Source organism: Chlorocebus sabaeus, chromosome 11 (genome assembly GCF_047675955.1).
Source record: "Chlorocebus sabaeus isolate Y175 chromosome 11, mChlSab1.0.hap1, whole genome shotgun sequence".
Lineage (NCBI taxonomy): Eukaryota > Metazoa > Chordata > Mammalia > Primates > Cercopithecidae > Chlorocebus > Chlorocebus sabaeus.
The window spans coordinates 62331186-62475364 of record NC_132914.1 but is presented as its reverse complement, the minus strand read 5'-3'; the positions used below and the strand labels follow the sequence as shown (position 1 = coordinate 62475364).

Genomic DNA, 144179 nt, shown 5'->3' with positions numbered 1-144179 from the left:
TTGATATTCATTATCCTCTTTCATCCCCTATGATTCCTTTCTCTCCCTCTGACTCCACCCCTCCACCCAGTCCCAGTTCCATGTCAAATCTGAAGAATCTTAAAGGGAACTATCACAGTCACCAAGGACTTATCATCATCACCAAGATTGATCCCATATGGTGTCTACAAAGAGGAAGGGTGAGGCTACAGTTCTTGTGTCCTTAACTAGGATGATGTCGGAGCATGACTCCTTTGACTACTCATTCCTTGTCCCTGGGATGAGTTTGGCTGACTAGTACCAAGAATTTCTACTCCCCTGGCTTCGGTTAAGCTTCTAGCCATGTTTTTTTCCATTTCTTCAGCTGCATTTCAATAGCAGTGGGATTCAGAGATTTGAAAGGCTTAAAAATGTATTTTATTTGATCCCATGCCTACAAAATTCATGCTTATATTTACCTTTGAGTTCTTGCCTAGTCTTACTAACTTAATTGTTCCTTTTGTGTCTATAAACTACATTTGGTTATGTTTTTGTTTGTTTGTCTGTTTGTTTGTTTTTTATTTTCTCTTTCTTCTAGTTTGTTTAGTTTCTACAATGGAAGAAACCCCATCTCAGGTGCTAATTACAGTTCCAGAACTAATCTGTCATTTGTTTCCAAGATGTTTGAAGAGGTGTCTCACTCCATTCTTATCCTTCAAGCTGGCCTCTCAGAATGTCAGTGGGGATTTCCAGAAGCTTCATCTATTAGCCATGCATTTATCTGGAATCTGAGTATTTGCTTCTAAAGTGATGTGCTGCCAGAGAGGTAAGAGAGACACAAAAGGATAATCACAGGAAACGCCGGATTAGGATGGCTCCGGCCACCCCCTCCAACGCTACCCATATGGCATTGGTTCCTGAAGTATCCTGTCCTCAGCTACAACATGACAACTATTAGCAGAGTTTTGAGTGTGTTCCTTTTAAAGAAAGAAGTGCTTTACTGTTTGGTTTCTTCCCAGGATCTTCATTGTTTGGCCGACTGTGTTTAGAGAAGCCAGGAAAGCCCAGCTGCAAGAAGGAAGATTTGTCTGGCTCTCCTAATTGCTTGTCCAGTTACCGGAGCATTACAGCTCATGCCAATGGCCACACTATTGAAGAGCCAGCCAGAAATGGACATGAAAGGAGAAAGGACACATAAAAGCAATTCTGCTCTAGTAAACTGTTTCATGGCATTCAAGGAGGGGAAAGGCAAACAACTCAAAATACAACCTTAAAATGTGCTCAGCAAGAAACAAACTGCACACTGGGGGCCTCCAGAACTTTGTTTGGATGCAAAGTTCAGTTATACGCTCAACTAATGAGTTACTAGAGCCCAGGCTGAGTTGGAAGAGAATAAACACTCTTGCCCTATTGAGTTCAGCTCTGAAAAATATTTATCATCTATCCGATGGATTTGCCACATGATGAGAAAGACTTACTTTAATTTCATGAATTCTTTTCCTTTTTCTATCCACACATAAAAAATATGTAATTGTGGTGATGGGAAAATATCTGCAACAATTTTAACATATGTGAGATCGCCCAAGAGGTGTATCATATTTAGATGGTTTCAGAATTTCATTAATCCACCTTCTAGGAATGTGATATTTTACAGAATGTACTTTTGTACAGTACAAAGACAGGCAGCTAACTCTTTACAGAAGCTTAAAAGCCATCTCTCTTTTTCCAACATGCTCCTCACATTTCTTTAGTTGTTAAAACACAGAAAAGTAACTTATCAGATGCTCAGCTCCTGGTTTCTTATCCAGGTCCCCTTCAGAAAGCAAGTGACTCTCCTTGAATACATTTATAAGAGATGGGATTCAGGGCCAGAGATCAAATTAATTGACTGGGCAAGAATGACACCTGTTCAGTTTCTCCCTGATAGATTTGCTATAAAAACTTCAATTTCAAAGATATAAAATATATATCACTGAATTGAAATATCTGTGCAGGGTATATCAGACAAATTCCTGCGATGAATTTCCAGGATGACCATGTACAACAGCCCCCTTTAACTAAATATTAAATAAAAATGCCATTCCTCTAGGCAAAAACATCTGTGACCCATGAGCTCCTGTGCTTCCAAGCTAAGTGCTGTGGTGAGCTCCCCGTGTCTTACTGAATCAGGGCACAATCCCAAAGGAGTATCTTCCTACTCCAATCTGACTGATTGAGGCTCTGCCAACAGAACAAGCATAGATCTGAATGTAAATGAGAAATGTTTCACCATAACTCCGGACTAAGTGCAATCATCGTTAGGAATTTAAAACAGCAAAAGAGAGTATAGCTCATCACTGTGTCACTAGGTAGAACCATATTCAAGTAATCCCTCAAAATCTTTTATTTAAAAAAAAATCAGTAATTATTAAGTGCCTCTAATGCCAGCAAAAAGAAGTATTGCACACATCTTGGCTAAAGGAGCTAAAACTTTGATGGAAAAATGAGCTATATAAAAGTTTCACACTGTTACATCCTCCTGCTCTACTTTCATGAATGTTCTTCCTGTAGTCCTGCTGATCCCCGACTCACTCCACTCCAGAGGTGCCGGACTCCCTGCTGTGTGCCTGTCACACCCCACCTTAGCTATTGCTGTTCACTCTGTCCAGAATGCTCTTTCCCCAGATGTCCAGCTGGCCACCTCCTACAGATCTTTCCTGGAGCTCACCTTCGGAATGAGGCCCACCCTGACTACTCTGTTTGAAATGGCAACTATCCCCTAGCCCCACCATCTCCTTCGCACTTACCCTGCCCTTCTTTCTCTTTTTTGGTAACATTTATGATCTAACACACTAAGTAATTTACTTCTTCACTACGGGTATTGGATCTTTGATTTTCCCCCCACTAGGATGTAAACTTCACAAAGGCAGGAACCTTTGTTTTGATCACTGATCTATCCCTAGTACCTGGTAGGGTCTCCATAAATGTTTGTTGAATGCATAATCAAATGCCCCAAGGAAGCAGAAGGCCACATCGAAGACAATCATGGAAGAGCGAAGAATATCTCTTAGAAGCTCTCATCCATAAGAGGTAGGCGCCTCTTTCCTGCAGAGGAAAGAAAGTGAGCAAAGCAAAGAGGTCAGGCTGAAGGGCCCTGTTCTCCCTCAGGGCTGAAACTCCCTAAGAGAAGAGGACCAGGGACTGTAGAAACCTCAGGAAGTTCTAGCAGGGAAATCCCAGCACAATCCTGAGGGTACAGCACAAGCAAAGAACCCTCCCTACCCACATGCTTCTCAGGCTTCCTCATGCCCAAAGAAGGAGAAAGAGAAGGGGTGAGAAATACTAAATGCAAGTACCCAAAAAGAGATTGAGGTAGACCAAAAGTAGCTATTTTAAAGAATAAAAGAATTAAATTAGTTTTATTGATTGATAATTTTAAGGGTTTTTCTTACCATCAGCAGGAATGAGACCTATCATAAGAAATAAAGGAAACTTAATTTTTAGCACATCTGAGTAGTAAGGTGTGAACTCTCCTCCTCTGCTGCATCTGGTTATGTCTGTCTCTACAGCTAGGCTTTGAACCACATTAAGAAAGGCCCCCTGTGCTAGGAGTTCATAGCTGTACACAGTGCCTGCAATGTGGTGGGTGATAAATATCACTGGTTGATGGGATAGGTGGTTGACTTAATAAATGAATCAATAAATTCATTCCATATGGGCTCTGGAGTCAAACTGCCTGAAGTCAAAGCTTTGCTCTGCCAGAAACAGTATGCATAGTGGAATCATCAAGACCGTGTCTTCATCCTCTTGTGGCTGGGTCATTTATTGAGATACTAATTTCTATTTTATTGTCATCATATTTTTCTCTAGCCCACTCTAAACTACCCATCTTCAAGGGACTGTGAAAATGTAATGGTGAGAATATTAGTAGCAATGACAGGCTACTGGGGGTACGTTTTCCATTTTCTGAACACCACACAAGTTTCTTGTACAACCCTGGAGAAGGGGCCCACCTGTCTAAGCATACATTTCCTTCTGACCGAACATATTTAGAGGAGGGGGATGTATTGTTTCTAAAACTCAATTTGATATAAATAAAGCCATGCCCTTGTTGCTTGCCCATTATAAAGAAGAATTTACATCATGCATTATTATTTAACAAAATTACAATTCCAGAAGCACAGTGACCCCACAGTTCCTCCAAGGACCTTCTTGATGAACAATTCCAAATGTCTGTTGGAAGTTGAGTAAAGGGAACACTGGATTTCATTTAACCTCCTTCTGAGCCAGCACAACATACTTCTGGAAGAAGTCTGAGAAGAGCTCATCTATCCAGAGTATTAGGAGTGCCCCTCCAGACACCCAGGGTCAGTGTTGATGGGTCTGATGCCTACGGGATGGGCTTCTAGGGTTAACTGTCCTGTTGGCAAGTTGAGTGCTTCCCAAATAGGTCTGTCCCCAAAGAGCAATGTTGGCAGCTTCTTTCACATGTATTTGTTTTTCAAACTTAAGCTTGAATTTTATAATCATGTCCCCACATATCTAAGTTTTAGGAGTTCAACTGAAAATTGTGCTAAACTTTTTGAAAAGTCATTCTCTGCATAGAAGTGGATTTTCCCTTCTTCCCAGGGCTCAAATGGGCATGAAAAATTATTTTAATTATGTAAGTGCTTTCCACTTGGCCTAAGACCAAACCTGGAAAATAAGGTTCCTTTCCCTTCAATTAATAATTGCTACAGTCTGATTCATCTTTTAAATTACTTTCTTTTTTAAAAAATTCCCCCTTGCCAGTCCTTTTTCCTTTACATTTTCCTATGTGTGTGTTTGCACATGAAATGCCAACAAAGATGAGAACAACCCCTTCACTTTGTGAGTGCAGTGGAAGTAACATAATAACTTTTCTTTTGAGTTTTTTTCCTTTCATTCTCTCTTTCCTTCGTTATCTTTCATGCATAAAGCCCTCACATGTAATTAACAGAATACTTGTGTTTCAGAATATTGAACATAGCTGTACCTCATAGGAGCAGATGAAACAGGGCATTTGGGATTGGCTATCACATCTCCTAACTATATCCATTTGCTTCCTTTCATATGCATGTGAACTTTTGTTCTGAAACTTGTCTTGGAACAGGAGTTTGGGATGAGGTAATCAGAAGTCTGCCCAAATAATTACAGCCCCCAAAAGAAGTGGATGATGGAACGGGTGATTTATTGTCTCCTTCCCACCCAGCCTCATGTAGCCCTGTGGTTAGAGAGCGAAGAGGACCAGAAAGTGATGGGGCAGTTCAAGAAGAACCTCGCGTGGCTGTAAATAATCTGAGTCGTTTGGGGTCCCCAGTGGTAGGCGGCAGAACTTGGGACTACTTGGGGACCAAACGGATGGGAAGCATGGAGCATTTTGAGTCAGCCTGTTGGCAAGACTATTGATGAGAGGGCATAATGCTTCTCCAAATGATTTTTCTGAGCAGAAGAGAAGCATCCCTTTGAAAATTCCACAAAGTAACTGTAGGGAGATGAAAGTGGGACCTATTGAGCCAGAAGTCGTTTGTATTTACATGTAATACATGTGCATGCATATATAATAAATAAGCAGCACTTTATCCAGTGAACTTTCTCATTATCCAGAAATAATGAGAATCTATTTTGATGACAGAGAAAAAAAAATTCCATTTAAAGAAAAGGAATAAAATCAGAAAGGTTTTCCCAACATACAGCAAATCCAGAACAAGATACTGAATCCACGTCAGATCTCCTATCACTCTGTTTCTCAATTGATTCCACACTTTCTCTTTTGTTGGGAAGATTTTTCTCCTGAATGGTCTTCCTCATTAAAGCCTTCAAAAGTGCATTTCTGGGGATACTATAGAAAAAGAAATAAATAAACCTGAAGAGGTACATCCAAGGACATTTATTGTAGCCTTATTTAAAGCAACCGAAAACTAGTAAATCTGAGTCTTCATGGATAGGGGCATAATTTAATACATTGGAGTATACAATTAGACCTATAGTAATTAATCTGGGGGAAGTATCCATGATATATTTTATAATTATATATGGAAGCTGTAGAGCAATGTACGTAGTTTTAGTAAAACATAAAACAATAACACAAAGTTCTGCTTACAGCTCCACCTATTCGTATGAGCATAGAGAAAAGCATAAAATGAATACACATCAAGCTGTCCTCATCATCTCCAGTGGAGAGGCATGAAGAAGGTGGACATTTGTAATTTATTCTTTGTATGTGTTTACATTGTTTTATGGTTACAATAGGCACACATTATTTTGGCAATTTTTTAAAGTTTTTTTTTAAGTGCACACACTTTATTAAAAATGGGGCCATGATGTTAACTCCTCCAAAGTTTAATTGCCAACATGAGGCATCCTAAAAATTCACGTCTCTTTAGAATGTTAACTGTAACTCACACGGCAAATGCATTCCAATGCTAACTGCCTCGGATGAGAACTTAACACGATGAAAGCTTCTCTGTTAAATTTTCTTTTGAAAAGTTGGCATCACCAATGAAAGAGTTTCAAATACAGCGGCAGGAACATAACTAATCAGAGGCTTACTCTGTCTGTGCATTTGCTTCCTGGGTGTTTGGAATTAAGTGTTCCAAGTGGGAACTGGATTTTGTTTTTGTTTCTTTTAATAACAACTTTTATAGGGAACAAGTAAGGGTAGGCCTAGGGCAAGCTGATATTTTAAGAGAAAGGGGAAAAAACCCAGCCATTCAATGTCAAAACTATGAATCAAATAACAATGACCGGCAGTCACATTTTGGCAAGAATTTCTTGAGCATTCCCAGTATGTCAGATACTGTGTTTGATATTGAGAATACAGAGGGGTAGAGACACAGCCTATGCCCTCAAGGAACTCACAACTGAGTGCAAGAGATGGACAGGATCTTTATTTGTCCTTGGTCAGCTACCTTTCTCATTCTCATTAGCAAACATTTCAAATCTTTACCAGCCCAACTTCCTCTAGTTCTTTTTATCCGACTCACATCTTCCCACCTCTTAGCAGATAAGCTTACTTAATGCTTAACCAAAAAAGAGAGTGATCAGGGTGAGTTTCCTCAACATCTCACCCCACAATCTACAAGCATCTTCATCCACTCATCCTTACTTCTTTTCATCCAGCCTCAGAGGTGAAGTCTCTCACCTCTTGTTAAAAGCCAGCCTGCCTCTGGGTCTTGCTCCTTCAGTGATCTCCCATCCTCTCTCCCATAGATTCAGTGGGTCGTTCTCTATTAGCTCCATCTTTTCAGCCTGTAAATAGGTGCAACTTTCTTCCATCCAAAAATTATCATCTTTAAGACTTACATTTTCTTCCAATTTCTGCCTTATTTCTTTTCTTCTCTTTATATTAGCTAGTATAGGCAAGGTTATGTCACAGTAACACATAACCACCAAAATTCAGTGATCTAACATTAAAAAGCTAGCTTCTTCCTAACGGTGCACAGGATTCTCTTACACATCCATTGTAGTACCATCACTCGGGACACAGGCTGATGGAGACTCTGCCACCTGGAACATCAACAGTCACATGGCAGGAGATTAGAGAATTATGCACCAGCTCTCAAATGCTTCAGTTATATTCATATTTCTGAAGTCACATGGCCCCAATTTAGAGAAGAGAAATCCAAGTTTTAAAGAAGTCAAGTAACTTGCTGAAGATTACATGTCCATTATGGGATGGAACCATTTCTCAAATCAGATGGCTTGATTTCAAATCCAATATACTTTCTGCAATACTACAGTGGAAAAAATTTTAATTATGTAACTGTCTTAGATCAGTTTTAATTTTTTTAAATTGACTTAGCAGTTTTGCTTTAACCTGAGTGAACCAGATATGAATATAAGGTGCTTACTGCAGCAGTAAATGAAAATGTTCTTTTCTATTACAGCTCCATACATGTGCTACAATCTCAACCTAAAAGAGATCATATCTAATGAGGATGGAGTTGCTCCAATTTTAAAGCCTACATTTGATCCAGCCCAACTATGACTATACCTTAGCAGTGCTAAGGATAACAAAGGTGATAGTGGGAGTCTATTTAATAAAATGTTCTGCTCTATGAAAATTTAGAGAAAGAAGAAAAGGAAGAAAGCAATGAAGAGGGGAGGGAGGATGGAGAAGAAGGCAGGCAGGAAGTCGGGAAGAGAAGATTTTATATCATTTATTGCATCTAAGAGGGTAAAATTTCATCACTTATAAACAACCAACACTAAATCCCACAAACTTGAATTAAGAGATTCATTAGTATGCACAGTTAACCTATACTATCTTTAAAGGGCTGTAGATTAGAATAGAATTAACAAAGATAAGCCTAAGTGTTCAAAAATAAGTTGAGAAAGAAATATGTAGGATCTGGCAACATAGAAGTTGGTGATGATCTTGATGAGAGCAGTTTTGGCAGATGGTGAGAATGGAAGCTGGAAAGATGCAAGCTGAAAGAAGAATGGCAATGAGGAACAGTATGTGCCTACAAGTACGACATTTCAAGCGAGTGGTATTTTCAAGATCAAGGAGGATCGTTTAACAATGTTGAAGCTTTGTGTTGGTAAGACCTTTTGTTTCTTTTTTGTTATTTATGTGTATGGGTTTGAGGGATTTTGTGCTTTGTTTTGTTTAGGGTGCCCTAAAGTCACCATTTGGTCTAATAGTGATGAAAAGTTATCTTCAAATTTGTCCCTTGAACAACTGAGCCTTTTATATAATCTGTGTCCTATTTCTCTGTCCTGGAAAATATCACCTACTAATCTAATATCATAGAGATTTGTTTTTGAGCTCAAACATGGTAGCTAATATAGAATTTATATAGAAACTCTTCTCTGATTCTACAAAACCACAAACAAAGTCACTTTATCTGAGGGCCTCAGTTTTCTTACTTGGATGAGGCCATTAATATTGGTTCTTCCAGGTTTATCTTATGTTAAATTTATTGGGTTAAAAGTTTCTGATTGCTTTGATGTCACTGAGACCAGATTCTGTTGGTGAGTTGTACCAACATCCATTCAGCTGTTGTTGTTGTTTTTTTTTGTTTGTTTGTTTTGTTTTTCCATGAAAGTTACCAAGGAAACCAAATACCTGGGAGTTTGCTTCTCTTCACTGCATCGCCTTTTTATTTTGCCTAATCTAGACTTCTTTTTTCTAACCTAGGCTAGCAAGAACTCAGTTTATGGGAAATGAGATACTTGTGACAGGAACCTGATAAGAAGAGAAGTCCACAATATGTTCTTTCTGGAGGAATATAAAAGTCAATAAATATCAAACCAGCAATGATGACAGTAGCAAGCTGGATGTCACAGAGTTTTTTTAATCCGAGTAATACAGATTTCTCTGAATTCTCACTCAGCTCAGGGCTTTTAATCTATAGAACACAGAGGAATGTCCCCAAACAATTCAAGGTGTTATACAATGATAATTTGCTTAATCTTGTTGGGAAATAAAGGTAAATTACAACTGCCAATTTCCTATTATGGATATGATGGGAACCCATTACCAGATAGATTGAGACAAGGAAGATTGAATTTAAGAAAAATTCACAAACAATTATTCCCAGATGCTGGCATTACAAACTGAGACAATCTTTCTGGTTGGCAATATATATCAAAAGGCTTTACAATGTTCATATATATTTAATCTAGTAATTCTACTCTGGAATTTTGTCCCAAAGAAATAACCATGGCATGGACCAAAATTTAGTTTCAAGGATGTTCACGGAAAGAAATGTTGATAATTGAAAAGATCAGAAATAGTTTTAATATTAAGTCATAAAAATGTGAATTAAATAGATTTTGATGTTATAGAATGCTATTTTTAGCCTCTTGACTTTTTTCCATGATCTCATCTCTTTGTCTTTTTATTCTACTTTTTGGGAAGGTTTTCTCATCTCTACCTTTCAATTCCTCTGTTACATTTTTTTATTTCTAGGTGAGATGTTTTATTTCCAAAAGCTTGTTCTTGTTCTCTGATTATTCCTTTATAAACAGCATTCTTGTCTTGTTTCAAAGATACAGTATTTTATCTATCTCTTAAATGTTAACTTGGGTGTTTTTTAAGTTTTCTTTTGCTCACTTCATTATCTCTATTTTGTCTTTGTTCTGTTTTTCTGTTTGTTTTGGTTTCTGAATCTTATACTAAGGACTTTCCTCACATAACTGATAATCCTTGACTAAAAGTTCTTGTTTAAATATGTTTAAATACTGATTAGAAGCCCTCTGGGTGTGGGGATGGAGGTTGCCAATTGGTACATTTTATTGAAGGGTCATTGGGTGGCACCTGGTCATATGTGTAAATTCATTTCCTTGGACAGGTCAGATTTCCCTCCAATATCCTGGTTAGAGGTTTAATCCTGGCTGCTATTATCCTGGGAGCAAAGGTGGGGACTCAGAATTGTGCTGTTAAGCTTGGTGACTTTTTATTGTTCCTGATTTTAATATGATTCCACACCACCCCTTACCCCTAGTGTACCTGAACCCAAAGGTCTCTCCAGAAAGTAAACTTCCCATCTTATGCCAGGTGGGAAAGAAACAGTTGTTTGTATGCATGGACTGGCAAGATGATCTAGTATTCTAAACTCTTGTTAAAGCCTGAGCCATGTATCTCTAACTCCAGTGAAACTTGGTAGCTCTGATTCTACAGGGGAATTTGGCAGAAATAATTTAGCTGACTTTCACTGGCTTCCCCACTATGGGCTCAGTCTTCGGCGTTTTCTAGTTTTCTAAGTAAATTGTTGTACCTTCGAAAATTCGTGTCTCACACAACAATCATTTCTGATTACTCAGGATTCTGCAGTTCAACTGCATGGTTCTTCTGCTTTTAGCTGGGCTCCTTTAGGCACCTGCAGTCAGGTACGAGCCTGGAAGGCAGTTGTGCCCATCTTGGCAGAGTTCACCCACATTCTTGCAGTTTTGACTGTGACAGTTGGGTTGATTCATTGCTGGCTATATGTTCTCCCATCCTTCATCATATTAGCCCAGGATTATTCATGGCAGAGGCCAGGCTCCCTAGATTCAAAGCAGAAATAAACAAGCCTTTTGAGGTCTAGGCTGGATCTGGTAATATTTACTTCTGTCCATTTCTATTGGTCAAAGCAAATGACAAGAACAGTCCACATTCAAAGAATGAGGAAATACACTCTACTTAATGGAAGGATCTGCAAAGTCACATTACAATTGGCATAGATGAAGGGAAGTGAGAACTATGGTTATTGTTGCAATCTATCACAATTACTTCTGATTGGTCAATTTTTCAGTGCCCAAGATGCTGAATTCTCTCGCCAGTGGTTGTTTATGCCTTCATTTTTATTGTTGTGGGTTATGCTTTTATATATCTTTATTCATTCATCTGCTATACAACAAATGTTTATGGACCTACTAGCATGTCAGGCCCTGTGCTAGGTGCTGAGGATGCAGAGAATGCAGACATGAATAAAATTGTCAAAATCCCTGCCGTCATGGAATTTATATTCTAGTGGAAGGAGAAAATAAAGGAAATACATAAGCACATTTTATGGAGAAATCAGAGTAGGAGTATAAGCAGTGTGCATTCATAAATGGATCATAATTGTCATGCTGCAACATTCAGGGAGTAAGCAGAAGTAAATATACATGTTCAGTCCACAACGTTTAACTTGCAGTTGTCCCAGTGAAATATCATACTCCAATTAAAAATTATGCCATGGAAGGATATTTGACTTCCAGTCAAGATATACTAGAAATCTATACTTTAAGGCACCTTCCTTTACTCTCATCACAAAGCAATGATTGATGAAATATAAAAAGAGAAAATAGAGAAGGCCTATCCAAATTCAAATAGAATATAAACATATAAACATTTTTGTGAGCCATAGACAAAACAGAAATACAAACCAAAAAGTTGGATGAAGCTGTCGATACAATGGGACCTGAGATCAGTTTACTGCTCAAACCTAGGGACTGGAGCAAGATTTTCTGCCAAAGAAAAGAAGACTAAAAATGTTTCCATTAACCACTTTCTGTTTCTGTTCCTTACTTATAGCCACTTACCAATGGCAGTGAAAGAATGAAGATGCAGTCCCAAACCCAGGACCAACTTCCCTACTTCCTTGGTGATAGGATTTACTCTCTCTTTAGTATCACCACAGGGCTGGAGCCAAAGCCCTCAACATAAGACCTGGCTCTATATTAGCAATCACATCTGTATTAAGCAACCACAAAATGACTACTGAGGGTAGGGTGTGCCCAGAAAGAAAGCAAGACCAAGGAATAAAAAGAAAGAGGAAAACAACAATGCAAAATGAACTTACATGCCAAAATTCCAAAACACATGAGGAAAACTCATAACCAGTTAAAACCAGAAGCAGGAGATAAAATCCATCCAGGCAAAATAAAAATGGAACTATACAAAAACAGCTTTAATATAAGTATATTTGTGGTCCTCAAGGAGAGAGTGGAATTCATAATAGCTATAAAAAAATAAGGAATTTGAACCAAAATTAGCCAGAAATGGAATCAGAACAGATGAATAAGAGAAAGAACAATTAGAAATAAAAGGATGTGCAGCACTTGCAGGGAATTAAAGAAAGAAAGCAAGAAAAAGAATTCTAGAATCAGCATATCAGTCAAACAATTGATATTTATTGAGCATGCCGGACACTACTCTAGTCACTTGGAAACATCAATGAACAAAACAGGAGGTCAAAATCCCTGCTCAGTATAAACTAGAGTTTACACTCTCTCAGGGAGAGAAAGACAAAGGGCATATCAAGATCCCTTCTAGGAAATAGATGACACATTTAACAGGCATGAATGCACATAATTCGATGACTGTTCGATGTAGTAAAGCATGCCCATGCTAGCAACCAGAGGAAGTCATCACCACATAGGCTCAAATGAGCAAACCACAGCATGGCAGAGAGATGAGAAAGTTCCCACAAACTTAGGAAAAGACTGATTTTTGAAGCCCTGGTAATAAGTAGCCACCAGAACCCATTTTAAGACTGTTCAAATGATCAACAAAAACTTACTTCAGCGAATGTGCTTTTTGCAAGCCAACTACTTTCAGGCCCTCATTTTGAAAGTCAGGCAAACAAGGACAGACACACTCCAATAAATATGCCTCTGAGTCAACCCATCAACAACAGCCTTGCCTACTAACAATGTTTCTACAGATGATGTCAACCATTTGAGCCTCTGAAAATCTGCCAATCTTGAGATCCTTACCTCAAGTTGAGCCCTATGTAAGATCAGGAGTTTTCTCTGCTTGGTGACACTGTGCTGAGCAGTCTAGTCTCCTTCAACAGATCAATTTAGGGAAATACATCAAACTCTCTTTCTTCCTCACATGCAATATTTTGACAGTGTCACCTATAGTTGAACTCAACTAGAAGCCAGAGAGCAAGGGAGATTTGTTGATATACACCACAGATGCCAGCTTCCCAGGGCACAGGGCAGAGTGGATAGGGGTGAAGAGTGAATCTAAAGAAGTGAAAGAAATTTTGAGCACAACAATAAACATAATAAGTAAATGATATATAAGTTAGAAGGTAACAGAAGAGAGAAAGTGGGATTGTCAGTACTGGGGAAGGAAATGGGGGGAGATTGAAGTTGTTGGGTTTTTTTGTCTTTTGTTTTTTTGAGATGGAGTCTTTCTCTGTCACCAGGCCAGCATGCAGTGGCGCAATCTCTGCTCACTGCGACCTCCGCCTCCCAGGTTCAAGAGATTCTCCTGCCTCAGCCTCCTGAGTAGCTGGGATTTCAGGTGAGCCACCATGCCCAGCTAATTTTTGTGTTTTTAGTAGAGACAGGATTTCACCATGTTGGCCAGGCTGGTCTCTATCTCTTGACCTCATGATCCGCCCACCTCGGCCTCCCAAAATGCTGGGATTACATGCGTGAGTCACCATGCCAGGCCCGAGACTGAAGTTTTAAATGGGGTTTTCATGATAGGTTTTATTAAGCAAGTCACATTTGAGCAAAGACTTCAAAGAAGAGAGTGACTTGTATATTTGGGGAAATATACAAGTCCATTGTATATTTGGGGGAACAGCAGTTCAGGCAGCAGAAACAGCCTAGGTAAAAGCCCTAAGGCAAGAGTGTGCCTGCCTGGCATGCCCATCAAATAGCATGGCTGGAGCCACATGAAAGAGAGGAAGAGGAGAGAAAATGAGATGAGAGGTGAAACCGGGGGCCAAATCAAGTAGCCTTTGTAATGAAAGGATCTGGGCCTTGCATTCGTTTTCTAAGGGTGCTGTAACAAAGTATCACAGACTGGATGGCTTAAACCACAGAAAGTTATATTCTCACAGTCCTGGAGACTAGCAATCCAAGATCAAGGTGTTAGTAGACTTGGTTTCTACCGAGGCCTCTCTCCTTGACTTGCAGATGTCTGCCTTCTCGCTGTGTGTTCACATGATCATTGCTAGGTCCATATATTATCTGCATCCTAATCTCCTCTTCTTATAAGAACACCAGTTACATTAGATTACCGTCCACCCATCTGGACTCATTTCATCTTAATTACCTCTTTAAAATACAGACAGATTCTGAAGTGCTGGGGGTCAGGACTTCAACATATGAATGTGAGGTGAGAGGGCATAATTCAGCCCATATCAGGCTTTTACTTTGAATATGAGGAGCCACTGGATACTTTTGAACAGAGAAGTGCAGACTTTGACTTATGTTTTAAATGATCACTCTGTCTGCTATGTGGAGCTTAGACTGAAGTGGGATGAGGATGAGAGCGAAAGCAGGGAAAATTGTTAGGAGGATGTTTCAATAACCCAGGTAGAAAGTGATGGTGACTAGGTCCAGAATGGGAGCACTAGAGGTGATAGTAAGAGTCAAATTCAGGATATATTTAGAAAGTAAGGTCGGTGGGATTTCCTGAGAGTTAGGATGTGGGATATGAGAGGATGAATGGCATCAAGGATAATGCCAAAGATTTTACCCTGAGCAACTGGAAGAATGGATCCACTAAATGGACTTTGGGAAGGCTATAGGAGGAAAAGCTTTGTGGTTAAGACATAAGAGTTAATTTGAGGCTTATCAATTTTGAGGTGCCTACTAGACATTCAAGAGGATATGCCAATAAGCTGCTGGATATGGGTGTGGAGTTCAGGAAGGAGATCTGGGCTGGAGATATAAATATGAGAATCATCAGAACATAAGAGGCATTTAAAGCCATCGGATTAGATGAGATCAGTGAAAGAGTGGCTGTAGAAGGGAGAAGAAACAAAGGTTTGAGTTCTGGATCACTCCAATTTTTGAGGTTACAAGAAAAGGAGGAATCTGTAAAGTACACTGAAATGAAGCAACCAGTGAAGAACAAAGAAAATGGAGAGAATGCTGGGTGCTCAAAACCAAGTGAAGAAAGTTTGTCAAGAAAAAGGAGCAACCAACTGTGTCAAATACTGCCAAAAGTCCACGTTCAGGTCATTGTTACCTAGGTAAGACCATTTGATATTGCCCCACAGCTCCTAAATACTCTATTTATTCCCTTATTTCTCTCTGTGTTTCAATCTGAGTCATTTATATTGACCTAATTCACTAATTCTTTCCTCAGCTGTTTCAAGTTTATGGATGAGCTCATCAAAAAACTTCACTTCTCTTGCTGTTTTTCATTTCTTTTCATGTATTTCCACTGATTTTTTTTTTATTGTTTCTATCTCCATGCTGAATTTAGCCATCTTTTCATGCATATTGTCCACCTTTTAAAAATCTCTGTCTAATAGTTCCAACATTTGTGTCATATCTGAGCCTGGTGCTGTTGATTACTTTGTTTCTCTTAACAGTGTTGGGTTTTTTTTTTTTTTTTTTTTTTTTTCTCTTTGTTTGCCTTGTAATTTTTTGCTGAAAGCTAGACATCTTATATAGGATAGTAGAGACAAAGGCTACCAGTCTACTAGCCCCTACTGTTTTTGTGACTTCTTTTCCTTCTGCAGGTTTTATGCCTGTGTAGGGGCATGCATTTTCTTCTGCAAGAGAGGGCTAAATCACTGGGCGTGGTGGCTCACACCTGTAATCCCAGCACTTTGGGAGCCCAAGGCGGGAGGATCATGAGGTCAGGAGATTGAGACCATCCTGGTTAACATGGTGAAACCCCGTCTCTACTGAAAATACAAAAAATTAGCCAGGCGTGGTGGTGGGCGCCTGTAGTCCCAGCTACTCAGGAGGATGAGGCAGGAGAAAGGCGTGAACCCGGGGGGCAGAGCTTGCAGTGAGCCAAGATTGTGCCACTGCACTCCAGCCTGGGTGACAGAGCGAGACTCCGTTTCAGAAAAAAAAAAAAAGAGAGAGGGCTAAATCAATCCTGTCGGGATTTGAGCTGAGTTTGTGACTTGTTGCTACAGTTACCCTCAGTGTGGCACGAGCTTTAAATTTCTCTAGTATTCTCTGGTGTTTAGGGTGGCTGCTGGTTTGCTGAATGTTTTCTGAATGTCTGTTTCACACTCAGCTTTAGGTCTTCCCTTTTCACTGCATCTCAGTGCTGTTATTGGTTAATTGGTATTTGTTAGCCTGGTTTGACGGGTGGGAGTGGAATTGGAAAGGAGGGACTCTCAGTTGTTCTGCTTAATTCTTAGTCTTATGTAGGCACTATATTCCTGGATTTCTGGTACATAATCCTACCCAACTCTCAGATTACATTTTGCGCCTCCCCCAGAAGGAGAGGTTTTTTGCAGTCCCTTTTTCACAGTTGCAATGGGTTTCTCCAGTGCCCTAAAAGCAATAGTGTACTGACTTACCTTACTTAAGAACTTACTCCACATGAGAGACAGAGGGAAAAGGATTTGTGCCTTTTCTACAGTGGCAGCTGTTCCTCTTCCCCAGATCTGTACTGTGAGGAAGCGTTTCTCAGAACTCTCATCCTGCCTCCAATCTTTTTGTGAACACTTGATGGGGTCTGTGGAGAAGAGTCTAAGTGGCTATGAATTTCCATTGTGTCTGTGGCCCCCTGGCATTCTATACACTCTAGCTAGCCCATATTCAGCCTTTAGTTCAAAATTTTAGCCAACTTCTACTTATCAATAGGATCTGCCCCTGTAGCCAGTGCCTGAGACTCATTTCTCCTTGGAGGCACTGGGTGTTTGTTCAGATTTAAGGTGAGTTGATTGTCTGTGACCTCTGTCCTCTGACAGGTTCAAGAGAAGTTACAAATTTTAAGTTGGCATTTTTTGTTGTTGTTAGAGTGAGAATGATTCTCTTTCCAGCTTCCTACTCCCTAAGCAGAATCCAGAAATCCTGTTTTATTACTCTTTAATGTGTGACTTCAGGAAAATCATTTGTTCTTTTTGGCTCTCAGTTATGAGAACAGAATGCTAGAATATCTCTAATGACCCTTCCAGTGCACATGTTCCGTGGCTTCAATAAGCAAAACAGCTTCTAGAGAAGCTGCATTTTTTATCCTTACCTCATTGCTCCCTATCACAGCTGCATCAGTTAACTGTATAGAAAGCAATATGATATAAGAGAATTTGAACTCAAATTCTATGTAATAATTTCTATCAGCAGTAGATTTAGAATCATAATATGTTCTGACTTCCTAGATCATCCTCTAGTCATTAGCTCCAAGAGAGCAAACCAGTTTTAATTCAATGAATAGTTCATGGATTCTGGAACTCATTTTCCTCTTAATTTGTCACCCTTAACATTTTTTCATGCTGAACTTTGAGGCCCCTTTAACACATTCTTGTATGACTCTCTCATGTTCCCTTCCTCCCATGATCTCTGGAGAGCTTGAAAAAGCCTAGAAGTTCCTGCCAGGAAGTGTTTGTGTCTCCTTGGTTCTATTGCTCAAATTGTGGAGTGCTTTAATCTTGAGGTAGCTAGTGGGAAGGCATGAAGGATAAACCTCTCATGTGCCAAATCCACCAACTCACAGTCTCTCTGAGCCCATCATCACAAGGGGAAGTCTAAAAGGTGATCTTTCCCTCCGTGAATAGTTCAACTTGAACAAAAAGTTTTTGTCCACAAACCAGTCCAGCCAGAAAACAGCTTCATCCACTTCCCAAACTGTTGACTCTTACGTGGCAGTATACATATGGCATTGATGAATCCTTGGCCTGGCATTTCCTCCACATCTCATACAATTGATTACTGGATTTTACAGGCCAGAGTTGGCTACTACATAGAAGCAGCATCCTAGGCTCTGGAGAGCTTTGCCTCATGCCTGTTCAACTTCTCTGTGACTATTTATTTTTATGTCTCACTGAAGCCCCTTCTCTTCTGTAATTGATGACTTTTCAGGCTTAATGTTTAGCCAAAGGAATTAACAGATAACCCAAAGCAATTATTTCACTGCTGTGGACTCAAAACTCTGCCATTTCACTGGAGAATACAGAATTTTATGGGCTCTCTTTTCTACATTTCATTCCAACAGAGTGTGAAATCCATTCGTTGTTAGGTGGCAGGAAGCTGAACTGGGCTCAGAGATTTGGACAGAGCGACTGCTTGTTGGCAGAGCTTCACTACCTGGAGAGTGAGGGAGCTACACGCTTTCCCTTTAAAGGGGCCTTAGTGAAGAGAAGTTTTATAAAATGCTTTGACACTCAATTTGTTTGGCTTTTCTCTCAATCAGTCCATTATGTGCTGAAACAATATTTCCTTTCTTTTGATTTACGTAACTTGTTTGAGATTTGTAAATTTTCTGGGCCAAAATTTTGTGACCTATTTAAGCTTTTTGTTTTTTTTTCTATGCTATCTCCACCCCTCAATTTCACTCCTCATCCTCAAATTTAGATCTGGCAAGGTAAAGATGATGGCTCCTGAGTGGCAGGACATCCTCTAACATTCACAGGAAACACTTGAAAATGAAAGGAGATAGAAGAATCATTGAAAGATCAATATGCTTCGTTTCAACTTAGAATGGGGTTAGTAAATGTTTGCTCTGTCTAATCTAAAGTGGGGACTCTGGAATGCACCCTTTTTCATAAGACCTTGCAACATGTGTTCATAATACAGCCAGAGAGAACAGGAGGAAGGGGATCAGATCACACGCCTTTCCCAGTGGAAGTACAGGAAATGGGCTACACCACTGGGACACTCAATTCTGAAATGTGCAGAGTAGATCCCTAGGATGAGACTGGGAAGATAAAGAGGAGAAAAGATGAGAGGGAGGAGCAAAAGAAGAAAAAAAGGAAGAAAGCACTTTTAGTGCTTACCATGGTCAGACAATGTAATGCATTGTCATTCATCGTCATGAGAGTTCGGTCTGGGCTTGAAAGTGAGGCTTCCTGAATCAAACCTTGACTCTGCTCTCACCTGCTGTGATAACTTGAGCAAGTTACTTCGCCTCTTTGTGCCTCAGTTTCCTCACCTTGAAGGGTTGATGTGAGGTTTAAATGAGAGAAGACTGGGAAAGAGCACAGAGGAACCAACTGGTAGAGCAACAATCAATATATGCTGGCTATAACTACTGATAACCACCTTTAAAGAAATAATTCACCAGGAATCAAGGAGAGAGGTTTTCCTATATAGGACATTGGCTGCTCATTCATTCTTATTCAATAAATATTTGTTGGAAACTTTCTATAAGATTGGTCCTTGTCTAACTTCTAGAGATATAGCAGTGAACAAAACAACAAAGTCCCTGTTGATAAGAAGACTTCTTTCTAACACTCTGTAAGGCTGGCTACTCAGAAGAGAAATGCTCACGTATTCCTTTGAAATAAAATAGGTTTCTGTGAAAGAGAAGGAGACTGCAGATCTACATTTCAGAGTCAACGTAAGATTGAAGTATCTAGCCATTTATTTACTGAACACAAACTCTAAACATGAAGGGTACAGCAACAAACAAGAGAGACATGGAATCTTCAAGGAATTTGCTAACAAAATACTATATACTAAAGGTAATTTAAAAAACAGTACCATAAAAATGATTTATACAGATCTATACCGTCCAATACAATAGTGACTAGCCATGTCTGGCTATTTAAATTTAAATGAAGTAAAATTTATATTTATTTCCTGTGTTGCACTGGCCACTTTTTAAGTGTTTAATAGTTTTCTATTGGACAATGCTGGCAAAAGCTTAATACATTAAGGTACGATATATTTCACGTGGGATAATATTTAATACTTCTATAACACTCACCGATTTCCAGATAGTTTTCTAAATGCTCTGTGTCTATTAACGCCTCTAAACTTCACAGCATTCTTCTGAGGCAGGCACATTATTCCAATTCTGCAGAAGAGAAAGCTAAGGCACAGAGTGGTTAAATAACTTGACCAAGGACACACAGCTAATAGATTACTTCTTCAATTATAGCTTTCTGTTATAACTCCTGGTCTACAAAGAGCCTTGGCTCTACTGCAATATCTGAAAGGTCACCTTCTCAGTGGTGGTTCCCTAACAAGACTGTCCACTGGCTTCTGTCCTGTGCTCTCCCTAGTATGGCCCTCATATTAGTCTTTTGAGACCTGGTTCTTCTACTTTCCAACAGCTAGTGCTCAACACCCCTGTAAATTTTGATTTTATTTATTTATTTATTTATTTATTTATTTATTTATTTATGTTAACAAGAATTGGTTTCTGTTACTTATGACCAAAAAATCTTGGCTAATAAACCCTCATCAATTCAAAACTTGTCTAGGTCTCTTCATAGCTTACAGGAGTCCCAAATCTACACTTTGAATTTAAGGTTTCCCATAATAAGCTACAATCCAATTTCCCATCCTTTTCTCCCAAATACTCCCCTACACAAACCCAAGCCATTCCTTCCAAGAACCTTAAGAGTCTGGCCCTCTCACCTATCCAGTTTACCTAGTGCCTGGTAACATACTTTATGCTTTCCACATATACTTTTCATGTTTTCTCAGATTTTTCCAAACTTGTCAATTCTTTTACCTCAGCTCAGATTTCAAGACCACAGGAAAAGCTTTCCAATCACAATCTGCATCTACCAATCTCTCTGTTCTCCAAATTCCTGTAGCCACATGATAGGGGTATGATTCATTTGGCTCCTAATCATATTTCTTCTTGCAACATTCCTGTTGAGCTTTAAAACCTACTGAAGCCTGCTATCCCCAGAGTATCTGGTTTAATTTATTTGGACAGTGGCCTAGACATCAGAATTTTCTAAAGCTCCCCATGTGATTCTAATAGGCAACCAAGGTTGAGAACCAACAGTATAAACTGAAAACTCACTGAAGGCAGGGACTAGTTGTTATTTGTCTTTGAGAGCTGAAGAGGAAAGTATTCCAGTCAAATAAAATAAGATAGCCCACGCCTTTAATCCCAGCACTTTGGGAGGCTGAGGAGGGCAGATCACCTGAGGTCAGGAGTTCAAGACCAGCCTGGCCAACATAGTGAAACCCTATCTCTACTAAAAATACAAAAATTAGCCAGGTGTGGTGGCACATGCCTATAATCCCACCTACTCAGAGGCTGAGGCAGGAGAATTGCTCGAACCCAGGAGGTGGAGGTTGCAGTGAGCCGAGATTGTGCCACTGCACTCCAGCCTAGGTGACAGAGCGAGACTCTGTCTCAGAAAAAAAAAAAAAAATGTGCAAAGACCCTAGGGTCAGATGGGGTGTGGAGAGTTCCAAGAATTGAAAGATCACCAACAAAGCTGGAGCTCAGAAGCTGATGGAGAGATTTGAGATGAAACTAGAATTAGGAACATGAAACATTTTTAGAACTACACTGCAGCTCGAGACTCTTCCTATCCAATCTTCCTTCCTTCCCTTTCTCCCTCACAGGGGTCCGACCGGCATCTCTGAGTAAAGTCTTTCCTCATCTCCTTCAGCTCCCTCTCCTCCCTCCCCACCAAATTCCTTGCATATCTAATCCTGCCTTGGCATATGCTTCTCGCAAGAAGACATAATCAGGTTGGCATTTTGGAAAGATCACTCTGCATGGTGCATGAAAATGAATTGGAGGAGTGTTGGAGTAAATTTGGGAAGATTTAATAGAAGGTAATACCAATAAACCAGGCAAGAGTTAGTGGTGACTTGTATTGGGGTGTGTCAGCCCAGGCTCACATTACGCACAAAAGATACTGGATTTAATGAGGGATTTCAAGTTTCAGATCCCATTTGCCTCTTGCCTGAGATAGTGCTCCTCACATCCTACCAGAGTGTCTCAAGATCTAAAAGAAGCAGAAAGTGTATCTGGAAGTTTTCCATACCTGCAGCTAAACGAAGTTAGGGAAAGTAGGCATTGACACCATTGAATTTGGGATGGTTTCCTATAGCTAGTTTTTTTTTTTTAATCAACTTTTATTTTCAGTTCCAGGGTACATGGGCAGGATGTGCAGGTTTGTTACATAGGTAAATGTATGCCACAGCAGTTCACTGCACAGGTCACCCCGAGCCACAGAAAAAACCCCTCAGACACCGAGTCAAACAAGGAAGGGCTTTATTCAGCTGGGAGCATCGGTGGACTCACATCTCAAAAACCGAGCTCCCCGAGTGAGCAATTCCTGTCCCTTTTAAGGGCTTACAACTCTAAGGGGGTCTGCGTGAGAGGGTCGTGATCGATTGTGCAAGCAGAGAGTACGTGACTGGGGGCTGCATGCACCGGTAATCAGAAAGGAACAGAAGAGGACAGGGATTTTCATGATGCTTTTCCATACAATGTCTGGAATCTATAGATAACACAAGCAGTTAGGTCAGGGGCTGATTTTTGACTACCAAGCCCAGAGCACAGTGCTGGGCTATCTGCCTGTGGATTCCATTTCTGCCTCTTAGTTTTTACTTCTTCTTTCTTCGGAGGCAGAAATTGGGCATAAGACAATATGAGGGGTGATCTCCTCCCTTACCATCACCCAGGTATTAAGCCCAGTATGTATTAGCATTCTTCCCGATGCTTTCCCTCCCCACACACTCCTCCCCTGGCAGGCCCCAGTATGTGTTGTTTCCCCCCATGTGTCCACGTGTTCTCATTGTTCTTATAAGTGACAACACACAGTATTTGGTTTCCTGTTCCTTTGTGAGTTTGCTGAGGATAATGGCTTCCAGCTCCATCCACGTTCCTGTAAACGGCATGGTCTCATTCCTTTTTTGCCTGCATAGTATTCCATGGTGTACATGTACCCCATTTTCTTTATCCAGTCTATCATTGATGGGCATTTGGGTTGACTCCATGTCTTTGCTATTGTGAATAGTGCCGCAATGAACATATGTGCACATGTATCTCTATAATAGAATGATTTATGTTCCTTCGGGCATATGCCCAGTAATGGGATTGCCTAAACCAGTTTTAAAACCATCTGCAATTCAGATCATCTTCAAGGTTTCAGCAGCGTGAGGTTTTTCAGTGACAGAAATTATAGCATTGTAGTTGGACCACTGTAATCATAGAAGCGTCAGCATTTCTACTGCTAACAAGAGCTATAAAACTTACAGCATGCTGCAATGTGGCATGCAAAGTTAGCCACAAAGTGTACAAATTTCCTAAAAAGACTCAATCACTCCATTCTTTAAAAAAAAAAAGCAAAAATGGAAATGTAAGTAAAATTTTGTTAAGAATTCATTTAATTTAAAAAGGGTAACCTCTATTACACAATCAGACTTGGTGAATGCAAACCTTCACATGAAGAAGCAAGGATTTTCTCTAGGTATTCCATCAGAGAGCCACTTTGTACATTTGTTGGACTTCTAGAAAACCCAATTGCTTCTCAATTCAGCATTTCCCCTTGAGAGCATTAAAAAGAGTATTTTTATAGGCCCTTATTTTCTTTACTGGGGGGAAAATATCATCAGTATCCCTGATTCTTAAAGATAATAGAGGTACTGAATTTAGTTTCCAAAAAAAAAGAAAATGCGAAATGAGGGCAAAAATCCTGACACCCAGTGTTCCATACTAATGCTATTGAGTTATTTCTTACTCCCATCAGAGAGTGGACTTTAGAATGAAAACTGAGCCTGCTGTTTTATTTTTCATTTACATTCATGTGGAGGCAGCATCTTAACTGGTGCTGCTATAGTTGAATGAGAAGCAAATACATATCAAAGCTCACTTTCCCCGTGGGTAGAAAGCTATTTGACTAACAAATTTCAGCGGTACCTTGGTGACACAGAAAGAAAAAACCCTCCAAGGAGTCTGGAGGAATTTGAGAGGTGGGGGGGTCAGTCTTCCACCTGCAGGTAGAATGAGTGTTTGCCATTTGCTCAAATTCCTTGAGGCCACCCACTGGCATGAAGGATGGTGAGCAAAGCCTGGGGAATGAAGACTATCTTTAAAAGGTGCTTCCTGGGAGATTTAAAGGACAAAAAGAAAACAATGTGTTGGTTTGTATGTCAGCTAGCAAGGCTTTTGATCATTCAGATGGGACAGTTCTGCCTGGAAGGGATCAATGATTTTTGTTCCAAAGACTAACACCAACAGATACAAATCAAAGGAGGTATTATTTCAATAAAGGAAATTGCAGAAAGGATGCCTTGGCTTAATTAAAATATAACCTTTTGTTTTAAGGACTTTTCTTTCCCTTGCAAAAGGGAATGCACTCTCTGAAGAAGCATATGCCAGCACTGGTGAGACACAGTACTTCAACAAGTAAGGATCTGTCTATATTCGGGGCACGTCTTGGGGAAGCCTTGAAGGGAATCGTGCCTGGAGTCCCATCTGACTTAACTCATCATCACAGTCCTTCATCACAACATAATGAGTGTTATTACTTCCTCATGTGGCCTGTGGGCTTTGTTAATTAAAGAATGGAAAGGTAAGTAGTTCCAACCTTTTGCTTTTAATTAATCAGAAGATGTGTTTTCCATCTTCGTGTTGCTGGGCAGCAAGTAAAGTATTTAGTCTGCCTTCCAATACCCAGAAGAGTTCCGTCAAAAAACTCAGCTGCTGTTTTGAGACTGCGTAGACTACACAGCAGATGACTGGCTTTTTCTTTTCTCTCTGAAGTTTAAATTATTTGTATTGGCCAGTCTGCTGCCTACAAGATAATAGTATTTAGACAAAAAGAAAGTATTTTCCCATATCATCTCATCAGTACAAATAAAGCCTTCTCAAACAAAAGGTTTATATCTTAGAGTTTCTTGGGCATTTACCATAGTGCTAGGTAATCAGGAGACACTCAGCATAAGGAAAGAAGTGGAACTTACATTTATTGAGTGCCTGCTATGCCAAAACTGGTGCTCTTTTTGTTATATTGTCTTGCCTTTCTGCTCATTTGACTTATTAAAACTTCTATCATTAGGGTCATTCCTCCACATTAAAACACTTTCTGCATTTTAAGTAGAAACATATATCTGGAGGGAAAACACGTTAATCCATGAACAAGCATCATACCTTAGTTAAGGCAGTACCTCAGGGAGTGAGCAGGGCTCTAGTATATTTCCTTTTGGAAGGAAGTTAGAAAAAGCCCTAGACTAGGGTAGCAAATCGGTTTTCTCTAGTATGCCAGCCCTATACAATTAGTGTTGCTGCTCCCTGGGGCTCTGCTTTGAGAATCAGGCAGGAGGCAGAGTCTTAGCTCTGCAGGAAAGAGAATTTCAATTGCCTAATGATGTCAGACCTGCTGCATGCTTCAGTTGTTAAAAGGAAAACTTCAGACAAATTAAATTTAACAGAGTCTAATTGAACAAAGAACAATTCACGAGTTGGGCAGACATCAAAACTAGAACAGGTTCAGAGAAACTTCAGCCTGCAACGTGGTCAGATAGCATTTATGAAGAGAAAACGGAAGTGAGGTGCAGCCCTCCATTGATTACAGCTGGTGTTTGCCTTATTCAGCATTTGCCTTATATGAACATGGTCTGATGAGTTGGCTGCCTGTGATTGACTGAAGCTCAGCTGCTGTGATTGGCTGTGACTGATTTGTGACAAAAGCATATGCCTAAGTTAGGTTTTCAGTTAGTGTAAGTACTAAGTTACATTGCATTTCATTAGTAAGGACTCAGGTATGGAGGAATTCTCAGGTCAAATTTAGTTTAACAATCCCCCCAAATTTAGTTTAATGATGCCACCTCTCAAAACCTGAGGCATTGATGAAAACTCTCTGTCACCATCATAAATAAACTTATTTGGTCTCAGCATGAAATTCACAAGTCATGACATCACATCAGTTGAATAATTCTTTATGTTCTTGATGATCTAGTCAAAGTGAGACAATTCAACACTCAGTGGATGGCTGCATACATATATTTAAGACTTGAAAGGATACGGTACACCAGGGGACCTATTATGAGGACAATACCAAAAATACCAAAAGCCTGAGGTGTACTCCCTAACAGGAGCCTCTGACCAAATCAGTTTGATCCAAATCAAAGTTCAGGCATAGGCAGCTTGAAAGCATTTGAGTACAATTGGTCATAGTCTTTGTTCAGGATGTGATAATGATTAAGAACTGCAGTTAGCTGATTTAAAGAGGTATCCAATGTTGTCATTATCTTGTTAACACAAGTCGTAGTAATCTGGAGACCCATTAGAAGAGCATAAAGTTTAGAACACTTTGGAAAAGCCAAGCTTGCCTGCAAACCAGTGGTTTGCTGCTCCTATAAACATGTCATATGTTTCTTTGCTCTGAGAAATTTCCTTTATGTATTTGGTGGCAGTGTTTAAATAAACAGGATCTAAAACTGCATGATGTTTTATTAAGTGTTTTCAGAAGATGACTTCTACTCACCTGAACCCCTGGGGGGACTGGTTGGTCAAACCCAAGATTTTCCTCAATTTATGGATTACTTTCAAATTCCATACTACCAGTATCCCAGTAGTACCAAGAGTGAGCCCCCAGGAATGCCACTGGAATCTTTCCTCGTGGAAACTAGCTTATCTTCATAAACCCAACAATTGCTCTGTTTCTGTACTAGAGCATAAGACTTAGCTAAAGTCATCCACAGATTATGATCCCATGGATTTTCCTATAAGTAAAAGGAAGGGACTGGGACAACAGGAAATTGGGAAGAAAGGGAAAAGATAAGGCTTTCATGGTGGCAGAGAAGTCTTGATCCACAATCTTAGGAAAGCTGTCGATGTCTAGGATGCCATTTGCTTCTGGGGGAAATCTTCCCTGGTCAGCTTTACCTTAGAGTCTCCAATAGGTATACAGTTCCAGGAGTCTGGAGGAGTGCTTTTGAGTAGAGAGACGTAGACCCAAGACTTGAGACCCTGATGGTTTGCTGCAGAAAAGAACTTGATATGGTCTCTTCCAATGGAGCTTAATGGCAGTCTTTCTCTGATGTCCTTTCCAAAGACCCAATGTCTAGGTTCCAGATTGTGAAGGATTTGATTATCCTCAGTCAGTGAATCATGAAAATCTTCCTTTATCTGCCAAAAATATACTTTGCTTTAAAAATTAAAACCTTGAAGAATTTAGTCATATCAGAGTTTAGGAGACTGAGAGGTCCTATTATTAGGGGCATAGACCTTCCATTGACGATTTCATAAGGGATCAATGTATGTTTTCCACTGAGGGTGGATCCAATTGCCATCAAGGCCAATAGTAATACCTTTAGCTAAGGCAATCCAATCTATTTAGCTAACTTTCCCAATTTCAGTTTTAAGATGCCATTTTTCCTTTCAACCTTTCCAGAAGACCAAGGGTAACAGGGACAATGATAATGCCATTGTGTTCATAACACCTTATTTGCTTTATAACTTTTCTAGCAAAATGGGTACCTCTATTGCTGAACATTTCTCTAGGAATATAAAGGAAACACAGTTCTGATAATATTTTAGCTATTGTTATAATATCGGTTTTCCTGTATAGAAAGCTTCTATGCGACCAGAGAACATAGACCATTACAAGAACATATTCATATCCCATGGAAGGTGACAATTGGATAAATTCCCTTTATAAATATTCAAATGGCCCATCAGGTAGCAGAAATTTACCACCTGAATTTTTGATTGTCTTCTTGGGATTATGGATTTGACAGACCAAACATTAGTTATAAACCATTTTAGCAATTTTTGAACAGTCACCACACCAATAATTTTCCATAATTTGGATCATTTTTTCTACTCCATGATGAGTTATAGAGCATTTCTAATAGTGACAAGCATTTCTAATAATGAAAGCTTTAAGGACTCAGGAAGGACCAGATGGCCATCCAAGCTCTCCAATAGATTACGCTTAATATCGGATTTACATCCTCTTAAATAACAATTCAGGTACACAGCACTGTTTATTAAATAGATTATCAGGCTGGATGTGGTGGCTCAGGGCTGTAATCCCAGCACTTTGGGAGGCCAAGGCAGGCAGATCACTTGAGGCCAGGAGTTCAAGACCAGCCTGACCAACATGGTGAAACCACATCTCTACTAAAAATACAAAATTAGCCAGGTGTGGTGGCACATGCCTATAATCCCAGCTACTCAGGAGACTGAGGCAGGAGGATCAGTTGAACCCATGAGGCAGAGGTTGCAGTGAGTGAAGATCGGTGCCACTGTACTCTAGCTTTGGGCAACAGAGCAAGACTCCATCTCAAATAAGTGAATATTATCATAGATATAATTTGACTTGGATCAATCTTATGGTGTTCATTTAAATTGCGTATCTTAACAATTTCAGTACTGGCTGATTTAGCATGAAAATCTGCCAAAGAATTTCCTTGACATTTAATTAATTATTGTTCTGCTTGATGTTGGATTAGCAGTTTTATGAACCAGATTCTTCATTAGAGTTCTGGAAATTCTTACCTAGTTTAATGTATGATCTTAAAGTTATCAGAAACTTGTTAGAGTCCTTTCTATGAATCTCCTTGAAGACAAAACAATTTAGGTGTACAGTTTCTTAGGAAGATACCAGAGTAAACAATTATCCCTCTGTGAATGACAAAACCATATAATTTAAGTGGCCATTTTTAAAGATCTAATGAGAGATAATTACAATGATTATGCAATTGACAAGGAAATTTGGTTATTGCTGCATACAACATTTTAAGATAATAACTAGAATGAAGACTGATAGTGTTATATCAGGATGATTAGATTTCTTATGAATTTCATAGAATTTCTGAAGCACATATTAATAAAATAATCATACAAATATAACTCAATGGAGGTTTAGCATTACTTATTTGACAATACTTACCATATAATTTAATACATAAAATAAGTCCAATTAGTTTAATATCTCTCTCTCTGCAAGGAGAAGTTTCCAGATGGAAACATCCAAAGTGTCCATGTAGAAAATCCCAGAATCACAGGAGAGGAGGCCAGAAGTCCACCAGACTGACTTTGTCACAAACCACCATCTATTCTTCCAAGGGCCTATCCATTCTTTCCCAAAAACAAAGTTTGTGTCTTTTTGCTAGAATATTGAGTGAGTGGAGCCCATGGAAGGCTAGGACAAGCATTTTGTATACCTGGACTCAACATGGATATTTCTAATCTTGCCTTATTGTTAGAGACTGGTTTGTTCTTTTCTTGTTTGTTTGTTTGTTTGTTTCTTTGTTTGTTTCCAAGATTGAATAACAAACCCATCAGTTGTCTTCTTGTTGTTTTTCCAAGAGTTTTGGGGCATATCAAAGATCATGACAAGAAAAAGGTAGACATAGTTGGCAGATCATACAGTCTGCAGGGGTTTGAGAAGAGGGGTTTTAATCAACTGAGAAGTTCCCAGCAGAGAGAGAGGTTTCCATCAGATCAAATAGAAAAAAATAGAGACCAATAATTCTTACAAGTATTTTTCTGGAAATAGTCAACTAGACATGAAGATCTTTAAGACTTGATTTTAAATCCCTACCAAAGAAATATTTTTTTTTTTTAATTTCTGAGAGATTAGTTGATTATTGTCTCAGGAGTAAAGCCTTTGGAGGCTTCCTCTAGTTGGGAATCAGTCCAAGCCAAAAGGAATGGGTCCGTCAGATGCCTGGTGTAAAAACTGATACTTTTTTTTCCAACGGCCTGGCTGTTTATAATAAAGGCAAATGTCTTAGGGCACAGGGTTCTTTCATTTGGGCTTCTTTGGTTTTGGTTTAAAATATATACAAGGAGATCTTCTTGGTCCCTACAGCTGTTGTAGCTACTATAAAGACATGTGCCTGTTCACCTTTTGTAAAGAGTCTTTTATAGTGATGATTTTGTATTCATTCAATCTTTTGGAAAGCTCTGAGTACCAGTTTAGTTTCTGAAGCATTTTTGGAGACGGAGTCTGGCTCTGTCGCCCAGGCTGGAGTGCAGTGGCGCGATCACAGCTCACTGCAAGCTCCACCTCCCAGGTTCACACCATTCTCCTGCCTCAGCCTCCTGAGTAGCTGGGACTATAGGCATGCGCCACCTCGCCCGGCTAGTTTTTTGTATTTTTTAGTAGAGACGGGGTTTCACCGTGTTAGCCAGGATGGTCTCGATCTCCTGACCTCGTGATCCACCCGCCTCGGCCTCCCAAAGTGCTGGGATTACAGGCGTGAGCCACCGTGCTCAGCCTTGGATCCTCTTTTCTAATGCAGCTCACAAGTGAACAATTTTGTCTAGGTTAATATCGGGGGAACCCACCCCCAATATTTCAACGTAGGTTCTTTCTGTTTTCCCTAAGTGTTGGCCAGTCTGAGAAATAAAGAGAAAGAGTACAAACAGAGGAATTTTACAGCTGGGTCGCCGGAGGTGACATCACATGTTGGTAGGTCCATAATGCCCTCTGAGCCGCAAAACCAGCAAGTTTTTATTAGGGATTTTAAAAGGGGAGGGGTGTACAAACAGGGAGTAGGTCACAAAGATCACATGCTTCAAAGGGGAATAAAGATCACAAGGCAAAGGCAAAATTAGAATTACTGATGAGGGTCTGTGTCCCGCTGTGCATATATTGTCTTGATAAACATCTTAACAGAAAAATAGGGTTCTAGAGCAGAGAACTGGTCTGACCAAAATTTACCAGGCTGGAATTTCCCAATCCTAGTAAGCCTGAGGGTACTGCAGGAGACCAGGACGTATTTCAGTCCTTATCTCAACTGCATAAGACAGACACTCCCAGAGCAGCCATTTATAGACCTCCCCTCAGGAATGCATTCCTTCCCCAGGGTATTCCTTGCTGGGAAAAGAACTCAGCAATATCTCTCTTACTTGCATGTCCATTTATAGGCTCTCTGCAAGAAGAAAAATATGGCTCTATTCTGCCCAACCCTGCAGGCAGTCAGACCTTATGGTTATCTTCCCTTTTTCCCTGAAAATTGCTGTTACTCTGTTCTTTTTCAAGGTGCACTGATTTCATATTGTTCAAACACACATGTTTTACAATCAATTTTTACAACAGTGGTCCTGAGATGACATACATTCTCAGCTTATGAAGATGATGGGATTAAGAGGTTAAAGTAAAGACAGGCATAAGAAATTATAAGAATATTATTAGGGAAGTGATAAATGTCCATGAAATCTTCACAATTTCTGTTCCTCTGCCACAGCTCCAGCTGGTCCCTCTGTTTGGGGTCCCTGACTTCCTGCATCAGGTTAAAACTTTCCCACTGTGGTCACTGTAATTCTGGGTTACCTTTGGTAAGGTTTATCTTTTTTTTTTTTTTTTTTTTTTTTTTAGAAAAGTACAGTTCTGGGTCCAGAGTGCTTAAACATTAAATTGGCTGGAGTTCCAGATGCAGGAGTTCTAGACTCCTTGGATCCAGAGGAACCTATGATTCTCTGTCTTCTGGTAACCTCACCTACCTACTGAACCCAGTTCAGTTTCTGTCTGACCCAGTCAGACACCTGAGGTCTCCCTACAGAACTCAGTCCTATTTCTGTCATGACTTCCAAGCCCAGTCCAAATTTTAAAATGTCCAAATAAACTCAGAAAGTTCAAAATACAAATCTGTGGAACTTGAAATCTGAAAGAGAATTCAATCACAATCTCAGTTGCTACAAGAGATCAATGGGCACAGTTGGGCCTGGTTGGTACCTTCATTTGGTCACTTAGCCCTCCTGGGAGTCACTAAGGTTCTACCTCAGATCCCATTTCTGACACCAGTCAGTTAAAAGAAAAAAATTTAAACAAAAAAAAGAAAAAAATTTAAAAGCCCGAAACTTATAAGATTATCTCTGCAAGAGAATCTGTCTGTGAGGGTGGGGCAGAAGACCACACAGCCGCTACTATTCACTCTTCTGTAAGGTTTATTTTCCCTTAGGAATTAGTCTCACAGTGTGTGTCCAGTAAGGAGTCAGGCCATGTTCCTGCCCACTAAATACTCTGGTTCAATAGCTCATAATACAGCTGCAGCAGGCTGGTTTGTATAAAGAATGAGTCTCTGAGAAGAGCTAGATGATAACAAGCGTATAGAGTAGAGACTTTTTCAACCTTTTGTGTCACGGGACCCTTTGGTGCTAGCGTGAAGTTTATGAAATGCGTTGTCAGAATAATGTTTTTAAATGTGTAAACTAAAAGATTACAAAGGCATAGGCAAGTTAAAGTTAATTTTTATTTTTAAAGACAACAATGTAAATGAAAATTGTAAATGTTGGTCTTCATTTGAACAGGAACTTTAAACTTTGGAATGGTCCTTATCTTACCTCTTTCCATATAGCAATAAACAAATCTTCACATACCAAAAAAAGAATACTAGAGAGCAACATAGATGTCTAGGTTGACCTCAGTGTTTGGTGCTGAAATAACCACTAGGCAGAGAGCTGCCCAACCATTGACCAACTATATCACTGAGTATCTGCAGACAGGTAGACCTTGATTCTTGGAAGTCTAACCACATTGGGATTAATAACAATCCCAATATCAATGTTGTGATTAGCAAAAATAATATTTTGAGACATCTGAAACAACTATAATGTGATATCACAATATCTTTTATTTCTATTGGTGGCAAAGCCATTGATACTGCCTAAACTTCTATGGTTTGTTGTTGTGGCAAACTCAATTAGTATCCCCAGTTTTTCACTGCTTCTTGATTCACACTTTTTGGATTTTCAAAAGACTTTATCTTATTTTATGTATTTATATTTTTTGAGACAGGGTCTCACTATTGCCCAGGCTAGAGTACAGTGGCATGATGACAGTTCACTGCAGCCTCAGCCTTCCGTGCTCAGGCAATCCTCCCACCTTAACATCCTGAGTAGCTAGGACCACAGGTGTGTGCCACCATGCTCAGCTAATTTTTTTTTTTGGAGAGACGGGGTTTAGCCATGTTTCCCAGACTGGTCTTGGACTCCTAGGCTCAAGTGATTCACCCTCCTTGGCCTCCCAAAATGCTGGCATTATAGGTGTGAGCCACCATGCTGGGCCAGAAAACTTTATTTTTTTAGAGCAGTTTTGGGTTCACACAAACTCAAAAGGAAGATATTCCATATAATCTATGCCCCATATATGAATAGCTTCCCGCATTATCAACATCCCCCACCAGAGAGGTACATTTGTTACAATCAAAGCACTTACATTGACACATCATAATCACCCAAGTTCATTGTTTACATTCGGGTTCACCCTTGCTGTTGTATGTTCTCTGGGTTTGAACTAATGTATAACAACATATATCCACCATTATAGCATCATACAGAGTATACTTTTACTGTCCTAAAAATCCCTTGTGTTCTGCCTGTTCATCTTTCCCCCACCACCTTTACTCCACTGGCAACCATTGATTCGTTTACTGTCTCCATAGTTTTGCCTTTGGATCCATACTTTTTACTTTGTGACTTGGTAGTTCCTCCTGCAAATGTAGAATGTATTCCTCCAACCCCAGGCTTTGGACTCAGCCATGTGACTTGATTTGGCCAAATAAATATGGGCAAAAGTGATCATGTGCCAGTTCTGAGCCTAGGCCTTAAGAGGCCTCATGTTTCTTCATGGCTCTTAATGTATTTTCCTTTACCATAGGAAAAGCATGCCCAGACTGGCCCACTGGTCTAAGGAGGATGACAGATACTTGACACAGAACTGCCTAACCAACCTACAAAACTGCAATGAAAGACAGAATCAACCAGCTGAGCCCTCTCTAGGTTAAACAGTTCTTCAATGCATGAGGAAGCCTGCCTGAGATCTGAAGAGCTATTCCAGCTGACTTATACATAGATGCATAAGAAAGAAGGATGGGTGTGGAGGCACCTGTAATGCCAGCTACCCAATAGGCTGAGGCAGGAGAATCACTTGAACTCACAAGGCAGAGGTTGCAGTGAGTTGAGATTGCTCCATCAAAGAAGGAAGGAAGGAAGGAAGGAAGGAAGGAAGGAAGGAAGGAAGGAAGGAAGGAAGGAAGGAAGGAAGGAAGGAAGGAAAGACTTTTTTGTATGCAACTAAGATGTTTGTGATTATTTTTTGTGCAGCAACAGCTAATACACTATATTTACAACTTAAGGAAATATTACATTTCAGTTAGATCCTTTGTAATCTACTGCAACGTTTTCCCTCTCAACTTTATAAACCCTTCTAAAGCATAGACAGTTGAGCCACTGCTTAACTGCTCAGGCTCTGGACCAACTCTTCTAAAATGTTGTCCCATTTGTCCACTGTGTCTTCCATAACATCAATAAATTAAATTATCCATTGTCTAAACACAAAAACCAGAGATACTCTGGTGACATAGTAGGAATCTTCTCACCTTGGTGGACCACCTAGGCAGTTCTCTGAGCAGAAGTAGATGCAGAAGTACCTCATTTGGTGAAGATGTAGAGTTAGAGAAGCTTGTTTGCAGAAGCTGTAAAACCAAGAAGGAAGAAATAACAGGATAACAGCAACAACAAAAACTAATTAAATCCCTGTTGCTGATATGTTAGTAGATTTAAGTGTGTTACAAAATATTCTTTAAATTACTGTATATGTTTTCAAATGTTTGTTAGATACAAAAGTTAAATGTTCTGAGTATTAAACAAAATATAAAATTATTTTGACTACTGCTATCCAGATTAAAAACAAAAACAAAAACCTGAGCATTAAGAATCTGTCACTATGTCTTTTATCCAAATAACTTATATTTAAATTTCTAGATAATATTGACATGGTAGAATTGAGATGGAGAAAAGCAGGAAGAGAGTTTTATGATTCTAAGAGTATATAGAATTCTTACCTTGTTTAGGGGAAGATATAGATGTCTATTTTCTTAAGTAAAAAGCACGTTTTAAAAAACACAAAAATTGGAACAAAGTGAAATAATGACCAAAACAACAAAAACAGATATATCAGTAATTACAATAAGTATAAATGGATTAAATTTCCAGTTCAAAGATGGAAATTGTCAGAGGCCTCCAAGATGGCCAAATAAGAGCAGCTCTGGTCCGCAGCTCCCAGCAAAATTGACACAGAAGATGGGTGATTTCTGCATTTCCAACTGAGGTACCTGGTTCATCTCATCGGGACTCGTTGGACAGTGGATGCAGCTACAGAGGGCAAGCTGAAGCAGGGCAGGGCATCACACCTCACCAGGGAAGCACAAGGGGTCAGGGGATTTCCCTTTCCTAGCCAAGGGAAGCCATGACAGACTGTACCAAGAGGAATGATACACTCCCGCCAAAATACTGCTCTTGTCCCACGGTCTTAGCAACTGGCAGACCAGAGGTTTCCCTCCTGTGCCTGGCTCAGTGGGTCCCACACCCACAGAGCCTAGCTCACTGCTAGCGCAGCAGTCTGAGATCAACATGCAAGGTTGCAGCCTGGCAGGGGGAGAGGCATCCCCCATTGCTGAGACTTGAGTAGTAAACAAAGTTTTCAGGAGGCTCAAACTGGGCGGAGCCCACCGCAGCTCAGCAAGGCCCACTGCCTCTCTAGACTCCACCTCTGTGGGCAGGGCATAGCAGAACAAAGGGCAGCAGACAACTTCTGCAGACTTAAATGTCCCTGTCTGACAGCTCTGAAGAGAGCATTGGTTATCCTAGCATGGCATTCGAGCTCTGAAAATAGACAGACTGCCTCTTCAAGTGGGTCCCTGACCCCTGTGTAGCCTAAGAGATACCTCCCAGTAGGGGCCGACAGACACCTCACACAGGCCCTTCTCGGACTAAGCTTCCAGAGGAAGGATCAGGCAGCAATGTTTGCTGATCTGCAATATTTGCTGTTCTGCAGCCTCTGCTGGTGACAACGAGTCAAACAGGGTCTGGAATAGACCTCCAGCAAACTCCAACAGACCTGCAGCTGAGGGACCTGACTGTTAGAAGGAAAACTAACAAACAGAAAGGAATAGCATCAACATCAACAACCAAAAAAAGGACATCCACACCAAAACCCCATTTGTAGGTCACCAACATCAAAGACCAAAGGTAGATAAAACCACAAAGATGGGGAGAAACCAGAGCAGAAAAGCTGAAAATTCCAAAAACCAGAGCACCTCTTCGCCCTCAAAGATTGCAGCTCCTCTCCAGCAACAGAACAAAACTGGATGGAGAATGAGTTTGACAAGTTGACAGAAGTAGGCTTCAGAAGGTCAGTAATAACAAACTTCTCCAAGCTAAATAAGCATGTTCTAACCCATTGCAAGGAAGCTAAAAATCTTGAAAAAAGGTTAGACGAATGGCTAAGTAGAATAAACAGTGTAGAGAAGAACTTAAATGACCTGATGGAGCTGAAAACCACAGCACGAGAACTTCATGATGCATGCACAAGCTTCAATAGCCAATTCGATCAAGTGGAAAAAAGGATATCAGTGATTAAAGATTAAATTAATAAAATGAAGCAAGAAGAAAAGATTAGAGAAAAAACAGTAAAAAGAAATGAACAAAGCCTCCAAGAAATATGGGACTATGTGAAAAAACCAAATCTGCATTTGACTGGTGTACCTGAAAGTGACAGGGAGAATGGAACCAAGTTAGAAAACACTCTTCAGGATATTATCCAGGAGAATTTCCTCAACCTAGCAAGACAGGCCAACATTCAAATTCAGAAAATACAGAGAACACCACAAAGATATTCCTCGAGAAGAGCAACCCCAAGACACATAATTATCAGATTCACTAAGGTTGAAATGAAGGAAAAAATGTTAACGGCAGCCAGAGAGAAAGGTTGGGTTACCCATAAAGGGAAACCAATCAGACTAACAGCAGATCTCTCAGCAGAAACCCTACAAGCCAGAAGAAAGTGGGGGCTAATATTCAACATCCTTAAAGAAAAGAATTTTCAACCCAGAATTTCATATCCAGTCAAATTAAGCTTCATAAGTGAAGGATAAATAAAATCCTTTACAGACAAGCAAATGCTGAGAGATTTTGTCACCACCAGGCCTGCTTTACAAGAGCTCCTGAAGGAAGCACTAAACATGGAAAGGAACAACCGGTATCAGCCACTGCAAAAACATGCCAAATTGTAAAGACCATCGATGCTATGAAGAAACTGTATCAATTAACAGTCTAAATAACCAGCTAGCATCATAATTGCAGGATCAAATTCACACATAACAATATTAACCTTAATGTAAATGGCTAATTGCCCAGTTAAAAGACACAGACTGGCAAATTAGATAGAGTTAAGACCCATCAGTGTGCTGCATTCAGAAGACTCATCCCATGTGCAGAGACATACATAGGCTCAAAATAAAGGAATGGAGGAAGATCCACCACGCAAATGGAAAACGAAAAAAAGCAGGGGTTGCAATCCTAGTCTCTGATAAAACACACTTTAAGCCAATAAAGATCAAAAGAAACAAAGAAAGCCTTACATAATGGTACAGGGATTCAATAAGAAGAGCTAACTATCTTAAATATATATGCACCCAATACAGGAGAACCCAGATTCATAAGCAATTCCTTAGAGACCTACAAAGAGACTTAGACTCCCATACAGTAATAATGGGAGACTTTAACACCCCACTGTCAACATTAGACAGATCAACGAGACAGAAAGTTGGCAGGGATATCCAGGAATTGAACTCAGCTCTGCAACAAGCAGACCTAATAGACATCTATAGAACTCTCCACCCCAAATCAACAGAATATACATTCTTCTCAGCAACACATCACACTTATTCTAAAATTGACCACAAAATTGGAAGTAAAACACTCCTCAGTGTTTCAAAGAACAGAAATTACAAAAAAACTGTCTCTCAGACCACAGCGCAATCAAACTGAAACTCAGGATTAAGAAACTCACTCAAAACCACACAACTACATAGAAACTGAAAAACCTGCTCCTGAATGAGTACTGGGTAAATAACAAAATGAAGGCGGAAATAAAGATGTTCTTTGAAACCAATGGAACAAAGACACAACGTACCAGAATTTCTGGGACACATTTAAAGCAGTGTACAGAGGAAAATTTATAGCACTAAATGCCCACAAGAGAAAGCAGGAAAGATCTAAAATCAACACCCTAACATCACAATTAAAAGAACTACAGAAGCAAGAGCAAACACATTCAAAAGCTAGCAGAAGGCAAGAAATAACTAAGATCAGAGCAGAACTGAAGGAGATAGAGACACAAAAAAACCCTTCAAAAAATCAATGAATCCAGGGGCTACTTTTTTGAAGAGATCAACAAAATAGATAGATCACTAGCAAGACTAAGAAAGAAGAAAAGAGAGAGGAATCAAATAGACACAATAAGAAATGATAAAGGGGATATCACCACCAATTCCACACATATACAAACTACCATCAGAGAATACTATAAACACCTCTACGCAAATAAATTAAAAAATCTAGAAGAAATGGATAAATTCCTGGACACATACATCCTCCCAAGACTAAACCAGGAAGAAGTTGAATCTCTGAATAGACTAATAACAGGTCCTGAAATTGAGGCAATCAGTAATAGCCTACCAACCAAAAAAAGTCCAGGACCAGACAGAATCACAGCTGAATTCTACCAGAGATACAAAGAGGAGCTAGTACCATTCCTTCTGAAACTATTCTAATCAATAGAAAAAGAGAGAATCCTCCCCAACTCATTTTCTGAGGCCAGCATAATCCTGATACCAAAGCCTGGCAGAGACATAACAAAAAAAAGAGAATTTTAGACCAATATCTCTGATGAACATCAATGCGAAAATCCTCAGTAAAATACTGGCAAACCGAATCCAGCAGCACATCAAAAAGCTTATCCACTATGATCAAGTAGGCTTCATCCCTGGGATGCAAGGCTGGTTCAACATGCACAAATCAATAAATGTAATCTGTCATATAAACAGAACCAATGACAAAAACCACATGATTATCTCAATAGATGCAGGAAAGGCCTTCAATAAAATTCAGCAGCCCTTCATGCTAAAAACACTCAATAAACTAGGTATTGATGGAACGTATCTCAAAATAATAAGAGCTATTTATGACAAACCCACAGCCAATATCATACTGAATGGGCAAAAACTGGAAGCATTCCCTTTGAAAACTGGCACAAGACAAGCATGCCCTCTCTTACCACTCCTATTCAACACAGTGTTGGAAGTTCTGGCCAAGGCAATCAGGCAAGAGAAAGAAATAAAGGATATTCAATTAGGAAAAGAGGAAGTCAAATTGTCCCTGTTTGCAGATGACATGATTCTATATTTAGAAACCCCCATTGTCTCAGCCCAAAATCTCCATAAGCTGATAAGCAACTTCAGCAAAGTCTCAGGATACAAAATCAATGTGCAAAAATCACAAGCATTTCTATACACCAATAACAGACAAACAGAGAGCCAAATCATGAGTGAACTCCCATTCACAATTGCTTCAAAGAGAATAAAATACCTAGGAATCCAACTTACAAGGGATGTGAAGGACCTCTTCAAGAACTACAAACCACTGTTCAATGACATAAAAGAGGACACAAACAAATGAAAGAACATTCCATGCTCATGGATAGGAAGAATCAATATCGTGAAAATGGCCATATTGCCCAAGGTAATTTATAGATTCAATGCCATCCCCATCAAGCTACCAATGACTTTCTTCACAGAATTGGAAAAAACTATTTTTAAAGTTCATATGGAACCAGAAAAGAGCCCGCATTGCCAAGAAAATCCTAAGCAAAAAGAACAAAGCTGGAGGCATCACGCTACCTGACTTCAAACTATACTACAAGGCTACAGTAACCAAAACAGCATGGTACTGGTACCAAAACAGATATATAGACCAATGGAACAGAACAGAGCCCTCAGAAATAACACCACACATCTACAACCATCTGATATTTGACAACCTGACACAAACAAGCAATGAGGAAAGGATTCTTTATTTAATAAATGGTGCTGGGAAACCTGGCTATCCATATATAGAATACTAAAACTGGAATCCTTCCTTACACCTTACAGAAAAATTAATTCAAGATGGATTAAAGATTTAAATGTAAGACCTAAAACTATAAAAACCCTAGAAAAAAACCTAGGCAATACCATTCAGGACATAGGCATGGGCAAAGACTTTATGACTAAAACACCAAAAGCAATGGCAACAAAAGCCAAGATTGACAAATGGGATCTAATTAAACTAAACAACTTCTGCACAGCAAAAGAAACTACCATCAGAGTGAACAGGCAACCTACAGAATGGGAGAAAATTTTTGCAATCTACCTATCTGACAAAGGGCTAATATCCAGAATCTACAAAGTACTTAAACAAATTTACAAGAGAAAAAAAAAACATCAAAAAGTGGGCAAAGGATATGAACAGACACTTCTCAAAAGAAGACATTTATGCAGCCAACAGACACATGAAAAAATGCTCATCATTACTCGCCATCAGAGAAATGCAAATCAAAACCACAATGAGATACCATCATCTCACACCACTTAGAATGGCGATCATTAGAAAGTCAGGAAACAACAGATCCTGGAGAGGATGTGGAGAAATAGGACTGCTTTACACTGTTGGTGGGAGTGTAAATTAGTTCAACCATTGTGGAAGACAGTGTGGCAATTCCTCAAGGATCTAGAACTAGAAATACCATTTGACTCAGCTGTCCCATTACTTCGTATATACCCGAAGGATTATAAATCATGCTACTGTAAAGATGCATGCACACGTATGTTTATTGTAGCACTATTCACAATAGCAAAGACTTAGAACTAACCCAAATGTCCATCAATGATAGACTGGATTAAGAAAATATGGCATATACACCATGGAATACTATGCAGCCATAAAAAAGGATGAGTTCATGTCCTTTGCAGGGACATGGATGAAGCTGGAAGCCATCATTCTCAGGAAACTATCACAAGGACAGAAAACCAAACACCGCATGTTCTCACTCATAGGTGGGAGTTGAACAATGAAAACACATGGACACAGGGCTGGAAACATCACACACCAGGGCCTGTTGGGGGGAGGGGACTGGGGGAGGGATAGCCTTAGGAGAAATACCTAATGTAAATGATGAGTTAATGGGTGCAGCAAACCAACACGGCACATGTGTACCTATGTAACAAACCTGCACGTTGTGCATATGTACCTTAGAACTTAAAGTATCATAAAAAAAAAATCCAACAAATAAAAAAGTCAAGCAGAGAAAGACAAATGCTGTATAATCTCACATATATGTGGAACCCGAAAAAGTCAAAATTATAGAAATAAAATATAATGGTGGTTAGCAGGGGCTAGGAAGTCGGGGAAATGTGGAGACGTTGGGTCAAAGGGGACACAGACTATAATTAACAATACTGTATTGTATATGTGAAATTTGCTAAGAGAACAGATATTAAATGTTCTCACCACAAAAAAAATGATAACAAGGTGAAGTAATAGATATGTTAACTGACTTTATTGTGGTCTTTTCACAATATATAGATACATCAAATCATCACAATGCACACCTTAAATTCATACCATTTTATTTGTCAACTATATCTCAATACAGCTGAAAAAAATAAAAATAAATCCCAAGACAGTAATGTATGTGTTATTTAAATAAAGAGTTTTAGAGTCTTTGTCTCACTTAATTTTTTAAAAATGATGGAAATTGTCATATTGGAGTGTGTATGTATGTGCTGTTTAAAAGAGACATATCTTGTCTGTATATTAGAAGGCACAACCTGTTCTCTCTACTCCCCATTACGCATGCAAATGCAGGCAAGTTTCTTAACCTTTCTGTACATCAGTTTTCTCATAAAATGGAAAATGGTATATCAGTTAGAATTACTTTGCTACACATAGTAAAGTGTCTCCCATGGAAAGATTAAACAATGAGAACGTTTATGCTCTTGCACAAAAATTCAGTGATAGGTGGTACTTCAGTGTGTCTGCTTTGTCCTCACGCTGGCTCCTCTTCTGAACCCAAGGTTACTCCTTTTCAGGCATCCTGTGCAGGTACAACCATGAACAGCAGCAGAAGGCCTGTCTCTTTCCAGGGTATTTGTTAAAGAATAAAGAAACTTTTCTCAGAAACTTCTCAGCAACCTTCTCATCTCCTTTCATTGGCTAGAATCTTATCTGTTGTTATGTCAAAAAAATGTCTTTCCAAGGGCAATTGCAAAATAATGAATTTTCAAAATTACCCCTATTGCTGAAGGATAGAGACATAAGTTCTATTTGGGAAATAAACACTAAAAAAATAAAAAGAATGCACTATCAGCAAGAAAAATAATGAAGAAAAATAGCTGTTATATAGGCACCCAACAATGTCTGTTACAAATGAGGACAGTATAATCAATAATCATATGTTTCCCACAGAGTTGATGCAAGCACAATATGTGAAAGTTCCTAAAAAATATCTGGCCCAAAGAAGACATTTAATGAATATTATTCTTACTTCCACTTTCCCTTTCTTTCCCTCTTTTCCTCTAATTTCAGTCTGCCTTCTTTCTCTCTCCTCCATTTATTGGCTTAAAGATTGAAACTACAGTATGTTAAAGAGCAGCCTGGGAAAAGTCCCATGGTGCTCACCTCCACCCCTGTGCTGACAAACTGTAGGTTACCCTAAAAAACCACAAGGCTAATGTCCAACTGCCTTCAGGGAACTCCCTGAAGCTTGGAGAACATCTAAATGGCACAAAAGATCTAATTAACAGCAGCCTAGTCCTCATGAGCATTCTTTACACCACCATCCAATTACCCATCCTGTGCAGTCAATTTGGGTGCGGGTTTTGGTAACAGCAGCTTTTCTGTATTTAGTCATCATGATAATTTATGCTTAAATATTTTGTAGGTTTGTTGAATGATTAAAGTAACTACACACACAGATAGTTCAGTTTCAAATGAAAGCTCTGTAATTCACATGCACACACATAGTTTTGTGGAAAAGCATAGTTAATACTGTACATTAGTAATTTAAAATGCTAAGTGTATCAAATGACAGCAAAGTAAAGAATCTTCTTATTTCCCTTTTCCTGGTGGTTTTCTGTAAACTGACTTCATAGGTTTTGGAGGTTGGTTTTTCTAAAATGATAATAACAAATAATAGTTAACACTTATTGAAAGCTAACCAGAAGCCAGACACTTTTCTATGTGCTTTATGTTTACTAACTAATATAATTTAATTTAAACACATTTACTTAACTGGAATGAAGAAACTGAGACACCAAGACAAGTAACTTACTCAGGATCAAGCAATCTTACTCCTAAGCCTACTCTCTTAACTGTGCTGTAATGAAAACCCTACTGTTTAAGAACACTAGAGTAGGTTTGCTAATATTTGCAACATAAAATGGACTAAATAATGGTCTGAAAAAGGGCTACCCACTCTCCCTTTTCCTCCTCTGCTCCTTACACCTGGAAAATATTTAGTACCTGCCACCCCATCATAGGCTCCTCTGTCCATCCTTCTCTTGCCCCTAGTTCAATTTGTCATATTAAAAAAAAAAAAATTGAGACACACACACACACACCAAGTACCGTCCCACTCTGTAGCATCTATCTTGGAGAGAACAAAGCCTTTGAGGTGACCACTAGGGAAGCTATGTTACAGGAGATTTACATCTCAAGGACAGCTAGAAAGGCACATTCATCCTGCTTTTCCCAACCAGAAATGAGCTGATATAATATTTGGCCATACTAATTTCGTGAAGATAGATGCATAACATGGGATGAAGAGATCCTAGATTCTATTCCCACCTCCACCATCACTCCAATGTCCCAACATTACTTCCGCCATTTTTTCTAACCTAGAATGTTTTCCTGCCTCCTCTCCATTCATGCCCTTCCTTTACTTTCAAATTATTTATTTTTATATTATGGCACAGTATTTAATTTCTCCAGGAAAATTGAAAAGATGAACCCAAATATTGTATTGCATTAAGGAATAGGGAAGAAGCAGAACTTCAAGAGCCCCTGTGAGATTCGTATCACTCTGGTCACTAATGTATACAATTACAGGCAATCTCAAGTAACAAAATAATGTGCTACCACAATGCCCAACCCTAGCCTCCCAGTCCTACATTATCACACCTTGCTTCACTCACTTAACTAAAGCAAGCAATGTTCTAAACAGCTCTGGGTAGCAACTAATTTTTTAAAAGTAGTCATCTCAATAAAATGTAAAAGAATGGCCTATTCCATACTTAAAAGACACTGCTGAACTCTTGGATGTAGGTGAATAGGTCTGCAGTTGCTAAGTAGAACTAAGTTGCTCTGCAGAAGAAAGGCTGGTTGAGGGGCTAGGAGAGGGTGTTGTAGATTCCAGTACAAGAAAAACTAGAATAAACAAATTAGATGATGCCCAGAGGAATAGCAGAGATGCATTCCATTTTGACTTCAGGATTGGAGAGCTGAAAAAGAGGACTAATAGTGGAATGAGCCATGCAATGCCAATTGCCCTCATCCCTTACAAAATACTCAGTAAAATGAATATTGCTGGCTGTAGTTTTTTTTTGTTTGTTTGTTTTTGTTTTTGGAGACAGAGTCTCACTCTGTTGCCCAGGCTGGAGTACAGTGGCACGATCTCAGCTCACTGCAACCTCCGCCTTCCGAGTTCAAGCAATTCTACTGCCTCAGCCTCCTGAGTAGCTGGGATTATAGGCGCATTCCACCACGCCCAGCTAATTTTTGTATTTTTAGTAGAGATGGGGCTTCACCATGTTGGTCAGGCTGGTCTCAAACTCCTGGCCTCGTGATCCACCCACCTCGGCCTCCCAAAGTGCTCATAGGTGTGAGCCACCATGCCTGGCCTTATTGTCTGGATAGTAAGAAACATTCTTTAAGATGATTGCAAAGAATTGTTGATACCTGCTTTCAAGTCAAAACAGGGTGAAAACAGAGATACTTCTCAGGAACAGATGACTTATTATTACACGTATTATAATAAAAATAATACTTTAATCTCTTTGAGATCTCTTTGAAGATCTATCTTTAATTCCTTACTTGGTCTTCATTTCCTTCTACCTCCACTACACCTTTATTCTCTTTTTTATTTTAAAATATTTCATTGATGAATAAAAATTATATATTATTCAAGTTGTAGAACATCATGGTTTGATATACCTTGTGTACTAATTACCAGTTACATTAACTGACACATCCCTTAGTTACCATTTGTGTGTATGTGTGTGTGTGTAGTGATATTAAAATCTGCACTCAGTAAACAATATAATATTATCACACTTAAAGGCTATTTATTTGTAACACCTGCCCCCTAAAAACATGCATGCATGCACACCCACACAAAATGTGATCCTGAGCTTCTTGAGGACAAGAACCCTTATTAATTTGAGCGTGCCCAGTCCCCAGCATTTCACCTGGAACAGAGTACATACTCAATATATGTTTACTCAAAAATGTGAAAAAAAATTTTACCTTATTAAAGTTGATATGGTTTGGCTGTGTCCCCACCCAACTCTCACCTTGAATTGTAATAATTCCCACATGTCAAAGGTGGAGCCAGGTGGAGATAATTGAATCATGGGGGTAATTACCCCCATACTGTGCTTGTGGTAGTGAATACATCTCATGAGACATGATGGTTTTATAAACGGGAGTTCCCCTGCACAAACCCTCTCTTGCCTGCTGTCACGTGCCTTTGCTCTAATTTTGCCTTCTGTCAGAATTGTGAGGCCTCCCCAACTATGCTGAACTGTGAGTCCATTAAACCTCTTTCATTTATAAATTACCCAGTCTCAGGTATGTCTTTAGTAGCAGCTTGAGAACAAACTAATAAAAAGCTATTCTAATTTAGAGTTTCTCAGTTATAGCAGCTTAGTCTTTACTCTAAAGAGTAGAATATCATAGTCCATCAAAAAACTATTTTTTTACTGAGGCCAGACATCTTGAGGTCTAAAACATTCAGATTTATTCTGCTGGGGAGAGAGTAAAGAAACCATGGTAGAGGTATCCAGAGCAGTAGGTGCCTCATCACTGACTTGGTTATAAATGCTTAGCACTCATTCTTGCTGTGAGTATTCTTCAGTCGACACTGCCAGTTTTCTGGGGTCTCTGAAAAGTACATCCTCAGTCATTTCAACTCAAAGAAGTTTGGATGCCTCCTGTGTTAGATGTGGCTGGAACTACATCAAACAACAGTGATAGAGCATGTTTCAGAATGATGTAGCCTAACCAGCTCTTAGTATTTCTGAGGAAGGACAGCCATTATTGTGATTGCTCACAGATTTTCCATTTATGATACAAATTTTAATGTGAGCCTATTATATAAAATCAAATTAAAGCAGGAAACACATAATCTGAGCAATTCTTTGTCAGCTCCAGAAAGGGTTTATACAAGAATACTAAAGAAAAAAGTAAACAGAGTGTTAGTTCTTTAAAAATTACCAGAAAACCAGGTGTAATAAGACCCTGAAAAACTTTTGATGACACCTTGACATGGCTTGGCAACCCTTCTTCTCAAGTCCCAGAGGAACAAGTGATTTTGTGTAAAAAGATTAGAAAAGATTAGTCAGAGGCAACAGCAATATAGGGTGTTTTGTAAACACCATGTATCATTCTAATTCAAAGGAACACAGATAGGAAAGGTAGGATAGGATTTACAAGGTCATCTTCCATTGAATTCAGAGTTTTTCTAGAAGACTATGAAAAGTTCTGCTGCTTTAAGATGGAAGTTGATAACTGAGGGAGCAGACTTATGAAAACAATACTGATAATAATAACAATTTCTAATGCTTATAAATTTGTGTAATGTTGGCATTATTTCTTCCTTAAATGTTTGCAAGAATTCACCAGGGAAGCCATTTGACCCTGGAATTTTTTTGGGGGGAGGGTTTTACAAATTCTGATATAATTTCCTCAAAAGACATAAGGCTATTCAAACTTTCTATTTCTTGTCAGATTTGTTCATTTGTGTTTCTCAAGGAGTTTGTTGAAAGTCATTGAATTTGTTGGAGTAACATTGATGGCAATATTCCCTTTTCTTGCTTTAATGTCTATAGCATCTCCAGCAATTCCTCTTTTTCTTTTTTTTTTTTTTTTTTTTTTTTTTTGAGATGGAGTCTTGCTCTGTCGCCCAGGCTGGAGCACAGTGGTGCTATCTTGGCTCACTGCAGCCTCCACCTCCTGGGTTCAAGCGATTCTCTTGCCTCAGCCTTCTGTGTAGCTGGGATTACAGGAGCCTGCCACCACGTGTGGCTAATTTTTTGTATTTTTAGTAGAGACAGGGTTTCACCATGTCGCCCAGGCTGGTCTGTAACTCCTGAGTTCAGGCAATCCACCCTCCTAGGTCTCCCCAAATGCTAGGATTACAGGCGTGAGCCACCACGGCCAGCCTAATTTTTGTAATTTTAATAGAGACAGGATTTCACCATGTTACCAGGCTGGTCTCAAACTCCTGACCTCAGGTGATCCGCCCCACCTAGACCTCCCAAAGTGCTGGGATTACAGATGTGAGCCATCACACCTGGCCTTTTTCACTTTTGATGTTGAGATTTCATGTTTTCTCTCTTTTTTCACAATTATAATTTTTAAACAAATTTATTTTTCTAATTAACCAACTTTTGGTTTTGTTGACTCCCTTCATTTTTCTATTTCATTGATTTCTGCTCTTTATTATTTATTTCCTTCTACTTATTTTGTGTTTAATTTGCCTTTTCTTTTAATAGCTCCTTAAGATAGAAGATGAGAGCATTGATTTTAAACCATTTTTAACCCTAATACAAGCATTTAAAGCTATAAATCTCCCTTTAAGCATTGCTTTACTACATCTCACAAATTCTGACATGTTGTATTTTAACTATAATTGAGTTCAAAATATTTTCTCTTTTACCTTGTGATTCCTTCTTTGAAATATGTTGTTAAATGTACAAATATTTGGGAATTTTTCTAGATATCGTTATGTTACTGTTTTCTATTACGTTCCAAGAACATACTCTGTATAAATTCTGTATTTTGAACTCTATCGAGACTTCTTTTCATGGTTCAGCACATGTTCTATCTTGGTAAATATTTTAGTGCATTTGAAAAGAATAAGTATTCTGCAGTTGTTTGGGGCAGTAGTCTATAAATGTCAATTAAATTAAGATGATTGATAGGGTGATTCAGATTTTCTATATTCTTTCTAAATTGTTTTCTATTTACACTATCAATTACTGAGAGAAAAATATATTAAGATCTCCAACTATAATTCTGAGTTTTTCTATTTCTTTATCTCTATCCTTTTTTTGTTTGTTTGTTTGTTTGTTGTTTGTTTGTTTTAAAGACAGAATTTCACTCTTGTTGCCCAGGCTGGAGTGCAATGATGTGATCTCGGCACACTGCAACCTCCACCTCCCAGGTTAAAGCAATTCTCCCGCCTAAGCCCCCCAAGTAGCTGAGATTACAGGTGCCCACCACCATGCCCAGCTAATTTTTGTATTTTTAGTAGAGATAGCATTTCGCCATGTTAGCCAGGCTGGTCTTTAATTTCTGACCTCAGATGATCTGCCTGCCTTGGCCTCCCAAAGAGCTGGGATTACAGGCGTGAGCCACTGTGACCTATTTCTATCCATTTTTTGCTTGATATATTTTGAATTTCCTATACGTTTAAAACTATTTTCTTCTTGATGACTTTCCCTTCTATCTTTATAAAATATCCTTTTACTTGGTAATACTTCTTGCTTGAAAGTCTATTTTATCTGATTAATACAGACAAATCATTTGTCTGTCTTTAAGTTCACTTCAAAATCCTTACTTCTGCAATACTGAACCTATGTTAAGCCCATCTAATAATTGTTTGATTCAGACATTCTATTTTTCACTTCTAGAATTTCTATTTTGTTCTTTTTAGGAGTTTGTCATTTCTTTTCTGAAATACCCAATCTTTGCACCCATTATATCCATTTCCCCACAACTTTTAAAAACATATATGCAATAGCTGTGTTAAGGTCCTGTCTATTAATTTCAATAACTGTGGATTCTATGGGTCTGTTTCTTTTGATTATAGATCCTATTTTCTTGTTTCTTAGCATGCTTCATAATTTTTTATTATATTCCAGATATTGTGTATGAAAAAAGAGTCATGGCTGAAGTATAACGTTTAGATTTGTTTTAATTATTTCCTCCCAGAGAGTGCAATCTTTTTCTCTATCTGGTAATTGGGGTGAGGAGTGATCATTCATATTTCTTTTAGAGTTGAGTAGATCCGAGTCTGTGTTTCAGTTTTAATTAAATTGAAATTACATGTGATTAGCCCAGTTCTCGACTTCCTAAGTCATAGCCCTTTTATGTTTTCAGTAGCTGAACTGGGAGAAGCTTGGTTACAGTCTCGTATATTTTTAGTTCATCTTTGGATTCATCTCCAGGAAAGGACCTGGAATTCAAACACCACAGGAATGCATATGACTAAGCAAATTCTCTCTTCTTACCAGCCCTTGCTCCACAGTAACTTTCTTAGCAAAATTCATGGTTGGGGAGGGTTTAGGAAAGAAATGTTGAACGCAAGAATCTGGTCTGGCTTTGGGGGCTTTTTCCAGACTCTTAATATATCTTGACAGTCCTACTTGGTGCAAAACCCAGCTTATTTCCCCTTCACCTTGTCAAGTTTCTCTATCAGACCTACCTACCCATAACCAGACCAGGAAGCTGTCCCAGGCTTAAAGCTGCCTTGGCTCTCTGCTCACTTATAAAGGGCTCTTTCTCTCTGGAATTCAGTTAATCAAGGCTTCCTTGTGTGAATACCACCCCTGGCTAGCCCCATAGAAAATACTTTTATTCTTAGTTTTTTATTTTGGGTTTTTTTTTTTTTGGTCTGTTTCTATGAGAAAGAAGGTCTTTTGTGTTCTTCTCCATCCTCCCCAAAAGCAGAAACCCCCACAAAGCCTGAGTTCTTAACCATTATTTTGAAATGTTTCCCAAACATGAAAAAAAAAAAAATTAGAAATGGAAAATCAAATGTTCTCTAGACAGTAAAAGGAATATAATATATTTTTATAGGTAATATTACTTCAAGCATGAACAAAAACTACTATTTTATTTTAACAATTCTAAATGTCCTTTAGTCTACCTAACATGTAACTATTCTGCCATGCAGAGCAATTCCATCCACAGCCTTCCATGGCTCTGCAGAGTCATTATCTTTCTGCAATATTCTAACCACATTTAAATAGGTTAACCTGTACATGACACTAATCTGCTTTTTATGTAGAAAAATGTTTTTTTATAAATTTCATACTGGTTTAAATTTTTCTGCAATTAAGATTCAGATAATGAACTTCAGTAAAAGCCTTTGGCATAGTATTAGAGACTGGCAATTTTTACATGAAAACCACTTTAAAGAAAAAGAGAGAGAGATGAGATCTCACTTTGATGCCCAAGTTAGGGTGCAGTGGTGCAATCACAGATCACACAGCCTCAACCTCCTGAGCTCCAGCAATCCTCCCACTTCAGCCCACTGAGTAGCTGGGACTACAGGTGCATGCCATCATGCCTGGCTAGTTTTTCTCTTTTTTGTAGAGACAGAATTTCACCATGTTGCCCAGGCTGGTCTCAAACTCCTGAGCTCAAGCAATCCGCCTGCCTCAGCCTCCCAAAGTGCTGGGATTATAGGTGTGAGCCACTGTGCCCAGCTGAAAATCACCATTCTTATATCTTTATAGCCACCTATCTTCTTCTAAAGGTATATCAGTTTACTAGTGCTGCCATACAAAACACCACACACTTAGTGGCTTAAACACGAATTTATTTCCTCAAAGTTCTGGAGGCTAGAAGTCTGAGATCAAGGTTCTGGCTGATCTGGTTTCTCGTGGGGCTCTCTTCTTGGCCTGCAGACAGCCACCTTCTCACTGTGTCCTCACATGGCGTTTCCTTGGTATGTGTGCACAGAGAGAGAGCAAACTGTCTGGTGTCTCTTCTTAAATGGACAATAATCCTATGTGATCAGGACCCACCCTTATGTCTTTATTTAACCTTAATTACTTCCTTAAAGTCTCCACCTCCAAATTCAGCCTCACTGAGGGTTAGGGCTTCAAAATAACAATTTTGGGGAGACAAAAATATTCATCCCATAACAGAATGTTTTCCATAAACGCTGTACTAATTTACATTCCGACCAGCAGTGTCTAAATATTCCCTTTTCATCACCCCCATGCCAACATCTATTGTTTTTTGACCTTTTAATAATGGCTATTCTTGCAGGGGTAAGGTAGTATCCCACTGTAGTTTTAATTTGCATTTCTCTGATGATTAGTGATGTTAAGCACTTTTTCATATCTTTATTGGTCCTTTTGTGTGTATTTTTCTAAGAAATGTCTATTCATGTCATTTGCCCACTTTTTGTTGGGATTATTTGGGTTTTTTTTCTTGCTGATTTGAGTTCCTTGTAGATTCTGGATATTAGTCCTTTGTTGGATGAATAGTTTGCAAATATTTTCTCCTGTTGATTGTGTGTTCACTCTGATGATTGTTTCTTTCACTGTGCAGAAGCTCTTTAGTTTAATTAGGTCTCATTTATTTATTTTGGTTTTAGTTGCATTTGCTTATAGGAGTTTATTCACGAATTCTTTGCTTAGGCCAATGTCCAGGAGAGTTCTTCCTAGGTTATCTTCTAGAATTCTTATGGTTTCAGGTCTTATATCTAAGTCTTTGATCCATCTTGAGTTGATTTTTCTATAAGGTGAGAGATAGGAACCCAAAGGTTTATTCTTCTACATATGATTATTGAGTTTTCCCAGCACCATTTATTAAATTGGGTGTCCTCTCCCAAATTTATGTTTCTGTATGTTCTGTTGAATATCAGTTGGTTGTAAGTATTTGGCCTTATTTCTGGGTTCTCTACTCTGTTCCACTGGTCTATGTGTCTACTTTTATACCAGTACCATGCTATTTTGGTAACTATTGCTTGATAGTATGCTTGAAGTATGACAATGTGATACCTCCAGATTTGTTCTTTTTGTGTAGGATTGCTTTGGCTATTCAGGCTCTTTTTTGTTTCCATATGAAATTCAGGATTTTTAGAGATGAGATCTAGATACTGCTATATTTTTAAAGCTCCCCAGGGGATTCTAATGTGTGGTCAGAGTTGAGAACTACTGAATTAAATAAAGCTATGACACATTGGAAGGATAACCTTTATAGACTCAGGGTTCCATGAGATCTAGGCAAATTCAAAGCAACAGCATCCAACAGGAAAATAAAACTGAAACTAATATAAATCTTTACTCACGGAAAGGAATGAAAGGGAGTGAGTAAATCCAGCACCTTCAACTCGGATATCCAGGTTCTTACATTGGGACTTACTAGGCAAACAACTTGACCCATGGAGAATGAAGAAAAGTCAGGAGGGCAGGCAATGGCCCACCTGGGAGTGGCATGGAGCCAAAGAAACCCTCACCCCCAGCCAAGGGAAGCAGTGAGTGATTGTGCAGCCCCACCTGGGAAACCACACTCTCCTATGGTTCTTTGTAACCCACAGATAAGGAGATCCTCCCATGAGCCCATACCACCAGGGTCTTGGGTCCAATACACAGAGTAGTGTGGAGTCTTGGCAGAGCATCTGCTCAGGCACATAGAGAGACCCATGAGTTTTACATACTCTGGCCCCAGGATACCCAGCAAGGTGAGAAATCCATCCATACATATCCCTAGGAAGTGGGGCTGAATCCAGGGAGCCAAGCGGCACCATTCTGCAGGCACCACTTCCACAGCACCTCACAAGTTAAGACCCACTGGCTTGGAATTAAAGCCAGCCAACAGCAACAAGCTAGAATGTCCTTGAGACAGGTCCAAGTTCCCAGGGGGATAAGTGGCAACCATCTGTGCAGTTCAGTAGACTTAGCCATTGCAGCCTGCTGACTCTGGAGAATACAAATGGTCCAGTGAAAGAAGTGTCCCCCACAACATAGCACAGCCGCTTTGCCAGACCATGGCGAGACTGCTTCTTTAAGTGGGGCCTCAATCCAGTTCTCCTCACTGGGTGGGACCTCCCTGCAGGGGCTTCAGCCATTCTAGACAGGGTCTATGGAAAGAATTCTGATCTCTCTGGGATGGAGCTCCAAGGGGAGGAGCAGCCACCATCTCTTTGGTTTGGTCAACTCAGCCATTCCAGCCTGCCGGCTTTGGATAATACAAATGGTCTGGATGAGGAAGGGTCCACCTCCAACACAGAACACCTGCGCTACCAAAAAGCAGCAATACTGACTCTTTAAGTGGGTCCCTGATCCTATTCAGGGATCAGGAAAACTAACAAACAGAAAGGACACCCACACCAAAACCCCATCAGTATATCACCATCATCAAAGACCAGAGGCAGATAAAACCACAAAGATGGGGAAAAAGCAGGGCAGAAAACCTGGAAATTCAAAAAATAAGAGCGCATCTCCCCCTGCAAAGGAGCGCAGCTCATCGCCAGCAACGGATCAAAGCTGGACAGAGAATGACTTTGACGAGATGAGAGAAGAAGGCTTCAGTCCATAAAACTTCTCAGGGCTAAAGAAGGAATTACATACCCAGCGCAAAGAAACTAAAAATCTTGAAAAAAGAGTGGAAGAATTGATAGCTAGAGTAATTAATGCAGAGAAGGTCATAAACGAAATGACAGAGATGAAAACCATGACACGAGAAATATGTGACAAATGCACAAGCTTCAGTAACCGACTCAATCAACTGGAAGAAAGAGTATCAGCGATTGAGGATCAAATGAATGAAATGAAGTGAGAAGAGAAGCCAAAAGAAAAAAGAAGAAAAAGAAATCAACAAAGCCTGCAAGAAGTATGGGATTATGTAAAAAGACGAAATCTACGTCTGATTGGGGTGCCTGAAAGTGAGGGGGAAAATGGAACCAAGTTGGAAAACACTCTTCAGTATATCATCCAGGAGAACTTCCCCAACCTAGTAAGGCAGGCCAACATTCAAATACAGGAAATACAGAGAACGCCACAAAGATACTCCTCGAGAAGAGCAACTCCAAAACACATAATTGCCAGATTCACCAAAGTTGAAATGAAGGAAAAAATCTTAAGGGCAGCCAGAGAGAAAGGTCGGGTTACCCACAAAGGGAAGCCCATCAGACTAACAGCAGATCTCTCAGCAGAAACTCCACAAGCCAGAAGAGAGTGGGGGCCAATATTCAACATTCTTAAAGAAAAGAATTTTAAACCCAGAATTTCATATCCAGCCAAACTAAGTTTCAGAAGTGAAGGAGAAATAAAATCCTTTACAGATAAGCAAATGCTTAGAGATTTTGTCACCACCAGGCCTGCCCTACAAGAGACCCTGAAGGAAGCACTCAACATGGAAAGGAACAACCGGTACCAGCCATTGCAAAAACATGCCAAAATGTAAAGACCATCGAGGCTAGGAAGAAACTGCATCAACTAACGAGCAAAATAACCAGCTAATATCACAATGACAGGATCAAGTTCACACATAACAATATTAACCTTAAATGTAAATGGACTAAATGATCCAATTAAAAGACACAGACTGGCAAACTGGATAAAGAGTCAAGACCCATCAGTCTGCTGTATTCAGGAGACCCATCTCACATGCAGAGACATACATAGGCTCAAAATAAAGGGATGGAGGAAGATCTACCAAGCAAATCAAGAACAAAAAAAAGCAGGAGTTGCAATACTAGTCTCTGATAAAACAGACTTTAAACCATCAAAGATCAAAAGAGACAAAGAAGGCCATTACATAATGGTAAAGGGATCAATTCAACAGGAAGAGCTAACTATCCTAAATATATATGTGTCCAATACAGGAGCACCCAGATTCATAAAGCAAGTCCTTAGAGACTTACAAAGAGACTTAGACTCCCATACAATAATCATGGGAGAATTCAACACCCCACTGTCAACATTAGACAGATCAATGAGACAGAAAGTTATTACAAGGATATCCAGGAATTGAACTCATCTCTGCAGCAAGCAGACCTAATAGACATCTATAGAACTCTCCACCCCAAATCAACAGAATATACATTCTTCTCAGCACCACATCGTACTTACTCCAAAATTGACCACGTAATTGGAAGTAAAGCACTCCTCAGCAAATGTACAAGAACAGAAATTATAACAAACTGTCTCTCAGACCACAGTGCAATCAAACTAGAACTCAGGACTAAGAAACTCAATCAAAACCGCTCAACTACATGGAAACTGAACAACCTGCTCCTGAATGACTACTGGGTACATAACAAAATGAAGGCAGAAATAAAGATGTTCTTTGAAACCAATGAGAACAAACATACAATATACCAGAATCCCTGGGACACATTTAAAGCAGTGTGTAGAGGGAAATTTATAGCACTAAATGCCCACAAGAGAAAGCTGGAAAAATCTAAAATTGGCACTCTAACATCACAATTAAAAGAACTAGAGAAGCAAGAGCAAACACATTCAAAAGCTAGCAGAAGGCAAGAAATAACTAAGATAAGAGAAGAACTGAAGGAGATAGAGACACAAAAAGGCCTCCAATAAATCAATGAATCCAGGAGTAGGTTTTTTGAAAAGATCAACAAAATCAATAGACCGCTAACAAGGCTAATAAAGAAAAAAAGAGAGAAGAATCAAATAGATGCAATAAAAAACGATAAAGGGGATATCACCACCAACCCCACAGAAATACAAACTACTATCAGAGAATACTATAAACACCTCTATGCAAATAAACTAGAAAATCTAGAAGAAATGGATAATTTCCTGGACACTTACACTCACCCAAGACTAAACCAGGAAGAAGTTGAATCCCTGAATAGACCAATAGCAGGCTCTGAAATTGAGGAAATAATTAATAGCCTACCAACCAAAAAAAAGTCCAGGACCAGACGGATTAACAGCTGAATTCTACCAGAGGTGAAGGAGGAGCTGGTACCATTCCTTCTGAAACTATTCCAATCAATGGAAAAAGAGGGAATCCTCCCTAATTCATTTTATGAGGCCAACATCATCCTGATACCAAAGCCTGGCAGAGACACAACAAAAAAAGAGAATTTTAGACCAATATCCCTGATAAACATTGATGCAAAAATCCTCAATTAAATACTGGCAAACCGAATCCAGCAGCACATCAAAAAGCTTATCCACCATGATCAAGTGGGCTTCATCCCTGGGATGCAAGGCTGGTTCAACATATGCAAATCAATAAACGTAATCCAGCATATAAACAGAACCAAAGACAAAAACCACATGATTATCTCAATAGATGCAGAAAAGACCTTTTACAAAATTCAACAGCCCTTCATGCTAAAAACTCTCAATAAATTCGGTACTGATGAAACATATCTCAAAATAATAAGAGCTATTTATGACAAACCCACAGCCAATATCATACTGAATGGGCAAAAACTGGAAGCATTCCCTTTGAAAACTGGCACAAGACAGGGATGCCCTCTCTCACCACTCCTATTCAACATAATATTGGAAGTTCTGGCCAGGGCAATCAGGCAAGAGAAAGAAATAAAGGGTATTCAATTAGGAAAAGAGGAAGTCAAATTGTCCCTGTTTGCAGATGACATGATTCTATATTTAGAAAACCCCATTGTCTCAACACAAAATCTTAAGCTGATAAGCAACTTCACCAAAGTCTCAGGATACAAAATCAATGTGCAAAAATCACAAGCATTCCTATACACCAATAACAGACAAACAGAGAGCCAAATCATGAGTGAACTCCCATTCACAATTGCTTCAAAGAGAATAAAATACCTAGGAATCCAACTTACAAGGGACATGAAGGATCTTTTCAAGGAGAACTACAAACCACTGCTCAATGAAATAAAAGAGGACACAAACAAATGGAAGAACATTCCATGCTCATGCATAGGAAGAATCAATATCATGAAAATGGTCATACTGCCCAAGGTAATCTATATATTCAATGCCATCCCCATCAAGCTACCAATGACTTTCTTCACAGAATTGGAAAAAACTACTTTCAAGTTCATATGGAGCCAAAAAAGAGCCCACATTGCCAAGACAATCCTAAGTCTAAAGAGTAAAGCTGGAGGAATCACGCTACCTGACTTCAAACTATACTACAAGGCTACAGTAACCAAAACAGCATGGTACTGGTATCAAAACAGAGATATAGACCAATAGAACAGAACAGAGACCTCAGAAATAATACCACACATCTACAGCCATCTGATATTTGACAAACCTGAGAGAAACAAGAAATGGGGAAAGGATTCCCTATTTAATAAATGGTGCTGGGAAAATTGGCTAGCCATAAGTAGAAAGCTGAAACTGGATCCTTTCCTTACTCCTTATACGAAAATTAATTCAAGATGGATTAGAGACTTAAATGTTAGACCTAATACCATAAAAACCCTAGAAGAAAACCTAGGTAATATCATTCAGGACATAGGCATGGGCAAGGACTTCATATCTAAAACACCAAAAGCAATGGCAACAAAAACCAAGATTGACAAATGGGATCTCATTAAACTAAAGAGCCTCTGCACAGCAAAAAAACTACCATCAGAGTGAACAGGAAACCTACAGAATGGGAGAAAATTTTTGCAATCTACTCATCTGACAAAGGGCTAATATCCAGAACCTACAAAGAACTCAAACAAATTTACAAGAAAAAAACAAACAACCCCATCAAAAAGTGGGCAAAGGATATGAACAGACATTTCTCAAAAGAAGATATGCATACAGCCAACAGACACATGAAAAAATGCTCATCATCACTGGCCATCAGAGAAATGCAAATCAAAACCACAATGAGATACCATCTCACACCAGTTAGAATGGCGATCATTCAAAAGTCAGGAAACAACAGGTGCTGGAGAGGATGTGGAGAAATAGGAACACTTTTACACTGTTAGTGGGATTGTAAACTAGTTCAACCATTGTGGAAAACAGTATGGCGATTCCTCAAGGATCTAGAACTAGAAATACCATATGACCCAGCCATCCCATTACTGGGTATATACCCAAAGGATTAGAAATCATGCTGCTATAAAGACACATGCATACGTATGTTTATTGCAGCACTATTCACAATAGCAAAGACTTGGAATCAACCCAAATGTCCATCAGTGACAGACTGGATTAAGAAAATGTGGCACATATACACCATGGAATACTATGCAGCCATAAAAAGGGATGAGTTGGTGTCCTTTGTAGGGACATGGATGCAGCTGGAAACCATCATTCTCAGCAAACTATCACAAGAACAGAAAACCAAACACCGCATGTTCTCACTCATAGGTGGGAATTGAACAATGAGATCACTTGAACTCGGGAAGGGGAACATCACACACCAGGGCCTATTATGGGGAGGGGAGAGTGGGGAGGGTTGGCACTGAGAGTTATACCTGATGTAAATGATGAGTTGATGGGTGCTGACGACTTGATGGGTGCAGTACACCAACATGGCATAAGTATACATATGTAACAAACCTGCATGTTGTGCACATGTACCCTAGAACTTAAAGTATAATAATAAAAAAAAAAAAGTGAGCAAAGGACATGAACAGACACTTCTCAAAAAACATACATGAGGCCAAAAAACATAAGAGCTAAACATCATTGATCATTAGAAAAATGCAAATCAAAACCACAATGACATATTATGTCACTACAGTCAGAATGGCTATTACTATTATTATTATTGAGGTAGAGTCTTGCTTTGTTGCCCAGGCTGGAGTACAGTGGCATGATCTTGACTCAGTGCAACCTCCACCTCCCAGATTCAAGCAATTCTCATGCCTCAGCATCCCAAGTAGCTGGGATTACAGATGTGCACCACCACGCTCAGCTAATTTTTGTATTTTTAGTAGAGACGGGGTTTTGCCATGTTGGCCAGGCTGGTCTCCAACTCCTGACCTCATGTGATCTGTTCATCTCAGCCTCCCAAAATGCTGGGATTACAGGTGTGAGCCACCGCTCCTGGCCCAGAATGGCTATTATCAAGAAGTCAAAAAACAACAGATGCTGGCAAGGTTGTGGAGGAACAGGAACACTTTTACACTGTTGGTGGGAGTGTAAATTAGTTAACAATTGTGGAAGACAGTGTGGCTATTCCAAAAAGACCTAGAGACAAAAACATCCAACCTAGCAATCCCATTACTGGATATATACCCCAAGGAATAGAAATTGTTCTATTATAAAGTCACATGCACACATATGTTCATTGCAGCACTATTCACAATAGCAAAGACATGGTCTCAACCTAAATGCCCATCAATGATAAACTGGATAAAGAATATGTGGTACATATGCACCATGGAATACTATCCAGCCATAAAAAGGAACAAGATCATGTCCTTTGCAGGGACATGGATGGAGCTAGAGGCCATTATCCTTAGCAAACTAACACAGGAACAGAAAACCAAATACCACATGTCCTCACTTATAAGTGGGAGCTAAATGATGAGAACACATGGACACACGGGGGGAACAACACACACTGGGGCCTGTCGGAGGACAGTGGGTGAGAGGAAGGAGAGGATCAGGAAGAATAACTAGTGGATGTTGGGCTTAAATACCTACATGATGAGATGATCTGTGCAGCAAGCCACCATGGCACACGTTTGCCTATGTAACAAACCTGCACATCCTATACATGTACTCCTGAACTTAAAAGTTGGAAATTTAAGAAAAAAAGTCTTTGTGACTAAGATTTTTTCTTCTATTTTTATTTTTGTCTATTTTTTGAGATGGAGCCTCACTCTGTCATCCGGGCTGGAGTACACTGGCACAATCTTGACATTGCCACCTCTTTCCCCCAGGTTCAAGCAGTTCTCCTGCCTCAGCCTCCCAAGTTGCTGGGAATACAGATGCACACCACCATGCCTGACTAATTTTTGTATTTTTTTAGTAGAGACGGGGTTTCACCATGTTGGCCAAGCTGGTCTTGAACTCCTGACCTCAGGTGATCTGCCCACCTCAGCCTCCCAAAGGGCTGCAATTACAGGCGTGAGCCACTGTGCCCAGCCTCTTATGTTTATTAACAAAGATTTGTTGAGTCTATGATGTGTTAGGCTTTATGAAAGATACTCAGAATCCAAAAATGTAGTAATTTAACCCAATGGATTTACAGAAACAAAATGAAACATAAATGGGGACTCAGAGGCATCAGATTGAAATAACATTTTTCGGAGATTTGCTTGGAGGCAAGAAATTCTGTTCTAATTTTCTAAAACTAATTAAGTGGCCTATACCTCCTGGCAAGTAGAACCTCTCAAATTGTGGGACACTCAGAGACTCATCTGCAGTCCCAAAGTCAAAGCTTGTTGGAAAACTTGGTGGTCTCTTTAAATAACACACTCCTCCCAGGGCCTGACAACACTGGTTGCCTCTGGGGAGGGAAAATGGGAGCAGAGGGATAAATAGATGTGGGGTTTTTTATCATCCATTCAAACAACATTGAGCAACTACTATGTGCCTGTAGCTCTTTGAGGTCTTAATAACTGTGTGGTCTTGGGCACTTTTAAACTTTTTGGACCATAGTTTATAATTAATCCATCAAGGATAATGGATGTTTAGTAATTATTCATTTATTTCCTTAATACTTATAAATTATAAATTGTAAATTGCTCCAAGTATAAAATTCAGGCCTTCCTCATCCAAAAAGGGAACAATGGAAAATTCAATTTGACTCTTCAGACACTCTGTGGATACTTGAGTATTGAAAAAGATATTTCTTCTGAGATAGAAACCAGGACCCTGACCCTGTAATTTGGTCCTTCGTCAGGGTCCTGCTCAAGGGTCATACATCAAGTCCACTCCAAGAGCAGAGGCTCCTAACATTTGTGGCACTGAGGGCTCCATGCAGCTCAGGTTTTACACATTCACATACAGAGACTATCTCCTGCCAGGTCCCTTGCCTATCAAGATTAGGCCTTGAGCTGAAGGAGAGGGCCTCACGATATGTGGTAGCAGGCATGTATTTTTCTAAATGCCAAGTCCCCAACAAAGTCTGAATGCAGTCTCCAGAGTTTAGCCAGTGCCTGATTCCTCCTTTGCACCACAGTCAAAAAGGGTAGCCAGGTCCTTATGAGACTCAGAGGACCAGAGCCAATTGCAGCCAACATTACAGCTGGTGGACAGCACCCTACACCTCCTGGCAAGTAGAATCCCCCAAATTGTGGGATACTCAGAGACTCACCTGCAGTCCCAAAGTCAAAGTCTGGTGGAGAGCGTGGTGGTCTGTTGAAATAATACACTCCTCCCAGGGCTTAATAACACTGGTTGCCTCTGGGGAGGGAAAATGGGAGCAGAAGGATAAATGTGGGGTTTTTTTCTTCCGTTCAAACAACACTGAACATCTACTATGTGCCTATAGCTCTTTGAGGTCCTAGAGACACTGAATGAACAAAATAATGCAAAAACCTTTGCCCTCATGAAGCTTATTTTCTGTCGGGGACCAAGACGATAAATAACATACAGTTTTAAATGTCAATGTTAATTATAAATGCTAAGTGATAAATGTCTATAATGCAGCATTGCATTTACCTGTTTACTGATCTCTTTCACTACAATGGGAACAACTGGAGGGCAAGAATCAAACCTGTTTTTGACTCAGGGCCTTTGTACTTACTGTTCCCTCAGCCTGCATATTTGTCCGCAAGTGCAGCAATCACACAAAGCAGAGGGGAAATTTGTTAACTGGCAGAATAAATGAAGGCTATGCCTAAGCATGTGTTCCAATAAATGTTTTCAGGAGCACTTGCATACATGTGAGTACATGTGCACAAACAAGTGAAACAATGAGCTATGGGGATAGACGCAGAATAGCCCCATAGTGGTCCCTCAAGAAAGATGAGAGGCATCATGAAAGAGCTGTTCCGTGGGTGTGGGGGTGCAGGAACAGAGTGCAGAGGGTCTTCTGCCCTGACCCTCAATGTGGAAGGGTGAGAACAGACGAGCACACAGCTTTAGTCTGAAAGCCTCTCTTGCTTTGTTTCCAGTGCCACGACTTAAGGAGTGAAGAGAGGGCATGGAGAACAAGCAGAGTGTGCAGGGCATATGCTGAGATAAGAAACTGGATCTGAAACAAGTTGAATACTTGCAGGCAGGAAGAAATGGATCGCACCAAACCAAGGTTGCTCTGGGTCTCCACATTCCCTCTGGTTCAAACCTTATTGTTAAGTTGGATTCCCATTCATCCTCCTCTTCCCTGTCCTGCTCCTGTTCTGAACATAGATTTGAGGATGACTTATGTTCCTCTCCCAGCTAAGCCCTCAGAGGGCGGGACTTGGGCTGGGAACTCATTCCGGACAGCAGAGCTCTCCAAAGATTTTGTAGGAAGAACTACTTTTTATTTTCTTAGTCATAAAAAAAAAAAAAAAAACCTCAGTCATTTGTACATATTTTCAAAAAACACAGAAAATAATATTTTTTAAAAAATCACTCATAAGCCTAGGCGCAGTGGCTCACACCTGTAATCCCAGCACTTTGGGAGGCCGAGGCAGGTGGATCACAAGGTCAGGAGATCAAGATCATCCCGGCCAACATGGTGAAAACCCCCTATACTAAAAATAGAAAAATTAGCAAGGCATGGTGGCACGTGCATGTTATCCCAGCCACTAGCGAGGCTGAGGCAGGAGAATAGCTTGAACCAGGGAGCCAGAGGTTGCAGTAGGCCGAGATCACGCCACTGCACTCCAGCCTGCCAACAGATGGAGACTCCATTGCAAAAAAAATAAAAATAAAAAAATACTCATAATCTACTACCCAGGAATACCACTGTTAACATTTTAGTGTACTTCCTTCAAGTCTTTGTTTTTACACAGTTAAATTCATTTTGAATATATAATTTGCAATTGTTTTTATGTAATATACTGTTATGAGCTTTCTCGCACACTATTTTCAATGCTTCCAAATTTCCATTGTTGTTGCTGCAGAATAATCTACCATTTGTTCACTTTATTGTTGGACAATAACTTTCCTAGAAGTTTTGTGTGGTCTTGGGTTCTGTGCCAATTGAGACAAGGGCCAGGGTGGAATGGAAGGTGCCAAGCCTGACAACACCCGCATACCAATAGGGAGTCTGGCAACCATGAGAAGTCGTGTGAGAGTTGGAGCCGAGGAAATGTAGATGCTACCTTGGAGTCTTACCACATAGAGCTGCAAGATCTGCTGGTGGATGTCCAGGCATTGTTGGAAGACTCCAGTCAGATCTAGGGCGGAACTAGGTATAGCAATAGTATAAGAAATACTGTATGATGACAAAGCTGAGAAAGTGGGAGAGAAAGCAGTAAAGCAGCCATACTCTAAGGTACGCCAATTAAGGATGTAGGAATTTCACTTTTCTATTAATTTCTTTTTTTTTTTTTTTTTTTTTGTTGGTGGTGGTGTTTTTTTTTTTTTTTTTAATTTATTTATTATTATTAAACTTCAAGTTGTAGGGTATATGTGCACAACGTGCAGGTTTGCTACATATGTATACTTGTGCCATGTTGGTGTGCTGCACCAATCAACTCGTCATTTACATAAGGTATAACTCCCAATGCAATCCCTCCCCCCTCCCCCCTCCCCATGATAGGCCCCGGGGTGTGATGTTCCCCTTCCCGAGTCCAAGTGATCTCATTGTTCAGTTCCCGCCTATGAGTGAGAACATGCGGTGTTTGGTTTTCTGTTCTTGTGATAGTTTGCTGAGAATGATGGTTTCCAGCTGCATCCATGTCCCTACAAAGGACACAAACTCATCCTTTTTTATGGCTGCATAGTATTCCATGGTGTATATGTGCCACATTTTCTTAATCCAATCTGTCACTGATGGACATTTGGGTTGATTCCAAGTCTTTGCTATTGTGAATAGTGCTGCAATAAACATACGTGTGCATGTGTCTTTATAGCAGCATAATTTATAATCCTTTGGGTATATACCTAGTAATGGGATGGCTGGGTCATATGGTACATCTAGTTCTAGATCCATGAGGAATCGCCATACTGTTTTCCATAATGGTTGAACTAGTTTACAATCCCACCAACAGTGTAAAAGTGTTCCTATTTCTCCACATCCTCTCCAGCACCTGTTGTTTCCTGACTTTTGAATGATCGCCATTCTAACTGGTGTGAGATGGTATCTCATTGTGGTTTTGATTTGCATTTCTCTGATGGCCAGTGATGATGAGCATTTTTTCATGTGTCTGTTGGCTGTATGAATGTCTTCTTTTGAGAAATGTCTGTTCATATCCTTTGCCCACTTTTTGATGGGGTTGTTTGTTTTTTTCTTGTAAATTTGTTTGAGTTCTTTGTAGGTTCTGGATATTAGCCCTTTGTCAGATGAGTAGATTGCAAAAATTTTCTCCCATTCTGTAGGTTGCCTGTTCACTCTGATGGTAGTTTCTTTTGCTGTGCAGAGGTTCTTTAGTTTAATGAGATCCCATTTGTCAATTTTGGCTTTTGCTGCCATTGCTTTTGGTGTTTTAGACATGAAGTCTTTACCCATGCCTATGTCCTGAATGGTACTACCTAGGTTTTCCTCTAGGATTTTTATGGTATTAGGTCTAACATTTAAGTCTCTAATCCATCTTGAATTAATTTTCGTATAAGGAGTAAGGAAAGGATCCAGTTTCAGCTTTCTACTTATGGCTAGCCAATTTTCCCAGCACCATTTATTAAATAGGGAATCCTTTCCCCATTTCTTGTTTCTCTCAGGTTTGTCAAAGATCAGATGGCTGTAGATGTGTGGTATTATTTCTGAGGACTCTGTTCTGTTCCATTGGTCTATATCTCTGTTTTGGTACCAGTACCATGCTGTTTTGGTTACTGTAGCCTTGTAGTATAGTTTGAAGTCAGGTAGCGTGATGCCTCCAGCTTTGTTCTTTTGACTTAGGATTGTCTTGGAGATGCGGGCTCTTTTTTGGTTCCATATGAACTTTAAAGCAGTTTTTTCCAATTCTGTGAAGAAGCTCATTGGTAGCTTGATGGGAATGGCATTGAATCTATAAATTACCTTGGGCAGTATGGCCATTTTCACGATATTGATTCTTCCTATCCATGAGCATGGTATGTTCTTCCATTTGTTTGTGTCCTCTTTTATTTCACTGAGCAGTGATTTGTAGTTCTCCTTGAAGAGGTCCTTTACATCCCTTGTAAGTTGGATTCCTAGGTATTTTATTCTCTTTGAAGCAATTGTGAATGGAAGTTCATTCCTGATTTGGCTCTCTGTTTGACTGTCACTGGTGCATAAGAATGCTTGTGATTTTTGCACATTAATTTTGTATCCTGAGACTTTGCTGAAGTTGCTTATCAGCTTAAGCAGATTTTGGGCTGAGACAATGGGGTTCTCTAAATATACAATCATGTCGTCTGCAAACAGGGACAATTTGACTTCTTCTTTTCCTAACTGAATCCCCTTGATTTCTTTCTCTTGCCTGATTGCCCTAGCCAGAACTTCCAACACTATGTTGAATAGGAGTGGTGAGAAAGGGCATCCCTGTCTTGTGCCAGTTTTCAAAGGGAATTTTTCCAGTTTTTGCCCATTCAGTATGATATTGGCTGTGGATTTGTCATAAATAGCTCTTATTATTTTGAGGTACGTTCCATCAATACCGAATTTATTGAGCGTTTTTAGCATGAAGGGCTGTTGAATTTTGTCAAAAGCCTTTTCTGCATCTATTGAGATAATGATGTGGTTCTTGTCTTTGGTTCTGTTTATATGCTGGATTATGTTTATTGATTTGCGAATGTTGAACCAGCCTTGCATCCCAGGGATGAAGCTCACTTGATCATGGTGGATAAGCTTTTTGATGTGCTGTTGAATCCGGTTTGCCAGTATTTTATTGAGGATTTTTGCATCAATGTTCATCAGGGATATTGGTCTAAAATTCTCTTTTTTTGTTGTGTCTCTGCCAGGCTTTGGTATCAGGATGATGTTGGCCTCATAAAATGAGTTAGGGAGGATTCCCTCTTTTTCTATTGATTGGAATAGTTTCAGAAGGAATGGTACCAGCTCCTCCTTGTACCTCTGGTAGAATTCAGCTGTGAATCCATCTGGTCCTGGACTTTTTTTGGTTGGTAGGCTATTAATTATTGCCTCAATTTCAGAGCCTACTATTGGTCTATTCAGGGATTCAACTTCTTCCTGGTTTAGTCTTGGAAGAGTGTAAGTGTCCAGGAAATTATCCATTTCTTCTAGATTTTCCAATTTATTTGCGTAGAGGTGTTTATAGTATTCTCTGATGGTAGTTTGTATTTCTGTGGGGTCAGTGGTGATATCCCCTTTATCATTTTTAATTGCGTCGATTTGATTCTTCTCTCTTTTCTTCTTTATTAGTCTTGCTAGTGGTCTGTCAATTTTGTTGATCTTTTCAAAAAACCAACTCCTGGATTCATTGATTTTTTGGAGGGTTTTTTGTGTCTCTATCTCCTTCAGTTCTGCTCTAATCTTAGTTATTTCTTGCCTTCTGCTAGCTTTCGAATGTGTTTGCTCTTGCTTCTCTAGTTCTTTTAATTGCGATGTTAGAGTGTCAATTTTAGATCTTTCCTGCTTTCTCTTGTGGGCATTTAGTGCTATAAATTTCCCTCTACACACTGCTTTAAATGTGTCCCAGAGATTCTGGTATGTTGTATCTTTGTTCTCATTGGTTTCAAAGAACATCTTTATTTCTGCCTTCATTTCGTTATGTACCCAGTAGTCATTCAGGAGCAGGTTGTTCAGTTTCCATGTAGTTGAGCGGTTTTGATTGAGTTTCTTAGTCCTGAGTTCTAATTTGATTGCACTGTGGTCTGAGAGACAGTTTGTTATAATTTCTGTTCTTGTACATTTGCTGAGGAGTGCTTTACTTCCAATTACGTGGTCAATTTTGGAGTAGGTACGATGTGATGCTGAGAAGAATGTATATTCTGTTGATTTGGGGTGGAGAGTTCTATAGATGTCTATTAAGTCTGCTTGCTGCAGAGATGAGTTCAATTCCTGGATATCCTTGTTAACTTTCTGTCTCGTTGATCTGTCTAATGTTGACAGTGGAGTGTTGAAGTCTCCCATGATTATTGTATGGGAGTCTAAGTCTCTTTGTAAGTCTCTAAGGACTTGCTTTATGAATCTGGGTGCTCCTGTATTGGGCACATATATATTTAGGATAGTTAGCTCTTCCTGTTGAATTGATCCCTTTACCATTATGTAATGGCCTTCTTTGTCTCTTTTGATCTTTGATGGTTTAAAGTCTGTTTTATCAGAGACTAGTATTGCAACCCCCGCTTTTTTTTGTTCTCCATTTGCTTGGTAAATCTTCCTCCATCCCTTTATTTTGAGCCTATGTATGTCTCTGCGTGTGAGATGGGTCTCCTGAATACAGCAGACTGATGGGTCTTGACTCTTTATCCAGTTTGCCAGTCTGTGTCTTTTAATTGGAGCATTTAGTCCATTTACATTTAAGATTAAGATTGTTATGTGTGAACTTGATCCTGCCATGATGATATTAACTGGTTATTTTGCTCGTTAGTTGATGCAGTTTCTTCCTAGCCTCGATGGTCTTTACATTTTGGCATGTTTTTGCAATGGTTGGTACCGGTTGTTCCTTTCCATGTTGAGTGCTTCCTTCAGGGTCTCTTGTAAGGCAGGCCTAGTGGTGACAAAATCTCTAAGCATTTGCTTATCTGTAAAGGATTTTATTTCTCCTTCACTTATGAAACTTAGTTTGGCTGGATATAAAATTCTGGGTTTAAAATTCTTTTCTTTAAGAATGTTGAATATTGGCCCCCACTCTCTTCTGGTTTGAAGAGTTTCTGCCGAGAGATCTGCTGTTAGTCTGATGGGCTTCCCTTTGTGGGTAACCCGACCTTTCTCTCTGGCTGCCCTTAAGATTTTTTCCTTCATTTCAACTTTGGTGAATCTGGCAATTATGTGTCTTGGAGTTGCTCTTCTCGAGGAGTATCTTTGTGGCGTTCTCTGTATTTCCTGGATTTGAATGTTGGCCTGCCCTATTAGGTTGGGGAAGTTCTCCTGGATGATATCCTGAAGAGTGTTTTCCAACTTGGTTCCATTTTCCCCCTCACTTTCAGGCACCCCAATCAGACGTAGATTTCGTCTTTTTACATAATCCCATACTTCTTGCAGGCTTTGTTCATTTCTTTTTCTTCTTTTTTCTTTTGGTTTCTCTTCTCGTTTCATTTCACTCATTTGATCCTCCATCGCTGACATTCTTTCTTCCAGTTGATCGAGTCGGTTACTGAAGCTTGTGCATTTGTCACATATTTCTCGTGCCATGGTTTTCGTCTCTTTCATTTCGTTTGTGAGCTTCTCTGCATTAATTACTCTAGCCATCAATTCTTCCACTTTTTTTTCAAGATTTTTAGTTTCTTTGCGCTGGGTACGTAATTCCTCCTCTATTAATTTCATGTACTGATTCTGTGTCCAGAATTGGTGGGTTCTTGGTCTCACTGACTTCAAGAATGAAGCCGCAGACCCCCGCGGTGAGTGCTACAGTTCTTAAAGATGGTGTGTCCGAAGTCTGCTCCTTCAGATGTTCAGATGTGCCTGGAGTTTCTTCCTTCTGGGTGGGTTCATGGTCTCACTGACTTCAGGAATGAAGCACCAGACCTTTGTGGGGAGTGTTACAGCCCTTAAACGTGGTGCATCTGGAGTTGTCCGTTCCTTTCCGTGGGTTGGTAGTCTTGCTGGCTTCAGGAGTCAAACTGCAGAACTTGGTGGTGAATGTTACAGCTCATAAAGGCGGTATGCACCCAAAAAGTAAGCAGCAGCAAAATTTATTGCAAACAGCAAAAGAACAAAGCTACCACCCCAGATCAGGTGACCCCCAAAGGTTGCCATTGCTGGTTCGGGCAGCCTGCTTTTATTCCCTCATCTGACCCCACCCACATCCTGCTGATTGGTCCATTTTACAGAGAGCTGATTGGTCCGTTTTGACAGAGTGCTGATTGGTGCAATTACAATCCCTGAGCTAGACACAGAGTGCCGATTGGTGTATTTGCAATCCTCCAACTAGACATAAAAGTTCTCCAAGTCCCCTCCCCACTCAGGACCCCAGCTGGCCTCACCTAGTGGCTGGTACCTGGGGGCTGCCTGGGGAGCTGCCTGTCAGTCCTGTGCCATTGTGCCGGCACTCCTCAGCCCTTGGGCAGTCATGGAACTGGGCGCCACGGAGCAGGGGGCGGTACCCCTGGGGAGGCTTGGGCCCCACAGGAGCCCACGGGGCGGTGGAGGGTCCGGGGGGCTCGGGCATGCCGGGCTGCAGATCCCGAGCCCTGCCCTGCACGGAGGCGGCTGAGGCCCAGCGAGAATTTGAGCATGGCCTGGCGGCCTGGCAGTGCTGGGGGACCTGGCCCACCCTCTGCAGCTGCTGGCCCGGGCGCTGAGCCCCTCACTGCCGGCGCGAGGTGGCTGCTCCGAGTGCGGGGCCACCGAGTTGTGAGCGCCCTGGGCAGCCCTGGTTCCCACCCGCGCCTCTCCCTCCACACCTCGCCACAAGCAGAGGGAGCGGGCTCCGGCCTCGGCCAGCCCAGAGAGGGCTCCCACAGTGCAGTGGCGGGCTGAAGGTCTCCTCCAGCGCCGCCAGAGTGGACGCCGAGGCTGAGGAGGCACCGAGAGCGTGGGCTGCTAGCACGTTGTCACCTCTCACTTCAACTTTAACTTTGGAGGCATTCCTGTATTTATGAGAACCAATTTAAATAGTACTGACTTGGGAGCACTTAAGCACCACAATGGGAGAGCCACAGTGCAGTTATTTTCACGGTGGAATGGTGGGCCAAGGTGGCCTAAAGGTCTTCTCCCTGAGTACTCATAGGTTGCTAGTTAATAGTAGTGACATCTCATTCACCATTTGCATTGTTTTCATCGTGTGAGTTTTTTGTTGTTTTTTATTGTATTAAAAACTTGAATTCGCTAAACCTGCAGCTGTTTTTGTATAACTTGTGAGTCAAGAGTAGTTTTTACAAAAAGAAGAAAGAATGTGAGACAGAGACTGTATGTGTCCTACAAAGCCCAAAATATCTACTATCTGGCTAGTTACAGAAAAGTTTCCTGACCCTCAGTTTAAGAAATAAACCTCAGAGAAAAGTTTCCCGACCCTCAGTTTAAGAAATAAACCTGGCCGGGCGCGGTGGCTCACGCCTGTAATCCCAGCACTTTGGGAGGCCGAGGCGGGCGGATCACAAGGTGAGGAGATCGAGACCATGGTGAAACCCCGTCTCTACTAAAAATACAAAAAAACAACTAGCCGGGCGAGGTGGCGGCGCCTGTAGTCCCAGCTACTCAGGAGGCTGAGGCAGGAGAATGGTGTAAACCCAGGAGGCAGAGCTTGCAGTGAGCGGAGATTGCGTCACTGCCCTCCAGCCTGGGCAACAGAGCAAGACTCCGCCTCAAAAAAAAAAAAAGAAAGAAAGAAACCTCAAATCTCAGTACCTTTGCAAAATAAAGGGTTTTTTTTTTTTTCGTTATTCAGTTCAATGCAGATGTTCCCAGCCCAGAAGAAGACATATTAGCTCACTTGTGTGGCAAGAAGCAGTCACATGCTCACATTTGGAGCAAAGAGGCTAGAAAATGCAGCCTCTTGTCTGCACAACGACCCTCAAGGACACTTTCCCTTCTTTATTGTATGTCAGAGCTCAAGCCTCCCCTACAGAGGGGGAAGAATGTATTTTTGGTGGACAGATAGGTCTCTCTGCCAAGGTTCAATTACATGCATGTATATATACTGTTAATTTTTAAAGTAAGTATGTGTTGTTAATTTCCATGTAAATTCCTTGTGTTTTTTAACCTACAAGAATTTTGCCTGCAAGGAGTTTTTCAGAAACTGAAACTACTGAAAGGCTTGGGTGCGGGCTGTAACTTATTACAATTAAGGAGAAGTCAGACAAGCATTAATATGTGAAAACACTGAACAAAAGCACAGGAGCAGAAGATGGCCCAGTCTCTGTGGTCTTCCACTCTGTTCCAAATAAAAGCACATCTAATATAGTTGTCCCACACGAGTCTCCTGCCCTTTCTAAACTGTGGGAGCAGAAAATGAAGAAAACCCTCAAATTTTTTGGATGTAACTCTAATATCACTCCAACTCTGCACAACTCTTCTCTTACACAAACCACAGTTATTGAAAGCATTTCACTGGGGACAACCATGGTGCCCTGCTTGCTCAGTGACTTCTAGACTAAACAAAGTTCACTGTTCCAAAAGCAGACAGTAGTTGGATAACACTTTTACTCCCCAACAGCTATAGATCATACCTTCATACCTGTGTGCAAACCTTCTTTCCCTACATGCAGTTATGATTTGAACAGCCTTTTCATTATAGAAGGAGATCACAATATCACAATAGGAGAGCCCCCCTGTGCCAGAGATGAACTAAGGCTGTGCATATGAGGGCTTGAAAATCTATTTAGTGTGCTCTAAACATAAGGAATTAGTATTTGGATTTTTTAAGTGCAGGAGGTGTGTGTTAGAAACTTTGAGGTTGAAAAATCAGATGCATTTACAGATGCCCTTAGCTGATTGCATTTTATGGCAAAGATACAAGGGAATAAAGAAAGCCGGGAAATTATTCCTATCCTGAATACCATGTAGTGACAAATCAATTCTTCTCTTGAGGGATTTGAATTCAAATCACTCAGAGAGGCAACAGTCTAAACTGGTAATGAGAGAGAGAAAAAAGGAAAGAGGTCACAAGAAAAATGGAATGAGTAGAGTAGGGTCCATATGTCAGAGAAGTTTAAGCCTGAAGGATCTGTGTTCTAGAACCACTACTGGGTCTGCTTTCAGTGCTGCTATTATGTCTTGAGAAGGTTGAACAACATTCTACAGAGATTTTAAAAACTGCATGAATAACTGTGTCTTACAAATGCAAGGTTTTCTCTTCTATCATGATACAATAATTTTAACCTTGCTGTGACATCCTCCTATATCTTGTTCTATTTTTTGCTGCTATAACAGAGTTCCACAGAAACTAAGAAATTTAAAAAGAAAAGAGACATGGTTCTGGAGGTTGGGAAGTCCAAGATTAAGGGTCTGCATCTTGTGAGGGCCTTCTTACTGTGTCATAACATGGGGGAAAGCATCAAAAGGTGAGCACACAAGACAGAGAAAAATGAGGGCTGAAAGTAATTCTTTTATTAGGAACCCATTTTCACAATAACAGTATTAATCCATTTATGAAAGCAGAGCGCCCTCATGACCCAGCCACTCTCAAAGATCCCATCTCTCAATACCATCCTAATGGTAATTCAATTTCAATATGAGTTTGAGAATATTCAAACCACAGCACTGTGCTATTTTATTTGTTTTGATATTTATTTTTATTTATTTGATACTATTATTTTATTAATTTTAATATGGCTAAATCTAAAAAGGAATGATTTTTACCAATTTTTGAATTTTATAGTTGTGAAATAAATACTTTCTCATGGGAAAAATTAAAACTCTAGAAAAAAGTATGAGGAGGAATATAGAATTCTACTGACCCATCCACCACCCTATCATCCTTCATTTTTGTTCTCCAGGAGCAATCATGGCTATGAGTTTCTTGAGAAGCTTCTCAGAAATGTCATCTGTGTACTGCTCTTCATTTTAATCTAATTTCTTCTAGATACTAAGATAGTGGTTTGGTTGACCCAAGGATGTCCTGGTGACCTCTTGCCTTTACTTGGCATAATCTGAAGGCATCCAGTTCTCCCAGAACAGCATTCTCCACTTAGCTGACCTTCAGTAAAATTGCAATGTGAACCAGTTGTCTTGGACACTTTTCTTCATTTTTCTTCATGCCCAAACATCCCGTCACTCCTCAGGACAGCTCATGCCACACCCAGAGTTTTCCTGCCCAAGTAATAATCCATGTTCAAAAAACTGTTCTGTACTCTATACTCCATCAAATCTTTCAATGAGATAAATACTAGATTGTGAATAAATGGGCTTTCTTTATAAGCAGGTTACCTTTTCTAAAGGATATTTTTATTTTATTTAAAAAAATCAAAGAAGAAAAAACTTATAATAGTGGAATTTACAGTTAGTAGTCAACAAATATTTGTTGAGTGGCTTATTTGTGCCAAGGATGAAGTTATAGGGCAAAAAATGTTTAGATTGGAGGAAACCAATATCTACTATGAATAGATTCCTGAGCCTGTTCCAGAAAGGCACAGCATGACTGAAATGGTTGCTGAAGAATAGAGGACAGGGGAAATGATCCAAAATAATAGTAACAGGCACTCCATGAGTTGAAACTTGTGACTTGTCTTTGTTTTTAGTTTCTATCTTGTGGAAAATTTTGCTGTTTTCACCCTGTCACAGAACAGATGGAACCATGATTTATGATTCACAGTTTGTGAAGCCAATGTAATATTCTACCACACTTTGTGACCCATCATGTTTCCTTCATTTGCAATATTTTTTCTTCTGGGACACTTGTCACAAAAGGATCACTGAGATGTTGGGATGACAGTGGCTCAGCCATTATAAAGTAGGGAAACTAGTGATATCACAAGGGCCATTTATGTATCCAACAAATATTTATTTGGCCCCTTAATGTGCCAGGTACTGCTCTAGGGACTAAGGAGCCAATGGACAAGTCAGATGGGTCTTTACTCTGTGAAGGAGAAAAATAATAAACAAGTAAATAAGCAAACAAATGACAAGATCATTGCATAGAAGTGCTTTGAAGAAAATAAAATGAGGTAATGTTATAAAGGTGGACAACATTAAATAGGGTGGTTGGCCAGGCGTGGTGGCTTGTGCCTATAATCCCAGCACTTTGGGAGGCCAAGGTGGACAGATCACTTGAGGTCAGGAGTTCAAGACCAGCCTCGGCAACATGGTGAAACCCTGTCTCTACTTAAAAAAAAAAAAAAAAAATACAAAAATTAGCTGGGCGTGGTGGTGGGTGCCTGTAATCCCAGCTACTCAGGAGGCTGAGGTGGGAGAATTGCTTGAACCCAGGAGGCAGACATTGCAGTGAGCCGAGATCATGCCACAGCACTCCAGCCTGGGTGACAGAGTGAGACTCCGTCTCAAACATATACATACATAAATAAGGTGGTCAAGGAATGCCTCCCTCAGAGGTGTCATCAAAGCTGATGTTTAAATGATGAGAAGAAACTGGTTCTTCAAAAGTCATAAGGAAGTGTGTTCCAGAGGGAACAGAAAGTACAAAGCTGGGTAGAAGTTTGGGATGCACAAATGCAGACTCGAGGCAAGTGGGTTGTATTCACCAACCCATCCTTGTATCCCTCCCACCCCTGCTTTCATCCAGCTATTGATGCTGATACCACTGGGGTCACAGGCCAGGATGTTGGCTTTATGCTGTTTAGTGCATCAAATAAATTACCTCCTGGCTCCAATTTAGAAGCTTTAGTGTGGCTCTGGTGGTATTCTGTTTCCTATTCCACATTACAGTTCACAAGAAGTCGACTAGCATAGTGATCCCAAGGGAATACCAGCCTTGAAACATGGGAAACAACCCAAACATGAATGGCAAAAGATCTTCAGTAAGAGATGGTGGTGATTTTCCTCCAGTTAAATTTGTTTGTAAGGAAAAGTGTATTGTTTTCTAGGTAAACCTGGTGATACAGTCACAGCAAAAGTACATTATATTCATGGCAACACATTTTATGAACTATTATTCCAGTATCTATGTGAAGCAATAAATTATTTGAATTATAGTGTATACTCTTCACTAATACTCTAAGTCCATCATTTCTTATCTATAATTCTGGAAAAATTATTTTGAGACAAGATCTCACTATGTCGCCCAGGCTGGTCTTGAACTCCTAGGGCTCAAGGAATCCTCCCATCTGAGCCTTCCAAGTTGTTAGGACTACAGGCTATAATTCTGAAATTTTTTTTTAAATTTGAAAACTAAATATTTTTCATATTGCATAATGGGGCTATTTATCATCTTTATCACAATTAGTGTCAATTTTTATACCCACCTAATGGCACAGATATTAAGATTTTAGTTAAAAGATATTGCTGTAGCACTCACCAGTGGTATTACATAATATATAATGTATCTACCATTTTACCTACATAAAATCAGAAATACAAATTCTGACCAGTGTGCCAACATGGCGAAACCCCATCTCTACTAAAAATACAAAAAAACTAGCCAGGCATGGTGGCCAGTGTATGTAATGCCAGCTACTCAGGAGGCTGAGGCAGGAGAATTGAATCCGGGAGGCGGAGGTTGCAGTGAGCCAAGAACGTGCCACTGCACTCTAGCCTGGGTGACAGAGCGAGACTCCATCTCCAAAAAAAAAAAAAAAAAAAAAAAGAAAAGAAAAGAAAAGAAAAGAAAAGAAAAGAAAAGAAAAGAAAGAAAGAAAGAAAGACAAGTTCTGAAAAATATCTGGCACAAAGTATGCAAAAGCAAACTTATGCTCATGAATCTCAGGATATTTTCATAGTTTTAATTTAACACAACCACCCTCAGTGGGCCTGCCAATATTTTAATGAGTAAATGGTCAAGAGAAAAAAAATGGCTAACTAGGCAGTACAAGATAGTGAGCTAGGCTTAGCTTCTCCCACTAATGCATATTATATCCATTGTAATTGCCCACCAAATTCTAACCTACACAAGAAAAGAACATGGTAAACGTACAGTATATTTATGACAACACACTGTGAACTTTTATCCCAGTGTCTCTGTGAAGCAATAAATTATTTGGGCCATAGGTATGTCCTACTAACTGTTGTATCTCCAGCACATAGAAGTAACTGGCACATAGTAGACATTCAGCAAATATTTATTGGGTCCATTGTTAATACTTGGCCACAATGATGCCCACTGCACTTGCTATCTTAAATGACAGCTACACATCAAATGCTGATGCAGTTTCTTCTGAGTTTTCTGCTGATCCAAGGTCAGGATATCCTTCAAACAGATGTTTGCCATTCCTGAGACTCGCATGACACTCTGATGGCAAAAAGAAGCTGGTTTCCTGCCAAAGCCCAATTTATACTTTCTGGAGAGTCTGCTAGCTCTGTTTTTCTAAATAAACACTCAGTTGAACAGTCCCGTGACTCTCTGATCCAAATAAATACTTTGAATCATTAACAGCCAGCAATGCTAATGAATTTGAATTCATTTTTAGGCTCTTTCTACTCAGATCCTATCCCCTTCTTTTTTTGACCTCCACAGCTTCCACAAAGACTCTTACAAGCATCCATTTGGTCCTCATGTTTGTTCTCCTATTGACTGAGCCAAGAGCATCAGCAGGAACTACAGCCTTCCCAGATGCTGTGGCTACAGCTCCTTCCCTTTCTATCTCATTCTGTAGCAGGTCCAGGAAAGTAAAGCTGTCCTAGCACAGTCTCCTGTAGATGAACCACAACAGTCACTTACTTCTTTGAGCTGAGAAGGAATGAGAACTCTGTCTGCTATAGTCGACCTGGCTGGACAAAGAACTTAAGTTCAGCTCTGAAATCTAGGGATCAAGGAGCCATGCAGAATACAGAGAATAAAAGGGGGTAAATTTGATATGTTGTATCATCTATAAAATAGCACATCTGGGTGTTTATTTAACTGACAACTAACAGATAATTTTTAAGACACTTAAGGGCATTAGAAAACATGATTCCCACTATATAGATTCTTAAGTGAGTGGGGCTGAGAAGTGTTTTCAGGTTTAACAGTAAACATCTGCTGCGTTCTTTGAATCTTTTTTTTTTTTTTAATGCAGAAAACTTAGAAAGTACAAAAAAGTATTTTAAAAAGAAATGATTCCTGCCTCTCAAGCTACAGATAATGTCTTTTTTCTTTTTCAAAAAATATAATTTTGAGGCTAGCCTGAAAAAAATCTGTACAAGCCCCAAAGGGTCTCCTTGTGAAAGAAAATGCTGCTAACAGGAGTTTTGTGTTATGTGTGGGCACTCACAGTTTTCAAGAAGACCATGAAGGAAAGCTTCAACTCCTGAGGGCTCCAGACTCCCTGAGAGAGGGGAAAAGGAAAACTTCGGGGTTGATGGGTTGATGATCACAGCTTCTTGCCTCAAACACTTTAACAATCTTGTCTCATTTCCTGAAACTGAACTTATTCAGAAGTTGGGGTGCTTCTCTAGAACTCTAGCAAGCTAGTTATGAAACTGAATTATCATAGGAATGTGTCCACTGGAAGGGTGGTGGAAAGCTCTGTCGCTTAAGGAGGCAAAAAATGTCCTTCCATTTTGATTTGGAAAGAACCCTGAGCCAAGCTTGGAAGGATCATGGTGCTTTCTGGAACCATGGCGGCATAGATGGGGTTTGAAGGTGTGTATACCTCCAATGTTTGTGCTATATAGGCAGGCATGAGACTAGGAAGCAGATCACATATATACAGAGCAGCAAGCTCAAGCACTGGCTCAAGCAGATTGGAAATATAAATGCCAACCAAGGTTGTATAGGAAATGTAGGCAGAAGTGGATAGAGTCCCAGGAAATTTCTTTCCAGCCTATTCCAAATGTACAGTGGCAGGAACAAGTATAGGACCTCTCTTCATATAGAAAGATAAAGACAGTGTCACACATTAGCATGCCAGGGAGGCTGGACAAGGCTACTCTGCTTTGTAGAGCTGTGTCGTGTAAGAGAAACTCCTAGAATCAGAGTCCTACAGAAGCAGCAACCACCAGTGATAGGGAAGATGGCTGGAGCCGGGGCAGAGCCGAGAGGAAGCAGCAGCAGCAGCAGCAGCCACATGGAAACCACTGGGAAAACAGAAACCAGAGGGAAGGAGCATAGCCCTCCCTGGCCACACACATGAGTAGGTTGCAATAGGCCAATAAGGCTAGAGGGTAGTGGGTTGGTGGAGTGCATTGGACCACAATTCCCAGTCACAATAATAAAAACCAGTAGGGGATTGATCCCATATGTGACTATGGCTGATGTGACTTGAGAATAAAAAAGAGTTTCTTGAGGGAAAATGTTTGGTTCCAGAGCAGGAAGGCCACCCATACCAAAGATAAATGTTGATACTTTCTACATCCCTAATTCTAAGACCATTCTTTAAATCCCATCAGCTCACCTGGAACTTTTGTGGTCCCCACTGCCTGCCCAATGTGACAGTCAGCAGAAGCTTAGCTCCAAACCCATGCCTGTGAGGCTGGACTCCAGATTGATGGAGTGTATGTATCCAATGGCAACTCAAAGGGGAAATATTAAGAGTGAGAAAAAGGAGATTCTCCAACCAGGGACTATTATCTTCATGCCTCTTGGATATTGCTTATTAAAGTAAAAGGTAACCGACCCAAAGAAAATAACCCATCCCATCCTTTTCTCAGGATACTCGACTTTTATACCCTCAAATGAAGGATTCTTTAAGCATAGCCAGAGTTTGGATGTAGGGGAGTGTGTGTGTGTGCGTGTGTGTGTGTGTGTGTGTTTGTATAAGCAGGTCTGAGACTAGGAAGCAGGTCACACATGCAGAGCATCAAGCCCCAAATCTGGCACTGACTCAAGCAGATTGGAAGTAGAAACGCCAAGCCAGGTTGTATAGGAAATGTGGGCAGAAGAAGTGGTTAGAGGCCCAGGAAACGTCCTTCTGGTCTGCTCCAAATGTATGGTGGTATGAACAAGTATAGGACTTCTCTTCATATAGAAAGATAAAGAGAATGTCACACACTAGCATGCCAGGGGGCTGGACAAGGCCACTGTGCTGTGTGGGGTTGGGCCCTGTGAGAAAACCTCCTGGAGTGGGAGCTTAGCCCCTGCAGCCATGGGCTTCAGGACAGGAGGCAGAAAGATGATAGAAGACCAAGCTGGGTGCAGGAATGAATGAACATAGGAACAGAGGCCATTGAGGATATTGAAGGATACCTTTGGTCGCAGACTGCTTCCTGAAATCCCAGGCCTACCTGCAGGTGTCGTGTGTCTCAACAGGAAACCTCATCAACTTACAGCTCCAGAATCTTGGGACAGAGGTCCATAGCTCAGAAAGTAATGGTTACTATGACAAAAAATTCACCATCAACAACAAAGATACACACACACACACACACACACACACACGACTTCTTCATTTCCAGTATCTTACCATCACCCAAACAACACAAACACCACCAATCTGGGCAGTCTTTGGAATGCTTTTTATTTTCCACTGATATTCCTACAACTTGGACCATTTAAAAATAACCACCTGCTCTTGATTGTGACATGCTAGCAACTCTGAGGTAATTATGGCCTCAGCTCCAGGCAGATCCATTTTAGGGGAGTTCCTATCACCACTCATTGTCTCTCCACAAGGAGACCTGAATGGAGAAGGGAAAGGCTGAAGGCTGTATCTCCCTCTGATCTAAAAGTTCAGACTTTAGAGAAGGGCCATGCTGTTTTCTGGAGCTGGCATGTCAGTGCCCTAGTTCTTTCTACAAACAAGTTTACCTCCTCCCTTCCACTCAAGTCTTGGCCAATTCTATTTAGAATTCTAAAGGTAGGGGGACCACTTCCTGGCATTTCTGAGAAACCTGCTCAGGCTATCTTCACAACTCCACTCAAACCCACCCGTGTCCTGGAAGAGGGGCTGCAAAACCACTCTCCAGAAATTTCGTGCTAGAGACAGAGGCCAGCTAAGACAAGTGTCCACTTTCACTGTTTCTGCTCCTTCAGGAACAGGCTGGGTTCGATGGCCCCAAAGATGCTTTCCTTGCCTAAAATTCCAGAGAAAACTGGACTGAAGCAAGATTTGGCTCCTTGGTTGGACACATGTCCAATTACTCCAAAGCCTTTATGCCTCAGTCTGTATCCAAGACTCGACGGCAGCCAGCATTGACCAATGTGTGCCCTGGGTCACTGCGGTGGAAGCAGAGACGTGTGGAACAAATAGTACAACACAATCTCACTCTGGGGAAAAAAAAATATGTGCTGCAGAAAGTCAGTGGAGGACAGCATTTTGGTAGATTTTTTGTTTTAGTCGTTTAGTCAATAAATGTTTTCTCAGACACATGCTGGGCCCTAGAGATAGTGTGCTGAACTGACAGATAGTCCCTGCCTTCACCTAGCTTACTATTAAGCTCAGGTTTGAGGATCCAGCTGATCTGACTTCAAATCCAGTGGCCTACATTTGCAGAGCCTCCTCAGCTGTAAAATGAGGATGATAAAATTATGCAAAGGGTTATCATGAGAGGTAAATCAGATAATCTATGTGAAGTATTTAGCCCACTGCCTTGCTCTAAGTGGTGACTGTTGTTAAGATCATTATTTCATAGGTCACCGGAGGCCTGCTGGAAACTGTGCACTGGACACCAGAATGACCTTATCTGTATGAAGGGCCTTTGGCAGGCAACCAACCCAGAGTCTCAAAGGACTGCATCCCAGCTACAGACAACACAGCCCCAGAGCTCTCAGCTGAAGCTCAGCATTCGCAACCACACAAAGCCCAGAAGAACCCAAGCCCCACCACTGCTGGCAGGCCACTGCCCCAGGCAGCAATAAAGGCTCCCAGAGACCTTTTGTCAATTGTCCCCTGAACAGAACATAAACATCTCCATGCTGCCATTCAGTGGACATCCTGTTTACATGGTGAGTGGGGATCTTGGTTGCTTTCCCTCTTGTCTTTTTAAAGGCTGTAATTATGTTTACCCAAGTCCAGCAGTAGGTGCCAGGAGGACTGTGAGTTGATTTCCCTGGCTAACACTGCAGACGGCTGGCGGCAGCCCCACTGACCCCTGCATCCCAGGCAGAGAGCCAGCCCTACATTCTCCTTACAAAGACAGCCATTCTCACTGAGCAGTTTTCTTTGCATGCATGCTGGGATGCTCTGGATAATTGGCTAGCCAATGCCAAGATACGTCAGCATTATGCACGTACCAGATAACTGGATAATGAAGGGAAAGGAAGGGTACAGAGCTCTGTAGGTAGAACGCTCCTGGGTACCATGCAGTGTACCATGAGCATTTCACATGTAGGGGGTCCCCGGCTTATGATGGTTCAACTTACGATTTTTTTTTTTTTTTTTTTTTTTTTTTACTTTATGATGGTGCAAAAGCAATGCACATTTAGTAGAAACCATACTTCAAGTACCCATGCAACCATTCTGTTTCACTTTCAGTACAGTATTCAATAAATTATATGAGCTATTCAACCCCTTATTATAGTAGTCTTTGTGTTAGATGATTTTTCCCAACTGTAGGCTAAAGTGTTCTGAGCAAGATTAAGGTAAGTCCAGGCTAAGGTGCAACATTCAGAAGGTTAGTATATTAAATACATTTTCAACATACAATATTTTCCTTTTATGATCAGTTTATCAGCATGTAAGCCCATCATGAATTGAGGAGCATTTATATATTGTTTTGGTCAATCCCAGTACAACTCAGAGAGTTATGTATTGTTACCAGATTTTTACAAATGAGGAAACAAAACATGAGGTCACTCTGCTGATAAGTGGTAGAACTGGAATTTAAATTGGATCCATAAAGCTCTGTAGTCTATGTTCTTTCTACTCCAGGAGAAAAAAAAAATGAAATAACATTTTATGCATGCCCAGATGAGTTGTTTTGACTCAGTGATTCCCAGGTGGTTTCATCCCTTTCCCATCTGTTGTAATATATTTTCAAACATAAACTCAATGCATTATTTTTTTTAATGGAGCCTCATTCTTGTCACCCAGACTGGAGTGCAATGACACAATCTCAGCTCACTGCAACCTCTGCCTCCCAGGCTCAAGTGATTCTCCTGCCTCCACCTTCCAAGTAGCTGGGATTACATGCTTCAGAGGAATAAAATAGAGCTCGGAGAGCAGCCCAGGCCGAAAGGGAGCAATGTGCATGGAGGTATGAGTCAATGCTCACAACAACTGAGGTCCCAGGAAACTGTGCTCATGACACACCTTATCTTCAGGGTCCCTATGGACCCTCTCAACTCATGTGGACTCTGCTCACTCCTAGTAGATGGTATTCTCTCTCTCTCTAACTTCCTCTCGGGATGTTTCAGGCGACCACTAAGGTGGCCTCCAGGGATCCCTGCCTTCTGGTACTTACTGCCTGTGTAATCCCATCTCCCTTGAGTGTGGGCTGGATTTAGTGACTAGCTTCTAGCAAATAGAAATAGGCAGAAGCAAAATCTCTTCCAAGATTAGGGAATTAAAAAGATCATCGCGTCTGTCTTAGTCTCTCTCTCTGTCTCTCTCTCTCTCTCCCTCCACCCCCACCGCCACCCCTCATTCTGCAGAAGATAAGCTGCCATATTGTAATAGCTCTATAGAGAGGCCCAATGTTGCCAGCCAGTAGGACCTGAGCCTACCAATAACCATGTGAGTGAGCTTGGGAGCAGATCCAACCCCAGTTGAACATTGAGATGACTCCAGCCCTGGCCAATACCTTAACTGTAGGTTTGTGAAGAACAGGAAGTTATAGCCAGAACGTGTAGATTCCTAACCCACTGAAGCTGTGAGATAATGTTTGTTTCAAACTGCTATGTTTGGGGGTAATTTTTACACAGCAATAGCTACCTAATACCTGGAGCGAGGACAGGTCCTAAAGGGAAAGAGGGAACGGTGTAGAAGAAGACCCCAGTGTGCAATTTGCCAAAGTAATCTTCTGTCACTGCTATCCAACCTCTGTAGACCCCAGGTGAGCTGACTGTAATCTCACACTATAGCTTTAGAGATCTAGAAACCTTCAGAGAGATTTCCCAGGACAGCATTCACAGTTTGGTTGCAAGCTGTCATCACTCATGATGAGAGAGTCAGGACAAAGCAGGATAGGGAAGGCTGTGACCCTGGTCCTCAAGAAGGAATGGCCAACAGTAATAATACTGCAACTGTAATGTGACCAAGGGAAGAGAAGAATGTGGGCTGCAAAACAGCCAATGCCCAGATCCAGAGGTCTCATCCACTGCAGTCAGCAGAGGCATCATTGTGAATCATAGCCACTCCCCTGGCCGTTTTGGCTGATAATGAGGTGACACCATGCAGCCCACCAGAGTAGGAGGCTGCCAAGGTTAGGCCAGCTGTGGACCTGGGGTCATAAACAGGAAAAAGAACCCCAGCAAGAATATTAATTCTATAATGTGACCCAACATGACAGGTCTTAAGGAAGCCTGTGGTTTGGTGGGCTAACAGCAGCCCTAGTACTCACCCCAGACATACCACAGGAATGCTCATTGCAACACGACAAATCTAGGCCCTTCAGTGTTGTGGGATTGAAATTCAGAATGTATGCCTCTCTGTGGTCAGGAACTATGGTTGGATGAATAACAGCCCCCAAATGTGTCCCTATCCTGATCCCCGGACTTGTAAATGTTATCATATCTAGCAAAAAGGACATGAAGGTGTGATTAAGTTAAGGATGCTGAGATAGGGAGATTATCCTGGATCATCTGGGTGGGCCTGATGTAATCACAAGGTCCTCCTGAGAGCAGCACAGGAGGACTTCGAGTCAGAGGAGGAGATGTGATGATGGAAGCAGAGATGGTAGTGATACACTCGGAGGATGGAGGAAAGGGTCACAAGCCAAGGAATACAAGCAGCCGCTAGATGCTGAAAAGGCAAGAAAGCAGTTTCTCCCGAGAGTCACCAGAAGGAACCAGGCCTGCTGACACTGTAACTTTAGCACAGTGAAACTAATTTCATGGTCCTGACCTCCAGAACTCTAATAGAATAAATTTGTGTTGTTTTAAGCCACGAAGTTTATGGTACCCTATTACAGCAGCCACAGGAAACCAATTCAGAACCATCAGGAACTAGTCAGAAAAGAGCATGAAGGTGGAGTCTCAATTCTTGTGGCCAAGCAGAATTGTGAGAAATAAGGATTGCAAACCAACAAAAATTCATGTTCTAGGGGACCCACATTTGAATTATCTTCATTGTTGAAGTTGAAGTCCATGGGCCATCATTGCCTATGTCCTTATTTATTATCTTGTCTATATCAATAGTATTTGCCCAAAGAAGCTCTCAAATTCACCTTTTATTGAAGGGTGTAAATGAATGAAGAATGAAACATTCAAAGGAAATTTCACCGTAAATGCCAGCCAACAGTTTCTTAGGGCTATTATTTGTTGCAGAGATTTTATTCAGGAGGATTTCAAATCAAGACCAATCTTGATTTCAAATCAAATCTACTAATTTGCTTTTACTGTGATTTATAGATTAATTGTACACAGACAAGTATATAAATGTATACAGAAAGCAGACTTTTGCCTAAGATTTGCTTTATGGAGCAGGTAAACTTGTAAAGAACACTCTGTTACACATTTAACTACATAAAAATTCCAGACCTGTGTAGGTCAAAAATATATCACCCAGAAGGAAAAAGCTAAGCAACAGACTTAATACTGTATATTTGTAGCTAATATGACATATAATATATATTTGTAGCTTATATATGCTAATATATTTATAGCTAATAATCTTATATGTGAAGAGCTCATCCAATTATGAAATTATTATTGAAAACAATTATCATGAAAATCAGGAAACTTTATGGACAAATATACAGTCCATGACCAGATTATTCCTTGAAAGTAAAAAACCCCAATTAGCAAAGATAGAAAATACATAATCCTTCTAGAATGCAAAGGAAATGGTAAATTGAAATGGGAAATTACATTTTTAAAACCTCAGGTACATGGAGTTGGTCATATGCCTGATTAATTTGTGCAAGACTCATTTTTTCATTTTATTTTTACCCATGTTCATCCTCTCCACTCCCCTAAACTTCCTCACCATAGACACTCTAATGTGTGCCAATATATGTTCTTGGATAGCTATCTGAATTAACTTCCTGTGGCTGCTGTAACAAATTTTCTCAAACTTAGTGATGTAAAGCCACAGAAACTTATTTTCTCATAGCTCTGGAAGGCAGAAGTCTCAAAATCCAGGTGCTGGCAGGGTCACATAACTTCCAGAGGCTCCAGGGGAGATTCCATTCCTTGCCTCTTTCAGCTTCTGGTGTTTCCATGTGTTCCTTGGCTTGTGGCTTATATATAATACAGTTTATAAGTTTATCTGTGCCATAAAGCTAATCTTAGCCAAAGCTCTGCTTTCTGTATACATTTGTATACTTGCTCTGTACATTCAACCTGTAAATCACTCCAATCTGTGTCTGTCTTCACATTCTGCCTCTATTGTGTGTCTCTTATAAGCACATTTGCCATTGGATTTTAAAGTCCACCTAGACAATCCAGGATGATCTCATCTCTCGAGATTCTTACTTAATTACATCTGCAAATACTCCTTTTACCCAAAAAAATCACATTCACAAATTTGGGAATGTGGACATATCTTTTGGGAATGTGGACATTCCATTCAACCCACTGCACTATTCTTAAAAGCCATGTAGTGATTTTTGTGTATGTGTGTTATTTTTCACAGTAAATTATGCTAAAAGTCTCATTCTACTTTTTATCACATATGCTCCTTGACTTATGGTGGGGCTACATCCTGATAAACCTGTTACTGCTGAAAATACTGTGAATTGAAAATGCATTTAATATACCTAACCTGCTGATCACAGCTTAGCCTAGAACACTTACATTAGCCCACAGTTGGGCAAAATTATCTATCACAAAGCCCATTATATAACAAAGTGTTGAACAGTTCATATACTTTGCTGAATACTGTACTGAAAGCAAAAAACACAATGATTGTATGAGTACTAGAAGTATGGTTTCTACTAAATGTGTATCAATGTCCATCCATCACAAAGTCAAAACATCTATGTCGAAACATCCTATGTTGGGGATCATCTGTATTTTTACTTATCCCTTGTTTTGTCTATCCATAGTGTTCCTATATACCTGGTGTATATTCCATAGTATGTACTCCATCAAATTTTGTTTATTCAACTTCCTAGTGATAGACACCTAATTTCTCATCTACATGTCTCCTACCACATAAAAGGCAGCAGGGGACACAATTAATTACGGCCCTTTATGAATATGTTGCAGTGTTTCTCTGGTATATATTCCCAGGAGTCAGCTGGATGGATCATACAGGATATAAACACACCCTTGGTTTCTCTAAGTATTGCTAGATTGTGCCTGCACCAGTTAGCTCTCACATGCATGAGTGTTCCTTTTTTCCCCTAAATTCTTGCCAACACTTGGAATCATTCAATTTTATATTATTTGCTATTCCTATGTACATGAAGTGGTATCTTACAGTTGCTTTAGCTGGTCATGTTGGTATTGGTCTATTGGTATTGTCAGTTTTTGTTCTAGATTATAATGGGTGTGCCTTTCTTGTCTTCTTTCTTTGTTCCCTTTATTTGGACACGAATTAACTTTTCTAGTTTGTTTATAGATCCTTAGCTCCGAGATCAGATATTTGTCTGTTGGCCCTAATCCCATACTCACTGTCCTATATTCTCCTCTGGAAGACAGGTAAGCAGGAAGCCACATTCCCCAGACTTCCTTGACAGCTAAAGTTAAATTTGGTTCTGCCAATCTGGGGGAACTGCACCTGACTGGCAAGTAGAAACAAGGTTGGGGCCATTGTTTCTGACACTGCCTCAGCTGCAGCAGCAGAGTTAGGTGGCTCCTGCTCAGTGCCAGCCCTGTGGTTTCAGTGGCACTGGTGGACAATGGCTCCATGGTCCCAGCAGTGACCCCAGTGAGGGTGGCTCATACACTCTCTCCCAGGTATGCTAGCAGCTCCCTGAGCTCTGGGTAGAGCACCCTTTCCCTTTTGCTCCTCCAAACATCTTTAGAATCAACACCCCACATTAAATCCCTTTCAGTTTGAATGATCTAAAATTATTTCTGTCTTCCCAACTGGGCACTGACTAACACATTTCCAGTATTCTTAACATCCTCCTAGAATGATCTTTTGTCCTACAGCAGCATTTCAAAGCATGTCCTTGCAAGATAAACATTCTCAGACCTTGCAGCCCTAAGAACATCTTCATTTCGCCCCTTGCATTTCAGTGATAATGTACCTTGGTATAAAACCCAGGAGCAGCATTCTCATGCTTTGGAAGTATGGCTGCACTGTCTCCTTGCATCCCGTGTTGCTATTGAGAAGTGTGATGACAGCTTATTCTTGTTCCTTTCAAGGTCATTTGCTCTCACTCTCAGGAATCTTTTTTCAAGTTCTTAAATTTCCCAATAATGTAATATGTTGATTTTTCTTTCTTTTTTTTTTTTTTTTTTTTTAATGGAGTCTCACTCTGTCGCCCAGGCTGGAGTGCAGTGGCCGAATCTCAGCTCACTGCAAGCTCCGCCTCCCGGGTTCACGCCATTCTCCTGTCTCAGCCTCCCGAGTAGCTGGGACTACAGGCGCCCGCCACCTCGCCCAGCTAGTTTTTTGTATTTTTTAGTAGAGACGGGGTTTCACCGTGTTAGCCAGGATGGTCTCGATCTCCTGACCTCGTGATCCGCCCGTCTCGACCTCCCAGAGTGCTGGGATTACAGGCGTGATGATATTTTTTTTTCTTATCTCTACTGTACAACACTGGAGAAGCCCTTTCAATCTAAAGCTTTTATCTGTATTTCTATATAGATTATCGTTAATTCAAAATAGTTTTTCACTACCATTTATTGTTTGTCTCTCATTCTGAGACTTTTTTTTTTTTTTCAATTGAGACAGGGTTTCGCTCTGTGGCCTAGGCTGGAGGCTGAAGTACAGTGGTGAAATCACTGCTCACTGCAGCCTCAACCTTGCCCGCTCAAGCGATCCTTCCACTTCAGCCTCCTGAGTAGCTGTGACCACAGGCACGCACCACCACATCCAACTAATTTTTTATTTTTTTATAGAGAATAAAAATTTATTTTTTATAATTTCACCATGTTTGCCCAGGCTCATTCTGAGATTATTATCATGCTGACATTTCTATTTCTATATTCCATATTGTTTAATTCTCTTTTTTATGAATTCCTCATTTTTTTTTCTTAATTTTTAGGCCTGAGGGCCTCTTCTATCCTTGTCAAGGGTAGTGCTAACCTTTTGTCCTTTCAAAAACACTGTAGTCCTTCTCTTTTTTACAGCTGCCTAGGGTTTTTGAGACTTCCAGCTCATTGATTAGTTAATCCAAGGTTTGCATTCTGCTCTTCGGTCCCTTTATTGAGTTCTTTGTTTCATCTATCGCTTTCTTATTACCAAATTCTCTAGTTGAATATTCTTTGTAATGCTCATTTCTTTTTGCTATTTCTGATATTTTTCTCTTTTCCCCTCTTTGTGGCTATTTATGTTTGTTTTAGATTCTTATGTCTCTGGACCACTAATTGTAACTTCCTTTGCCATAGGTCATTCAGCTTATCTTCCTTTTATAGCAATCAAACTCCTCTAATTTATCCGTATTTTTCCCCAGATGTATTCAGCACATCTGCTGGCTTAGCTAGCAAAGTGGCTCTGGATGGAGGGGCCAATCAAAGTCACCTAGGTCTTAGATTGATCCTTTCCTCAGAGTTTAAAAAGGGGTATGGAGAAATCAGACCAATCCCTCGAGCCCATTTCAAACTTCACCTCTACTATGACACAGAGCTGCAAACATCCCCAGCCAGGTGCCTCGGCCCTCCAAGAACCCCCTTTTCTTCCACCTGGGGCACTGCTCTGCTTAGAGGTCTATATCCCTCACTTGAAATCTCATGGCCTACTGGGTGGAGACAGTGAGAGGAGGGAGGAGAGAACTCTCAGGAGCCAGACCTTCTACCCAGCCCTAGTAGTCGCTTCCCAACAGCTGGGCTCCCACAGAATCACACTAAGGTCAGGCAGTTGCCACTGTATTCCTGCTCCCACAGACTCTACAGGGCAGGCAGTGAACACCTTCCTACCTATTCTCTTTCAATTTATCCCAAAATACCACTTTTGTCATGTCACTTCCTTGCCTAAACACCTTCCATGGGTCTCCTTATCTATAATAATAAAAAAAAAAAATGTCCAGCATACAAGGCTTTCTCCAATTTGCCCCCTTTATTCCTCAATATCTTTTTCTATTTGGGATCCTCAAATTTACTTTGCTGTCCTATCTTCAGGTAGCTATCACAGCATAACCTCTTATTCATAGCAGAGGCATAAAATTACACCTCTTAATTGATTGTGCTAGCCCATAAGCCAATGGTATTTTTTTAAATGGCAAAATAATTATTCTTGGTTGAGAAAAAGAGTCTCTTTCATATGCAAAAAGAGGGCACAATTTACCATCACTTGGACATGTGTTAAACATTTTCACAATGTCAGAGAAAGGTCTGCAATAGTGAGTGAGCCAGACTCACTTATTTGATCTCTCCTTGAATCAAGGTTTCACATTTTTAAGATGTCTTAGTAGTGTGCAGCTAAGGAACAGGCTTAGGAAGTTGACCTCATGATATTGACCCCATTAGCAGTATTTCAACAAACAGGAGCTAGCCTGTGGGAAACATGAAGGCACTAAAGGATGATGTAAGCTGTCTAAGTGCTCCAATCTACTACCTTGAGTTTTGGCCTCAGGACCAATGTAGCAATTTGCAGTTATGATCCCCTATCCTCAATCATGAAAATGTGTCAGTTCAATGGGAAGTAAAATGGGCTTTTAAATAAAGAAGGCTAGATAAACTCGTGTATCACAAACAAAACACACGCCTACTTCCAAATGGAGAAGTAATCAAAAACGTCCAGGCAATTGGACTAGCTTTCTTTTCATATTTCCACCATTTGTCTTTGGAACCTGAGTCATTTATATGTCAGCTTGCCCAAGTGGCCTGGAGAACATAAGGGTTGCCAACCAGGACTCTAACTCTTTAAAGGTCTGTTTATGTCTGCATGACTAATAGTGCTTATGTGTACTCAGGAGGAAATGCCAAGCTAACAAGGAAGACCACGAGTCCACAAAATTTTAATTTCTAGTTTTAGGAGAAATTAACCTCCACATTCATGTTTTTGTATTATGAATTTTCATGACGACTTTAAAGTTTGCCATGGTATTTATGGTAATTTCATTACAAACCACATTTTCATCTTTTAATTTCTTTCCTATTTATAATTATACAGCTGTAATTAAAAGGTATTACAATGACACGCTATCCTCACTAAAAGCCTGGCCTGCCAGACTTATTATATTCCAGATATTTCTCTAGCTTTATTTCTTTTCTCTCATTTTGGAAGAAGGGGAGGGGAGGGAAGGAAGGCAGTGGAGACTTTGGTCATTATAACCTCAAATCTTTTCATCAACTTCTCTTTGTTCCTTCAAAAAAAAAAAATAGGATTTTTCCAAACAGTCCCCCAACTAAATGAAATGTTTTGATGTAATAGTTTCCATGTAAGCTTCTCACCACATCTGAAGTGATGCTCACACAGACTCACCAAGAGCATGCAAAAGACTTCAAGGATGGCTGAGACCTGGATTAAATTCTGTCTTCCAGGGTGAGTGCCAGCAGCCTCTGCCCCCATGGCTCAAAGGGTCCCAGAAGCTGAACACTAAGGCTGAGGCACCTCTTACCTTTCTCTTTCAGTACATAGAAGGTACTTGTGTATGAAGACTTTTTCCATTCCAATGACTTATCACTCACAAGTCCAAGAAAATAATTTGGAGGCAGGGAAACTGAGCATCTAAGGCCAAGCCTCAGCTGAGAAGAGTGCAGTGAACCGATCATTAATTACACTGAATATCTTCAAAGAATGTTGAAACTGTGCAGCCAAGTACAGTCATTGCCTTCAAGGAGTTCACACCTGAGTTGGAAGAAGGATGCACATCTACTGTTTGTTGCCAAACTACTATTCATCTTTCCATTAGAGAACCAATGTTCTCCCACCCATGACACCCTGGTGGGACTATCCATCACTGAATGCCACCTACTTTGAAGCCAAACACGTTGAGCAAGACCAACAAAATTACTTCGGGTAAAAGAGTCCTGGGGCAATCAGCCACTGTTTTTATAATTGCTGCTATAAACACGGCCTCACACTGGGTCCAGATTAACAGACTCCCTCTTCTCTCATGAAAGATTCTTCTTGGGATACTTCGGGATCTTTTCTTGCTAGTGACCTTCATTGAGATCATCTCAATCTGCTAGAAAGTTATCTATCAAAAACTCAGGGGTCAAAATCTTGATCCCATTCCTCATGAAAGGACCCTCATTCCCTCTCCACAGTGATCTTCTGTCAAATCACAAGGAAAGGTCCTTTCCCTGGGGCACTTCTAGGGCAAGAGGTAACAAGTTGCCTTAGATTCAGAGTGGTTTCTCACAGCAGTAACAAAATCTCCTCAAAATGATTTGCTGTCTTCCCCTAGACCAATGCTTTGCTGCCTTAGCTCCACATCGGTGTTATTGACTGAATTGGGTCCTCCCAAAATCCATATGTTGAAGCCCTAACATCCAGTGTTACTGCATTTGGAAATAATGTCTTTAAAGAGGAAATTAAGGTTAAATGAAGACATAAGGGAGGGGTCCTGATGCAACAGAACTAGAGTCCTTATGAGAAGAGGAAGAGACACCAGAACGCTCTCTCCATGCACATGGAGGAAAGACCACGTGAGGACACAGCACAGAGACAGCCACCTGCAAGCTAAGAAAAAGGGGGCTCACCAGAAAGCAACCCTGCCAGCACCTTGGTCTTAGACTTTTATCCTCCAGAACTGTGAGAAGATAAGTTTCTGTTGTTTAATCCACACAGTGGCATTTTGTTATGGCAGCCCGAGCAGACTAATACACCTGGAGAGATCTTGAAAACTCAATGTTCAGGCCATGTCCCATACCAATTAAATCAGAACCTTCTGGTCAGATTCAGGCATCAGAATGTTTTAAATCTTCCAAGATAATCCCAATGTGCAGTCATATTATATACAAAGAGGCTACTATTAACTTTGAAATAGCAAATTTTCTTTCTCTTTCCATTTTACTTAGCTGATATTCCCCATCATACAATAAGGATATTATATATTTTCATATTTACTGCATGTATTTGTCTCAATTTGCTGTTTGCTTTTATAACTTTGCCATATATACACATATATAGGTATGTATGTAGATGCATGCACACATATATGAATATGAATACGAATATATGAATATATGAATGTGTGTATATATGCCTTATATACACATATGTATATATAATACAGATGTGTGTACACACACATACATAAATACAAATACTTCCTTTAGTTTTCTTTTAATAGTGGGAGGAGTGAGCAGAATTGCAACTCAACAGAGCTAACAGCAGCAGGTATTCTGAGTGACCCCTTGATACTATGACTCTTACATCTAGAATGATAGCACAAGTTCATTCACAGAAGCTCTGTTTCATTTATGTGCTTAGTGTTGACTTTGTGTCAGACATTATACTAGTAGTGAATAAAAATACAACCAGTCCCTGCACTGATGAAGCCTAGGAAGACATGGGTAATTGTTTCCCTGCATAGCAAAGTCTGTGCTCTGGAGAAAAGGACGTGGTCTCCAAGAGGGTGCAACCAGGCATGTTAACAGCCTCTGGAGTCACAGCAGCCTTCTCTGAGGGCACCGTGGGCATCCCTTCCTCATGTGGGGTTCTTTATTAAGAATGTTTTCTTCACTGCAAAGCAGTTTAGAGCTCACCATAAGAAGGGAGGGTGGACTAACTCTAGGCTCAAAGATAGATTTCCATCATTTGTGCTTGTGGTGCAGTGTTTAGCACCACAACTCACTTTAGAACAGGCCTGATCACCATCATGGCTTAAATATGCATTCCCAATGGTCTCTAAGGAACTCATCTGTGGCTTGACCAACTACAGAGCCATTCACTTTTAAATTATCTATGGAGAGCCATGAAGCAGAATCACTCCAACCTGATAATTTTCTGTTTGTTTCCCAGAATTCTGGGATTCTAAGAATTCCAGGATTGTTTTTTGGGGTTTTTTTTTTTTAAAGCATATACACTAGAGAGAATCTAATGATGTCTAAAGAAAATTGTCAAACCTTTGTGTACCCTAAAAGTCAGATCCTCTTTCAACTTTAACATTACCTGATTGCCTGCTGTGAAGTAAACACTGCTCTGTGAAGTAAACATGTGCTGAGAACTGAGATCTAAAACCTTTTAAGACTTCTGCTGTTCCTGCCTATAGCAAGGAGCACATTTTCTGCACTGCTTGAAGTGGAGAAAATGGCTATCCCCAGCCATTCCTGAAACCCCCATGGGGACTGAAATTCAGTAATGCTGCTGAATGAATGAAAGAAATTAGAGTACCTGGGTTCCCAGATGTCCTCAAATGGGGTTTAGGTCAGGAAGAAGTTGCCATAGGGCTCAGGACCTTGGGATTCTTTGTTACTGGTGGTGACATGCATAAATGTGACCACTTCTTTTTACTCCATAGAAATTTTTAAGTGTCCAAAGTGATAGATTGTTCACCAGCAAACACTGAAATCTCTTGTTGTAGTCATAGGGCGAGGCTTTAGAAAAATTAAGAACAGAACTCAGAGCTCCTCATATTTCCTAGTAATTTCCAGTGGACTTTACATCCTGCCCCCAAAGATTTTCTTTGAAGAGTTATGATTTCAAAATCTGACCCACCAAAGTCTGTGAACAAGATCATATAAAGATGCTCCATATCCAACAAGGAGTGATGGGACCACAGCTATTGGCAAATATGTATGAGATTTCCACCCAAATCATCACAGAGAAATATTGTAGAATGTGTACTGTTACACACACACACACACACACACACACACACACACACACTCCCCGAAGGCTTTGGTTTGTCTCTCAAGCCTTGTAGCGGCAAGGTGAAACTAGCTGAAACTTGAATTTTAAGGCCTGGGATTCTCATGCTACCCTAAAGAGCTGACAGGGACTTGGATGTAAAGCAACAGTCAGACTGAAAGGATAGCTTTTTATTGACTCAGTTCACCCCCAAATCTCTCAAGTATTTTTTTATAACTATAGGGCTGAATTGACACAGAAAACAACTGCAAATATGATAGCCAATGGTCTCACCTTGGTGGTCATGGCTGTTTCTCACCGAATCAGGGAAATGCCCCAATTTTCTCATCTAGTTACTATTTAGTTTGTACTTCTCAGATATGTATGATTTCTAGTGTTTCCTTCTTTCCTCTTCCTCTTTTTCAAGTCCTTTCTTTTCTAGAATTTAGTAAATTTCATTCTCTTCCCTTTAAAAAGTTTTTTAATCCAAAATGGATTTTTTTTCCAAGGTGGCAGACCAGAGGCAGTATTAGCATTTCTCTCCCACTTGGAAGGACAGAATAATGTGCAGAATTTCACACTGTGATTTTTTTCCCCCAAGAACCAATTCAGGAACTTAACAGAAAAACCTAAAGAATCCACAGATTCTTTGAAAGAAGTGGCAGGCTGCAGCCTGCTCCATGAGACTGGTGAAAAACTGTAAGTCCTCAGAGTGTGAGAGGGAGAGAGTCTGTCTCCAGAGTACACATGCCTACCAAGGAATCTGAAAATCCAGACCGTGGGAGAAGGCCTTAACCCTACCTGAACTGGAATGGATTTAGAGAGCAACATGAACTATAAAAGTGGAAGCAGCAGCTGAAAGTGCCTTGCAGGCATTCCCAGTCTCCAGCATGAAACGAGGGAAGACATTCCTGACTATATCTTACAGGGGCCATTGGGGAAGTCGGCCAACAAGCTCAGGGAGGGGTCACAGGGTGAAAGAAGTTCCCAACTAAATTTTGTGGTATGATCTCAAGTGGGGAAGAACTCCTTTGACCAGCATGGTGGCAGAGGAAAGTGGCAGGGAGCAGGAAGTAAACTGCAGACACAAGTGAGCACAGGAGCTGGGCACTGGCCTTGTGGGCAGGTGGGAAGGGGTGCAGCCTGAAAGCTGAGGTTGCTATCTCTGTGGGGAAGCAGATGGCCTGGGGCAGGTCTCAGTTCTGTGTGTAGACTGTCTGAATCTAAACCTGCTGCTATTAGTGGAGTACTGTGGCAGTTAGATTGGCCTCACCAACTGTATGGGAGCTGGGTGAGGCTTACTGCCACTGGCCACCCCCACTCCCTTTGCAAACTCTTCTGTGCAGCAGAGGCAGTTCTATTCCCTTCTGGAACATTACCTCTGCAGCCCGAAATCACCCCACAAACCCTCACAGGAAAGGCCCTTCTGAAGGAGAGTCAGAGCTTAGACCCTCCGATCCATCTAACCCTGCCCCCACCTGGTTGTGCCCCTCCACCTGCCCTGGTAGCTTAACACAAAGGATATAAACTTTTGGGAGCTGTATAGCCCTGCCCATTGCATGAGAAATCAGAATACTTCCCCCAGAAAACTTAGGGCAAGCTCAAATCCCACTGCTACTACTGTGGCTGGTGCTATTCTACAAGTGCCACCTCCTGGTCAGAGACCAACTGACACAGTCTGTTATGGCACCTCTAGGTGGAATAACACTGCACCCAGGGAGGAGAAATCAACTGCGTGACTTCAGTTATTACCAGAGGGCCTAAGTCTGTCCACGTAACAAGTTCACTAAAATTATAACCAGCATACAAGAAAGCCAGCACACTAAACCTATCTACAACCAAAGAATCTCACAGAGTCTGCATCACTCCCCTGTCACCTCCATCAGGGCTTGTGCTGGTATCTACTGCTAGGAGACCTGAAGTCTGGTCACATCACTGGATCACTTGCAGACATTCCCCAGCACTAGCCCAGAGTCAGTAGCCCCACTGGGTGGCTAGACCTAAAAGAACAGTAACAATCACTGTAGTCTGGTTCTCATAAAGTCCCATTCCTAGGGGGAGAGGGAGAGCACCACATCAAGGGAACACCCCAAGGGACAAAAAAATCTGAACAGCAGACCTTGAGTCACAGATCTTTCTGCTAGTGAGGAGTTTCTTACAGTAGAGACACAATTGTAGTGCTGGGCACAGTAGGGAAAGTCTACACTTCTACCCCAACAGGCAGGCAGCCTCTGTGATCATGAAGGGTCTTGGAGAAGGGGTTCTTGTCCCCTTCAGTACACTACTACAGACACAGCTGGGGCTTCTCCCACAGCAATGCAGCATGTATGCACCTATAGATGGCCTTCCTAGAACAATTCAGGTGATAGCATCTCCACAGGAGGAGCACTCCCCAGATTCAGGTTTGCATGAAAGGCAGTCATAACTCCTCTCTACTTGGAACATAAACATTTCTACAGATGAAAAGAGGTGCTTGTCTGATCTGAATAGCTGGAACACTGGGACAGAAGTGGGGCTGGAAAGTGGATAGCTCTCCTGCTGGCCTGGCAGGGGAGATGAGGTAGCTCCCACCCGTCACTCTGATAAAACCTCAGCACATCAAATTGAGAACTACCCTAGCCAACTTCATCAAGACTGGAATTTCTTCCCACCATTGGGTATTACATCTACCCACCTGCTTTAGCTGCAACCAGTGTCTACCCAGGGATATCTCTCCCCCTTACCTGAAGCCTAAATCATCAACTCACAAATAAAATACTGGAGGAAAATTAAATAAATAAAAGAAGTGTACACAATGGGCAGGCACAGTGGCTCATACCTGTAATCCCACCACTTTGGGAGGCCGAGGCAGGTGGATCATGAGGTTAGGAGATCGAGACCATCTTGGCTAACACAGTGAAACCCCGTCTCTACTAAAAATACAAAAAAATTAGCCAGGTATGGTGGCGGGAGACTGTACTCCCAGCTACTCCAGAGGCTGAGGCAGGAGAATGGCATGAACCTAGAAGGCGGAGCTTGCAGTGAGCCAAGATTGCACCACTGCACTCCAAACTGGGTGACAGAGCAAGACTCTGTCTCAAAAAACAACAACAAAAAAAAGTGTACACCATGAGAGAATAAAATAAGCTTCAAGAGATCTTTGCCATTCCAACCCCATAGGAGACAGTAAACTTGCCCACACACCAAGTACATAACTACTATAACTAGCATCTGGAAAAGTCAGAGCACAAAGACTCTATAACTAAGGAACTCATACAGAGAGAGTCTTCACCCCTAAAAGCACCAAGAATCAAATTAGGTTATAATAAACTATAAACATTAAAGTCATATCCTTCAGAAGGAAAAAAAGAAATTTAAAAAAAACAAAAACAAAAAAAAACAGTCAACTGGGTGCGGTGGCTCACATCTGTAATCTCAGCATTTGGGAGGCTGAAATCAGCCTCGAATGGATGTTGCAGTGAGCCGAGATCACGCCACTGCACTCCAGCCTGGGCGACAGGGTGAGACTCCATCAAACACACACACACACACACACACACACACACACACACATACACACACAGTCAAATCAATATTAAATTCAAGAACAATTTGAAGAAATAGTCTACCCAAATAAGAAGGAACCATAACAGTAATCCTGGTAATATGATAAAACAGGGTTCCATAACACCCCTAAAAGATCACACTAGCTTCCCAGCAATGGATACAAACCAAGATGAAATCTTTAAAAACCAGATAATGAATTCAGAAGGCTACTCAAAGAGATACCAGAGAAAGGTGAAAACCAACATAAAGAATGGAAAAAGAGTTCAGGATACGAATGAACAATTTTCCAGAGAGATAGCTATCATAAAGAAAAACCATGGCCGGGCGCGGTGGCTCAAGCCTGTAATCCCAGCACTTTGGGAGGCCGAGACGGGCGGATCACGAGGTCAGGAGATCGAGACCATCCTGGCTAACACGGTGAAACCCCGTTTCTACTAAAAAGTACAAAAAACTAGCCGGGCGAGGTGGCGGGCGCCTGTAGTCCCAGCTACTCCGGAGGCTGAGGCAGGAGAATGGCGTAAACCCAGGAGGAGGAGCTTGCGGTGAGCAGAGATCCGGCCACTGCACTCCAGCCTGGGTGACAGAGCCAGACTCTGTCTCAAAAAAAAAAAAAAAAAAAAAAAGAAAAACCAATCAGGACTTCTGGAAATGAAAGACACACTTAGGGAAATACAAAATGCAGTGGAAAGTTTCAACAACAGACTAGAACAAGTAGAAGAAAGAATTTCAGAGCTCAAAGACAAGGCTTTCTAATTAACCCAGACAGACAAAGACAATGAAGAGAGAATCAAAAGAAATGAACAAAGTCTCCAAGAATATGGGATTCTGTAAAATGGCCAAAACTAAAACTAGGTGGTGTTCTGGAGGGAGAAGAGAAGTCTAAAAGTTCAGAAAACTTATTTGAGGAAATAATTGAAGAAAACTTCCCCTGGCCTTGCTAGATATCCAAATATGAGAAGCTCAAAAACACCTGGGAAATTCATTGCAAAAAGGTAATCACCAAGGCACACAGTCATCAGGCTATCTAAAGTCAACATGAAGGAAATAATTTTAAGAGCTGTGAGACAAGAGCGTCAGGTAGCCTATAAAGAAAATCCTATCAAACTAACAGATTTCTCAGCAGAAACCTTACCCGCCAGACGGGATTAGAGTCCTATCTTTAGCCTCCTGAAACAAAATAATTGTCAGCCATGAATTTTGTATTCATCAAAACTAAGCTTCAGAAATGAAGGAAAGATAAAGTCTGTTTTAGACAAACAAATGCTGAGGGAATTTGCCACTGCCAAACCAGCACTATAAGAAATGCTAAAAGGAATTCTAAATCTTGAAACAAAAGCTTGATATGCACCAAAATAGAACATCCTTAAAGTGTAAATCTCACATAAAACAATAACACAGTGGAAAAAAACAAGGTATTAAGGCAACAGCTAGCATGATGAATAGAATAGTACCTCATATCTCAATGCTAACATTGAATATAAACGGCCTAAATGCTCCACTTAAAAGATACAGAATGGCAGAATGGTTTAAAAAAAAAAAAAATCCACCAACCAAGTATCTGTTATTTTCAAGAGGCTCACCTAACACATAAGGACTCACATAAACTTAAGGTAAAAGGGTGGAAAAAGATATTCCACACAAACGGAAACCAAAAGCAAGCAGGAATAGCTATTCTTGAGTCAGACAAAACAGACTTTCAGAAAACAAGAGTCAAAAAAGATCAAGAAGGACATTATATCATGATAAAAGGATTAGTCCAACAGGAGAATATCACAGTCCTAAATATATATGCACCTAACACTGGAGCTCCCAGATTTACAAAACAATTACTACTAGACCTAAGAAATGAGATAGACTGCAACACAATAATAGTGGGGGACTTCATACTCCACTGACAGTGCTAGACAGGTGAAGACAGAAAGTCAACAAAGAAACAATGGACTTAAACTATACCCTAGAACAAATGGACTTAACAGTTATTACAGAACACTCTTTCCAACAACTGCAGAATATACATTCTCATGTGCTTCTTGTCAGCACATGGAACACTCTCCAAGATAGGCCATGTGATAGGCCACAAAACAAGTCTCAATAAATTTAAGAATATCAAAATCATATCAAGTATCTTCTCAGACACAACAGTGGAATAAAACTTGGAGTCAACTCCAAAAGGAACCTCAAAATTATAAAAAGACATGGAAATTAAATAATCTGCTCTTGAATGAGTTTTGGGTCAACAATGAAATCAAGATGGAAATTTAAAAATTCTTTGAAGTGAATAGTACTGATACAACTTATCAAAACCTCTGAGATACAGCAAAAGCAGTGCTAAGAGGAAAGTTCATGGCATTAAATGCCTACATCAGAAAGTCTAAAAGAACACAAATTGACAACCTAATGTCACATCTCAAAGAACTAGAGAAACGAAAACAAACTAAACCCAAACATAACAGAAGAAAAGAAGGAACAAAGATCAGAACAAAACTAAATGAAATTAAACCAAAACAGATACAAAAGATGAATAAAACAAAAAGCTGGTTCTTTGAAACGATCAACAAAATTGATAGACCATTAGCAAGATTAATCAAGAAAGGAAGAGAGAAAATCTAAATAAGCTCAATTAGAGATAAAACTGGAAAGATTGCAACTGACACCAAAAAATACAAAAGATCATTCAAGGGTACTAAAAACACTTTTACACACATAAACTAGAAAATTCAGAGGACATAGATAAATCCTGGAAACATACAACCCTCCTAGATTAAATCAGGGAGAAATAGAAACCCTGAACTGACCAATATCAAACAGCAAGATAGAATCAGTAATTTTAAAATTGCCAACAACAAAAAAGTCCAGGATCAGATGGATTCACAGCTGAATTCTACCAGACACTCAAAGAAGAACTGGTACCAATCCTACTGAAACTATTCCAAAAGACAGTAAAAGAAGGAATCCTCCCTAAATCATTCTATGAAGCCAGTATCACCCTAATACCAAAACCAGGAAAGGATATAACAAATAAAGAAAACTATAGGCTAATATCCCTGATGAACATAGATGCAAAAATCCTCAGCAAAACACTAGCTAACTGAATCCAACAGCACACATCAAACAGATAATACATCATGATCAAGTAGGTTTCATCTCAGGGATGCAGGAATGGTTTAACACAAGCAAGTCAATAAATGTGATACATCATATAAACAGAATTATGAACAAAAACCATATGATCATGTCAATAGACACAGAAAAAGCATTAGATAAAATCCAGTATTGCTTTATGATTAAAAACAAAAAATTCTCAACAAAATAGGCATAGAAACGACTTACATCAAAGTAATAAAAGCTATATATCAGCAGTCCCCAACCTTTTTGGCACTAGGGACTGGTTTTGTGGGAGACAATTTTTCCATGGACTGTGCGGTGGGGTGGGAGTTTCATGATGAAACTGTTCCACCTCAGATCACTAGGCATTAGTTAGATTCTCATAAGGGTTGCGCAACCTAGATCCCTCACATGTGCAGTTCACAATACGGTTCATGCTCCTATGAGAATCTAATGCTGCCACTGATCTGACAGGAGGCGGAGTTCAGGTGGTAATGCCTGCTCACCAGCCACTCACCTCCTGCCGTGAGGCCCAGTTACTAACAGGCCATGGACCAGTACAGTCTGTGGCCTGGGGCTTGGGGACCTCTGCCATATATGACATATCCACAGCCAATATCATACTGAGTGGGGAAAAGTTTAAAGCATTCCCCCTAACAACTAGAACAGGACAAGGATACCCACTTTCACCACTTCTGTTCGACATAGTACTGGAAATCCTAGACAGAGCAATCACAAGAGAAATAAATGAAGGGCATCCAAATTGGAAAAAAAAGAAAGTCAAACTGTCACTGTTCACCAATGATATAACCATATACCTGGAGAGCCCTATAGACTCATCCGAAAAGCTCCTAGATCCGATAAATGAATTCAGTAAAGTCTCAGGTTACAAAATCAAGGTACACAAATCAGTAGCACTTCTATACACCAACAATGACCAAGCTGAGAATCAAATCAAGAACTTAATCCCTTTTACAACAACTATAAAAAAAATACCTAGGAATATATTTAACCAAGGAGGTGAAAGACCTCTACAAGGAAAACTGCAAAACACTGCTGAAAGAAATCACAGATTACACAAACAAATGGAAACACATCCCATGCTAATGGATGGGTAGAATCAATATTGTGAAAATGACTACACTGCCTAAAGCAATCTACAAATTCAATGCAATTCCCATCAAAATACCATCACCATTTTTTACAGAACTAGAAAAAAAATCCTAAAATATGTATGGAATCAAAAAAGTACCTGCATAGTCAAAGTAATTCTAAGTAAAAAGAATGAACCTGGAGGCATCACATCACCCAACTTCAAATTATACTACCAGGCTATAGGCCGGCTGTAGTTACCAGAACAGCATGGTACTGGTATAAAAATAGGCATGTAGACCAATGGAACAGAATAGAGAACTCAGAAATAAAACCAAATACTTACAACCAATTGATCTCCAACATAGCATACAAAAACATAAATAGGGGAAAGGACACCCTATATAATAAATAGGGCAAGCCACATGTAGAAGAATGAAACTGGATACCCATCTTCATCTTATACAAAAATTAACTCAAGATAGATCAAAGATTTAAATCTAAGACCTGAAACCATAAAAAATCTAGAAGATAACATTACAAACTCTTCTGGACATTGGCTTAGGCAAAAAATTCATGAATAAGAACCCAAAAGCAAAGGCAACAAAAACCAAAATGGATAAATGGGACCTACTAAAACTCAAAAGCTTCTTCACGGCAAAAGACATCATCTCTGTTGCCAGGCTGGAGTGCAGTGGCGTGATCTTGGCTCACTGCAATCTCCGCCTCCCGTGTTCAAGCCATTCTCCTGCCTCAGACTCCTGAGTAGCTGGGACTACAGCCACCCGCCACCACACCCAGCTAATTTGTTCGTATTTTTAGTAGAGATGGGGTTTCACCATGTTGGCCAGGATGGTCTCAATATCTTGACTTCGTGATCCACCCACCTCGGCCTCCCAAAGTGGTGGGATTACAGATATGAGCCATTGTGCCCGGCTGCTTTTTTTCGTAATCTTTTTAAAATCAGGGAACTGAATACTTTTTTAAAAAAAGTTTTCTTCCACTCCTGTTTCTATTCACACACACAAACACAAGTATACACACGCACACCCCTTAATAAGCTATCTTGATCATGAAAAGGGGTCTTGACATGTGGTTTTTATCAATCATCTTCATACCCCAGCATCTGACATAATTTCAGATATATAACTGTCCAATTAACACATGCTGAGTTAAACTGAAAAAAATATTTGACATACTATGCTTTTGTGTTTTGCTTCCAAATGTCTATTAAGAATTGAAGCCATAAGCCTGGGCAACATGGTGAAATCCCATCTCTACAAAAAATATAAAAATTAGCTGGGTGTGGTGCCATGCACCTGCAGTCCCGGTACTCTGGAGGCTGAGGTGAGAGGATCACCTGAGCCCGGGGAGGCTGACGCTGCAGTGAACCGTGATTATGCCATTGTACTCCAGCCTGGGCAACAGAGTGAGACCCTGTCCAAAAAAAAACCTGAAGCCATGATGTGCTTTGACAGAACCCCCAGGTAAATACATCTATCATGTGCCACATAATGATGCTTCAATGACGGACACCAAATATAACAGTGGTCCTGTAAGAGTACAATACCGTATTTTTATTGTACCTTTTCTATACTTAGATATGTTTAGACACACAAATATTTACCAGTGTGGTACAACTGCCTACAGTATTCAGTACAGTAACATGCTGTACAGGTTTGTAGCCGAGGAACAATAGGCTATATCATATAGCCTGAATGTGTAGTAGCCTGTACCATCTAGGTTTGTGTAAGTGCACGCTGTAATATTTTCACAATGACAAAATTACCTAACAACACATTTCTTAGAATATATCTTCATCATTATCACTTCTCAGCCTTTTGGCTAAGATCAGATGTAGAATACATCCTCATGATTAAGTGATACATGACTGTAACTCAGGAGCAATTAATTGCCTTATATATGTGAATAGTTAAGTATGAAAGTACACATTTGGATATGCCATTTTCTTCTCTAGTATTCTCAGGGAAATGTGTCTTGCTTTTGAGAAATAAATGTACTTACTTTTTATTTACATGCCAATGGTTCTCATTCCCATTTTTCATTGACTTCTATTAAAAAGAGAAAAGGATGTCACTCTGCTTACTCCAGTTAGTCTGAAGACCATGTTCAATATTTCATCTCTGCTGTACTCAGTGACACAGTACATGGAGCTAGCATGGTTGTTATGGTCAGATAAGCAGCTTAGCAAGATGACACTAGAGTTTGAGAGAGATGTGGCCTGAGTTCCTCTTCTTCCAGCTTCTGATGATCTGATACTATGCCACACAGTGTGCTTGTCCTATGCCAGTCTGCGCTGAGATGGGTATGTCTTTGAATCAAGGTCCTTTCAATTATTTTCAAGTATTCTCAGTCTCTTCATGTGCAATGCCATCATTCAAAGTTCAATTTAAGAATCATCTTTACCAACTGATTTCAATAGAAAGTAATTTTTCTCCAATATCCCCTGAAATACTGGCTGCCTGCCTTATGTGTTACCCAGGCAATGGATTTTCTCTATAAGCTGAGTATTCTGTGTCTGCCTTCTTTGCATTGCTGCTGTGACCTGGAGGTGGGAGAGAAAAATGGGAGAAGAATGCAAGGAAGGAGAGTCATGTTCTGATTGGAGTCAAAAGTTTCCTTTTGTGCATTTTATGCCCTATGTCCCACCATCAGACATTCTTCTGAGTCCAGTTGCTCAAGAGTAACCACCATCCTACCCATTCTTGCCTGCCCAATACCACACAGGCAATACAATGCAGGCACAATATGAGGAAATCATGCATGTCACTGGCCCACTGATCTTGCAAGGTGTACAAATAAAATTGCTTGAATAACTTCTATTATCATAATATATTATGGTAATAGTATATTAAATATAACGTGATATTTAACAATATAACAATATATTAAATATATGATATTTAATACTATAACAATATATTAATATGTTACATTTAATAATATAACAATATATTAAATATAACATATATTTGATATATTACATTATATATTCTTATTGAATATTAAATATTATAGCCATAATACTTAACAACAGGTAAGTTGACAGGTGCTGACCATTCAGAACAGACATGTGGAGTAATTAACTGGTACATGGTGACTAAATGTTACTTATTGGAAATGTTGGGTTTTGGAAAATTTTTTCCATTATTTTCTCAGAAACTTGTGGCATAACTAAAATTTGTCCTTAGAACACGTGTATGGACAAAATATTGTAACTGAGTCTGCTCCAAGTTAGGAAGCAGAGCCCTACAGGGCACACAAGAAAAACAGCATAAAGCCACCACCTTGTCAGCATTTGTAACCCATCTGCCTGTACTACACCCTTATTGCTAGTCTCAGTCAATCCCATGGGGCAGTCACTCTGCCTCAGGAATGCCAGTGAGCAGGAGTGGGCAATTTGACGTGTATCTTCCGGATGATTGCCAAATCAGAGCCCTGCCCTAAGCCTTCCGTTTGCACCCTTCCAACCCTGACAGGCCAGCCCTGTGGCCTTCCTTGCTCAGAGAAGTTTTATTTTCTGAAAGAAAAGAAATGCTAGGCCTTTCTTATGCAAGAAGCAAGGGATCATGGGGCAAGCAACTGACTGAAAAAAAAGAGGTTAAGGACTACTTCCCTGGGGGCACGAGATTCAAGTATGGAAGGGCTCAAGGTCATCCGAGAGTAACCTCGCCTGCAAGTGTTCAAAACGGGTCCTGATGTGCCTTTGCCTACGAGTATTCACAATGGGTTCTGATGTGGAAGGGGTTCCTGGTTTGCTTTTCCAAAGTATTCTAGTAAATCAAACCATGAGTGTGAATCTGTTACAGGTAGTCAGGCATGAGCAGGGCAGGAGAGGGTTCTTCCCCCCACCCACTAGAAATGTGGGGTGATTGGCAATCATCCCAGTGCCTCTCTAAAAATGGTAATTCGGCAGCCAGGGAGAGACAAGCTCCTGATGGTCCACACCTGTTAACACTAAAAGTGTTAACCGAATGCAGACCCCAGGGAGAAGCAGCTTCTTGGGCATGCGTGTTAAGAGACAACATGGCGAAGGCTCACGTTCCAGGGGCACAGGCCACCCGAAAAAGCCTCAGATGGGCATGCGCATAACTCCCAAAACAGGCTGTGTGTGCTCAATTCCAAAGAGTAAGGAAAGCACTGCTCAGGCAAGCCCACCCTAAGGAAAGAATCATGGGCGAGCCTATAGTCATAGGATCAGGATTAAAGGCTTTTTTTTTTTTTTGCCTGTCTTCTTTTTCTCTCTTTGACTTTCAGGCGCCCACTTGGATCTCTTCCAAGGGATCTTTCTTGTCTTATTAAGGCAGGTGAGGATGTCATTTGATCTGAGCTTTTCATTCCTTTGTTAATTTCCCAAATATAGAGCTCCTCTCCACACAAGGCAGCGTGGTGAGATGAGTAAGACAGAGTCCTTGACTTAAAGATACATACAAATCCCCATCCCTTCCGTTCACATTCTCAGGATCTAATTGTTTCATTTCCTCAATGTGAGTTAGTAATTACAGAAAGTGACATGAGGCCAGGTGCCATAATTACAGAAAGAGACATGAAGACAAGTGCCGTGGCTCACACCTATAATCCCAGCACTTTGGGAGGCCGAGGTGGGCGGATTACCTGAGGTCAGGAGTTCGAGACCAGACTGGCCAACATGGTGAAACCCCGTCTCTACTAAAAATACAAAAGCCAGGCATGGTGGCAGGCACCTGTAATCCTAGCTACTTGGGAGGCTGAGGCACTAGAATTACTTAAACCCAGGTGGCGGAGATTGCAGTGAGCTGAGATCGCGCCATTACACTCCAGCCTAGGCAACAAAGTGAAACTCCATCTCAAAAAAAACCAAAAACAAAAACAAAAAAAAAAGGAAAGAAAAAAACATGATAATCTGACATTTTCTGTTCATAGAGAATCATGGGAACCATTGTAACAAAGAAGTCAAGAGTGCTGGTGTGGAGTGGACCTTGATTTGAATACTCATTCAGCTCTGCCACTTACTAGCTGTAGGCTCATATGCAAGTTACTATCCTCATCTGTTAAAAAGGAATAATATCTAATGTTATATAAAATGTAAAAATTATTTCACACAATGCCATTCACATAGTAAATGTTCAATAATAGTTAGCAAAAACCTCAGGACATATATAAGTGGCAATGTGAAATTAATACAGCAGAAGCTCAGTTCACATAGATGTTAACCCTTCAAACAAGCCCTGCATTGTATAAGTATCCCACAAAAAGAGTAAGGGAAGAAGATCTTATATCATTGGAGTGAGTGACTACCATGGACCAGCCACCGTTACTCACTTTACTTCATGTAACCTGCACAATAGCCTCGTGAGGTAGATATCATCACCATTTTGCAGATGAAAAAACTGAAGCTAAGCAAAGTTGACCTGACCAAAATCACGTAGCAAGTAAGATAGGAGTCCAGCTTCATCTCATTCCAATATGAGTGCGTTTTCCTCTTTTCCATTGGCTCTCAAAGTTTGGTCTTAAAGGGGCTGTATCAGCATCACCTGGGAACTCATTAGAAATGCAAATTCTCAGCCCTACCCCAAACCCACTGGGTCAGAAACTCTGGGGTTGCAGCCCAGCCATCTGTGTTTCACACTCAGATGACACACAATCAAGTCTGAGAACCACTACTCTAGCCATGCGTTTCCTCTTCAATTAGGATCCGACTCCTTATTTTGTATTTAACAAGGAGTATGAAACAAAGCCCGGGCTCTGAATTTGAATTCCTCAGCAATAATGTGTCAAGTAATCTTAAACAAGCAAACCTTTGGCCCATTCCAGCCCATGGTGCATGTGCGGAAGAAAAGTAGACATTAATGTTGGGGCCATTTTTTATATTCTTAAACCCGTAAGCTAGTCTCCTTAGAGGATATTAAAGCTTTGCTGGTGTCACAACTAGTGGTGTCACTTCCCACCATTCCTGTTAGTCTTGGGCAACATGATACATGTATTAAGCTCCTACTATGTGCCACTGGGAGAAGAGTGGAGAACAAAATCAGCAAAGCCTCCCCTCAAGGAGCATATGATCCAATTCCCAGCAGGGGACTCTTGTTGGTCATTCCTAGAATCCCAAGACCCTCCTCTTTTATCGTTCCCCCTACCAAACCTATCTACATTTAGAGTGGGAATAACTATAACTTCTAGGCAAGTAACTGTAACTCCTAAGATCATTTACTCAAACTCCCCTGGATCACACACAGCCTGTCCACCCAATGTAGTATAGCTGACTCCTCTGGTCTGAATGTGCCCCCTCAAAATTCACATGTGGAAACCCTGACCCCCAAGTGGATAGTAATTAGGAGGTAAGGATTTGGGGGGATTACTGTGACTCATGCCCTCATAAAAGAGGCCCCAGAGAGACGCCTCGTCCCTTCCACCACGTGAGGACACAGCAAAAAGTACCCTCTATGAGCCAGAAAGTGAGTCCTCACTAGACAATGAATCTGCCAATGCCTTGATCTTCCACTCCCCAGCCTCCAGAACTGTGGGAAACAAGTTTATAAATTACCCAGTTTATGATATTTTGTTATAGCAGCCTGAACAGACTAAAACACTGACCAAATGATAAGGATCAGAGAAAAGCCAATCAAGCTTGGAGAAATCATTTTCCAAGCACCCACTGTACCAGCAGCCCAAGAATCACTCAGAATTATCCTGGCCATTATGCTGTGTGCCTGTGAATCTCAGCATGGGTCTGAAGAATCAGCTCTGCCAAGCCAGGACCCAGATCCTCCAGCATTTTAGTTCAGTGTTCTCTGAGCTCCCCGGGTGATGGTGTGATGCTGGAGTCATCACAAGTCATCAACCTCACTAGCCAAACGGCAAATACCCTGAATTTGCTCTTATTGACTATGAGAACCACATTGCTTCACACTGAAAACAAGTACTATTTGAAGAATAAAAGGACTCCTAATCTATATTCCACCTGCTGCTAGCTCTGTCTTTGAAAGCCATTGCCTTCACTGAATGATTCCAGCTGGTGCTCTCTTATGTGCTGGCTTTTATGGGCTGTAAGGACGGATACATAAGGTGTAGGTCAGTTTTTTAGGGAATCTAGAAGCCTTGCCCTCTCAACTCAACACATGCTTCTCTTTTCTTCTTCCTTGTATCCTGGAATTAATGGGGATAAATGTTGCTAAAGCATCTAATTAAATGTTCTTAGACAATTCTGGTCTGTACACTGACCAGAAAACAGAAATGACTTCATCTGAAAGAAGAGAACTAATACATGTGGGAAAGAGGAGTGATCAACTGTAATATTTATGTTTTCCTGTCTCCTGTGTGAATTCATAGGCAACTTCCAGAATAAAATCCTTACATGTTTTTTCCATCAATTGAAGAATTTGAATCTCTCTTATTGGCAGAGTTTTTCCTTGTTTAAATTTCCCTCCCACCTCACAATGTGCCTGCTACAAGTTTGTGTCATAAATCCTAGTATAAAATTCCCTGTTGCTTAACTTGCCCATAAATGTGGAGCATGTAGTCATGTTATATGATTCCTGACCTGAACATAAATTCCCTGTAGTCTAGAGGCGCCTTAAGGAGGAGCTAATATGTTCACCTGCTTGTTTTCCAGGCAATAATCCCAGAACAGGTGAAATGGGGAGGAAATTTAAATAAGATCAAAAGGTAGGTTCAAAAGAATGGACAAAGCCATCTGGAAAGCCTCAGTGCTGCCCATCTCAAATATAAGACCCAGTGGAGTTTTAAGTGAAATTTCTAGTTTTCCCTTCTTTTTGACCAACTAAATGTCAGAAACAAAAGATAACTAGAAATTCCACTTAAACTTCCACTGGGAATTTTAAGGAGGATGCTCATTTTTTCCAGTGGTTGGTTAAGATAAGAGCAAGTGAAAAAATACTGGTTTCTTCTAAGTTCATTGTCAACAACCTCTTTCTCCTCTTCATCCCCTGGCCTCCACTCTTGTTGCTTGAATGTGTGTTTAGCTTTCTCTAGCATTTTACCTTGCAGAATGAGCTTGGGGCATTTGGAAGTTATTTGTTGAGTTATACAGGGAGATTTTTATTTTGGATTTCAAATTACTCTGCAGATGACAACACTGCATTGCTGAAAAGAATTTTCTGAACAAGAAATAACTGTTCCACTATGCACTCATAAAAATTAAAAATAAAAAGTTAAAAAGAAATAACTGTTCCAGTAGGAGTGTAAATTGATACAGCCTTTAATATAATTTGGTAATATGTATCAAAATCCTTGAAATTATGACCATTATTTGACCCAGTAATTCCACTTGTATGAATTCATCCTTAAAAATTATTGTACAAAGACAAGAACAGATATGAACAAGGATGTTCATTGCAGCATTGTTTAGTACAGTAGAAGTTTGAAACAACCTAAATGTCTAGAAATAAATGATTGGTTAAATAAATTCTGCTAAATCCATAATGAGAACTATTATGCAGTCATTAAAATGATGACAGAGATTACATGTTTGGATAAGGATGAATGTCTATCTTATGGTAGCCATTTATGCCTCGTCTTCCATTATTGGAATGCTAAGCATGTGGGAGTTATTTATAGCCTACTGCTCAAGGTCATTGCCAAAGTCTGATTGCAAAAATTCAAAAATTTGCAACCTCAGGCATAAATGGGTTAATAAGTGAAAAAAGCAAGCTACTAAACAAGTTGTATAGCTATTATCTCTCTAAAAATTATATGTATATGCACATATGATTTATGAAATGTCTCCTATGAAATTCTTTTTAACAGACCACACACTGAAGTTCAATAAGTACACATTAAGAATTTGTCATGCTAAAATATGATTATGTTTTGTCCTACAATTATATATAGTGAAGTAAAATCCACAAGTATTTCGCATTAAGATTTGAGCCTTCAAAGCCTCTCCCATGTTGGGCTCATTATGCTCATGCTATTTTTGGGTCAACATGACATGCCTCCCTCTTCCATTTTGAATGTTTTTCATTGAAAAAGAAAAAAAACAGGTTTTATTTGCGGCAGTTTTTAGGAACTCTTACATAAATAAGAACACACACATCCAGGACAGCTATTTACACATAGTGTCAGAAAATATTTCATTGTAGTGGCTTCTCTTGAATAGAGGCCAAAGCCTGAGTTGGAATTGGCTAAAAAGAAAAAAAAAAAAAAAAAAAGCCTTACAAGTAAGTTTCTCTAGAACAGATTTAGTGCACATTTCTGTGCAAGAGCTTTAAACACATTTCCATTCTAATTAAAAATATAATTGGCAACATACGTCTTTATGCTATGAATATTTTGGTAGAGGCAATTCAAAGGCCAGCAATTATATACACCTCTAAAAAGCTTAATTATTCACTAAAGGAGAAAAACAAGTTTTTAAACAAACAAAAAAAGCTGTAATATTAACTTTTGACATCTAATTCTCCAACTTTGGTGATTTACTATTATAAATGATGCTATAAGCTGAAATCAAAAACAAAACTCCTACTCTAGCCACTAGTGTAACCCTCAACTCTGGCTGCCCGCCCTCATACAGTGACCACCCACTAGTGATTCTGACTTTATATGTCTGGAGTAGAACCCACACATCAGGATTTTTTAAAAGCTTCCTATGGACTCTAATACATAATCATAATTTAGAAGTCCTGTACCTTTATAACGTATAGCCCTTGATTAGCAATTACTCCAACACCTGAAATGAATGAAGTGCTATAAGATTTAAACAGTCTTAAAACATCACTTAATCCAACCCTTATTTTGCAGCGGAAGACACTCAGGCCTGGCAACTTCCTTTATTATTTTCTTATTTTAGCGATAAAAGAGAGGGTGAAACCTAGTTTCCCAGGGGATTGTCTTCATCCCCCTCTCACATTTACTCAATTCTCAACTATTTTTTCCACACTAGGCACAAAATTCTATAGCCACCATCTCCCTATTCAGTGAGTGGGATTTTAAGTCCTCAATACAGACTAGGACAAAAGCCACTTTGCTGAATACTTTTGCTGCACCCAGCATTAGCTCACATCACCACAACTCTATAAGATGGGTACTATCCTTTCTTCATTTTATTGATAAGTAAACTGATATTCAAAGGACTTAAATATTTTGCCCAATGTCAGACAGCTGGAATTGGTAGAACTGAGATAGGAACCTAGATCTACTCAACTTCAAGTCATCAGAAAAGAGAATGATAGAGGAGCTCCACCTGGGGTAAACCCACAACCCAAAGTCCTGGTTATTATTAACTTAGAGATGAGATCTCACAAGAACCTATTCATATATTTCCATTTCCTTGTGTACTGCCAAGACAGCAGGAAGCAGAAATATAGCAATTGAATGGGAAGATGAGAAAAGTAAAGCTCTTGATACCAAGGGTAAAGGCTTTGTTGAGGAAATGCCACAAGTAATCATGGGCCTTTACCTGCAAGGCAGAAGTGCAGTCAGGAGTGCTCGGCTTTCACAGGATGCAAAAAACTCTGCCGTCATCCCTGGCAGGCCACCCAAGCAAAGCCTACGGCTGATTCCCTTTGAAATGTTCGTCAGGTCTCACGCTATCCATTGCGTGTGCTCCTCAATCTACCCGGCACTCCCTTTCCCTCCTCCTTCACCTGGCTAACTCCTACTCATCTTTCAACATCAGCTCAGTCTTCCTGGGCCCCCCGATCTCTGAAGACCATATCACATAGTCCTCTTTTGTGCATCCATAACAGCCAATGATACTGCCATCAAACCTTGCTAGGTTGACTTGTCTATTTACTTTTCTGCCTGCTACCAAAATGCCAGTTCCTTTCACAGGCCTCAGCCCATTCCCTAGCGCGGAACAGGCACTCAAAAAACCGATGTGGGAATAATACGCAAATAAACAATAAATGTGTACTCATTCCAGATAGGTGGATAGAATAAAGCATGGCAATGCATTTGGAACAGACAAAATGTTATGCTTTTCTTTATAATTATAGTTATAAAAATTATTTCCTTTACAATTCACAGTTGGCATTACCACCTCTCTTAGGAAGGGAAGTATTTCGTTCTGAAAAATTATTTTACCCAAACTGGAGCGCTCAGTGAGATGCTCCCCTCTCTCCCTACCTCACCCCTCTCCCCTGGTTAGGTCCTATAGTGAGGCTAGGACCAAAGCTCCAGAAACACGAATGAAGTTATTCTGCATCAAAAAGGAATGCACTTTGAAGTTTCATGGGCAATCCAGGAGGGAGTGTGCAGATGAGGAAGAAGAAGTCAGTGAGATGCTGAAAGCCTACATATTCCGCAATGTGGTTAACTCCTATTGACACTACAGTTCAAAAAAAGAAAAAACTAAACTCATGAATTATGCATGAATTTTTTTGTTTATTTTTGTGGGCTTTTTTAGCTTTTTTGAGGTATAATTAACAATTAAACTTGTTACAATCAAACTTCAAAGCATACAATATGATGTTTTGATATACGTACACATTATGTAATGATTACCATGATCAAACTAATTAACATATCCATCACCTCATATAGGTACATTTCTGTTGTGGGGAGATTACTTAAGGCCAACTCTCCTAGGTAACTTCAAGTACACAATATATTATTAACTATAGTCACTGTGCTGTACATTAAATCCTGGAACTTATTCATCTTAGAACTGCACGTTTGTATCCTTTGAACCCACATCTCCCCACTTCTCCCACTCCACCCCACCCTGCCCCTGGTAACCACCATTCTACTCTCTATTTTTATGCTAAACCCATGAGTTCTTAAGTTGTTTTAACATGTTGTAGATTCAAAGTGGCAGCCAAGTTTCACACTGTAGTTGATGTGGAGCAGGATGGAAACAGCCCATTAGGACAAAAGAGCAAAAAACAATGATTTCATCAGCTTCTCAGGCTTCCCCTAATGGCCTCCCCTGCAAAGCAGGACACTAGGAAAACTGCTAACCTGTTGAACAGACAACAGCCCTCAAAAGGTGATGGAAGCAATAAAGGAAGCTGCTGAATGAGCCAACAAATGAGGAGATGCGGTTGCAGCTAACTGCACAAGTCAGAATATTAGCTTAGAGCTTATTCGATGGGGCAAATGCAGTCAGACCTGGCAACTGTAGCTACTTCAATATAATGGAATGTCCAGGGCACAGCCCCAGCACTCAGAACAAGGGCTTCATCTCCTAAGTCACCAGGACATCGAGAATGGCCAAGGCTGCCACATGGAACGCACAATCCAAAGCATCCCCCGAGGGGTGACCATAAATGCCCCCTGGTCGGGGGTGAGAAAAGAAAGGGCAGGGCAGCTGAAACACATTCCATCATGCAGGATGGACTCAGGACTGAGGCAGGGACCCAGACTTAGGAAAAACAGAATGACAGAGGATGTTAGGAGGTGAACTATGTCAGGAATAGTCAAAGGAACTGGGAAGGCTTGGCCAGAGAAGACATGACCTGGGCATGAGAAGGGTGTGTGGCTTAAGGGGAGAGATAGAAACTCTTTTCCTATTTTTGAAAAGTTGCCCCACAAGGACAAAATGAAATGTGATCTATGTGGCACTAGAGGGCAGAGCCAAGACTAATGAGTGAAAAGTTTTAAGGACGCAAGATGAGGAAGTCGCCTCTAGCATCACGGTTTTCAGTGGTGACAATCCTGCCCCATAGGGAACATTTTGGAAATTTATACAGGCTTTTGTGACTTCTAATATAGTCATACTAGAGAATTTACATGTTAAAATACAAACATTTATTACAAGTTTCTTTCCTGGTCCTTCTCCTTTGTATTACAGTTAAGGCAAAATTCTTACTTTAAAAAGATTATATGTGTTAGTTACATTATGCATAGATTTCATTTTGGAGTAGAAAAGAAGCTGTTACCAAAAACACATTATAAAAATGGGGCCAAAAATACATTATGAAATTGAGTTTGCCAGCAATGGGACCTGCTGCTCTGGCAGAAAAGTGACAAACCAAAGGATCTTGGCCAAATCTGCCTATAAGCATTTTTGTGGGGTATGTTCTGTATTCTTCAAAATTTTGAATTAGTTGCTGACATTTAAACCCTGGGAGATATGAACACATCCAGCAAGTGGGCTGCACTGCTGCTTGGCAAAAACTCACCCTGGAAAAGGTAAGACAGCTCCCTTTGGAAAGGGGATCCATGTCTCTGGCCACCCGTCTGCACCCAGGCTCTCTTCACCCGCTTACATCACTGGCCGTGGCCTTTAGGGATCAGATTGTGGCTCCTGCTCTCCAATTCAAGCTCTCAATAAATCAACATAGTGCGCACTGGGGCTGGCATTCCTCCCTGGCAGAGATCCTATATGGGAGAGTGAGGGAAGACTGACTCATCTGCCTGGAAAGAAATCTCAACTTTTCAAGGTTGTGGCTGTTTGGGGGAATCTCATAAAGCCTATTCATGCTTCCCCAGAGAAGTACACAGCCACACAAAAGGTTGCTTATAATTTCAACAGATATTGGACCCCTTATATCTCATTCTGCTCAAAATTAAGATTCCAGCTCTAATATGCTGTGGAGCCCAGCTGGCTAACCAAATCATACTTCCCATCCCAACTCTAATTTGGGAGATTTTTTCTATGTGTAATCAGATAATTTTTGATAGACTCCCCATAGGGATAACGACATTTAGTCTGCTACACCTGTGGACAGTCGGGCAGCTACTGAATGCTAGTGAAATAACGGTTCTTTGAGTCAAGCAAGTAAGTAACATCTAAAATCTGCTATTCTTGGAAGCTGCCTGCTTCCCAGAGGTCTCCAGCCCAACCACAACCGATAAATAAAATCAATTTTAAGACCAGATGCCCTCCCTCACCAGTGACTCCTTAGGCCTGTAATTAAACAACGAAGACAGAGATATCAACTATGTTAGTGAGTTTTAAAAAATGAAATGTGGCATCGTTTATTTTCTGGAGAACAAATGCCTTGAAGCTAGTGCCTGGTCATATTAATATTTCATTTTTATGTTTGTCTTGCCAGTGATCCCCCAGTCCCTTCCTACTTTGCAGCATTCTCAGACTTCTTCAGAAGTCATGCATTTAAAAATATGTTTAAATACACATTCTTATAAAAACCGATTTCTCCTTGGTAAGAGGGGAGGGTTAAAAATACCCAGCATCCTCCCAAAAAATTACCAAGAAGCCTTTAATTTGGCACTTGTCCTTCCTGTGATTTAAACTCATCAAAACACAGCCGTCCCTGGATAAAATTAGAATCAGACATAACAAAAACAAGATATATAGAAGACTACTGGGAACAATCTTTAGAGATGATAAAAAAATAATAAATATGGGGAGAAACTGTGCTTTAAAATCACTCAATTTTAGATATATCCAGATCAATATATTAATACAAATACTGCGAAAAGTTGTATCATAGAAGTTGAATAATATTTTCATAAAACAAGGCAGTGTTTTCACAAGGCACCTTTCATCAAGCAATCTTACAACTTCAGAAAGCACTGGATAGAAAAAGGGAAATATTCCCCAAATCCAATAAAGCTCAGTTGCGCCATTTAAAATAACTGCCAAGAAATGGGACATTCTGGGACAGAATTTTGGATCAAACTACTGTGTTATTATATCATTGTTTAGAAATGGAAACTCAATTATGTTACAGAATGGCCTTTGTGAATTACTAAACGACTTTGAAATAATAAATGAAAACTTTCTTCTCAGATCCACTCTCACTGGAATATGAGTGCTTTCTCTACTTGGCGTGAAATACATGTCCTTAAGAGCAAATTGTTCTGGCCAGAAATGCTCATGCATTATGGCAAGGAGCAGAATTACAGCTTTTACTTAAAGCTTTGCACCATAGTGAGTTTTATACAGCGATAGAAATGCCCAGAAATGGGTCTCAGGGAGACTGTTTGTTGCTGTCATCGTTGACTTAAATTGCATACCCTTTGTGTTTTCCAAAAGTCAAACCCTTATTCACCTGTAAATACGCTAGAAAGTGGGGCAATGTATCAATAAAATAATGCCCCAACTCCCAGCTGATACGAACTAGTGCGTGTGCTAAAATAATACAATAAAAAGAAACTCTTGGACTTTAGCAAATTAAGTGGAAAGAGATATGGAAAAGTTCAAGACCAGTCAATAAAGTAAATAAACTATTTCTGTCCACCAGTCAAGTTTTGGAAGAGTTCATATAGATAAGTTTTACTACCCTTCTGGCATTAAGACATTAAAAGCTCCTTCTGGTCTTATGGATTTATTTTTTTTATTTATTTTTATTAATTAATTAATTATTGAGACAGAGTCCCCCTCTGTCACCCAGGCTAGAGAGAAGAGGTATGATTTAGCTCACTGCAACCTCTGCCTCCCGTGTTCAAGCAATGCTCCTGCCTCAGCCTCCTGAGTAGCTGGGATTACAAGCACCCACCACCATGCCCAGTTAATTTTTGTATTTTTAGTAGAGATGGGGTTTCGCCATGTTAGCCAGGCTGGTCTTGAACTCCTGACCTCAGGTGATCCACTCGCCTCGGCCTCCCAAAGTGCTGGGATTACACGAGCCACCACACCCAGCCTGGGTTTATTTTTAACAGAGTTATGAATATAACCAAGATCAGATCCCATCTGAGTACATTGCCTCCAAGATCCAGATCTTCTGCTTCAGGATCACCATGTGAGTATCTGCAGCAAAACCTTCCAGCCAAGTGGAAATCACATGGCACCCACTGCCTAAACCCTACATGTTCCTGTGCAGGCCTATCCCTTAGGTAGGACAAGTTGGGCAGTGGCTCTGGACCCTACATTTAAAGGGCAAGGATTGAGAAAGTCTTAGGGTACTGCACCATATCCTCTTTTCTGAATACCACTAACTTCCCTCTCCAACTTTCTGTCCCAAGTGGGCTTTGAAAAATGAGAATAGAGTGGACTCCTTCCAAGTGAAACTTTCTAGTGTGGGTCCCATACAGGTTTTATTACCCTGGTCCAAGACCCCAAGTCCCTGCTTTAAGGTATGGCCCTGCTTTAGGTACATTTCAGTAGTGGCCTTTCCCAGAGTCCCGAGAACTCAGAAGGAGGTTGTGGCAGGCCCTGCAGCACAAGGTCTCTTTCCTCCTCCAGAGATGGGGTCTTGTGGGCCTTCAACTGGGAAAGAAACTCCAGAAAGGCACAGGATATAGATCTATATTTTGTCTCTCAGATGAGACCATTTTAAGATGTCATCAGAGACTGTTTCTGAACATATTTTCTAAATCTAACATCAAACAAATTAATGCCTCAAGACACACTTTGGATTTCATATTACTTGGCTTTATTTTATTGAGGGAGTCAATCTTGTCTTTCAATAGAATTCACTGGTTCCAACAATTAATGACATAAATCCAGGAATGAGAGTGTCAGAGAAAAATCTGTTCTGTGCCTTCTTCCTCCTCCCTTAGCCCTGGGATCATTGAGGTTGTGTTTCTATAATGCAGGAAGCTGCCTTTGATTTTTCTTTTAGAAACTATGCAAAATAAAAAAGATTTGAGGGCCAGTGTAACTTCTTGAGAAGGACAAGGAAAAGAGCCAGAATCCCAGTGGTGCCGGAAAGACTCGGGGGCACATAAACCTCAAGGTCAGTCCTGCCTAGAAGCTGAAAGAAATCATAATAAGACTTCGTCTCTTTTCATCTTCAAAGTCCTCCATAAGCTCTAAATCATGTATCCCACCACACTACTGTAATCATGCGATTTGGCAGAAGCAGGAGACCTTTTATCTCTGGAGCTCAAAGCACTCTATAAATGCCAATTAATCCTTACAACTGCCCTGGGAGGTGATGGAATATTGGCGGACCTACTTTGTACATAGAGAAGTTATGTGATTTGGTCCAACCCACACAGCAAATTGGCAGCAGAAATAAGTTGGGAACTTGATCTGGAGGTTCTATTCCTGGGACACCTAAGGCTGAAAGCCTAGTCTGTATTTAAAGCATCTACATGGTAGCTGGCACATAGTAGATGCTTAGGTAATAATTTTTGAATGAATGAATAAGTTAGATATTCGTATTTCCAACTGCCTGCTGAATGTGCCTAAGCTGTGGTAACATCCCCAACTCAGGTTCAAATTTCTTATCCAAATTTACTTTGACTCTTGGGTTTCCATTCATTCATTCTCCAACCAGAACACCTACTATAGCAGAAACCCTCTCCTGAGCCCAGTAGATAGAGCGGTGAATAATACAGGCAGCAGCCGTCTCTCAAGGAATTTACATCCGGAGAAAACAAGGTAGACAATAATGAAGAATACAAATAATGTTAGATAAGAAGAGTGGAGTGATGTGACAATACATGAAAGCCAGTCGCTGGAGACCAAAGGGTCATCCAGTTGCCACTGCAGGTATAGGGCAAGAGCCATTTGCCAGGGCCCAGGTCACTAAGAATTTTTTTAGTGTTCTGGCAACTTAAGGAAAGAAATTCCACTTGCTTCTATTCCACTACAATTGACAGCAAGACTTTAAGTCAGAAAAGGTCTAATGATTTGTCTTCAGAAATAATGAGAAAGAGGCAAACTGGTGATACTGTGTTGTAAGGAGTTCAGGGATGGAATAGGTGATGGCAGCTTCTGAACTACAGGCCAGGGTTAAGACTGGTCCCCAGAGCCCGTCTGAACCTAAGCGTTGCCCCAAGGCATAATATTAAAAGTCCTGTGCATCCCAACAGAAACTGCGTACTTCTTTTATTTGCCACTTTGTCCATTCATTCACTTTATATTTATTGAGTATCTACTATGCGTCAAGCTCCAAATGCATCTCTGCCCTCAATGGCCCCACCACAAGCCAGGCCAACAATGATCCATCTAGATACTCTTTTATTTGACACACAGCATATTTTTTTAGTTACAAGATGATTTTTGGCCCAGTAGTAACGAAAAAGGGGTCACATAGAGATAAATTATCAGCAGTTTTTTTGTTTGTGTTTTATCCCTGTCATGGCAAATTTGTAGTTTTAAAAGTGTACTATTCAGCATCAATTGCAGTTTTTTCTTTTTTAAAAAAAAAAAAAAACCTAATATAATTTATTTTTATAAAAGGAGTTTTAGGTTTACAGAAAAATTTATTGGAAAGTACAGAGTGTTCCCACTCCCTTCCTTTCCTTATCTCTCTATTCTGGATCAGTCCTCGAAATGTGCTTGTCTGCTTCCATAAAGGAGCTAATAAGATCACTAAGCACATTAACCTCATGCTTTTCAAATCCCTCTAATATTACAAAAACAATTGTTAGAAGAACTCAGGTTACAGACAAAGCTCCTGCCTTTCTGACACAGAATTCAGAGCCAGCTGTGAACACATAAAATTCCATTCATGCTTATTGGACCTAAGGTGGCATTATTATAAGGAGCAAACTCCAACATCTCTCCTGCGCTCGCTTTTCCCCTATCCTGAATTTAACTTAGTGGAGCTGAGGAAGAGGAGGTGGAGGAGAGGAGCTGGTCCTCCTGGCAATAGTAGCAGCAATACCTAGACGTCTGCAGTGCTGCTGGACTTGACTGTGAATGTTTCTATTTTTCTCAAGGTACACAACATTACCCCAAAGCCCATGAGCCTTTGAGGAAGCAGTTCTGTAAAGATGGATTCTTTAGTCTCATGTTCTGTATCTTCTACTTGCTTCTCCAAGTCACTGTAGTTTCCTCTTTGAACATAACTAAGTGGGCTTAAATTCCATTAAACCTCTCCTGCACTGTAACTGAAATTTAGCCTAGGGCAACAAAAATTTTCCTCACAACTGTTCACAGTTCTCTTTTCATTCTATCATAGAATTAACAATGCAGAGTAAGCCCAAAGATAGAGAGTGAAGGAGAAAATGAGAATTTAAAGGCTGAGCTGATCCTCAAATTAAAGACTTATTCTCTATAGGTGAGGGTTCTCAGAATAGAATCCCCCTGAGCCTATCTAAGAATATGGCGGTTGGCTCTGAAATTTCTCAGAAAATCAGAAACCACCCAGCACCTCAGGAATATATTCATAGATCAACTGGAAATGCAGGAAGGGTCCTTTCTTAGAGATCATTTAATCTAGACTCCTGAAGATTTTGTCAATGAAGAAATTGTGGCCCAAAACAGTGGAGAAACCAGGCAGGCCTACATCAGAGTCAGGAGAAAACAGAAACTCAATGTCCTGATTCTTCTTACTTTTCACCATACACAGATATTGCTCCCTGCACACATGCATACATACTTAAAATCTACTTTCTACAGAGTTTAAGTTCACTTTAATCATCTGCAGACTGAAAATGAACAGGGATGCTTTGGTCAACCAAAGATATGTCAATGTCCAAAACCCCTGAAATAAGCTGGAAAAAAGTAATTGGCATCGCTGGTCCCTGGAAACTGTGTGGCCCTTTCTCCCCGACACTTTCATGCCTGCAAGCAAAATTCTCTGTCACATACATGCGCAACTATCTCTGTTTCCCAGAGATCCTGAGGGCAGCCAGCTAAGGCTAAAAGGCCTCAATGACAGAGCAACTAAAGTTTTCTCTCTATACTCTCTGGGCTGAAAGCTGGGCCTGCCCACTCTGTTCTATCCACTGCCGGTTGTAACTTACGAAATTGTGCTACAGTTGATTGGGTGCCAGGTCCTGGACTAAGTGATTTTCTTTTGTCCTCACAATTACCCCTATCAGTCCAATGGGAAAACTGAGACTCAGTTAGGCGAACCCACTGGTCTCCCTCCAAAACCTGCTGCTGCCTTCCTGGCCATGTTCTGGTCAACCAGGAGTTGGCTCTTCTCTGTTCTAAAAGTGGAGTGGCAGCTGTGAGGACTCCAAAAGAAGACCAGTTCCAGAAGCCAAGCCAAAATTACTGATGTGCTTTCTGCCCCCAGGAGTTGGAGGAACTGTACCTAAGCTCTTGGACTCAAGACTCACATTACTAAACATCAGGATGGCCAGGCACAGTCAGTATATTACAACTGGGTGCCCCAAATCTACAAAACTTTTCCTCCAAGTCCCAACATTCTATATTTTGTGCAATCAATTTCCCTCCTTCCTATGAGAGTCTCAGGAGGAGCATTGTGTCCTTTTCCCTGGAAAATCTCTTCTTGCCACTCCTCTTACCAGGTGACTGGCCCCTGTTGACCTTCTGTGCATTTTACAGAAATTGTCCTCTTCACGGCATCTTTGCTTTGTGGCGGCAGATTGGGGGTGACATCATCACAGCCATACCCATGTAACACCAGAAGTGTCCCTGCTGCCTAGTCTTCCACCATTGAAAATCCACCCCTTCTGTCCATATGTTGTGCTATACCAGTGAGGGGATGTTGACGTTCAGGGGGGATGAATCCATATCTGCAGGTGGATGAAGCAAGGGATTTCACATAAATGATTCTCTAATTCTTACCTAGCTGTGATGGCCTCTAAGCTCCAAGGTCACAGCTCAGGTGGCTGAGCTGACCTTTGAACCCAAATTAGCCTGGTTCACAGCTCATCATTACCTGATGCTGCCTCCTATTTCTGGAACTTTCTCCATTTTGGAGATACTCCTGGAACATCCCTAGACATGGCCTCCCACATTCCCCACTCCTACTTTCCATGGTGTTCGTCATTGCTCAGTTTTCCTCAAACTTAAGAAATACAGAAAAATACGGGCCCACAGCTCAGTGTAAAGGAAAGTTTAAAGCTGTGGTTTTCTGTGATCACTTAGTGTCAACACAGTTATGAACCTAAAAGCAAACGTGGGCACTAAAATTAAATGGCACTGGTTAAGTGTTTGGTTATAAGGTAGTCATAGATGTGATCCAAAATCAGGTTAGATTTGGTTTTTTAAAATATCAAGACATTAAATGTATTCAGTAATAAAATATTGAAATTAAAAAGTCAAAATTTAAAACTTTTCACTGAAATGATGGATTCCCTGGGAATCCATGGTGAGCAAATTAAGCAATAGAGGGGAAGATCACCTTCCCTTTCTCACAGGTGGGTGCCGGAGGCCCCCTGGACTTCGAGATAGGAGTTTCTGTGTGTGCATGCAGGAAGAGGAGGGACTCTTATAGCTAACATTTATTGAGTGCTTACTTTGTGCAAGACTGGTTAAGCACATTATATGTTTTATTTATTTAACCCTCCTATGAGGGTTATCATCACAGCAATCTGCTATGAGCTAGGTACTCTTATCTCTGCTTTTACTGATGAACAAATCAAGACCTAGAGAGATTAAATAATTTGACCAGGGTCACACAGTTAGTGGAGAAACACTTGTCTATGGTCACAGCTCAAGCTGCTAACCTGCACACTAGTTCTCTCTCTCTCCCACGTGCAACCCTAATGAGGAATGTCAGCACAGTCAGTCAACTTTGGTTCTCCTCACTTTCTTTTTACCACCTCTGGTTGCACCAGCACTGATTCTGGGCATCACACAAAAAGCCTGCATGGGCACTCCCCACAGCGCCAACTCAGCGTCAGGCTCACGACAGTGGCTTAGGAAACACTTGGCTTGTTGTGAAGGAGTAAAATGCTTTAAATAATAGATGAGTGTGGTGTGTGTGTAGTGTTGTTTGTTTCCATTTTTCTTATTATTCCATTCCCCTTTTTATGGATCACCAAACACTGGCTGGAGCAAATCCAAGCAAGTTAACTTTCCGTTATTGACAGAAGGACAAGGAAACTAAAATGAAGATCATATCCCCCAAGTAGGCCCCCACATGCCTTCTCCATCTCCTCTGGAACCTGGTGGATTTTTGAAGAGACAAAGCTCTTACATTTCTGTTATGGGGATGAGATTTAGGGCAAAAATTATGAGGCCTAACTGATGCGGGACATTCTCTCTGACTTGGGGCAGGTGGGCTGTATTCCCGGCTGCTTGGCTCTTTCCTCTCTTCCTTGGCTATTTCAGACAGGCACTAAAGGAGCCCAGAGATATCTCTAGCGGTCACCTGAACCCCAGCTTCGGTGACCACCTCTGTCACAAAGACACTGTGCAGAGAGACTTGATTGAAAAAGCATATGTTCAAACCTGATTGAACTTGCTAACTTAAAGAGGCATTAAAGTCAGGAAATGAAAAAGAGATGAGCTGTATTAGTTTACCTTTGGGACCCGAGATAGTATATTTATACAGTCGCCATGAGGTAACAATGTGGAAGGGTTCCAAGGCTTGGCATGATCTAACCTGCAAGTCTATTTTCTTGTTTTCCGGTCTAGAATCCTCTCCTTGGGGGAGCTGAGAGCTGTCTGGTGCTAAACGTTTCCAGCCAGAGAACTTCTAACCTCTCTCTAGAGACACTCCTGAATAAATTAGTAAGTCGGATTCTTCTCTTTCATTTCACCTCACTGCCACTACTTACGTTCTTGGTACCAAGCTAAACAAGTCCCCACTTTGGTGGTTTACACAGAAACGTATTTGCTGTTTGTTTTCATGCTCCCTGAAGTCATTTCTGGGTCCTGGCTCTGTGTTTTTGGTTTCTTTAATCTCTCCTCATAAATCAGTCCCTCCGTTCCCTTCATCTTTTTATTGCCTTTCTGTGAACTCTCTCCAATTTGTCTACATATTTCTAGTGCTGGGTGTCTAAACATAATTTACTGGACAAAAAGCCATATTTGGAGGGACCTCATCAATTTATCTCTTGCTCTGAATCTTTTCAAGGGGTCGTGGGTATAGTTCTAAATACCACTGACCTGTTTACTCCATTAATTAATAATAAATATCCCCTAGAACAACCTGATAATGTTGTCATGAGATTGCATGGCCGAAAATTCCCTTAAAGAAGAGACTGTTGTTGGTTTTTTGTTTCGTTTTGTTTTTTCATATCCTCTGGTACACAGTAATTAACCAGTTTGGAGGGACCCACCTCACACCTTGGTACATTTTTTAATGAGTGGTGTTAAAGAAAGATTTCAGGGTATTTTTCACAGGTAACCACAAGCTGATGAAGGAAGGCTGTTTCTAAATTGGCCGTTTAGATGGGACACACTTCCCTAGAGAAACTGTGCTGTTTGTGGTTAAGTTTAACACCTAGTTCACAAAATATACTTAACAAAGTTTTAAAAATGTTCACAAATCCCATTGTGGCCAAGAGTAGGGTGAAAGGGGAATTCTTACATACAGGTAATAACTGTGCAAATTGGCACAACCTTTTGCAGGGTAATTTGGTAACATGTATCCAAAAGTTTTACAAGTACATGCCCTTTGACCAATGGGTAACCAATGAGGTTACTTCTAGGAAGTTATCCTAAAAAAAAAAAAATTAAAAAGGGGACAAAGATTTATGTACAAAATGTTTATCCAAGTATTATTTATAGCAGTAGGAAAATATTGACAATATCCTAAAAGATTTTTTTAAAGAGTGATTGGGTAAATAAAATGAAAATAGGCTACAAAGACGTATATACAGGGATATTTAGCATAGTATTATTTATAGTAGTATGAAAAACTGGAAATAACCTAAAATTTCAACATACGGTGATTGGTTAAACAAGTGTGTCTAGCTCCATATTTATTCAAACAGAACAATGCCTATGGCGGCTAGACATGGTGGCTCATGCCTATAATCCCAACACTTTGGGAAGCCAAGGTGGGTGGATCACTTGAGATCAGGAGTTCAAGACCTGCCTGGCCAACATGGTGAAACCTCATCTCTACTAAAAAAATACAAAAATTAGTCAGGCGTGGTGATGATGTTTCTTTCTCCACAGGTCACCTAGGAAAGCAAGGGCAAACTTGTGTACACCTGCAGTCCCAGCTACTCGGGAGTCTGAGGAAGGAGAATCACTTGAACTTGAGAGGTGGAGGTTGCAGTGAGCAGTAAGCTGAGATTGCACTGCTGCACTCCAGTCTGGGCGACAGAGCGAGACCCTGTCTCAAAAAAAAAAGAAAAGAAGAGAAAATAAAGAAGGGAGGGGGACGGGGAGAGGAAGGAAGGAAGGAAAAGATGCCTATGGCATATTGAGTTAAAAGAGCATCTGACGAAGAAGGAGTTATAATGTGATTCCATTTTTATTTAGAAAAATCTCTATCTCAGGCTGGGCACAGTGGCTGATACCCGTAATCCCAGCACTTTGGGAGGCCAAGGCGGCAGATCATGAGGTCAAGAGATCGAGACCATCCTAGTCAACATGGTGAAACCCCACCTCTACTAAAAATACAAAAATTAGTTGGGCGTGGTGGCACATGCCTATAGTCCCAGCTATTCGGGAGGCTAAGGCAGGAGAATTGCTTGAACCCAGGAGGCAGAGGTTGCAGTGAGCAGAGATCATGCCACTGCACTCCAGCCTGGCGAAAGAGCAAGATACCGTCAAAAAAAGAAAAAAGAAAGAAAAAAAAGAAGTAAAGAAAAAAAAAGAATAATCTCTACCTCTAAGTTTATAAATATAAATAAATATATATATACATATATGAGACAGAGAGATCTGGAGATAAATATCCCAAAATATTCATAATGGTTGTCTCTAAGTGATAGGCTGAAGGTGACTGCATGTTCTACTTTATTGACTAATCCCAATCCAGTGAGCCTGGTTACTTGTAAAATTAGCAAAATCTATAAACCTTCTTTTTACTTTTTGAAGATCGAAATAAAAACCAAATCAAGGGCCAGACATGGTGGCTCACACCTATGATCCCAGCCTTTAGGGAGACTGAAGTGGACGGACTGCTTGAGCCAGGAGTTCCAGGTTGCAATGAGCTATGACCACGCCATTGCACTCTAGACTGGGCGAGACTCTGTCTCAAAAAACAACAACAACAAACAAAAGAAAACCAATAACAAAAACAAAAAACTAGTCAGAATATACTGGACTTGTAGTATATGCAAAAGATAAATAAGGGTCACTTTCCTGCCTTGGGTAAATATGCAGCTCTATGCAGTGCTATGAGAACACGCACAAGCTGAGGAAGGAACCATGATAGGGCCTGGGAAGATTGTGCAAGGCTTTGGAAAGAAGGTCATGTTTCATTCAGACCTTGAAGGATGAGCAAAGTAGGAAGGGGCATTCTAAGTCCACCACACTACCTCTTGAGTATCAAATTTACTTCTTTTAAAAAGAAGAAAAAAACTTCCTTCCCAGCATATTGTTGGTCTATCCCTCTAGTATGAATATAGTTACAATAATTATCTCTGTAACACACAAGTATTTAATGGTTGTGTTTGTATGATCAATGAAACAGTTAATCAATGTATATGACCAGCATTAAGCTGATTTCGCTAACAACCTATTAAAATGGAGAAAATCAAAGATCAAAATAAATTGATCTTTATTGGAATTGATGGAAAATCAATTCCAACTGGACTCCCAGTAAGGAAATGTCCTGCTTAACTAAACATGTGGCCAGTACTGACCTAGGCACGGAAATATTCTTATAAAAGTCCCCAGCCCCAGCCCTCTTCCACATTCACACCCTCATATGTGTCCAGTCTTCATCATCGTCCGCACAGGGCTGCTGCTTGTTAACTGAGTGTTGATATGTTCTCTTAAACGACATTGTGAAATATTGACTCACATCTGATGTTTCCACTCACTTTCTAGATTCTTGGCTCTAAGACAGAATAGTCAATTGAATTCCAGATGCCAGGATGCACGTATCATCAAACAGAGGAATGATCCTCTGTTGAAAGATGATGTTTCTTTCTCCACAGGTGACCTAGGAAAGCAAGGGCATGCTTGTATGTGGACACTCACTCATACCATGTGTACTCGGGTTGTGTGCCCAGGCTACCAAAAGCCCTTTGCATACTAAGTTCTTGGTTTATCCACAGAGCGTTTTGCTGACTTCTCTCCAAAAAAAAAATAATAATAATAACCAGCTCCTTAACCTTGTTAAACCAAACACTTAAATTCTGAAGCAGCCCAGGAGAATAAGAAGAAGGAAACCACTAGAACCACATTGCTGCACTCTCCTCAGAAGGTAGACTCACGATTTGATATGCTGGTTAAAACACACACACACACTCTGACACATACAACGAAAGTGGCCAAAAAAAATCAAGACATGCTAGAAGATAATTATCTTGAATTAAGGGAGGACCAATGTCTACAGGTAAAAAGAGCTCAAGAAGTACCAGGAAAGCACAACAATGCAAATGACTTAACATCACAGGACTGTGCACTTAAAAATGGTTAAAATGGACCTGGTGCAGTGGCTCACACCTGTAATCCCAACACCTTGGGAGGCCGAGGCAAGAGGATTGCTTGAGCTCAGGAGTTTGAGACCTCAACTCTACAAAAATAAAAAAATTAGCCAGGCATAGTGGCACGTGCCTGTAGTCCCAGCTACTTGAGGGGCTGAAGCAAGAGGATCGTTTGGGCCCAGGAGTTCAAGGTTGCAGTGAGCTACGATCACACCACTGCACTCCAGCCCGGGTTGACGGAGCTAGAACCTGTCTCAAAAAAAAAAAAAAAAAAAAAAAAGCCCTTGGCAAGATGCACTAGTAAGACTCTCTCCACTTTATCCTCTACCCTACCACCAGAGATGGAGAAAAGAGTTCTTCTAAAGTATAAGACCAACTCTTAATGCCACACAATACCACAGGATATGTGCAGAAGTTATTCCCACCCCAATCCTGGTCCTTTTTCATCCTAAAGCCTCATCTCTCCCCTGAACTTTGCCTTGTCCTTTAACTCCACCTATCTCTCATTACTTTCTTTAGATAAGCCCAAGGATGATGCTGATTTGTAGGTAACAGGGAGAGGGGTGAGTTTGAGGGATGGAATGGGCTGAAGAAAATAGGGCAGTGACATTCCAGAAGTCTCTAGAAGAGGGATAGGAATCCAGGTGGGGATCTAGTTGAAACTGAGGAACTTGTATTATGTATTTAATTGGGGTAACATTGGGGTGGGTTGATGGAGATTAGGGAACTTATGATAAAGTTGCCTAACAAGCACATTTTTTTTTTTACTTTGAATATTTATTTGAAATGGTGTGGGTTAGTGTTGATGAAATTGTGGAGAGTTTTATTTTTATCAAGCTGGTTCAGCCCATGTTAGCTTCCTGTTGACTCCTAGGTCTCTCATCACTCAGTTCAGGCACTATGTTATTTATTTAGTTAGTTAGCTAGTTAGTTAGTTATTTTGAGACAGAGTCTCACTCTGTCTCTCAGGCTGGAGTGCAGCAGCATGATCTCGGCTCACTGCAACCTCCACGCACTACTTTCTCTTGAGGTTTTTCCCTGACTCCAAGTCTCAATCACATGCCCCATCTTCCGGACTCTCATAACACCTCAGGTATACCTTGACCTAAGAACTTATTATGCTCCACTCTTATTTCCTTGTCTACCCTGACACTAGACTGCAGCTTCTTCAGGACAAGGAATGTCTTTTATTCTGCATCCTGAGCACCAAGTACTGTGTCTGGTAAGTGACAAGTGCCCAATTGTTATTTTTAAACAAATAATATGGTGAATGAGCAAATAATTCATACTACAGGTAATTCATCTCAAAAACATGAGTGGTTACAGAGGGATAATTAGTCTGCTATTCCACACCTCCAGAAACCCTGATGATTAAGCCAGAAGAAACAGACTTTTTACATAGTAAATTACAGCAAACCCGTATGTGAATCAGTCATTGAATGAATTAATGAAGTGACCAGTTAATCTAAAACAAGGCTCAGGCAAAATGTGAAACAAAACAAAGCAAAATACATGACTTTAATTCCCTAGAGTTGAAGGCACATACCAGGCAGGAACATCATAGTCTTGAAATCTAAGAAAGATCAGGCTGGGATTTGCCAGTCCCAGTTGAATAATAGTGGTTCCAAGAACAGATTGTTAAGATATGCTAGAAGATAATTATCTTGAATTAAGGGAGGACCAATGTCTACAGATAAAAAGAGCTCAAGAAGTACCAGGAAAGCACAACAATGCAAATGATTTAACATCACAGGACTGTGCACTTAAAAATGGTTAAAATGGGGCTGGTGCCCATTCAGAGAGGCATCTGACGTTCCTCTCCATGGACCCCAGAATATCCTTTTCTTTCTCATGTTTACTCCAGGGCAGCAACAGAGCCAGTTATTTTTTGTCACTTGTAACCCCATTGAATTCTAATGTACACCGCTTCCTAAAGGAAATTAGTCTTGAACAATGAGCAGGAGTTAACCAAACACAGAAAAGTAGATAGGGTGTTATAGAAGGGTAAACAAGTTAAGCACAGGTTTGGAGGTCTGACTCTGCGTGGTGAGTACATGGAACCATGGATGTGGAGAAATCCAACATCCACTGCAAGGCACAGAAAAGCTGGACACAAGCCTGGAAAACACAGGGAAAACTAAGTCTAAGATAATACTGTATGCCACACAAGGGAGCCTGAATTTTATCTTGATTAGGATGGGAAGCTATACACAGTTTTTAGATGGGGAATGATAGACTCAGATTTGCATTTAGAAAGATCACTCTGGAAATAGAGAAGGGAGTAAAAGGCAGCAAGCTGGAGTCAGATAAATGACTGCTGCAATCGTCCAGACAGAGAGAGTCCTGAAACTTACCTGCACCCTTGGAGCCACATAAAATAAGAATAAGCCTACCCCTAGAAGTCAGAGACAGCAGGGAATCTTGTACTGAGTTATTGCAAAGAATTCATATGCCAGCTCCAGTCCTTTATTTGGACAGAAAAGAGTAGAATATAAAGAACAGTGTGTCTTAGAACCGTCTGGTACAATTGGCTCCAGTCATCAGACCTGCCTCTGACTCATGAAGCTGTCACCCAAAAACATAATTAATTTCTAGACCTTTTTCTCATTCTACACCTGTGTCCAGAATCATTTCAACCTGGATCTGCCTTGTCCTTGATTCAAAGGCCCTTGATGTGGTCTGACAGTTAGCACTCTAAACTCATGCCCAACTCTCTGATACTTACCTCTGGCCAGCCACTGCCCCATTTCTTTGTTTTCCTTTGCAGCAAAACCTCTCCCAAAACTTGTACATACTAGTTGTCTGCAATCTCCCTTTCCTTCCATTCTATCTTAAATCCACCCAACACATACACTGAAACTGTTTTTCTCAAGATCATAAATGACATGCATGTTGACAAATACAACAAATAATTCTCAGTTATCATCCAATTTGACTGAGTAGCTTTTTTTTTTTTTTTTTTTTTTTTTTTTGGAGACATCATCTCACTAGGTGCCCAGGCTGGCCTTAAACTCTGGGGCTCAAGCAATCCTCCTGCCTCAGCCTCGCCAGTAGCTGGAACTACAGGCAACTGACACCATGCCCCTAATCAGCAGCATTCGACACACCTACTTATTGATAAACCTTCTTTACTTGCCTTCCAGGATCTACAACTTTTAGTTTCCTCCTATTTGCCTGATTACTCTTCTGTATCCTTTGCTGGTTCCTCCTCTTCCTCTCTACCTCTTAAATATTGCAGTATCCCAGGCTTTGTCCTTGGTCTTTTCCATCTATACAAGGGTTTCTCAACTTTGACACTACTGACTTTTTGGCCAGATAATTCTTTGTTGTTGGGGGCTGTCCTAGGCATTACAGGATAGATATATATTGTAGCATCCCTGCTCTCTGTCCAGTAGGTCCCAGTAGCAACGACTCCCCACAACCAAAAATATTTCTAGACATTTTCAAATATCCCCAGGGGAAGCACCTCTGGTTGAGAACCAATGCTCTAGGTCTATAGGAAATTCTCTTTACTGTAAGTGTCTAAGACCTTAGTGATCTCTTCCAGTCTGAGGTTTTAAATACTATCTATAAGGCAATGATTCCCAATTTTACATATCCAGTTCAGACCTCTCTTTTGAACTTCAAATGGACTAAAATGTTCAAATTCCCATTCAAACATTTTGCTTCAATATCTAGTGGACATCCCAAACTCACTATGCAATCTTCCCCATCTCAGTTGAAGGTAACACCACCACTCTTCTAGTTGCTCAAACTAAAAGTCTTGGAATCATCCCTGACTTCTCTTTCTTTCACATCCTGCATCCTGCCAAGAAATCGTCTTAACTCTACCTTGAAAACACATCCAGAATCTGACCACTTCTTACCACTACTACTACCCTGATCCAAGTCATCATGATCTCACACCTGGGTTATTGCAGCAGCCTCCTAACTGGTCTCTCTTGATATATCTTTGTGCCTCCACTGTCTGCTCTCTGCAAAGCAGCCAGAATGAGCCTTTTAAAATATGCCAGATAATTCCACTTCTTGCTCAAAACTCTCTGTCTCCTTATCTTGTTCAGAGAAAACTCAAACTCCACACAAGTCTCTGCGAGTCCCTTGTCACTTTTCTGACCTAATAAACTGCTATGCTTAGTTATCATCAACTGAGATGAAAAAGCTGAGGGGTGGGGCAGGTTTAGAAGGAAGATCAGGAGTTCATATTTGAATGTTCTTACGTCTGGAACTCAGAGGGAGTTCTGTACTGAAGGCACACATTTGGGACTTGTTGGCATAAAGATGGTATTTAAAGACATGAACCTGGAACAGGTCAGCAAGGGAGTAGATACAGATAAAGAGGGGCTAGGGCTCAGCCCCAAAGCACCTCAGTATTAAATGGATGGGAAGAAAAGGAGAAACCAGTGATAAAATCTTCAGCTGAATTAAATGTAATGGAGTTTAACTGAGCAATGAATGATTCGTGAACTAGGCAGCCTTCTGAGCCAGAATAGGCTCTGAGATTTCAGCGCAGCCGTGTGGGGGAAGAAGATTTATGGACAGAAAAAGGAAAGTGATATATAGATAACGGAAGTGAGGTACAAAAACAGCTGGATTGGTTACGGCTCAGCATTTCCTTATTTGAACATGGTTTGAACAGTTGGCTACATTTGATTGGCCAAGACTCGGTGATTGGCACAAGTGTAGGATATGGGTCTGTTTACACCTCCGCTTGTTATAGTTCACAAGGTACAGAGAAACTTTAGGCCAAACTTAAAATATGTAAGGAGGCAGCTTTAGGCTAAATTTGATACAATACCAGCAAAGGAGATTGAAAAGCAGGAATCAGTGAGGTAGAAGGAAAACCAAGTGTGTGTCATATCCTATAAGCTGAGTAAAAAACAGTCTCTATGAACAAAATCTGAGTCAAAAGTTTCCCTCAAATTCTAGATTCCTCTAAGAGACTTTTCCAGGAAATGTATAATCAAACCATTTGCATTCCAAATGCAGCCTGCAATGTAAATATCTCTTTCATCACTGCACTATATTGCCCATTAATTTATCACATACAGTTCTTGTGGTTCAGATTCTCATCTTCATTTAATATCTGTTTTCCTACTTATGATGGTCACAACTTAATTAAATAAACTGGAAGCTTAGGTATAATATGAATAGGGCATATATATGTAGAAATATCAAACTGACACAGATGACTAATACCTGAAATATAGCAATTAAATTGCCTAATGATATTAATCTCATCATTTACCAAAATGAGTAGCTCAGGACCAAAATTTGGGGGAGCTATTTCTAACTCTAAATTTCATCACAACAAACCCTTTTAAACACATAATGGCTAATATTTAATAATCTAGTATTTTGTCAGACAATATATTAATTATTCAGTTAATTTCAAGGGTTTTGTCCAACACTTACTGAGTTCTTGGAACCACTTGACTTAGTTATTTCTTCCAGTGATATAGATTAGTATTTAGCTGGCCAGTGTGACATTCATGGGTTGTTGTAGCAAGGCATAAACAAAACCAGACTTGGAACCAGTCAATGTCTTTGTAAGAAAAGAGATGTGTGATATAGTTCTAGCTCACAACAGATAAGTGGTTTCTCAGAAACATTTCGCTGGAGGATTGCTTGACCCTGGGAGGTGGAGATTGCAGTGAGCCAGGTTGGCACCACTATACTGCAGCCTGGATGTCAAAGTGAGACCCTGTCTCCAAAAATAAAAATAAAAATAAGCAGTACACAATGGGAAAAAAATTGCTTGACACTGACCCTGAGGAAAAAAAAAAAAAAAAAAGACTTGAGAATTTAAATCTACCTCAACCGCAAATGGACCAGTATTGTTATAGTGTATAAAAAGTTAACATAATCTTACTCGATGGAAGCTTCCAGATCAAGTGCAGTAATGGTCCCTATACCTGCATGAATTGGACCTCACCTGGAATGTTATGTCTCATTCCAGGAAAGACACAGTAAGAACACTGACAATCCCAACTGTCTCCAGCAGATGCTCTTGATTGCTTAGCACAGGGCCTTGGCCCTAAAGCTGTTCAATAAATAAGGACTGAATTATCCCGAATCAATCCTTCATCCTTTCTTCTTATCTCCTGAATTGATGAGGAGTCTGGGAATCATGAGAAATGACTAAGGGAAGTTGAAGGGAGGCAGATTTTGGCTTAATATAGAATATGCTTTCTAACAGTGCTGCCCCACAAGAAAATGAAATGCCCAACCAAGTAGGGATCTTAGTACAGAGAGTATTCCAGCAGGTGAGCGCTCCTGTACCAAGGATGTTACCAAAGGATTGCTTGCAGTAAGTGGGAGACTGAAGCAGCTGACCTCCAAGAGCTCTTTCAGTTCTGAGGTCCCTGAAACAGATGTCAGGGTCTATAGAGAGGATCTCCATAGCCAGCTCAGGACACTGTAGGGCTGGCCCTCCTCCCTCCTCAATGTGAGCCCCTACTCTATATGCTGAGGAATTCCTCAGAAGGTGACTTTACTGACCTGAGGAATTCCTCAGCATATAGAGTAGGGGCTCACACTGGGAAGGGGTGCTGGGCTTCAGCAGCAGCTTTACCCTTTGTGCAGCCAGGGATAGCCACCTGGTGGGGCTTGTTATGACAGAGTGACCTGCACTGGACACAAGGTAGTGTGTATGCCCTAAATCAGACAGAACATTCATGTTCCCTTACTTACAATAAGTCACTCTACTTACTTTAAAAGGAAGCTGGGCCAGGTGAGGTGGCTCACACCTGCGATCCCAGCACTTTGGGAGGCCAAGGCAGGCGGATCACTTGAGGTCAGGAGATCGAGGCCAGACTGGCCAACACAGTGAAACCCTGTCTCTACTAAAAATCCAAAAATTATCTGGGCGTGGTGGCACTCGCCTGTAATCCCAGCTACTTGGGAGGCTGAGGCAGGAGAATTGCTTGAACCTGGGAGGCAGAGGTTGCAGTGAGCCGAGATCACGCCACTGCACTCCGGCCTGGGTGACAGAGCAAGACTCCGTCTCAAAAGATAAAAAAATAAAATAAAAAGAAGCCGTTTTCAAAGTCATTCTTCAAGAAATAATGATCCTTGGCTGGGAACTCTGTGCCTGGGAGCCCCTTGTTCAAATGCCATGTCTATATACTTTTTAAACTCTGCTAGATTTGAGCACAGGTGAAGGAGGTAACAATGGGACCCATTCTGCCCTTCCTCACACAAGCACTCAGTTAAGAGTAGAATGTCCAGCGTAAATTGCTAGAGCCAAAGCAGCTGGAAAATATTTCCATGAAGCAATAGTGGCATCTAGTGGTCAGATGAAATAATCACATACCTGCTCACTTCAAGTGAGGGGGAAGAAAACAACAAAACCCCAAGCCTTTTTACTCTCCCTTCATACCTCTTATCCAACCATACCTGACAGGGAACTGGCTGAAAAATCAGAAAAGCCAGAACAGAGAATCAATAAAATGATACATGCAGAGCTCACTAAAGACTTTAACCTAAAACACACATCTAACTATGTGTTTATTCACCAATCATGCGATGCAGGGCCCGGGTCTCTTTCCTGAATGCAGATTCACTAAGTTGCTGCTAGTCTCTGTTGCATAAATCAAACCATTGTACATCATTACAGTGTCCAGCATTTACTTACGATATGGTGAGAACCTTAAGACACTTGTGAAACAAAATTGCCTCCAATGATTTTTATGATTTTTTTTTTCTTACAGTTGTCTCTCTCACCTTTTATTCAATGACGCTTTTTTGGTAATTTCGTTTGATCGAGGCTTTCCAAAGCTTTTATCTTAGATTTTACAGGAACTGCAGCTCTTTCTCTTTGTACTCATATTTCACCTGTTTATTAACTATCTGATCACATACAAATCCTCCAAACATAAACTGGACCAAATGAAATGGAAGGAAGATGGTTATTTAGATAAGGCTTACCTATGTTCATTTTTTTCCTAAGCCAGGGGGCAGGAGTATTTTTTTAAGATCCGATTTAAATTTCCAATGCCCACCGCATTTATTTCATTTCACCTGTCCTTCACTTTCCTGCAGCGCAATTTCCCCCTACCTCCTTCACTTACAGCCCAAACTCCCATCTCCTGTTCAACTGGAGTAGAGATTCCTTCCCTCTCTCCCACCTCTACCTGCTGTACTTCCCCACGCCAGCTTCTTAACATTTCTGTTTCTTCAGCCTTCCTTCTTATCTCAAAGAAGAGGAAGCTCCCAAGTGTGCATTTACCATGTGGTGTTTGCCTTTCCTTCACCCATGTATCTTTCCCTGCAGGACTTTAAACTCCGTGAGGGAAGGAATGTGACTTTTCTGGTCTGTGAAGCTCCAGAGTGCTGTCCTGGCCTGAGAACGTTGCTCTTAGTGTCAATAAAATGAGGCCATGGCTCACTGGAGAATTGGGATGACACCGAGTTGAGTAGTTAGTCATGCCTTTGGGAGACCTTGGGGAGCACAGGTCGTCTACCAGGAGAAGCCAGTAAGGTCGTGTCCAACTCCAGCTCAGAGTTTTGTGAACTCAGTTGGTAACTATGATTTTTCAGTTCCCAAATACCTTGTCAGTTCTCCCCTCACGTGGCAAAACACAGTGTGTTAACTAAGGAAGCCAAGGAGCAAACCCATGGTGTCTCTTACTCTGACAGTCCACCCATCCCTTGACACTATCCCAGACTTTTGACCCGAAAACGTAGCCTAACACCTTTAAAGAACCAAGGCTAATGAAGTTTGCATACTGTTAGGGAAGTCAAATGCCTTTCACTGGGCCATCAAGTGCTATTGGCAAGAAAGATAAGACAATAGGAGAGCCAATGTAAAGCAATTAGTTAAGATAATAGAAGAAATGGAAAGGCATTATGCTAATTTTTGCAAATGTATGCCCAATTAAGGCTAATCTGCCTTGGGGCAATAATGGCTGATCCCTGCATTGGACAGAAAGGAATATTTGGAAGTTTTTCTGCTGGCCTAGTCAAATTCAATTCTGTGTGAATATTAGTCCTTGTGAGTAATAACAGACCTCTTTAGCATCCACTAATTCATATTCTTTAACACACCATCATTCTCCCCTCAGATTAGAAGCACACTTTTTTTTCTCTTTAGGCTAAAACACACCATTGTTCTGAGGTCCTTTTCGGCTTATCTACGAGTGAAAAACAATGCCAAGCGGCCCTTGCCTCTTTCATACACCATGCCCATTAGCTGTACCCCTGTTAATGGGTCTTGGCTTTCATTTCCTGCAAAACTATGACTTTTTAATAATCATGGCCTTTTTGTTCCCAAAGCAGCTTAAAAGAGGAGGGACACCAGTGTGGGTCTCTGTATTTTAGGATCTAGTTGCCCATGAGGTGTCCACACACCATGAGAGGCCAGCAGTTGCTCCAGTCCAACCCCGGCTCTGACAGGGAAAGATCTTCTGAGTGCCTGTAGTACAATATCCTCTCCCATTGCCTCCCAGACCACAATCTTCCATTACATCGCAGTAGTACAGCGGGTTAAGGGGTGGGAGGACAGGCTTTTAGAGGGACCACCACCAAGTGGTTAAGAATAAGGGAGCTGGCCGGGCACAGTGGCTCATGCCTGTAATCCCAGCACTTTGGGAAACCGAGGCGGGCGGATTACGAGGTCAGGAGATCGAGACCATCCTGGCTAACACGGTGAAACCCCGTCTCTACTAAAGAATACAAAAAATTAGCCGGGCGTGGCGGCGGGCGCCTGTAGTCCCAGCTATTCGGGAGGCTGAGACAGGAGAATGGCGTAAACCCGGGAGGCGGAGGTTGCAGTGAGCTGAGATCGCGCCACTGCACTCCAGCCTGGGCGGCAGAGCGAGACTCTGTCTCAAAAGAAAAAAAAAAAAAAAAAAAGAATAAGGGAGCTACAACCGCACTCCCAGGTTCAATTCCATCCTCTGCCACTCTCTGGCTCTATGACCTTGAGAAAGTAACATCCTCTCCACGCTCCAGTTTCCTCATCTATTGCAGAAGAAGGAACACTAAAGCTAGGCATGGTGGCATGCGCCTGTATTCCCAGCATTTTGGGAGGCCCAGGCAGGCCTAGGAGTTCAAGATTACGTTGAGCTATGTTTGAGTTATGAGCTATGATTGTGCCACTGCACTTCAGCCTGGGTGACAAAGTGAGACCCTGTCTCTTAAAAATAAAAGAAGAAACACTGGTACTTACTCTGAGGGGAGGTTACAAGAATTAAAGGAGGCAATCCATGTAAGGCTTTTAGCACAGTGCCTGTCAAACAGGAAGCACTCAATAAATATTAATTGTTATTTTGTGTTTATCTTCCTTCACTATCCCATAGACCCATAATTCTCAAAATTTGTGGTCTCTGAACCTCTTTAGACAAACTTTAAATTTCACATAAGCTCTTAAAAATTATGAGGACCCTAAAGAGCTTATACATGATATCTTTTATTTAGTGTATTATAAGTCAAGTCAAAATATTTTAATTATTTTAAAAATACAATAGATACTTTATCATAAATAAGATTCTATGAAAAATAACCACATTTTCCAAAACAAAAATATTTGGCAAAAGAGCAGCATTGATTTACATTTTTGCAAATCTCTTTCATATCTGGTTTAATAGAAGACAGCTGGGTTCTCCTATCTGCTCCTGCATTCAATCTGTTGTGATATCACACATTATGCAGCCTCTGAAAACCTCCTTGTATATTTTTGAGAAAATGTGAGTGAAAAAGGCAAATCACGCCCTGGTGTTGCTGTGAAAATAGTATGACCTCTCGGACTTTGTGAAAGAACCCCGGAGCAGTGTCCAGATTTTCTGGGGTCAATATATCAGCACGGCAGAGTCTCAAGTTCCAAGTCAGCTCATTGTTAGAGGTGGGAGAATTTTACCAGACTACAAAGCCAACAGAATTGGACATGAAAACAACTGCTGGTGCAACTGTGACTATGCCCTGATTAAATGAGACTGGAAAACCCTTAATCTCAGCCTCGCCATATAACCTCCGGTTCAGAAACTCAGGCCTGAGCCATGCAGAAGGCCAGACCCCTGTTGTTCTGCCGTTTGGAATGAAGCTTGTTTGTGAATAAAATATTGGAATCCATCCATTTCTCTGGATTGATAATAGCAACTGTTTTTTTTGTTATTGCTTTTCTTGTTTGTTTCTTTATTTGTTTTAGAAGAGAGTCAATTCAAAAAAATAAAATCTTTTCTTGATGTAATTCCTTTTTCAAAAATTATCTTTTTAAATTCTGGAAATCCAATGTTTATGACTTAAGCCTTGTTATTTTTATACTGTTAAAGGTTTGGGGTTTAAGACTTTGTTTTGTGTTTTTGGCAAACCTTTAAACAAATATTGTTGCTGAATAAGAACCTCTTCAAATGTTTTACTTATTCTTTACTGACTTTTCAAGATACACACAGTAGTGACATCACAGCCACCATATCTAGCAGTGACACTTTAAACCATTTACCAGGCAAACTTAAGTGTGGTTCATTCTCTGCACCTGTTGGGGATGGACAGTCCCTCCTGGAGGGGATCCAGAGATTACCTCTAAAATAATTTCAAAAGAAGGTGGAACTGGGGCTCTCTGGGGCTGACTACTTTCTGAGGGAGAGGCATCAGGTACAAAGCTGTTTTTCTGTCCTCAAAACTCTACAACACAGGCTAGTCTTCCCCTCCCCCAACTATTTCTAGAAATTTGAAACGTTATTGTATCAGTCAAGACTAAATTGCTGGCACCAAAACCCAAATTGAAGAGAAGCTTTTGGAGAGCAAGGGGTGGAGTATCCTCATTTATTGGAAACATTTTGCACTGGGCATGGTGGCTCACGCCTGTAATCCCAGCACTTTGGGAGGCCGAGGCAGGTGGATCACCTGAGGTCGGGAGTTCAAGACCAGCCTGACCAACATGGAGAAACCCCGTCTCTACTAAAAATACAAAATTAGCCGGGGTGGTGGCGCATGCCTGTAATCCCAGCTACTCGGGAGGTTGAGGCAGGAGAATTGCTTGAACCCGGGAGGCAGAGGTTGCGCTGAGCTGAGATCGCGCCATTGCACTCCAGCCTAGGCAAAAAGAGCGAAACTCTGTCTCAAAAAAAAAAAAAAGAAAGAAAGGAAGGAAGGAAGGAAGGAAGGAAGGAAGGAAGGAAGGAAGGAAGGAAGGAAGGAAGGAAGAAAGAAAGAAAGAAAGAAAGAAAGAAAGAAAGAAAGAAAGAAAGAAAGAAAGAAAGAAAGAAAGAAAGAAAGAAAGAAAGAAAGAAAGACTTTGCAATCATTCCACTCAATTTAGGAGTGCTGTGAAAATATAAGCATAAATAAAAACAATATATAAAACAACATAAACAATACAAATAACATCATGTATGGATTTTTGGCTGTGAAAATTGTAATAGCAACTTAATAATATGAAAAGCATGCTAAGTAAAAATGGTCCTACTCTTAGCTGAAGCACATTCTCATCTCTAGGTCTGTCTCCATCTCTGTCTCTCTAAATTATCTATACTATTTCTATACCTATACCCATATCTCTCTACGTATGTAGCTCAGGAACTTTGTACTTGCTGTTTCCTCTTTCTGGAACATTCTTTCCCCCAAATACATGGATGAGGCCCTCTGACACTATAGCAGTCCCTAACAGCAGCTGTGGGCTCCCTGGCCAACTTTCTGTGATTCTCATATCAGTGCGACTCCTACACCAATGATATACTCCATGCACATGGTGGGGGGTTAAGGGGTTAGGGGCATACGGCAACTTGCCAATGTCAGAACATTATTTTAAGTCACTTAATTACACCAAGCTACAGATTTTCATCAGTGAAAAAGAGAGTGGTCCAGACTGGTAGTTTTCAAAATCTGTCCCCCAGAACCCCAAGATCTCCCCCAAAGCAACTTCAGGGGTAATGTTGGCAACGAGAGAGGAAACCAGTGCACAGAGCTCTGGCCTCTCTGCCCCCACCTTAATGAGGGTAGTGGTTCAGTGGTACTCCAAAAGTCCAGATATTCACCCTAAAACATATAGGAATTTAGTAGATGATTTTAAAGGTGGCATTTTCAATAAATAGGGGAAAGATTAATAAATGATGCTGGGACCACTAGGTAACCATTTGGGAAAAAAGATGATAAGATGGAATCTTAGTTCCCAACTTACACAAAAGTAAATTCCAAATGAGTCAGATTTAAACATGAAAAATGAAACCATAAAACTAGTAGAAGGAAAAAATTAAAGAACTTTAAAATAACCACAAAGAAGTAGAGAGAGCTTTCCAAATATCACACAAAACCCAGAAGCCATAATCGAAAAGATAAATATAATAAAAAGATAAAAAAATATATAACCAAATAAAAATGACCTTAAATCTATATACGTGGCAATAAATCAGCATGAACAAAGTCAAAAGATAATTGACAAAATGAGAAAAATATTGTGACTCAGATTACAGACAAGGATATTTTTCTTAATGCGTAAAAAACTCACAAATAAGTAAGAAAAAGGCCGGGCGCAGCGATTCACACCTGTAATCCCAGCACTGTGGGAGGCCAAGGCAGGCAGATTACAAGGTCAGGAGATCGAGACCATCCTGGCTAACACGGTGAAACCCCATCTCCACTAAAAGAAAATACAAAAATTAGCCGGGCATGGTGGCGGGCGCCTATAGTCCCAGCTACTCGGGAGGCTGAGGCAGGAGAATGGCATGAACCTGGGAGATGGAGCCTGCAGTGAGCCGAGATCATGCCACCGCACTTCAGCCTGGGCGACAGAGTGAGACTCCGTCTAAAAAAAAAAAAAAAAAAAAAAAAAAAAAATCAGTAAGAAAAAAAGAGCAGGGAGGGGGGAGGGGGGAGGGATTGCATTGGGAGTTATACCTGATGTAAATGACGAGTTGATGGGTGCTGACGAGTTGATGGGCGCAGCACACCAACATGGCACAAGTATACATATGTAACAAACCTGCACGTTATGCACATGTACCCTAGAACTTAAAGTATAATTTAAAAAAAAAAAAAAAAGAAAAAGAAAAAAAGAGCAAAAATGAGCAAAGGCTATGAACGAAGGACATATAAATAACTTTTAAATATATGTCAACCTTATGCATATTTTTCAAATATACATTAAGTACTAACCCAATCAGAAAAGATCAAAAAGTTTGATAAGATACTGAGTGATGTGGGGGGTAGAAGGAATTAGGCACTTTCATACATTGCTGATGGCAGTAGAAACTTATGGAACATCTGTGGAGAGCAATTTGGCAACATGTATCAAAATTTTAAATGAGCAATGTTGACAAGTAATTCCGTATCTTAGAATGTATTCCTTAGCTAACTTGCTCATTTGTAGTATTACATCATATGTACAAGGATATGCATATTCCATAGCTATGAAATTGGAAGCAAACAAATAATCTAATAATAGATTAGAGAATAAATGTATTGTGCACAGACCTGAAATGGAAATCCATGCAGCAGTAAAAAAGAACAAGGTGGCTCTACTTGCACTGTTCTGGAACGATCTCCATGGTACATAGTGAAAAAGCAAAGTTCAGAAGGTTATTGTGCTACTGCTTACAAAAGTGTGTGTGTGAGAATGTGCTTGGATATGCATAAAACATCTCTGAAAGGATACAAAAGAAAGGAGTAACAATAGTTTCCTGTGGGTAGAGGCTTTGGGTGGACAGGGGTCAACGAGTAGAGGGAGACCTAGTTTTCCTATATGCTTTTGTACATGTTAAATTTTCACCATGTGCAAATATTATCTAACTAAAATAAAAGTTTAAACAATAATTTTATAATGTTCAGCTTCTTTAAAACCTTTGAAAATCACTGAGCTACATGATGCCTAGGATTGCCACTGAGTAATGTTTATTACTGTGATAGAAGCACTTTTTAATGTACTAGAAATTCTGCTCCATAGCTGTACATGCAACAAAAATCTTTATGCTTTTCACCATCTGTTAAATTCCGTTGCATAGACATTTGTGGAGTTCATCACATAAGTTATATGTAGCTCAACCTTCCCCAGACCTTAGCAACCTCTTGGTTCAGATAGGGTTCCTGTAGCAACAATGACTCAACACTGTTCTCACAGACATATTTTGAAACAGGACCTATAAAGTCCTCCCATCCCCTTAACTGGGCAAGGTTTTCTTGAAATCTTCACGGGGCACCTCTCATGTGTTCCTAAACAAGTGTGCTCCCAGCAGGTCCTCCCACGGCTCTGCTGAACACTGCAGGTCCCTTGAGACCCACTTTCTCACCCAGCCCTGCTGCTTCCCGGCAGATGCCATTAGGGATGCGCTAGAGCCCCTCCTCTGTGAGAAAGCTGCCGGTCACCTGGGGGAGGTGGAGTGAATGCCACGCTCTGTTTCCATTGTGTTCTGTCAGACAAATCCCACAAATATGCTGCTTGGACTCCCAAATTTTATGGAACTTGGTGACACAGCTCTTCACGTTTTGCTCACAGTCACTCTGTCCTCAACAGGACTCCTCCGGGAATGCAGATGGAGTCGGAATGGTAGACAAAACTGGTGAAAGACAGTTTTTACTCAAAATCATCTCTCCTGTGACGAGAATATAAACCAAAGAACTCAAAGGGCTTGAGGAAAGAACCATCTTCAGAAAACAATGTTCCTTGACTCTGTCACCTCTCTACACCTCTCTACACCATCTGTTATTATGACAGGAAGACGGAGCCAAAACTGAGAGAGCAGTTTAGGAGAGGTTTGAGTCACTGGAAAGCAAAAATAATCCTGACTACTGCACTGATATAGCCACCATTTTGCCCTTATCATCTGTCATCTTCACAACACCTCCAATTAATTTTCAACATGAGTGGTAGAAAATCTGACCAAACTGGTTAAACCCCAAAATTGGAATGTTAGCTGATATAGTAAATAGAATGAGACAAATTGGCTTCAGGCATGGCCTGATCCAGAGCTCACAAGCCCTGAAAGCAGCCTAGTTTCTCTGTTCCTCAGCTCTGCTTGCTCAGTGTTAACTCTTCTCCAAGCTCTCCCGTCATGGTTACAACATGGCTGCCAGTAACAACTCCTGAGCTTTTTCCTTCCAGGTTAAATTCTGTTGCATATCCATTTATGGGGTTTATCACATAAGCTATTGTAACCCGATTTTCCCCAAACCTTAGCAACTTAGGACCAAATCCAGTAGAAACGAGTGAGTCGGCTTCCCTGAGAGTTCAAAACAAGAGCCTAGGAATTGAGTTTCTTTGCCTGTGGCTCATCCATGGGTCAGACACCATAGCGAGGAGGAGGAAGAGTCCCGAGTGTCTGAGCTCAGGCCCTATGCTCCCTCCAGGGCCATCACTGTCACCGGAAGTACTTGCGCAGAGGTGGAGGAGGGCTGGCTCCCCAAGCAAAAGTAGGGCGGTGTTGCCAAAGCATAGTAAATTCTAGGCAGCGAAGATGGCAGTTGTCCACAACAAACCCTATGAGATTGAAATTATTCTCTTTGTACAGATGTGGAAATTGAAGGTCTCAGATGTTAAGACTCTTGCCCCAAATCATATAATGGTATAGATTGGATTTTACCCCATTAATGTGTGCGATGAGACTAAAAGGATAGGTAGGCATCTGCCAGGCAGACTGGAGCAAGGAGGGTGCTCAAAGCGAGGATTTATGAATACACAGCAGTATGAGGGCATTAGGGGAGGGGGGGCCTTCAGGGAACTTGGAGTTATGGGCAAAGTTATAAGACAGTGTAGAAAAGAAAAGCTCAGGCTCTGGTGTCAGATGGATCCAGAAGTTATTTACCAGTTCAATAGGTTGCAGTGAGCAGGTTGCAGTGAGCTGAGATTGCGCTACTGCACTCCAGCCTGGGCAACAGAGCAAGACCCTGTCTCAAAAACAAAAACAAAACAAAACAAAATTACTAAGAGGTTTGTTTTTTGCTTTGTTTCACATTTTAATACAGATTCCTGAACTCTCCAGGGATAGGGAGATTCCTAGGTTGAGGTATCAGGAAATTTCCTCCCAGAAAACTGTTGGTCATATAGGGGAATTCATCCACCTCCTTCCACGTGGCCAAGGATGTAACTGCTCACTTCACCTTCATCATCTGTAATACAGTGCCAGTAAGCTTCACAGAGCTCTTGAGAGGAATGAGTGAGATAG

The 144179-nt window shown here is 40.6% G+C and overlaps 2 long non-coding RNA genes and 1 pseudogene across 2 annotated transcripts; 1 reads left to right on the top strand and 2 right to left on the bottom strand.

Annotated features, from left to right (window-relative positions):
- Positions 1-24569: 24569 nt before the first annotated feature.
- On the top strand, positions 24570-106230 carry LOC140712862 (uncharacterized). Its single transcript, XR_012094665.1, has 4 exons — positions 24570-24584; positions 34964-35078; positions 61854-61957; positions 105997-106230. It is a non-coding gene; the product is annotated as an uncharacterized lncRNA (long non-coding RNA).
- LOC119623874 (uncharacterized) lies at positions 41384-142806 on the bottom strand. Its single transcript, XR_005239939.2, has 3 exons — positions 142384-142806; positions 126481-126602; positions 41384-44346 (listed from the first exon to the last, which is right to left on the bottom strand). It is a non-coding gene; the product is annotated as an uncharacterized lncRNA (long non-coding RNA).
- Positions 87605-87699, bottom strand: LOC119624072 (U6atac minor spliceosomal RNA; annotated as a pseudogene).
- Positions 142807-144179: the final 1373 nt, after the last annotated feature.